The 144179-nt window shown below is 43.6% G+C and overlaps 2 protein-coding genes across 3 annotated transcripts; one reads left to right on the forward strand and one right to left on the reverse strand.

Moving 5' to 3' along the window:
- Positions 1–313: 313 nt before the first annotated feature.
- On the reverse strand, positions 314–9589 carry LOC121575165 (cyclin-dependent kinase 4-like). 2 transcript variants are annotated; one of them, XM_041888073.2, is made up of 9 exons: positions 9328–9589; positions 7899–7967; positions 7445–7665; positions 3953–4088; positions 3557–3724; positions 3282–3391; positions 1406–1456; positions 1071–1206; positions 314–824 (listed from the first exon to the last, which is right to left on the reverse strand). In XM_041888073.2, exons 3-9 carry the CDS (start codon positions 7660–7662, stop codon positions 726–728), a joined length of 918 nt encoding a protein of 305 aa, XP_041744007.1. In that variant the 5' UTR covers positions 7663–7665; positions 7899–7967; positions 9328–9589; the 3' UTR covers positions 314–725. The 2 variants fall into 2 exon arrangements, with proteins under 2 accessions (XP_041744007.1, XP_041744009.1); XM_041888075.2 differs by lacking the exon at positions 7899–7967.
- Positions 9590–25853: 16264 nt separating this feature from the next.
- LOC121575164 (E3 ubiquitin-protein ligase MARCHF9-like) lies at positions 25854–65928 on the forward strand. Its single transcript, XM_041888072.2, has 4 exons — positions 25854–27665; positions 62143–62298; positions 62664–62856; positions 64822–65928. Exons 1-4 carry the CDS (start codon positions 27321–27323, stop codon positions 65154–65156), a joined length of 1029 nt encoding a protein of 342 aa, XP_041744006.1. The 5' UTR covers positions 25854–27320; the 3' UTR covers positions 65157–65928.
- Positions 65929–144179: the final 78251 nt, after the last annotated feature.

Raw genomic sequence — 144179 nt, forward strand, 5'->3', positions numbered from 1 at the left:
ATGATATGTTACGAATTGCAATTCGTATTATATGTTACGATTTTGCAAAACGTACAGTATGTTTCGAATTGACAAAATGTATGATATGTTACGAATTCTAGCTAGGTGGCTAACATTAACTAGGTGCCCAACGTTATCTAGGCTAGGGGTTAGGGTTAAGTTTAAGAGTTGGGGGAAGGGTTAAGGTTTGGGGAAGGGTTAAGGTTTGGGGAAGGGTTAGCTAAAAAGGTTAGGGTTAGTTACCATGCTATGTCGTTGCAAAGTAGCTAAAAAGTAGTAAGTAGTTCAAGTTGCTAATTAGCTCAAATGCTTAAGTTGTTCGTGATGAGATTTGAACTCTCAACCTTTTCATTTTTGCCTTAAGTAACCATCGGTCTTATGTAACCATATCAAACGTAATATATCACACAAATTTGAGTGTGTCGTTTTTACATTTACTATTTTACGTCTAGTCTATGAGACCAGGCTGGGGAATTCATTTGGGGAATGAGAGGAGAGTCGATCCTTCTTCAGGTTCATATCCGTATTGGTCCTCAAACCCCACTTCTCCACTCTTATACATTCTCAAGGGGGTGCAACTGGCTTCTGTAGTAACATTAAACATTTAAAATAAAAGAACCACAACAGGGATCTGGCCTGAAATGCACTGAATGACAATATACACCTAAATGGAGTCAGGGTTACCATTCCTCACGGTCCCATCCTTCGATGTCATTCACTGCATTTCAACCATTTGTCACTTCCTCCTCATCCTCCTGGAAGTAAGGATGTTCTTGAGCGTTTAGGGCAGAGATTCTTCTTAGAGGGTCAAAGGTTAGCATTTTCTGTGGGAACAAACAGAACGGATAGGTTTACAAATGTGACTCAAGTAGCAATTAAAAGTCCTATCTTGTATACCTCCATATCTTTATTTCATTAATCATAGCTTTTACAGGTGTTGGTCCGGGTAAATAAATATACTTTTGGCCACGATTCACATTCACAATTCTACCATTTCAACGCCCCCCCAAGTTTTTTTTCCACCAAACAGAATACACCCCACAGCTGGTTAGAAAACCAAAAAGTTTCACCAAAAGCAGCTCTGCCCCCTGCTCATTGATCTCAGGAACGTAGTCTGTGATTGGGCGTGGGCTGATAGGACTGAAGTTGTGTCGTGAGAGGGTGACATCGGCAGGCCACTCCTCCTCGGGTGGCAGGCCAATCACACTGTGGAATAGCAGACAGGAAGGAACAAGCCAACCAGTCAGATAAGTGTTTCAGAAAGAATCAACAGAAGTTAGACTGATCCAAAGTGGCGATGACTGGGTCCCAAATTGCACCCTATAGGCCCTGGTCAAAAGTAGTGCACTATATAGAATAGGGTGCCATTTGGGATACAGCAGAGGAGATTTCTGCCCATACTCACTTGAATATCTTTCCCAATTGGTCCATTTCAGAGTCTCCAGAGAACAACGGTCTACATGAGAAAGATTGGATTTGGGTTAATGTGCTGTTGGCCAACTTCCCCTGCTGTGACACAAGCAGTACCGTCTGTCTCTCTGCTCCCATATAGTCCTATTTTATTGTGCTGGCCTATGGCCATGTCTGTGGGAGATTACAGGGGCCGGGGCTGACCCTCCCCTGTGTACACTGGTGTGGCCGATAGCGAGGAGCCATAATGGTAAGAGAAGAATCCCTGAGTCCTAGTTAATTGCAGTGCCACAGCAGTAGGCTGCTATACTTCTATTTCCCACATGGTGGAAGCATAATCACAGAAATGAGAGCTTGTCACACTACAGCCAGAAACAAATTAGGTTTGTCTTGCTCCATCTTTCCAATGTGGTAACTTGCTGGGTGGGATATCATATATTAATCCAATGGGCATCTTTTTAGAATATCAGACTAACATGTACAGTACCAGTCAAAAGTTTGGACACACCTACTCAATCAATGGTTTTTCTTTATTTTTACTAAATGTAGAATAATAGTGAAGACATCAAAACTATAACACATATGGAGCAACCAAAAAAGTGTTACATATATTTTATATTTGAGATTCTTCAAATAGCCACCCTTTGCCTTGATGACAGCTTTGCACACTCTTGGCATTCTCTCAACCAGCTTCACCTGGAATACTTTTCCAACAGTCTTGAAGGAGTTCCCACATATGCTGAGCACTTGGGAGGGACAACCTGAACTTTCCCAATAGGAAACAGTTGTTTTTATTTTCTATTGCAAAACATTTTGCTACTATGGGTACTAATGAACACGACTCTGTACTTGTTGGTCGCTGCAGAATGCTGTGGTAACCATGCTGGTTAAGTGTCCCTTGAATTCTAAATAAATCACAGACAGTGTCACCAGCAAAGCACCCCCACACCATAACACCACCTCCTCCATGCTTTACGGTGAGAACGACACATGCAGAGATCATCCGTTCACCCACACCGCGACTCACAAAGACACGGCGGTTGGAACCAAAAATCTCCAATTTGGACTCCAATTCAAAGGACACATTTCCACCAGTCTAATGTCCATTGCTTGTATTTCTTGGCCCAAGCAGGTCCTTTAGTAGTGGTTTCTTTGCAGCAATTCGACCATGAAGGCCTGATTCACACAGTCCCCTCTGAACAGATGTTGAGATGTGTCTGACTTCAACTCTGAAGCATTTATTTGTGCTGCAATTTCTGAGGCTGGTAACTCTAATGAACTTATCCTCTGTAGCAGAGGTAACTGGTTCTTCCATTCCTGTGGCGGTCCTCATGAGAGCCAGTTTCATCATAGCGCTTGATGGTTTTTGCGACTGCACGTGAAGGAACTTTCAAAGTTCTTGAAATATTCCGGATTGACTGACCTTCATGTCTTAAAGTAATGATGGACTGTTCTTGCCATAATATGGACTTGGTCTTTTACCAAATAGGGCTATCTTCTGTATACCTTGTCACAACACAACTGATTGGCTCAAACGTATTAAGAAGGAAATAAATTCCACAAATTAACTTTTAAGAAGGCACACCTGTTAATTGAAATGCATTCCAGGTGACTACCTCATGAAGCTGGTTGGGAGAATGCCAAGAGTGTTCAAAGCTGTCATCAAGGCAAAGGGTGGCTATTTGAAGAATCTCAAATATAAAATATATTTTAATTTGTTTAACACTTTTTTGGTTACTACATGATTCCATATGTGTTATTTCTTTTGACTGGTAGTATATATATATATATAAAACATACAGAGAGAAAAAAGTATTTAAAATAATTGTCCCAGTATGTCAAATAAGCCTTCTCTGGCCCTGACCACTCACTTGCGTCGGAACATCTCAGCGAAGATGCAGCCCGTGCTCCAGATGTCCACAGGCGTGGCGTAGGTGGACTGGAGCAGGACCTCAGGAGGCCTGTACCACAGAGTCACCACCTAGGGCAGACATGGAGGAGAGAGACATCAATGGAGGGGCAGTTGGGAGTAGGAGAGAGGTATGAATGTGTATGAATATTTATGCCAACTAAAGCATAAGTAAGCATTATGGTGAATGCACAGAGACCCTTTCCATTCTCCACCAGTGTGTGTGTGTGTTCCTACCACAGGGGTGAGGGCCATGTGGCAGCTGTAGATCCTGGCCAGTCCAAAGTCGGCCAGCTTCACCTGACCACGGCTGGTGACCAGGATGTTCTCTGGCTTCAGGTCCCGGTGCACCACACGGTTCGAGTGGAGGAATGACAGGCCGCACAGCAACTGACGCATCAGGTCCTAACACACACAGGGGGACACATTTAACATGTGCACCAGGCTCGGTCCACACAACGGTCCAACATATCCAGCCATATAGAGAGGGCAGGGGCCAGTCAAGTGACACAGCAAAGGTAAGTAGAAGATTATTGAAAATTTGTTTAGGATGTACTATCCTTTTAACATGGTTTACAGGGACCTAATATGTTTATTTAACATGGTTTACAGGAACCCGAGGGGGCTTCTTACTCTGATGCGGTTGGAGGGCAGTCCTGGGGCGGGGGCCTTCTCTAGGTAGGTCTTCAGGTCCTGGTCCACGTGCTCAAACACCAGGGTGACTTTAGTCTCCTGATCCGTCCTCAGAGTGGCACACACGTCCATGAGCCTGATGTACACGCACACACACACACAAATGAGCCTAGCGTACACATACAGTCAAACACATAACACACAGACACGTCCATGAGCCCAGTTTACACATACAGAGTGTGTGTGATAATTCATCTGAACGTTCCATGGTTGAATTTGGCATTCCTCAAGGTTCTGTGCTTGGACCCCTTATTTTCTTCACACATGCTACCCCTTGGTAATGACATGCACTTTCATTGCAATGCTGATGACACCCAATTGTATTTCTCTTTTAAACCAGACAATACTTTTAAAAGTCATCCCGCCTTGAGGTGTGCATCACAGATGTTAAATACAGTTACAGTACACTGGCACTGTAGTGCTTTTGTACTTGTACAGTTTATTTAATGATCGAGAATTATTTTCTCACGATGGCGTTTTATGTCTGTTTTTATGTGGTGAAGCCAAAGACAAATTTCCACATTGCGTGGACAATAAAGTTTTTCTAATTATAATTATGACAACCAACTTCTTGCTTTTAAACTCTGAAAAGACAGAAATGATGGCACTTGGCCACAAGAAACTCAGTGTCAGACCTCACCCTCAACATTGATGGTTGCCTCATTACACCAAACATGGTTGTTAAATCTTACTGTCACCTTTGACCCCAGCCTCACTTTTGACAACTACATAAAAAGCATATCCAAAACAAAACATTTCCATAATTAGACACTTAATCTCTCAAACAGATGCAAAAAAATTGGTCCATGCATTTGTTTAATCTCCAGCTGCTCAGACTCCACTATTAAAAGCCTACAACTTGTACAGAACACTGCAGCTCGCATTTTAACCAACACAAGAAGGCACAAGCACATCACTCCAGTTTTATCAGCACTACACTGGCTGCCTGTAAAGTATCAGTCTGATTTTAAGATCTTACTCTTAACTTTTAAAGCACTGCATAGCCTTGCCCCCTCTTATCTGACAGACATGCTCATTCCATACAATCCAGTGAGGGTGCTCCGCTCCCAAGGAGCCGGTTTGATTTGATGGATCTCGCACATTCCCAACTTTTAAACTAGTGCTCGTCCACAACAACACTGAATAGACCCATGGGGCGGTGCACAATTGGCCCAGCGTCGTCCAGGGTAGGGGAGGGAATGGCTGGCAGGGATGTAGCTCAGTTGGTAGAGCATGGTGTTTGCAACGCCAGGGTTGTGGGTTCGATTCCCACGGGGGGCCAGTATGAAAAAAATAAAAATAATAATGTATGCACTCACTAAGTCGCTCTGGAAAAGAGCGTCTGCTAAATGACTAAAATGTAAATGTAGAGGCGCCGCTGCTAAGTTAATACAGGGGAAACACTGATGTGTGGGATCTCTTAATACACAGACAAGCTCATGGTCAATCGCCATAATTTGAATGAGAGGCGGGGCATGCCATGGTGAGCCAGTCGCTAGCTAATAACCTTTATAGAACCTGCTTATCATAGACATACCAGTCAGTTTTTAGGCATTCCACAGAGTTATTATGTTATGTGGGCGTAGGGTTGCACAAGATACAGGTGATCAGGTCAAAACTAAAGTCACAGGCTACAAGTCGCAACAAAAACACCACAATGTGTGAATTAAAGCATTTGTGACTGTGTGAATGTGTTTGTTCGAGTGTGTGCATATTTATGCATTTCAAAAGGTGCTATTATGTGTTAAGTGGAAACAATGAACGTGAATGGGTGTGTTGCTTCCGTTATTCCATTCATTCCCCTTTTACCGCTACAATTTTCTGGTTGAAAGTGAGAGTATGCGGTTTTGTCAGTTAATCCTAGATCTACACAAAAGATGGCGTGGGACGTGAACTAATCTCAAAACTAGACCTCTTTTCTGGCTGGAGAACATCTGACAATCTATGAACTATCACTATAAATAAAGGTTCAATGAATAAATGTGTTCTTAAAACCTCTTTAGAATGGCATGACTGCCAAAGTTTTTGTATTTATTTTCGGTAATAACAATTGCCCCACTGAAGACATTCTTTAAAAAAGTACACTTGGTCATAAGACTTTATATGGACAAATAAAACGTATAGAATAAAAACTAACGTCTTAAATCTTCCTAAGTCTGAGGGTGATTTTAACTTTCCTGACTTGGAATTGTATCAACACACAACCCAAGACTTGCGACATATAGTTAAATGCACTAAAGAGGAACAATGGGTACATATTGAAGATGCGCATGCTCATCCCCAGAATATTTTTACGTGTCTATTTTCAAAGGATAAAGCTAAGAACATTAACAACTTAGTTAACATAGTTAAGAACACTACTATAACAATATGGAAGAAAATGAAATGTATTCTACACTAACCAATATCACTTCCTAAAACCACAACCTTATGGAAAAATCATTGGATAGCTTTTCAGAATTCACAGATAAGTGGTCCACATGGAAAACTAAAGTCATAGAAACTGTAAATGACTTGGTAACAGGAAATACATTTATTTCCATTATTTCCTAAAGTAATTTTGGACTGACCAATGTAGATAGTTTCAAATATATGCAACTTAAAAGTTACATATCACAATTCTTTATCTTTTGGACATCTGAGCAACCTTGAGTGAATCTTATTTGAGTCAGAAAAGGATGTTCATATGATAGGGAAAATATACAAAACCTTGCAGAGAGCATATCCAACTGACAATCTCTTAGAAAAAAATATAAACTATTGGAACCAAGACTTGAGAACTGAAGTTGTCACAAGATGGATGTTAAGTTGGAGCATAACTAACAATCACAGTTAATGAAAATGTACGCTTAATCCAGTATAAACTAATGTATAGAATGTATTATACAAGAGACAAAATTCACAAATTCTACAGCACAACAGCAGAGTCATGTCTTAAGTGTAAAACTAATAATGACTCAATAATCCATGCTTTCTGGAAAGCTATGAAGTCCGGAAGTTGTGGGCAGAGCTAGAAAGTTGGCTGTCAGAAGTATTACAATGTAAACATACTTTTAATCCGCCTGTCTGCATATTTCAAGACATGGCATATGGGGGTGTAGTGAGATACCCGATGGGTTGGACGATTCTCTTCTCATCACTCATCTTGAAAAAACGTATACTAAAAACGTGGAAATCATTCAATCTGCCATCATTAACACAATGGAAAAATCCAATGATTTATTATTTAAATACTGAGAGTGTGTGGGCTACGGAGAAACAAAATGGTGCAGTTTCAGGCCGTGTGGCGGAAAGTGATGCGGGCGCTGGAGATGGGGGTGTGTGCTAGTTGGTCTGGGTAGGCATGATGCATTTGATGTTTGTATTATGTTGTCGTTTGGATTGTTTATAAAAGATAAAATCGTACAAAAAATGTAATAAATGTGTTCTTACTTGACCACGTTGGGATGGTCAAACTGCTCCAGTCGCTTCAGCAAGGCCACTTCTCGGACCGTGGAGATGGGGAGGCCATCTTGGTCCGTCTGGACGCGAACGCTCTTCAGAGCAACAAACTGGCCACTCTCCAGGTCCCGAGCCTTGTACACCGTTCCGTACGCACCCCCTCCAATCTCTGCCACTGGCTCATACTGGACCCCACTGCCCTGTGCCATGGTCTGGTTGACAGACAGAAAAATAGGTACGTATGACTACATTTTCCTTCTACAGTAAGACACTGTCCCCTCCAATCCCCTCTGTCACCGTGCTCTCGAAAATGGAGGTCCACCTCCACGGTCTTTCACCTTCTAGTGCACTAGACCTCATTAGCTGAGGTCACCTCTGCATTCCAGAGCGGAAGAGGTTGTCGGAAAGTGTGTGTGTATGTGACTGAATTGGGTTGGAATCTGACCTGATATCCAATGAGACAAGAGTTCAGTCAACAAGACATTCCAGTGGTCAACCACACAGCACAGGCTCCCTGCAGACATAAGTCGGCGAGGGGGAGAGAGAGAGAATGACTCAGAGACATTAGACATGAGACAGAATGATGCCACCACCACGGCGCTTTATATTCCCTACAGAACTGAAGTAACTTGTGATCAATCAATCTGCATACTGTACAAAGTATGTGAACAAGAAAGGAAGTAGGCTAAATGCAGGAAGAGTAGCCTAAGTCACCATATAACTAATAATATATGGGTAATAATGTGGCCTGTTATATTGACAGTGTGTATGCCATCGTGGTCCTCTGTAGCTCAGCTGGTAGAGCACGGCGCTTGTAACGCAAAGGTAGTGGGTTCGATCCCCGGGACTACCCATACACAAAAAAAAAATTATGCACGCATGACTGTAAGTCGCTTTGGATAAAAGCGTCTGCTAAATGGCATATTATACATATATTATTTATATTATCTAAATTCTGTTAACTAAGGGTGCAAACAGAGGTAGTTCCACTGAATGGAGCAAAACAGTGGTTGGTTTCTCGGACAGAGATTAAGCCCAGTCCTGGACTAAAAGGCTAATTTAATACAGATTCTCCACTAAGAATGAGTAAGGAAGACTAGGCTTAAATCCACGACTAGTCTTAATCTGGGTCCGGGAAACCGGCCATAAATGCTTTTAACAAATTGCCATCCTTAGCTCCCCCTAGAGCCATTAGGTACACAATAGGTGTAGCTAAACGTGGTCACATGGTTCACAGGTGTAAATTATCAATAGTATATGACAAATTTGTATACTTTTCTATATGTAACGGTGCATCAAAGACATCTGAAATTTGTTCTGAATTATTTACTGATGTGGTCCTATATTCTACCCAAGAAACAAAAGGTAGGACAACTTTCATTGTTAATCTACCTACCTCCATATAATGTTAATAAACATAATTTAATTAAATGTAGTTGTCCAAGTATTTTCTGATCAAATAACCTAAGTAAGCAAAATGTGCTAATGTTACCAAAATATTGGACAGAACTCGTGGCATAAAGCATGAAAACGAAAGCACCCCCTCGACACGTGGTGTTCCTCCATAGTTCTCTTCTCAGACAACACAGAGAATAGGCCACAATACTTTTCAAATGCAGTTTAACATCTGACGTGGCAAAAAGTCGTATATGTTAAAACATGGTTCTATACTTATTTTTGCCATGGCAAAACACGTTTTTAGCGGCAATAGTAAATTCATGCAACAAGTTGTGCAGAACTTGTGTGATTATGAGTTGATATGTAAACAGTGCCCCAAACTAGCAGGAATACATTGCGACATTTGTTTTTAAGAAATATTTTACAAGATGATGTGAACAGAATTTTAACTCAATTGTATGTAATAGGCTACTTACCACGTGTCTTTACGTTTTCTTTAACGTTAGCAGGCTATACTGCCACATTTAGTGCATGAACGAAATCATGTTTTTCACTTGGTTCTTCTTATCAAACCACATTCGAGGTTGGTCACACATAGATTTTACACTAAACTGGCAGAAACTGTTGCGGATGTCTTCGATCAAATCCTTCGATTTAACTTCGGCCTTACTACTTTTTTCTAAACACTGGCAAATCACTAGGTAAAGTGGAGGCGCTTCCTGTCGCTTTATAAAAGGCGGGGCCAAATATCATACCCTCTTAAATAACATGACAACTTTGCAGCATCTTTTTTATTTAGGTAGCCAGCCACTAGTACATTACGTTCTGCAGAATGATACATCTGCCAATTACATGTTCAAGTGTTTATAAACATTATGAGTGAGTGCACAGTGCACAGTGCAGAGAGAGGCAATAAGTGAGTATTTTAAAAGTACTGAATTCTATGATGTGCTAATTCTTAGTATTTTTCCTCATGTAAGACTAATAATTTGGTTTGGTTTATTTCCTCCATAGACAATTGATATGATATACATTGAAGAAGAGGGTGTGACTCCTCATGGCTTGGTGAATGAGGACCGTGCATCAAACCCCTCCCACCTCATTCTTTCTCCGCTGCGATTGGCGGATAACTGCTGTTGCTAGGCTCATGAACCAGCCCTGCATTCCAAACGAAGTATTCAGAATGAGTAATTTAACTAAAAGTCAAATGATATATTAATTTATGTGTACTCTGCTCATTGATTTACTATACCTTATTAACAGAAACACAATTCACAGTATGCTGCTGCCTATTGAAATCACTGGCCACTTTAAGAAATGGAACACTAGTCACTTTAATAATGTTTACATATCTTGCACTACTCATCTCATATGTATATTCTGCATTCTATTCTATAATATTCTTCTGTATCTTAGTCCATGCCGCTCTGTCATTGCTTGTCCATATATGTATATATTCTTAAATCCCATTCCTTACTTTTTTGTGTGTATTGGGTATATGTTGTGAAATTGTAAGATATTACTGCACTGTCTGAGCTAGAAGCACAAGCATTTCGCTACACCCGCTATAACATCTGGTAAACACGTGTATTTGACAATCAAATTTGATTTGATTTGATTTGAAGGGATATAACTCATGCCCTGGGCCTAATAGCAATAAAGTTCATCATCATATAAATAAAGAAACCTGAAATGACCAGGCTTGGGGATATTTTATATACTAGGCTAGGCTATAATGCGTACTGCAATATGTTTTTAGTGCAAATATTTCAATGCATAATTGTCAAGTACATGCAAATAATCACATTCTTTACCCATCTGCCACTGAAGTCAATGGTCATGTTCCTGCCTCACTATGCTGCGTTCAAGACAACTCAGAAACGGACATTTCCAACATGGAAACTTGTTGTAGAAAGATGAGTTCCAAGTTTCCCACTTGGAAAATATCAGATTCAACCAATCGGAAGCTCTACGCAAAAAAATCCTCAAATTTGAACTCGGGAGGCTCTGAGTTCCCAAGTTATTTTGAAAGCACAACTAGATGTGCAGAAGTTGCATTGCATCAACCAATGGTTGCGTGCCACGTCATCGACTGTGCATTCGGCATCAGATTGCAATATCATATGATGGGGTTAGCTGATAGTTAAACACCTATCCAAGCGTAGTGATATCTGGCATGCATCTGCAATGTATTCGGACAGGAAAACAACCAATGTCAGAGTCACAGATTACTTTTTTGTTCGATTGACATGACTACTTCAAACTAGAGGTCTCCAAGGGTCCAAAAAGTTGGACCCTTTCCGAAATAGACCAGGGGCTTTCCCACCCAGACCCGATATGCGTACATATATATTTTTTAAATATAGAGACCCGTTCCGAACGGACCCGAACACAACTAGACCCGTTCCATATAGACCTGGTCGGATCCAGACCCGGTCTGATCCGATCAGAGTGAGGGAAGCAACAGAAAATAATTTTTGTATACCTACTTTATTAACCGGAACTGATAAAGCGCCAGAGGAGGGAGATGTGCAGCTCTAGCAGGCAGGGGGAGGGGCCGTACTGTGAGCTAGTGACAGGGTGAGCAGGGAGGAGGGAGGGAGAGATGAGAGACAGCAACCAACCAAGCCGACTCGCGCTATGGTAGACTAATAGCTGCCATAGCTAGGTTATTTATCATCAAATATGATTACGTAGTACCTGTCTTGACTGCATCAAACCGGGAGAAGCTCGTTAAGCTAGCTAATGTTAGCTAACTAGGCTAACTGAGGCTGCAGTGCATGCGCTTTCTCATCCTACAGTTACACATAACAACTCCATTCAGAATATTAAGTAGCAGCCTACCTGTTGGCTCTTGGTCGTTGTAGCCTATCCTTCTCCTTTAACTTTTAATTCCATAATTTGAATTCCATCTTCCATTGATTAGATACAGGGGTTAGAGTGTTGGGACAGTAACCGGAAGGTTGCTTGTTGGAATCCCCGAGCCAGCAAAGTGGAAAAATCTGCCGTTCTGCCCTTGAGCAAGGCAATTAACTCCCAAAACAACCACTCAGTTGAATGCATTCAGTTGTGCAACTGACTAGGTATCCCCTTTCCCTAACAGTTTACAGGTTATTATAAGTAGTTGATGTCATCAATAGGCCTGATTGACAGTCAGCGTTAAGTGATTCTCTTTATTTTGATAACATTGACATCTGAAAGGACCACGCCCATCATGTTATTCATACTCTTCTCATCCACCTCCTGTTTACTCATAAAAAGGACTTCCTTTCTCAGATTGTCCAATAGTAAATCATCAGGGAAGTTGATCAGTTGTAATAGTTCCCCCCTAAAGCCATTCATTCAGTGCTGGAAGGTTTGGTGATACTGTATACAAAGATGCAGGGAGGTACAGTATGCTTCACCGTTAACCTTTTACTGCAGTGGGCTAAATCAGGGTAACACAAAGTGTTTCTTGGTAGTCCTAAACAAATCTACTTTGAAACAAAAGTATACACCTCACAGACATGATTATGGGCTTCAAAAAAAGAAGACACCTGTATCATGTCAGATATAGTATAGAGTTCATATCTATTACATTTTGAGTTTGCATCCCAACATTACACTTTATATACATCTCAGGAGACTGAAATATAACAAAACTGTTTGACAAAGAAACAGCGGATTTTCATCGTAAAAAAACATGTTTTTATTTGATTAATTATGAAATTATAAACAATATGAATAATATTACACCCATGAGGTCAAAGAGGGTGCTTTTGGTCATTGACTGCAGGAAATGGCAACTGGTACAGAAAAATAATTAAACAAATACTTATTGTTATCAAAAACTATTTATGTAAATGTGTGTGTCTTTAGTTGTAGTTTTATATATATACAGTACCAGTCAAAAGTTTGGACACACCTACTCATTCAAGGGTTTTTCTTGATTTTTGCTATTTTTTACATTGTAGAATAATAGTGAAGACATCAAAACTATGAAATAACACATATGGAATCATGTAGTAACCAAAAAAGTGTTAAACAAATGAAAATATATTTTATATTTGAGATTCTTCAAACAGCCACCCTTTGCCTTGATGACAGCTTTTGCACACTCTTGGCATTCTCTCAACCAGCTCTCAATTTTAGTCTCATCTGACCAGAGTACCTTCTTTCATATGTTTGGGGAGTCTCCCACATGGCTTATGGCGAACACCGAACGTGTTTGCTTATTCTTTTCTTTAAGCAATGGCTTTTTTCTGGACACTCTTCCGTAAAGCCCAGCTCTGTGGAGTGTACGGCTTAAAGTGGTCCTATGGACAGATACACCAATCTCCGCTGTGGAGCTTTGCAGCTCCTTCAGGGTTATCTTTCGTCTCTTTGTTGCCTCTCTGATTAATGCCCTCCTTGCCTGGTCCGTGAGTTTTGGTGGGCGGCCCTCTCTTGGCAGGTTTGTTGTGTTGCCATATTATTTCCATTTTTTTATAATGGATTTAATGGTGTTCCGTGCGATGTTCAAAGTTTCGGATATTTTTTTATAACCCAACTCTGATCTGTACTTCTCCACAACTTTGTCCCTGACCTGTTTGGAGAGCTCCTTGGTCTTGCTTGGTGGTGCCCCTTGCTTAGTGGTGTTGCAGACTCTGGGGCCTTTCAGAACAGGTGTATATATACTGAGATCATGTGACACTTAGATTGCACACAGGTGGATTTTATTTAACTAATTATGTGACTTCTGAAGGTAATTGGTTGCACCACATCTTATTTAGGGGCTTCATAGCAAAGGGGGTGAATACAGTCGTGGTCAAAAGTTTGATCATCAAGAACTTCAAGGAGAGAGGTTAAATTGTTGTGAAGAAGGCGTCAGGGCGCCCAAAAAAGTCCAGCAAGCGCCAGGACCGTCTCCTAAAGTTGATTCAGCTGCGGGATCGGGGCACCACCAGTGCAGAGCTTGCTCAGGAATGGCAGCAGGCTGGTGTGAGTGCATCTGCACGCACAGTGAAGAGAAGACTTTTGGAGGATGGCCTGGTGTCAAGAAGGGCAGCAAAGAAGCCACTTCTTTTTCAGTCCAGGAAAAACATCAGGGACAGACTGATATTCTGCAAAAGGTACAGGGATTGGACTGCTGAGGACTGGGATAAAGTCATTTTCTCTGATGAATCCCCTTTCCGATTGTTCGGGGCATCCGGAAAACACCTTGTCCGGAGAACACAAGGTGAGCGCTACCATCAGTCCTGTGTCATGCCAACAGTAAAGCATCCTGAGACCATTCGTGTGTGGGGTTGCTTCTCAGCCAAGGGAGTGGGCTCACTCACAATTTTGCCTAAGGACACAGCCATGAATAAAGAATGGTACCAACACATCCTCCGAGAGCAACTTCTCCCAACCATCCAAGAACAGTTTAGTGACAACCAATGCCTTTTCCAGCATGATGGAGCACCTTGCCATAAGGCAAAAGTGATAACTAAGTGGCTCGGGGAACAAAACATCGACATTTTGGGTCCATGGCCAGGAAACTCCCCAGACCTTAATCCCATTGAGATCTTGTGGTCGATCCTCAAGAGGCGGGTGGACAAATAAAAACCCACAAACTCCAAGCATTGATTATGCAAGAATGGGCTGCCATCAGTCGGGATGTGGCCCAGAAGTTAAATGACAGCATGCCAGGGTGGATTGCAGAGGTCTTGAAAAAGAAGGGTCAACACTGCAAATATTGACTCTTTGCATAAACTTAATGTACAGTGGGGAAAAAAATTATTTAGTCAGCCACCAATTGTGCAAGTTCTCCCACTTAAAAAAATGAGAGAGGCCTGTAATTTTCATCATAGGTACACGTCAACTATGACAGACAAAATGAGATTTTTTTTCTCCAGAAAATCACATTGTAGGATTTTTAATGAATTTATTTGCAAATTATGGTGGAAAATAAGTATTTGGTCAATAACAAAAGTTTCTAAATACTTTGTTATATACCCTTTGTTGGCAATGACACAGGTCAAACGTTTTCTGCAAGTCTTCACAAGGTTTTCACACACTGTTGCTGGTATTTTGGCCCATTCCTCCATGCAGATCTCCTCTAGAGCAGTGATGTTTTGGGGCTGTCGCTGGGCAACACAGACTTTCAACTCCCTCCAAAGATTTTCTATGGGGTTGAGATCTGGAGACTGGCTAGGCCACTCCAGGACCTTGAAATGCTTCTTACGAAGCCATTTCTTCGTTGCCCGGGCGGTGTGTTTGGGATCATTGTCATGCTGAAAGACCCAGCCACGTTTCATCTTCAATGCCCTTGCTGATGGAAGGAGGTTTTCACTCAAAATCTCACGATACATGGCCCCATTCATTCTTTCCTTTACACGGATCAGTCATCCTGGTCCCTTTGCAGAAAAACAGCCCCAAAGCATGATGTTTCCACCCCCATGCTTCACAGTAGGTATGGTGTTCTTTGGATGCAACTCAGCATTCTTTGTCCTCCAAACACGACGAGTTGAGTTTTTACCAAAAAGTTATATTTTGGTTTCATCTGACCATATGACATTCTCCCAATCCTTTTCTGGATCATCCAAATGCACTCTAGCAAACTTGTATGTCTTCCATTTACTAATAATTGCTCCCACAGTTGATTTCTTCAAACCAAGTTGCTTACCTATTGCAGATTCAGTCTTCCCAGCCTGGTGCAGGTCTACAATTTTGTTTCTGGTGTCCTTTGACAGCTCTTTGGTCTTGGCCATAGTTGAGTTTGGAGTGTGACTGTTTGAGGTTGTGGACAGGTGTCTTTTATACTGATAACAAGTTCAAACAGGTGCCATTAATACAGGTAACGAGTGGAGGACAGAGGAGCCTCTTAAAGAAGAAGTTACAGGTCTGTGAGAGCCAGAAATCTTGCTTGTTTGTAGGTGACCAAATACTTATTTTCCACCATAATTTGCAAATAAATTCATTAAAAATCCTACAATGTGATTTTCTGGAATTTTCTTCTCTCAATTTGTCTGTCATAGTTGACGTGTACCTATGATGAAAGTTACAGGCCTCTCTCATCTTTTTAAGTGGGAGAACTTGCACAATTGGTGGCTGACTAAATACTTTTCCCCCCCACTGTAATTGTCAATAAAAGCCTTTGACACTTATGGAATGCTTGTAATTATACTTCAGTATACCATAGTAACATCTGACAAAAATATCTCATAACACTGAAGCAGCGAACTTTGTGAAGACCAATACTTGTGTTATTCTCAAAACTTTTGACCACGACTGTACATATGCATGCACCACTTTTCTGTTATTTGAAACAAGTCATTTTTTTTCATTTCACTTCACCAATTTGGACTATTTTGTCCATTACATGAAATCCAAATAAAAATCCATTTAAATTACAGTTTGTAATGCAACAAAATAGGAAAAATGCCAAGGGGGATGAATACTTCTGCAAGGCACTGTATTTCCCACTGTAAATCATGGAGGAGGTGTTATGGTGTGGGGGTGCTTTGCTGTTGACACTGTCTGTGATTTATTTAGAATTCAAGGCACACTTTACCAGCATGACTACCACAACATTCTGCAGCGATACGCCATCCCATCTGGTTTGGGCTTAGTGAGACTATCATTTGTTTTCCAACAGGACAATGACCCAACACACCTCCAGGCGGTGTAAGGGCTATTTTACCAAGAAGGAGAGTGATAGAGTGCTGCATCAGATGACCTGGCCTCCACAATCCCCCGACCTCAACCCAATTGAGATGGTTTGGGATGAGTCGGACCGCAGAATGAAGGAAAAGCAGCCAACAAGTACTCAGCATAAGTGGGAACTCCTTCAAGACTGTTGGAAAAGCATTCCAGGTGAAGCTGGTTGAGAGAATGCCAAGCGTGTGCAAAGCTGTCATCAAGGCAAACAGTGGCTATTTGAAGAATCTCAAATATAAAATATATTTTTGATTTGTTTAACACTTTCGGTTACTACATTATTCCATATGTGTTATTTCATAGTTATGATGTCTTCACTATTATTCTACAATGTAAAAAATAGTAAAAATAAAGAAAAACCCTTGAATGAGTAGGTGTGTCCAAACATTTGATTGGCAGTGTGTATATATATACACACATATATATATGTCTGTAATGTCTATGTTAATGTTTTAAATGTATGTCAATTGTAAAGTATTTTTGTCTGTTATGTATTTTCTTGTTATGTGTTGGACTCCAGGAAGAATAGCTGTCACCATTGGCGTCGGCTAATGGGGATCCTAATAAAAATAATACAATAATTTCACAAACACCTTCATTGATGTTCTATTTGTATTTAACTGGGCTTCTGAATGGTCTCATTATATAGTTCATCATGACCCATTTGGGTCCGAACACATTGTGACGTCACGAGAGGCTACACAGCTTTCAGCGGGATTGCTCAAGTAGTGCAAGGAGACAAGGTTCAAACAAAACAAGGATTTTATTATAGGTCTTGGGAAATTAACGAAAATATAACAAAATTCTGTTCTCTTGTGGCTCTTTAAGGGTTAACAGTTCAGGGATGTCTCTTCCACATCCAAAATCATAATTCTCACTCGCTAAGATAACTTTTCCCCAGCCTTACTGTAGTCCACGTTGCAGCTAGTGGCCAACCCAGCAAAAAGTCCTTCCAAATGTCTCTCACGTATTTCCACAGGTGCATATATCCAAAAGTGAGTATTTCCCAAAGGTAAGTATCTCCAAATCCTTAGATTCCTCATGGAAGTGGACGTGCAGCACTCTTGTCCTCCAGAGAGCCCAGGTTGGAGACTGTGTCTCTTCCCTTCCCAAACCTTCAGCTCATCAGCTCCTCATTTGTTTCAGCTGCGTGGGAAGATTGGCCATAGAGGGGTGGAGTTCCCGACCATACCAGCAGATGGAGCCATAGCTGTCTGGGTTTGCAGCCACCTCAGGGGGATGTAACGTCCCTCCAGGACACAGCCTCTCGTGACATCACACATCCCCCTCCTCGGGACCGACGTCCTCGTCGGGTAAAGGCAGCGAAGAAGGCATCACGCCGGGAGAGGGCGTCCGCATTGCCGTGGTGCTTGCCAGACTGCTCTCTCTTCAACTCCTCCAACTCTAGGACCAGGGACTCAGCCTCCTGTTGTCTCTCCTTGAGTTTCTTACTGAACGCATCAGCCTTGGTTTTAGCAGAGTTTAGCTTCTGTTGAGCAGCTTTCAGTTCCTTCTCTCTCTCTGCCTCCGCATTCTTCATCTTGTTCTCCAACACCTTGTACTTCTCCTCTGCCTTCTTCTGGACCTCCTTACTACTGCGCAGGGTCTCCTCACACTCCTCGATGGTCCTGCGCAGCCTCTCCAGCTCCTCCTGTTGCTTAGGGAAGGAGCTCTGTTGGAGTTTAGCCTGGAGGATATCTAACTCTTCTGTCTTCATGTCTAACTGTTGCTTTAACAAACGATACCTCTCAGCGGTCCCCTTCCAGACCAGACAGTTCTTTGTCCAGATTCTGTAGCTCCGTCTCTGTGTCGGTCTGGGCACCTGCCATCCCTATCAGAGCCCGGGCGGGAGTGAGTAACTCGGAGGATTGCACCGGAGCCTTCCCAGGATGAGTCTTGCCTCTCCGTTTCCGAGGTACTCGGGTTATCCTCTCCTGAGACTCTCTCCAGAGTGGGTAAAAGGCTGGGCAGTCTCGTCCAATTAGGACAGGGACGGGTAGGGAATCAACCACCCCCGCCGTCGTGTGTATGGTTCCCCGTGTGCTGGTCATTGTAAGTTCAGTAATGGGGTATTCTCTGGTGTCCCCATGGACACAGGAAACTGGGAGGACTTTCCCCGGGGTCAGACACGTTGGGCCCACCAAATCCTTACGCACCAGGGTGGCCCGGCTACCAGAATCCAGTAAGGCCTCCACATCATGGTGATTCACAGTTACCGGGCAGGTGGGGGGTCGATCTGGGCCGCCATCTACGACTCCCAAGAGCGAGGCAAAACGGTGTGTGGGTGCTGAGCTGGAGGACTCCGCAGTGGGCATAGGTTCCTCGGCTGGTTTCCCACACTGCCAGGAGATATGTCCCATCTCCCCACACCGGTAACACTGTCGAGTGTCCCCCTCCTGGTGTACTCTTCTTGGACCCGCCTGGTTTCTGGCTCCCCCTGGAGCCGGGATAAGTCCTGACGTGGCTGGGTTCGAGACCTTGGGGTCCTTTGGACGGGTTCTTCCCATTTGTGGTGGGGCCGCACTCCTGGGGTCTTTTCGGGAAGCATTCAGCATCTCCGCTGTGGCCTGGTACTTTTCCACAGCTTCCACGGTCAGATCAGCCGTGGTCAAGGCCTGTTGACTGATGAACCGTTTTGCCTCATAAGGCAGGGCGCGTAGGTAACGATCCACCACAACGGCCTCCACCACCGCCGCTGCTGTATTCCTCTGCGGATCCAGCCATTTCCTTGCGATTCGGACAAGTTCATGCATCTGCGCCCGAGGAGGTTGGTCTGGTTGGAAGGTCCAGCTGTGAAAGCGCTGGGCCATACCAAACGTTGTGAGTCCATATCTGCTGAGGATCTCAGCCTTCAGGGCATCATAGTCAGTAACCTGGTCAGGGCCCAGGTCCCGGACAGCATTCAGCGATTCCCCCGGTTAGAAAGGGGGCTAACAGACCAACCCACTGTTGCTTGGGCCAGGCTTCCCTAGTGGCCGTGGCCTCAAATGCATGCAGGTATGCCTCAATGTCATCGGTAGCTCCCATCTTAGATATAAAGTCACTTGCCTTTATTGGGCGGGTATTTTGGACCACCCTCTGTCTCTGCAACTGCAATTCCTCTGCCTTCAGAAGGTTGGCTTTCTTTTGCTCCTCCAAGAGAGCCACGTTTGCTTGCATCTGGGCTTGCTGGCCAGCAACAAGGGCTTTCAATATGTCCTCCATTTCAGTCGGCGGGGAGCCTACGGCCAACTTGGAAAACTGGGTGATCAAACCTTCGGTATCCTCCTCTGACATGCACTATTAACGCTTGAGCGTGCCCGTATTCTCCACCATCTGTGACGTCACGAGAGGCTACACAGCTTTCAGCGGGATTGCTCAAGTAGTGCAAGGAGACAAGGTTCAAACAAAACAAGGATTTTATTATAGGTCTTGGGAAATTAACGAAAATATAACAAAATTCTGTTCTCTTGTGGCTCTTTAAGGGTTAACAGTTCAGGGATGTCTCTTCCACATCCAAAATCATAATTCTCACTCGCTAAGATAACTTTTCCCCAGCCTTACTGTAGTCCACGTTGCAGCTAGTGGCCAACCCAGCAAAAAGTCCTTCCAAATGTCTCTCACGTATTTCCACAGGTGCATATATCCAAAAGTGAGTATTTCCCAAAGGTAAGTATCTCCAAATCCTTAGATTCCTCATGGAAGTGGACGTGCAGCACTCTTGTCCTCCAGAGAGCCCAGGTTGGAGACTGTGTCTCTTCCCTTCCCAAACCTTCAGCTCATCAGCTCCTCATTTGTTTCAGCTGCGTGGGAAGATTGGCCATAGAGGGGTGGAGTTCCCGACCATACCAGCAGATGGAGCCATAGCTGTCTGGGTTTGCAGCCACCTCAGGGGGATGTAACGTCCCTCCAGGACACAGCCTCTCGTGACATCACAACATATAACGGTAACATTCTGAAGGTGATGACCTCTTCTCTCAGTAGGTTTTCAGCACCATGGTAAAGTTGGAGGCTCTCAGGAAAACGAGCGCAGCCTGTCGGCCACTAGAGCAGAGATCAGAAAGATCTCCAGGATGTTTGAGGGACCAAGATTTCTTTGTAATGGTTATTTTTAAGGAGACTCTTATAGGTCAGGGTTGTGGGGAAAACACCCTTATTAAGAGCAACCTCGACCTCTTGTATCCTATTTTGTATCATGGTCGCTATTATAGTAGATTATTCCACCACTCTATTTGTCTGTTTCCGATGGCAATATCTCAAAACAGAAGCCAATGACAAAGTGGTCGGGATAATTATTGATTTGTAAGGACCAAGGTTATTATAGTTTTTATTTCTATTCATTTTTTGATTTTGATTTTAAATTCAGTTTACTTTCAGTTAGTTTTCAGACATTATTTGCTAGTTTCTATTTAGTTTTAGTTGTATCAAAATATTTATATTTAGTTTTTATATTATTTAGTTTTAGGTTAGGATTAGCGACAGAAAGCATGCTTGGGAGGCTAGGAGCCATTTGTGTGGTCAGGTCAAAGGTTAGGTTAAATTATTAAATCAATCTCAATGTGACTTGGATTTAAAATGAATAGCACAGAGACTGGTGCAAAGAAATATGGTGGAAGGAAGCTATCTCTTGCCCATGTTTACACCAATCCAATGCTATTTAATTTTAGTAGTACAAATGTTCTATCTTGATTTGACCAGTTTCTCACAGCAGGAAAATAATCCTGCTTCAACAGGAAATGGGAATTATTATGTGGATTATAATTGATGTACATTTTTGTAGGGGTTGATACATTTTTCGTTAGGGCAAATCAAGTCTGACATTTTAAAGTCAAAATTACAAACTTTAGAAGCCTTTTAAAAACTTGTTTACATTCAAGTTTGCATTTCCTGCTGTGCAGGAAAATTCTCTGCGACAGCAGGGTGATCAAATTAAGATAGTATATCTGTACACATAAGAAGAATCAAGTTAGCTACCTAGACTGTTGTTAGTGATAGCTTGTGATTGTGATGCACAAACTTGGCCTATTTGAAACAGCGCCATCTCCTGGCAGTATTTACCCACCAGATTCAGTATTTTGAACACCCAACCCCAAAAGCTTCAAAACCACAACTGTTTTGTGTGAAAAATAACTTAAACTGATTTTTTATTTTATCGTTCTTATTTTATTTTATTTTGAAGCCAAAGATTATACTTTCAGTATAGTTTTAGTTTTTCAAAACGGGTTTGTTAATTATTTTATTTCAGTTTACTAAATTGTTTTTTCATGATTAGTTTTCGTTTTTGATTCAGTTTTATTTTACTATAATAACCTTGGTAAGGACCCAGAGTAATGGGAAGATTATTATTGGATGTGATCTTAATGACCAAGGGAAAACAAGTCTTGGTGAATGTAATATTTCTGGTAAACAAGCTAGACAGCTGAACTGAGAGAGTTCTCTTGGTTTAAACCAGATGCCTTGCCAGTACAATCTGTGTGCATTTGGTGTGGGTGACGTGGCTGAGTGCGTAGACAGACTGTGCTCAGCCAGCGGGGGTGGTCACTGTGTGTGTGTGTGTTTGTTTGAGTGTCTAAGTGTCTGTTTTTGTGTACCTATGTCTGTCGTGTCAGTGTGTGTTTGTGTGTGTCTTTATGAGTCTTTTAGTGTGTTGGTGTGTGTATGTATTTTGTCTTTGTGGGTTTTTGTGGGTGTATTATTCAGACTGATGGTCACAAAGCTGCTCAGCCCTCTGTAGATAACCAATGACACATATTGCTAATGTCTCAGTGACACAACCACCGCCCTCTTCCACCCTCTCTTTTTGTCTCTCTGTTCCTTTGAATGCTACACTATCTTTGCCCTCATCTTTCTCCCTTTAGTGGCTTCTGCTTTCTACTACAGTAGTTCTCTCCCTCTTAGTTAGCTAACATTGTGTGCTGTAGTGGTGTCTCTAAAACTGACAGAATCTCAGAGTTAGCATGCCTGGACAACCCGCTGGCCTTTTCACAGAACATTACATTTTACAGTTACATTTTAGTCATTTAGCAGACGCTCTTAACCATAGCGACTTACAGTCAGTGCATTCATGTTGTAGTCAACGTTAGCCTGTTGACATGAACTGATGGAGCTTATCCAAACGTCATGTTCTTAAATTGATAGTTTATTAAATGTTTTTTACACTCATATAGACAGATAGAGCAGTGGTTGTCAATTTTCCATTACAGACTCTAAACCCAAATCTCATTTTCTTTAATACATCTTACATCTGGGTCTCCATGTTCTCTTGTGGCTCTTGTCCTCCACACAAATGATCTAATTTCAGCACAAATATGTCAGCAGATAATTGTACTGGTTACAATTCTTTTCACAGTGCTGTACAATCTGACTGCTCATTTTTGCTTATATGTGTTATGATTTTATAACACTCTTGTTCCATCTGTTTAATTTATGAATACATTCAGTGGATAGTAGAGTGTAAAACTACTTGAAGTCAGTGAAAAGTTTGTGTTGTATTGTAATGCTAAATAGAAAAACAATGAGTTGTTAGTTTAATAAGTAGGCACATTAATAATCATGACACACAATGTTTTGGAGCTGGAGGTTTTGGAGAGATCAATGTTAATGTTGGCCTACACACAGTTTGCCCTTTATAATGAGTTTGATTGAGAACTCATTCTGTTTTACAACAATGACGACCTGTAGAATGTTGCAGTGGGAAGATGAGGATTCTATGACCCAGTTTAAAACTGCAGGCAGGGTGATTTGATGGCAATCAAAAACAGTATCAGACCGCCAGGTTGGACATTTGGCCAGAACACCTAGTCCTCTATCCAATTGGTTTTAGTATTTTCTTTTTTGTTTATTGTGGTGCTGCTTTACAATCTGTAAAGGAGAGTGTTTTTTACTATCAGTTTGTAATGTAAACTTCGGTTCCTCAGGCCCAGGCGGCACTTTGCTGCCAAATTTAGTGGGTTCGGATTTAATGGTGTTCGTTTCAGCACTATGGACAGTGCCCGTAAACCAGATGGGCCCCAGCTGGACTAGGAACTTGTAAAAGCACTAGGCGTAAGTACACTGAACAAAAATATAAACGCAACATGCAACAATTTCAAAGATTTTACTGAGTTACAGTTTATATAAGGAAATCAGTCAATTGAAATGAATTTATTAAGCCCTAATCTATGGATTTCACATGACTGGGAATAAAGATATGCATCTGTTGGTCACAAATACCTTTAAAAAAGGTAGGGGCGTGTATCAGAAAACCAGTCAGTATCTGGTGTGACCACCATTTGCCTCATGCAGTGCAACACATCTAATTCGCATACAGTCAGTATCTGGTGTGACCACCATTTGCCTCATGCAGGCTGTTGATTGCGGCCTGTGGAACGTTGTCCCACTCCTCTTCAATGGCTGCGCAAAGTTGCTGGATATTGGCGGGAACTGGAACACACTGTCGTACACGTTGATCCAGAGCATCCCAAACATGCTCAATGGGTGATATGTCTGGTAAGTATGCAGGCCATGGAAGAACAGCGACATTTTCAGCTTCCAGGAATTGTGTACAGATCCTTACGACATGGTGCTGAAACATGAGGTGATGGCGGCAGATGAATGGCACGACAATGGGCCTCAGGATCTCATCACGGTATCTCTGTGCATTCAAATTTCCATCTATAAAATGCAATTGTGTTCGTTGTCCTTAGCTTATGCCTGCCCATACCATAACCCCACTGTCACCATGGCGCACTCTGTTCACAACGTTGACATCAGCAAACCGATCACCCACACAACGCCATACACGCTGCTATCTGCCAGTTGAAACCGGGATTCATCCGAGAAGAGCACACTTCTCCAGCGGGCCAGTGGCCATCGAAGGTGAGCATTTGCCCACTATAGTCAGTTACAACGCCGAACTACAGTGAGGTCAAGACCCAGGTGAGGACGACGAACACGCAGATGAGCTTCCCTGACACAGGTTGTGCAGAAATGATTTGGTTGCGCAAACCCACAGTTTCATCAGCTGTCCAAGTGGCTCATCTCAGACCATCCCGCAGGTGAAGAAGCTGGATGTGGAGGTCCTGGGCTGGCGTGGTTACACGTGGTCTGTGGTTGTGAGGCCGGTTGAACGTACTGCCAAATTCTCTAAAACGATGTTGGAGGTGGCTTATTGTAGAGAAATTAACATTCAGTTATCTGGTAACAGCTCTGGTGAACATTCCTGCATTCAGCATTCCAATTGCCCCCTCCCTCAAAACTTGAGACATCTGTGGCATTGTGTTGTGTGACAAAACTGTACATTTTATAGTGGCCTTTTATTGTCCCCAGCACAAGGTGCAGCTGTTTAATGATCATGCTGTTTAATCAGCTTCTTGATATGCCACACCTGTCAGATAGATGGATTATCTTGGCAAAGGATAAATACTCACTAACAGGGATGTAAACAAATTTGTGCACAAAATTTGAGAGAAATAAGATTTTTGTGCATATGGAACATTTCTGAGATCTTTTATTTCAGCTCATGACACATGGGACCAACACTTTACATGTTGCGTTTATAATTTTGTTCAGTATAAATGGAAGAGGAAATACACAAAAAGGCGTAACATAAATATCTTATGGATAATATTTGATTACCTAAACAGATCTGCTGAGATAAACAGTTTTTCTTGTCATGTGACCATGGAAATGCTTGCATATTTTCAATGCATTATTATGATTATTATTTATTTATTTTAAACAATGACCTTATACTTGTTTGTTTCTTTCCTATTTCCGTAGGCTAGTTTGATCGTTTTCGCTAAACTTGTTTTATTTTTCGGCTCATTTATTATTGAGTGAGAATCTTCTGTGTACATGTGAGGCGCACGTGGGTCCAGCGCTCCATGTGCTGCAGCATGTGGAGTGGACAGAGAGCACCGGCCCCTAGAGAGTTCGACCCAGGATGACTCTCGGCGGGTGTCCGGTCGGGCCAGACAGCTCTCACAAAACACACGAGGCTTTACCCTCTCACATCCTCGCGTTCATATCTCTATGACTAATGTTTTAATCTGGCTGTGATTAAACTCTAATCTAGTTATGGCATCATTTTATTGGTGGCATCAAGTAACGCCTGGCTGAACTTCATGAAAGACCCCAGTGATGGGGTGGCCAGTGAAGCTATGTGCATCATTACAACATCGTAAGCCAAGATCCTAGTATCCGTTTAGGTGATAGGCCTAGACTTGTTTGAGAAAGCTTTGAATAAACGATGCATAGGCGCATGTTACAAGAGAGAGACATTTGAGAGAAGACACACCCCATTGCAGTGGCAGACTACTAATGTCAGTCCTCGTCCATACAAATTTAGATTTCCCGGGATACTCTGACTAGCACGTGGCCGCAACGTCACTTGGAAATCAGCACCTCGGACAGCGGCTTCTGCCAATGCGCAGCAAAACGGTGGAGCTTTTTTCCTTTACGGATAGACGAAGGAAGGAATAATCATATGACAATGAGGGGACAACAACAATATAGATAAACACATCAGTGTTTCAATTCGGCTAGCATGCATTTCCATGGCAGGATCCTCCAGTTCTCCGATTTCGATAGAGGCACGTCTGCTGTCAGAAGCAAGTATTTCATCGGTACCATGTAAATGAGCGTTTTATTGTTATTGATTGAACTGATGTAATTAGTTATTGGTAGTAAACGACCCCGTTATTTGGTGGCAAAGTTGAACTGGCATAGCGATGTAACGTTAATCGTTTTGCTTCGTTCTCCTATTCTGGGGTATTCTTCCCTGGCATCTTCGTTCTTCCTGGTTTGTGTTGTGCAGGAATCATTGCAGAAAGAAGAAAAAAGCAGCATGGAAATTCAATGGCAAAGTGATGTGCGTTTTTCTACAGATTTTTGGTGTCTCGTCTGATCCTGTTTAAAATGCTCACAAGTTGGATAGTAAAGTGTCTCTCGGACTTGTGTGGAGGGGGAACAGTGTGGACGTAGCCTATTCTCTACCTATCAGCCAGAAAAAACACGTTAAGGAAATAGGGGAAGAGGAAAAACACGGTGATCTGATGGCTAACATGCCATTGAGGGACAAACAAGAGAGATGATAGCCATCTCGTTTTAATTTCAACTGGCCTTTTTTGTATGGACTAAATAGCTGAAAGCAACACCCAAAAATGACTCGGTGGAATTACTCATGCCATAGCATTAATCAAATGTTATATTATCCCTGAGCCTCCAAAGCTCCCCCGATCCCCTCTCTCTATCTTGCTCCCCTCTCGTCTTGCGATAGAATACCACATCGCTCAGAACCTTGTTAAAGGTTCCCGTTAAATACAGCTCCCGTTATATTCAAGCGTTGGCATTGTCCTATGAGTGACTGGGTCAAAAATGAACCTGAGGGGATTCAGTTTGATCCTATTGTTGTTTGGATTTGCTAATCGCTCACACTGGAAGCTATCGTGATGGTTTTGTGTTGGCATCCATTGACTCCCGAAAGAAACATTCTCTGCCCATCCATGAAAAAACTTCCGCATAGGCTACACATGGTAACAGAGAAAATGTATCAAGGAGTGATACAATCTATTTACATTGTAACATTTTGATTTCTATTGACCAAGATTTGTGCTCGGCAGCCATGCTTTTTATAGACACCTCTGATATTTTGTTTTGATACCATAGCCCATAGCTAGAGAAGGCTACCTGAACCAAATAGGCTCGCACTTGGTAATAATAATAATAATAATACTAACAAAGCCCCTTTTGGCTCTCAAATCGTTCAAACTAAATGCCTGAATCATCCAACTCCCTTTATTGATAACTTATATTCACCCTACTGCTGCATTTTTCCTATGTGGGCAAGTTCATGATGTTTAAGTACCGGATCCGTATGTTTTTCAATGAACTGAAAGTGCTGGTTTTCATGCGGTCTGGCTCAAGACGGGGGACCGATTCAGACACAGACCCAGACAGACGAACAAGCAGCATGCGAGGGCTTGGGGTAGGAGGCTGCGGGTGGCCACCCTTCGACTGCTCTACTCGGGACGATGAGGAGGAGTACTATGGCACCGATCCCCGGCCCCAAAGCCTGGCATTCGAGGAGAAGGATCCGAAGCTCCATGCAGGCCTGGACGCTGTTTCAATCACAAGCAGCTTGGACAGTGGCATGCGCTCGCCGCAGTGCCGGATCTGCTTCCAGGGCCCTGAACAGGTAGGCTCCCCTGTCCTGAACCGTAGCCCTGCACTTCACCTATCTATCCAAGTCTAGGCTACCCTCCCCCTGCCCCTTGTGATTACCCATTGTTTCCAGGGCTATTTCTATAAGTCCCTTCAAGACTTATAAGTTGGTTCTTCGCATGTATTCAGGTCTATACATAAGCACACACTGCAGGGAAGCTCAGGTATCCCTCTACTAGGCTATGGAAAGCAAGCATGTCTTTTATCAGGTCAAAGATCAAATTGTTAAGATCAAGCCGACCTTTGTCTCCAAAGACCACATAAAAGACCATGCAGACTGTTACATTTTCCAGGAATCCAATAACTAAAGCGGATACAAAGCTTTTAACTTAAACTTTGTTGACATGTTTCTGCATCATCACGTTCCAGCTGCAGCCAAAACGGACATTGATACAGGTTCCTTCCATTGAGGAGCATAAACATGATTTTGGTTAAATTCAAACTTTGCCATTGTGACCGTATTAGGGTGCCAAAAGTCTAATTTCAGAAAGCAACTCATAAAACATCAAATATGGAAATGTCTCCAATTGGTAAAACATTGTTGTATTGTTATCCTATACATTGGTCCATACACATATTGTTCCATACATACATCTTGTTCCAATTTATTTTTTCCATACATACATCTTGTTCCAATGTATTTTTCCATACACATGTCGTAAAAAATTAATAAATAAAGGAAGGAAGGCACTGCTGCCGAAACGTTGGTTGCATTAAATGTTTGGGAGCATAATTAGAGTGTGCAACTTTCCTTCTTTATTTGTATAGTTTACTCTCTGTTAGTCAGCACCTCTATAAAATGTGGGGGTGTGCGTCAGTTTATGCCTTTTACTAGACCATACACATCTTGTCCCATACATGTTGTTCCATACATTGTTCCATACATAAATATTGTTCCATACATTGTTCCCATGTAGATCTTTTCAGGGTAAAACAGGCAGTGGTTGCACCACCAATAACCAGATACAAATGAATACAGTAGGGACATACCAAGTACGACACACATAAGAAACTAGGACAAAAACAATTGCTTTAATATTTCTAGCTCAGAATGTTAAAGAAGGAACGATAGATAGACTGTAGGCATAAGTGTACAAACATAGATTTTTGACATATTCTGCATATATATAGATGGATAATACTAGCTAAGTCAACCGGATATCTCCGAGGCCTGTTTGAGTGCTTGTGTGTCATGTTGCAGACAAAATGATTTGAACAGAAGTGCTTTCGATATGAATCTGATTGTTGTGGTTTGATTCACTGTCAGTCTGAACCTGACACTACTGTATGACACCTAAGGTCCTGAAAGGTTTTCATCCATCGCAAACCTTTTCAGGATTTCATCACAGGCAAAAAGCAAAACACAAATAATGGGAAGAGGTGTAACAACATGTGAGGGAGCAATAATGACATACAGTAGATTTAACACAGTAGGACATACCTAGTCAGTTGCACAACTGAATGCATTCAACCTGAAATGTGTCTTCCGCATTTAACCCAACCCCTCTGGATCAGAGAGGTGCAGGGGGCTGCCTTAATCAACATCATAGGCACCCGGGGAGCAGTTGTTGTTGGGGGTTAACTGCCTTGTCCAAGGGCAGAATGGCTGATTTTTCCACCTTGGGGATTCAAACCAGCAACCTTTCGGTTACTGGCACAACACTCTTAACCACTAGGCTACCAGTAGATAAAGTGAAATACAGTTGTAAAGTGCATCATGCGTAATGCATTTAATGACCTTTGCCCATTTATAATGACATCCAATCACAATTAATCAACAAATATTATTGTCTGCGCAAAATATTTGAAACATTGTTAAGAAATACTGTACGTATAGAAACAAGTCCAATTCAATCTATTAGTGATGGTAGAAAATGGCTGTTACTCTACCAAATCAACTTCCTGTATACTTGAGTAAATTAAAATCAGTTTTGTTTGAATTGGACTATTTGTTTGTCAAATAATAAAAAAGGTCCAAGCTAAGTCTATGCCTTGGGCTGTAGTTTTATAGATAGGAACAGTCTCTGTTGCAGCACCATGTCCTGTGATATAGGGATCCACTGAGGGAATCAAATGAGACAGGACCCTTGAACACTTTTAATTAGGCTTGGTGGTATCCTTTGAAAGGAGGCACGTGGGTCCATTAATAGAGTGGAGATGACAACATTGCATGGAGTTGATTTATAGGAGTGTCGTGATGGGGACTTACTGTGCAGGAAAATGAGAGATGAAGAGAGGACTGTGGAGTCTGCAAGACAAAAAACATGTAGATAGGGATATAATGCCCTAACCTTATCACAAATCTACAGTCAAGTGTATTATTCCACCTCTGTACTGGGGAATGACATTCCTTCCAAACCTCTAACTGTACATGTATATTAAACGGGTCACATTTTCTCATTTAGTCTCAAGACTGCAGATAAAGAAGAGCTTAGGAAGTGGGTTTCGAATGGGAGGTCGAGGAGTCTTTTATCCTAGATGAGAATTCATTTTCAAAGTGTAGCAAGTATGGTTCTAAGAATATCCTTGAAACGGTTGGCTATAGCGCTATGTTATTTGCATGAGGTAGTGGTGGTGGTGCACGTGTATGGACACAGGCTCTGCTGGTTAGAAAGTGCTGATGTGTAAGGCATTGGACTGCAGGCAGATTCTGACATTCAACCAACATCACTGGAGAGACATGCTCATGGAACCTAGAGTGCCCACAGTGGATTGTCTAGATGGACAACTCCCACATGCAATCCCAGGTTTTTAGCTGAAACACACCATAAAGACTGTATTCCACTCCATTACATTTTTGATAGATTCAACTTGAGTCAGTTAAATCGTATTATTTTCTCTACCTGTGTATTTGTTGTCTAAATAGAAACTATACAGAAAGTGGTCATTACCATATGGGTGAAAGAATCTGATCACCTTGTGCATGAATTCATATACGCCGTTTTTTCACACTAGTCTAGTCAGAGAGGAATGTTGTAAATCATGTCTGAAACCAGAGACAATAACGACCTTTTCTATCACCGTCTGTAATTGTGCACATGTCAACATATGTGTATATGCGGTTGTGTGTGTGCATGCATGCATGCGTGAGAGTGTGTGTATGTGTATATGTGTGTGTGTGTGTCTCATTATATGGTACATCCTAAATTATATGGACCAAGCAGAGAGCAAGATCATAAAGGAGCGATGATAAGAGATGGAGAAAGAGAGTGGGGGAGGGGAAAGAGACAAAGGAGAGCAAGGGATAGAGAGAGGGGGAAGCGAGATGGACAGTAAGGTAGTAAGTGTAGTATGGTGGGTAAAGAACAATAGAGTGGGAAATAGGTGATTAAAATAAAATTCATATTTTAGGCATTCTGTTATCTCTTAAAACCACATGGTTAATTGAGAACATTCCTTTTTTACATTTACCTTTCTAGCTTTTGAGCTTTCATCATGATGATTATATGTAAGCTATTCACAAAAAGGCTACTCTTTCTATTTGATATTGGTACAGTATGACATTTTCAATTTTCATACATCAGCCCTTTCTATAGCCAGGTTATATTCAACTTGATAAACACTTGAATGCCAGTTGTGTTTTCAATTCAGTCAATTTAGAAGGTAAACTGGAATTCCAATTCCATTTCCAAATGTTTCAAATTGAATGCCATTGAGGAAAATATACATTTCAGTCAATTGGGGTCAATTGAAATGGAATTGATCCCAACCCTAGTTATGTTCAGCCTTTTACCCAAATGTAGTGAGAGATAACCATTGGCCTTGAATCCTCTTCAGGAAAAAGCAGAGGATTTTGAAGTGCACAACATTAATCCCATTCAGTACAATAGCACTACGACTATATCACTCTTCTATCACAGTTTCTCTAGTAGTATTTTCTCTTCCGTCTCCTCATCGATTCTTCAGGTTAAGTTTCTCAACAGGTGATGGCCCGGCCTCCGTGGCGTTTGCCATTTATCTTCGACAAACACAATTAGCCACCTCGTCAGGAGGTATCAAATATTCATGATCATTAGCAGGCCGTCTTTCAGGGGCTCTGTGATGGGGGTGACTCCCCGTTGACACTGTCAACCTGAGATGGAGAGATGGACATGCTGTGTCACTGTGTGTCAACCAGACCTGGGCCAGTATCCACAAAGCGTCTCAGAGTAGAACATTGGTCGTAAGTGCTGAGAATAGAGACATTTTACTCCTACTCTTATGGGTAGAAATAAAAGCTATTCATGAAGTCTCTTTAGTCATAAGAGTCACACCTAGTCGACAGATATTTAGGAGACCTCATGAGCTGTCCTAACCAGTTAAGAGTTACCAGCAGGTGTCTTGATAGTAAAAAAAAATGCAGCACATGCAATTGAATTGGAGTTGTTCAAATAATGTTTTGATATTTCTATATGAAAACCATAAATAATCTAGACCTATATGCAACAGTATCTCTTGCGCTTTGACAATGATTTCACACGAGGCCTATTTCACATGATGTGCCAGAAATGTACTTATAACCACTACCCACTGGGCACAGAAGTCAGTTCAACATCTAGTTTTGTAGTTGTCAACTAATGTGAAATCAACAAAAAATGTCACCTTGCCATTGGATTTAGGTTAAACGTTGGGGAAAAAAATAAGAATGTACCCTACATTAATGACTTTAGTCAAATTCAGTCAATTTTCCAGGTTGATTCAACATCATAACATTATATTGTTTTGTTGAAATGACATGGAAACAATGTTGATTCAAGCAGTTTTTGCCCAATGGGTAGGCTATAATAAACACGTTTTTTTTCCGATGATTTAATTACCTACCTTCCAGTCGTTTTTCCGCCATTCATTTTTCCTATAGGGGACTTTAGAAACACTTAAGATAAGGGCTGTGTTTCGTGTAGGCTTACCCTGGCGTGACGTTTTGATAACTGTGTAAATCTCTCTCAAACAAGGTGAATTTTATTTACTCTCAGATTCAAAAATGTTAATTAGCATCAAAGTAGAAATCATGCAAAACTAAAAATCCCTGCAAGGCAAGCTCCTGCACGTCATCTCTAGCTGACACCTTTGCTAACAGGTATTGTGTCAATTGAAAACTTGCACAAGACAGTTCACAGAATTGTCCATTTAAAGAAATTTAGCCAATTTAAATACAATTTAAATACAGGCGAATATATTGATAAAAGTCACCCTGTCCTAGAGAGATTTACACGGTTATCAAAACGTCACACCAGGGTAAGCCTACATGAAACACAGCCCTTATTTTAAGTGTTTCGAAAATCCACTATGGGAACAATGAATGGTGGAAAAATGATTGGAACCATTTCCCTGTTTAACCGCTAGGTTTTATGGGTATTATGACTCATACTGTGGTACTCTATGTCATCATTGGTTCACTTGTCTCTCCATAACATCCCATTAACAAAGACATCATTGGTTCACCTAGCTGTCTACTTTATTTGATTCATAAAGGCATTATGCCCAAGGAGCAGATTCACTTACCCTTGAATTAGCCCATTTAATTTTGCTGGTGCTTTTTGGACCCAGCTTCTTCGGTCCTTGCCAGCTGAACCATCAACTGGTATGGATATTTATATGCCCCGAAACAAATCGTATTTATATAAAGTTGTTGTCATGGGCGTGTTTTGGGATGGGTATCAAGTTTGGTCCCACCCATGCTCCATACTCCATACTTCATCCGCCAAAACATCATAGGGACAGAGAGGCAAAGATACAATCCAGCTAACAACTGTTGGTTCCCAGAATGTTCCTAGGGTATTCCAAGAATGTTCATGACAGATACATTCCATGAATTGTTCAGAAACGTTTTCAGTACTCTGTGGAGACATTCTTTCAACATTCAATTTTGATATGAAAATAATGTTTTCTATTGACCATGTCTGTGATCGTTAGCTGTTAGCTGAGAATAAGTATTGATTGACGAGGAATTCACTGTTGCTCAATTATTGCACCCAGATGTCTTACTTTATTCTTACTGAACATCAAGACTGAGATACACTTGGTTGCAGGATTCAAATACAATAACATTTTCATAGAATGAACTATAGAGACCAATAACACGACTCAATGCAGAAAACAAAATCTGGGCAGTAAAGGTGAGAGAAATTAGTCCTACTATTTTGGATTATTAGGATGTATCACAGTGGAAAGAACTCACTCTGTGATTGAATGAAGGCAAAGACTCAATCAGAGCACCAGCACTGACTGACTATGATTACTCCACATACAGTGACTTTAGAAAGTATTCACACCCCTTTACTTTTTCCACATTTTGTTCTGTTACAGCCTGAATTTAAAATTGATTAAATTGAGATTTTGTGTCACTGATCTACACACAATACCCCATAATGTCAAAGTGGAATTTTGTTTGTAGACTTTTTTTGGGCTCAGCTGGTAGAGCATGGCGCTTGCAAGGCCAGGGTTGTGGGTTCGATTCCCACGGGGGACCAGTAGGAAAAAGTATGAAAATGAATGCACTCACTACTGCAAGTCGCTCTGGATAAGAGTGTCTGCTAAATTACTAAAATGTAAATGTAATAAAACAAATGAAAGCTGAAATGTCTTGAATCAATAAGTATTCAACCCCTTTGTTATGGCAAGCCTAAATAAGTTCAGAAGTAAAAATGTAAAGTATGCCCATGAAATGGCACGCATAAAAACTCAAGAGTGTTTTGTAAGTGTGCGTAATTGTAAAGCATTTTTATCCTAAGTGGCACAACCCACTGGGCACTACATAATTTCAACGTGGAAAATTGGGTAGCATTTCTTTGAGACGTTGCTCAATGAGATTACAACATATATTCACCCACTCAAAAAGACAGCCAAAAGTTAGTTGAATTTCCAATGTGTTATCACTATGCTTTCAATCATCTAAAAGCACAACCAAATTACAATGGAAAAACAATGTCTGATATTTTCTGGTTAAGTTGTCACCCAAACGTCTTATCACTTCGCTTTCAACCATTTAAAAGCACAGTAAAGTTCAAATGGGAACACAATGTCAGATATTTTGTTAATGTATACAGTACAACAGATTAATGTGATATCACTGTTTTTCAACTAATATAAAAACCAAATGACCTGGATTGCAGTTGAGATTATATTCAAAGTACATGGTGCAAGTGATCAATGCTGTTCAAGATTCTGCACAAATTATTTACATTTACATTTTAGTCATTTAGCAGACGCTCTTATCCAGAGCAACTTACAGTTAGTGAATACATATATATTTTTTTATACTGGCCCCCCATGGGAATCGAACCCACAACCCTGGCATTGCAAACGCCATGCTCTATCAACTGAGCTACATCCCTGCCGGCCATTCCCTCCCCTACCCTGGACGACGCTGGGCCAATTGTGCGCCGCCCATGATTCGAACCAGGATCTCTAGTGGCACAGTTAGCACTGCGATGCAGTGCCTTAGACCACTGCGCCATTACAGCAATTTTGAAAATCTCCACAGAACTGCGATGACCTACAGTGGGGAGAACAAGTATTTGATTCACTGCCGATTTTGCAGGTTTTCCTACTTACAAAGCATGTAGAGGTCTGTAATTTTTATCATAGGTACACTTCAACTGTGAGAGATGGAATCTAAAACAAAAATCCAGAAAATCACATTGTATGATTTTTAAGTAATTAATTAGCATTTTATTGCATGACATAAGTATTTGATCACCTACCAACCAGTAAGAATTCCGGCTCTCACAGACCTGTTAGTTTTTCTTTAAGAAGCCCTCCTGTTCTCCACTCATTACCTGTATTAACTGCACCTGTTTGAACTCGTTACCTGTATAAAAGACACCTGTCCACACACTCAATCAAACAGACTCCAACCTCTCCACAATGGCCAAGACCAGAGAGCTGTGTAAGGACATCAGGGATAAAATTGTAGACCTGCACAAGGCTGGGATGGGCTACAGGACAATAGGCAAGCAGCTTGGTGAGAAGGCAACAACTGTTGGTGCAATTATTAGAAAATGGAAGAAGTTCAAGATGACGGTCAATCACCCTCGGTCTGGGGCTCCATGCAAGATCTCACCTCGTGGGGCATCAATGATCATGAGGAAGGTGAGGGATCAGCCCAGAACTACACGGCAGGACCTGGTCAATGACCTGAAGAGAGCTGGGACCACAGTCTCAAAGAAAACCATTAGTAACACACTACGCCGTCATGGATTAAAATCCTGCAGCGCACACAAGGTCCCCCTGCTCAAGCCAGCGCATGTCCAGGCCCGTCTGAAGCTTGCCAATGACCATCTGGATGATCCAGAGGAGGAATGGGAGAAGGTCATGTGGTCTGATAAGACAAAAATAGAGCTTTTTGGTCTAAACTCCACTCGCCGTGTTTGGAGGAAGAAGAAGGATGAGTACAACCCCAAGAACACCATCCCAACCGTGAAGCATGGAGGTGGAAACATAATTATTTGGGGATGCTTTTCTGCAAAGGGGACAGGACGACTGCACCATATTGAGGGGAGGATGGATGGGGCCATGTATCGCGAGATCTTGGCCAACAACCTCCTTCCCTCAGTAAGAGCATTAAAGATGGGTCGTGGCTGGGTCTTCCAGCATGACAAAGACCCGAAACACACAGCCAGGGCAACTAAGGAGTGGCTCCGTAAGAAGCATCTCAAGGTCCTGGAGTGGCCTAGCCAGTCTCCAGACCTGAACCCAATAGAAAATCTTTGGAGGGAGCTGAAAGTCCGTATTGCCCAACGACAGCCCCGAAACCTGAAGGATCTGGAGAAGGTCTGTATGGAGGACTGGGCCAAAATCCCTGCTGCAGTGTGTGCAAACCTGGTCAAGACCTACAGGAAACGTATGATCTCTGTAATTGCAAACAAAGGTTTCTGTACCAAATATTAAGTTCTGCTTTTCTGATGTATCAAATACGTATGTCATGCAATAAAATGCAAATTAATTACTTAAAAATCATACAATGTGATTTTCTGTATTTTTGTTTTAGATTCCGTCTCTCACAGTTGAGGTGTACCTATGATAAAAATTACAGACCTCTACCTGCTTTGTAAGTAGGAAAACCTGCAAAATCGGCAGTGTATCAAATACTTGTTCTCCCCACTGTATGTATCCTATTTTGAACATGCACGCTTTATATGATTACATAAGAAGAAATGTGGCCATGGATATGTTACTCATTTACAGTAACCTCAAAATGTGGCCATGGATGTGTTACTCATTTTAAGGTCAAATGTTACATTAGTTTGCAAGATAGCCTTAACTTTATGCTATTTACTGTATTACAAAAGTAATAGTGGATTGTGTTTGGTTGTCAATGCAGCAAATAATAACATTTGAAGGAAATGTATCTTCTGCTTGGATAGTTCCATCTGTGCCAGTGACTTAGTCTGGCTTTGATTCCAGTTTGTCAACAAATTAATAACTGATATGTTGGATTGACGTCTCCATCTCAACCATCATTTTAAATTATAGAACAGGACTAAATCAAATCAAACTTTAAATCACTTGAAATAAAGTTTGATTTGATTTAGTCCTATTCTTTAACTTTGATATACAGTGGGGGAAAAAAGTATTTAGTCAGCCACCAATTGTGCAAGTTCTCCCACGTAAAAAGATGAGAGAAGCCTGTAATTTTCATCATAGGTACACGTCAACTATGACAGACAAAATGAGAAAAAAAAATCCAGAAAATCACATTGTAGGATTTTTAATGAATTTATTTGCAAATTATGGTGGAAAATAAGTATTTGGTCAATAACAAAAGTTTCTCAATACTTTGTTATATACCCTTTGTTGGCAATGACACAGGTCAAACGTTTTCTGTAAGTCTTCACAAGGTTTTCACATACTGTTGCTGGTATTTTGGCCCATTCCTCCATGCAGATCTCCTCTAGAGCAGTGATGTTTTGGGGCTGTCGCTGGGCAACACGAACTTTCAACTCCCACCAAAGATTTTCTATGGGGTTGAGATCTGGAGACTGGCTGGGCCACTCCAGGACCTTGAAATGCTTCTTACGAAGCCACTCCTTCGTTGCCCGGGTGGTGTGTTTGGGATCATTGTCATGCTGAAAGACCCAGCCACGTTTCATCTTCAATGCCCTTGCTGATGGAAGGAGGTTTTCACTCAAAATCTCACGATACATGACCCCATTAATTCTTTCCTTTACACGGATCAGTCGTCCTGGTCCCTTTGCAGAAAAACAGCCCCAAAGCATGATGTTTCCACCCCCATGCTTCACAGTAGGTATGGTGTTCTTTGGATGCAACTCAGCATTCTTTGTCCTCCAAACACGACGAGTTGAGTTTTCACCAAAAAGTTCTATTTTGGTTTCATCTGACCATATGACATTCTCCCAATCCTCTTCTGGATCATCCAAATGCACTCTAGCAAACTTCAGACGGGCCTGGACATGTACTGGCTTAAGCAGGGGGACACGTCTGGCACTGCAGGATTTGAGTCCCTGGCGGCGTAGTGTGTTACTGATGGTAGGCTTTGTTACTTTGGTCCCAGCTCTCTGCAGGTCATTCACTAGGTCCCCCCGTGTGGTTCTGGGATTTTTGCTCACCGTTCTTGTGATCATTTTGACCCCACGGGGTGAGATCTTGCGTGGAGCCCCAGATCGAGGGAGATTATCAGTGGTCTTGTATGTCTTCCATTTCCTAATAATTGCTCCCACAGTTGATTTCTTCAAACCAAGCTGCTTACCTATTGCAGATTCAGTCTTCCCAGCCTGGTGCAGGTCTACAATTTTGTTTCTGGTGTCCTTTGACAGCTCTTTGGTCTTGGCCATAGTGGAGTTTGGAGTGTGACTGTTTGAGGTTGTGGACAGGTGTCTTTTATACTGATAACAAGTTCAATCAGGTGCCATTAATACAGGTAACGAGTGGAGGACAGAGGAGCCTCTTAAAGAAGAAGTTACAGGTCTGTGAGAGCCAGATATCTTGCTTGTTTGTAGGTGACCAAATACTTATTTTCCACCATAATTTGCAAATAAATTCATAAAAAATCCTACAATGTGATTTTCTGGATTTTTTTTTCTCAATTTGTCTGTCATAGTTGACGTGTACCTATGATGAAAATTACAGGCCTCTCTCATCTTTTTAAGTGGGAGAACTTGCACAATTGGTGGCTGACTAAATACTTTTTCCCCCCACTGTATATGTTGGATTAATGTCTCCATCTCAACCAAATATATAAGTTATAGAATAGGAATAAATCAAATCAAACTTTAAATACACTTTAAATAAAGTTTGATTTGATTTCTTCCTATTCTTTAATTTAGATTTTTATTTGAGATGGAGACGAGAATCCAACATATCAATGTTTTATTTGTAGACAAACTGGAATTAAAGCCAGACTAAGTCAATGACACAGATGGAACTATCCAAGCAGAAGATACATTTCCTTCAAATGTTGATATTTGGTTGCATTGATATCCAAACACAATTCATTATCCATAAATATCATGACATTTTAAATCAACTGGTCTATTTTTAGTTGAATTCTGGGTTGAATTCAAACAACTGGTGTTGATGACTTATACGATAGGCCTAGGGTTTCAAGCTCTGGTTGATTTAAAATGTCATGATATTTAGTGATATTTTCGTTTTTAAGTGGAGATCTCTCAACAATAATTCTAACGATATCACATTGGTAATAGTCAGTGACAAATAGCTAAGCAGGGCTTGGTTAAAACCTTGGATGGGAGAACACGGGGTAGCTGTAGTTTGGTCAATTCTCCAGTAGGAGGTGCTGCCCAGCCTATTGTTTTTTAAATTAAGATAGTGGATATAACCTTGAAGGTACAAATTCAAAATATTTTACACAAGGTCTGTCTATGTTGAAATTTAGTTACCATGAGGGAAAGGGGATACCTAGTCTGTTGCACAACTGAATGCATTCAACCAAAATGTGTCTTCCACATTTAACTGCCTTGCTCAAGGGCAGAACGGCAGATTTTTCCACCTTGCCAGCTCTGGGATTCAAACCAGCGACCTTTCTGTTACTGGCCCAACGCTCTTAACCGATAGGTTACCTGCCGCACGTGTGTGTGTATGTGTGTATGCAGATAAAATCCTGTGGTTGAAATTTCAGCCTCAAAACAGCAGTTGATGACTTTTTTCAAATCCAATGCATTTTCCATGCAGATTCTACTTCACTATACGTTGAATCAACGTTGATTCAACCAGTTTGTGCCAAGTGTGAAGCCATTGGCTTTCTGGATGGCCATGCCATGCCGGCAAACAGGCAGTGAGACGTGTGCGCTGACTCACCGTCCACCCCTCCTTCCCTTCACCCATCCTCCCCTCCGCTTCTCTCTCCTCTCCCTCTCTACAGCAGCCCTGTGGCTATCTGGAATCTGAGCATACATATTCTCTCTCTCTCTCTCTCTCTCTCTCTCTCTCTCTCTCTCTCTCTCTCTCTCTCTCTCTCTCTCTCTCTCTCTCTCTCTCTCTCTCTCTCTCTCTCTCTCTCTCTCGCTCTCTCTCTCGCTCTCTCTCTCACACACACACACTGCAAAGACAGAGCTTTAACTAAACTCACAACATAGGCTTCCTATAGAGGAGAGAGAGAGAGAGGGTGAGAAAGGTAAACAATGTGAGGGGGGAACACAGCAAGCGAAAGAGAGAGGAAGAAAGAGGAGAAGGAAATGGGCAGTGGGGAATCGTAAGGTCCTTCTAGGCCTTCAGAGAAGGGTTAGGGTTATAATTGTTGTATTTTTTAAATATACATATAGTTTGAATTTCTATTTAATTTCTATATTTCAATAATATTTCAATTGTATTCTGATTATTTTATTATTTTCAATAATATTCTGATTTAATGTCTTCAGTTTGTTTTGGAAAGGAAAGGGTTAACGTTGAAGAGAAAAAAAGATCCAATCAGGAGTTTTATTTGGTGGTCTCTGGGTGTATAAATCTAGCTATCTAGCTGAGCCGTTGGCTAGGCCTTCAGAAGCTAGACAGAAGGCCTCTGCCATTCAACTGTATTAGAGCAGAATTCTGGAGTGACAGTGGAATCAACCAATCACATTTTGACTTGCAATGGGGAGACCGTAAAATAAATATATAATTGGAAACGGATGCCATCTCGAAGGCCTAGAGACACCTCACTACCACATATTATCCATTATATTGACCAGATACTCAAGTGGCCGCTCTAACAATGGAAAGAAATGTATAAAAAAATTGAAGGCAGCTAAGAGGAGACCATTCTAGCCAATGAGAGGGCAGATACGCAATGGAACAACATGCACAACTCCGATATATATATACTATATATATCTTTTTTTTTTTAAGGTTGCCTGGATGTCACGTGTCCTACTTATATCAGTACACTCATAACAACCTAAGATTTATGAAACTTTTATTTGATCTAATAAGCCACACGTAGCAAATAAGCCATTACATTTTTTGTTGACCAAATTCGACACTCTCTCATTAACCAGGTTTCCATCCAACCTTTTTATGCGAGTAAAGTACAGGCCTGATGGAAACAGAATATTTGTCTGGAAACTTTCCAAATGTCGCTAAAACTAAATATGTTAGACAAGGTGGGATCTTTTTGTGTTAGTAAAATAAATTATGCAAGAAATGTCGGTGGATACGTTTTTATGCGCAAATATTGATATAATAACCATCATATCGAAGTAAACTTGGAGTCACGCGATGATATGTTGTGCGGTCCTCCCACTACAACTTCACAGGGTGGTGAAAGTGCAAGGTGATGAGCTTGATGCTCCTTTCCAATAAATAGTGAGGGTCTTATTCTGGTGACATGATCATCGATGCTTGGCTGCAGTTTGATAAATAAAAATTATCGGACTCTTTTGACAATAATAATCTCATCATGTAGGCTATACCCGCACTGTATCTGCGAGCTGTTGGCTAGAGTGCACCTGCCAATACCAGTGTGGGCACACTCTCTATATAGACGCATGTGGCGGCGCACAATTGGCCCAGCGTCGTCCAGGGTAGGGGAGGGAATGGCTGGCAGGGATGTAGCTCAGTTGGTAGAGCATGGCGTTTGCAACGCCAGGGTTGTGGGTTCGATTCCCATGGGGGGCCGGTATAAAAAAAAAAGATGTATGCACTCACTAACTGTAAGTCGCTCTGGATAAGAGCGTCTGCTAAATGACTTAAATGTAACGTAACATTATTTGTGAGAAAACCATCAGTAGAGTTGAAAATGCAATGGAAACCCATTTAATTTGTATTTTTTATTAGGTACATGGGAATTTAACCGCAAAAGGTATTTTTATGTGCACTACATCATCACGCACAGCCTTTTATCCCCAACAAGTCAATTTGATGGAAACACATTTCTGGTGGGAAAATGCACATATTGTTTTATGCAGATTTTAGAATATTCACATTAAAATCTGTCGCCAATTGGATGGCAACCTAGCTAGTGACCTCCATACAAAAACTACTCGCTTGGTGAGAAAAAAAAAAGCTTGAGCCTATAGCGAGCACTAGTTTTCCCACGGTCAACCTAGTTTGTGTTATAGGCTAGTGTGCAGGGGTCTCATTTATAAACGTTGCGTACGCACATTATATGCCCCAAAACATGCGTGTGCCAGTTTTCACGCAAAACGTACATTTGACATTTGACATTTTAGTCATTTAGCAGACGCTCTTATCCAGAGCGACTTACATTTAGTGAGTGCATACATTTTTCATACTTCCGCAAACTTTAGACCAAGCGTACGCATAGTTTCTAGTGGTTGAAGTATTGCATTGCTAAAAGGCAAAAGTAGCCTAGTGCAAATGGGGAATATAGGATGACTTATTGATAACAAAAAAAACTGGTAGCTAAATATAATAACAAGATGCAATAATTTGCTGTTAGTGAAAAGAGCGAAAATCAATTTATTTTAGCTTTGCATTCTAAAATCATGAGAAATCTATTTCCGATTATTTATTTTATTTCCATGAACATTGCAGAATAGCCTAGACAATATTTCATTTATAAACATAATACATATATCATAACCATTGCATCATCTCTGGCCATGATGAGTTCATATTCCCGAAGTAGCCATACAACAAATTATCATGAGCAACTCTCATTTAATTGGGCTTATTAGATAGACTATTGTAATTTCAAGTTTTTGCTCTATGCTCCGAAAGGAGCGCGGTTTATAACATACAGTAGAATTTAACAGGTGAACAGACAGTTGATCTTTTGCATTGAAGTGTGTAAGTAGGCCTACTGTAGTTTACATTTTTTTCAGAGTAGACAATGTTTCAGAATTCGCGGGCAGTGAAGCATATTTAGGTTCGGGAGAAAGTAAATGCTAAACATGATTGAATACAAATGATCTGTTTATAGGTCCAATACAATTTGATATTGGTTTTGTGTTTCAGAAACGGTCAGATACAGTAAATGTGTCACGTTCGTCTAATGACGGGTTTGGTGCGAGGAGCAGGAACGGGCCGGGCCGGCGACGCGCACCACTGGCTTGGTGCGAGGAGCAGGAACGAGCCGGGCCGGACTGGCGACGCGCACCACTGGCTTGGTGCGAGGAGCAGGAACGGGCCGGGCCGGACTGGCGACGCGCACCACTGGCTTGGTGCGAGGAGCAGGAACGGGCCGGGCCGGACTGGCGACGCGCACCACTGGCTTGGTGCGAGGAGCAGGAACAGGCCGGGCTGGCGACGCGCACCACTGGCTTGGTGCGAGGAGCAGGAACAGGCCGGGCCGGGCTGGCGACGCGCACCACTGGCTTGGTGCGAGGAGCAGGAACAGGCCGGGCCGGGCTGGCGACGCGCACCACTGGCTTGGTGCGAGGAGCAGGAACAGGCCGGGCCGGGCTGGCGACGCGCACCACTGGCTTGGTGCGAGGAGCAGGAACAGGCCGGGCCGGACTGTGGAGGCGGACTGGAGGTCTAGAGCGGAGTGCTGGCACAGGACGCACTGGGCTGTGCACGCGCACTGGCGATACAGTTCGTAGAACTGCCGCAGGATATGCGGGACCGAGGAGGCGTACTGGAGACCAGGAGCGTTGAGCCGGCACACCCCATCCTGGCTGGATGCCCATCTTCGCACGGCATGTGCGTGGTGCAAGCACAGGACGTACAGGACTGTGCCGGCGCACTGGCGACACAGTACGTAGCTCCGCATAACACGGAGCCTGCCCAGTCATATGCTTCCTCGCGTGAGTACGGGGATTTGGCTCTGCTCTGACACTAGGCTCCGCCAACCACCCCGTGTGCCCCCCAATTTTTTTTTATTGGGGCTGCTTCTCGGGCTTCCTCCTCGACTGGCCTCCTCCGTGTTGCCGTTGCTCCTCTCCTGCCTGGGCATCTAACTTAGCCCATGGTCCTTTCCCCGCAAATATCTCCTCCCATGACCACAAATTGGCCATCTGTGACATGGCCATCCGCTCCGCCTGAGCACGCTGCTTAGTCCTCGTTTGGTGGGATCTTCTGTCACGTTCGTCTAATGACGGGTCAGACCAAGGCGCAGCGTGATATACGTACATGTTTATTTTAACTATCAAACACACGACAAAACAACAAAGGAAACTAAACGTGAAGTTCAAGGTAGAACACACAACATACCTTACACGGAACAAGATCCCACAACTCAATAGTGCCCATAGGCTACCTAAGTATGGGCCCCAGTCAGAGACAACGAGCGACAGCTGCCTCTGATTGGGAACCACACCGGCCAACATAGAAATACACATACTAGATAATAAACATAGAAAACGCACAACAAAGAATATACACACCCTGACTCAACATTTAACCGTCCCCTGAGTCAGGGCGTGACAAATGCCAACTGTCACGATCGTCTGAAGGAGGAGACCAATGCGCAGCGTTGCGAGTGAACATGATGACTTTGTTAACTTAAAGCAACCACGAAGAAAACAACAAATGACGATCCGTGAAGTTCTATACTGAATACTACTAACAGCAACAAAGAAACAATAACCCACAACACAAAGGAGAAAACACACAGAATATATATGGCTCCCAATCAGAGATAACGAGCCGACAGCTGACACTCGTTACCTCCGATTGGGAGTCATCGACCAATCACCACCTGACACAAACAAAATGAAACTCACCCATCCCCAACACCACCAAATGAAATACACCCAAACACATGAAAATGAACAACCCTGGCTCAATATAAACGTCCATAGAGCCAGAGTGTCACAGTACCCCCCCCTAAAGGTGCGAACTCCGGGCGCACCAACATCAGGACTAGGGGAGGGTCTGGGTGGGCGTCTGTCCATGGTGGCGGCTCTGGCCCCGGTCGTGATCCCCACCCCACCACAGTCACAACCTGCTTCGGTAGCCTCCCAATGACCACCCTCCACCTAACCCCACCTGGACTAAGGGGCAACCCCGGACTAAGGGGCAGCATCGGCCTAAGGGGCAGCACCGGGATAAGGGGCAGCACCGGGCTAAGGGACAGCACCGGACTACGGGGCAGCACCGGACTACGGGGCAGTACCGGACTAAAGGGCAGTACAGGACTAAGGGGCAGCACCGGGCTAAGGGGCAGTACCGGACTACGGGGCAGCACCGGACTCAGGGGCAGCACCGGACTCAGGGGCAGCACCGGACTCAGGGGCAGCACCGGGCTAAAGGGCAGCACCGGACTAAGGGGCAGTACCTGACTAGATGGCGGATCCTGGCTGGCTGGCTCTGGCGGATCCTGGCGGGGCGGCTCTGGCGGATCCTGGCGGGACGGCTCTGGCGGATCCAGGCTGGACGGCTCTGGCGGATCCTGGCTGGACGGCTCTGGCGGATCCTGGCTGGAACGGCTCTGGCGGATCCTGGCTGGACGGCTCTGGCGGATCCTGGCTGGACGGCTCTGGCGGATCCTGGCTGGACGGCTCTGGCGGATCCCTTGCTGGGACGGCTCCTAGCGGATCCTGGCTGGACGGCTCTGGCGGATCCTGGCTAGACGGTTCTGGCGGATCCTGGCTGGACAGCTCTGGCGGATCCTGGCTGGACGGCTCTGGCGGATCCTGGCAGGTCATAGCTGGCTGACGGATCTGGCTGCTCGTGGCTGGCTGACGGGTCTGGCTGCTCATGGCTGGCGGAAGGCTCTGGCTGATCCTGTCTGGCGGAAGGCTCTGGCTGATCCGGTCTGACGGAAGGCTCTGGCTGCTCCTGTCTGGCGGAAGGCTCTGGCTGCTCCTGTCTGGCGGAAGGCTCTGGCTGCTCCCTGTCTGGCGGAAGGCTCTGGCTGATCCTGTCTGGCGGAAGGCTCTGGCTGATCCTGTCTGGCGGAAGGCTCTGGCTGATCCTGTCTGGCGGAGAGCTCTAGCGGCTCCGGTCTGGCGGACGGCTCTGAAGGCTCATGGCAGACGGGCGGCTTTGCAGGCTCAGTACAGACGGGCAGTTCAGACGGCGTTGGGCAGACGGACAGTTCAGACGGCGTTGGGCAGACGGGCAGTTCAGACGGCGTTGGGCAGACGGGCAGTTCAGACGGCGTTGGGCAGCCCGGGCAGTTCAGGCGCCCGTTGGGCAGACGGGCAGTTCAGACGGCGTTGGGCAGACGGGCAGTTCAGACGGCGTTGGGCAGACGGGCAGTTCAGGCGCCGTTGGGCAGACGGCCAGTTCAGGCCGGCTGGCGACGCACACTCGTGGACCTGGTGCGTGGAGTAGGAACAGGCCGGACCGTGCACGGGAACACCCACCACTGGCCTTAACTGGGGATCAAGAACGGACCGGACCAGACTGGGAACACACTTCAGTCTCTCATGCCGTGCCACAACAACTTCCCTCCCTCTACTCGCCAATGGCTCCCCGTAATCCGATAGCCCTCTCTCCTTTTCTCCCTGTGGCAGCCTCCTGCTGCCCAGGCGCCCAAGCCATGTGCCCCCCCCCAAAAATGTTTTGGGGAGTAACCACGGGCTTCCAGCCTCGACTCCGCGCTTCCTCTTCATACCACCTCCTCTCGGCTGCAGCTGCCTCCAGCTCTTCACGAGGGCGGTGATATTCCTCCTCAGACCACCTCCTCTCGGCTGCAGCTGCCTCAGCTCTTCACGAGGGCGATGATGTTCCTCGGTTGTGCCCAAGGACCCTTTCCAGCCCGAATCTCCTCCCATGTCCAAAAGTCCTTAGGAGGCATCCATAACTCCTGTGTCCAGACCCCTTGCTCCTGGACGCGCTGCTTGGTCCTTTTTTGGTGGGTTATTCTGTCACGATCGTCTGAAGGAGGAGACCAATGCGCAGCGTTGCAGTGAACATGATGACTTTATTAACTTAAAGCAACCACGAAGAAAACAACAAATGACGATCCGTGAAGTTCTATACTGAATACTACTAACAGCAACAAAGAAACAATAACCCACAACACAAAGGGAGAAAACACACAGAATATATATGGCTCCCAATCAGAGATAACGAGCCGACAGCTGACACTCGTTACCTCCGATTGGGAGTCATCGACCAATCACCACCTGACACAAACAAAATGAAACTCACCCATCCCCAACACCACCAAATGAAATACACCCAAACACATGAAAATGAACAACCCTGGCTCAATATAAACGTCCATAGAGCCAGAGTGTCACACCAACACCTCCAAAGACATTTGATCAAGTTCGCCATTGATATTTCCTTTAGATGAACTGTCTTGACCTAATTCCAATACTTCCAAAGTATACATGGCGTTATTGTCACCATAAAAGGTGATGGGCATTATTAAGGCAGCGTTATAATGCTTGTTCACGCGCGGACAGTTTTATAACAGGTCTGATTTATAATGGGAAACATGGGTATGTATGGCTTGTGCCAAGTTGATAAATCTCAATATTTTTGTGCGTATGCAGATATTTAGTGTAAAATTTACACGGCTATAAATGAGGCCTTTTCAAGATTAACTTTCAACAAGAAGTTAAGTTTCAAATGATAACATAATTTCAACAACCTGTTGTCTGCTGATTTTTAGTGATGTTATGTTTGATACCAAGAGTTCCGAGGCATGCTAAACAGCGTACTTCGAAGCAGTGTGCCCATGCCTGTGTCGCTTTATCAGAAGCATGTGATCAGTTAAGTCAGAAGCTTCGTTTCGTTGAACAACCACCTGATTGGTTTGGTATTGGTTTGGTAGAAGACAAAAATGTAATGCTGCACACGCGCTACAGCGTGTGGGACATCATCTGTAACAGTGGTCACCAACCAGTCGATCGCAATCTCCAAGGCATTCCTACCCGATCACCAAAAATTTCTGTAAAAAACCCAATGATAAAGCCTTGCGTTCCTATTTTTTTTAATGTGTTACGCGCTGTTGGCGGTAGATGCACTCCCTCTCTCTCCAGATGAAATCTTGCGACTTGTGACGGCCGGCCGCCCAACAACCTGCCCGCTTGACCCTATTCCCTCCTCTCTTCTCCAGACCATTTCCGGAGACCTTCTCCCTTACCTCACCTCGCTCATCAACTCATCCTTGACCGCTGGCTATGTCCCTTCCGTCTTCAAGAGAGCGAGAGTTGCACCCCTTCTCAAAAAACCTACACTCGATCCCAGAGATGTCAACAACTACAGACCAGTATCCCTTCTTTCTTTTCTCTCCAAAACTCTTGAGCGTGCCGTCTTTAGCCAACTCTCTTGCTATCTCTCTCAGAATGACCTTCTTGATCCAAACCAGTCAGGTTTCAAGACTGGTCATTCAACTGAGACTGCTCTTCTCTGTGTCACAGAGGCTCTCCGCACTGCTAAAGCTAACTCTCTCTCCTCTGCTCTTGTCCTTCTAGACCTGTCTGCTGCCTTTGATACTGTGAACCATCAGATCCTCCTCTCCACCCTCTCCGAGTTGGGCATCTCCGGCGCGGCTCACTCTTGGATTGCGTCCTACCTGACAGGTCGCTCCTACCAAGTGGCGTGGCGAGAATATGTCTCCGCACCACGTGCTCTCACCACTGGTGTCCCCCAGGGCTCAGTTCTAGGCCCTCTACTATTCTCGCTATACACCAAGTCACTTGGCTCTGTCATATCCTCACATGGCCTCTCCTATCATTGCTACGCAGACGACACACAACTAATCTTCTCCTTTCCCCCTTCTGATAACCAGGTGGCGAATCGCATCTCTGCATGTCTGGCAGACATATCAGTGTGGATGACGGATCACCACTTCAAGCTGAACCTCGGCAAGACGGAGCTGCTCTTCCTCCCGGGGAAGGACTGCCCGTTCCATGATCTCGCCATCACGGTTGACAACTCCGTTGTGTCCTCCTCCCAGAGTGCAAAGAGCCTTGGCGTGACCCTGGACAACACCCTGTCGTTCTTCGCTAACATCAAGGCGGTGACCCGATCCTGTAGGTTCATGCTCTACAACATTCGGAGAGTACGACCCTGCCTTACACAGGAAGCGGCACAGGTCCTAATCCAGGCACTTGTCATCTCCCGTCTGGATTACTGCAACTCGCTGTTGGCTGGGCTCCCTGCCTGTGCCATTAAACCCCTACAACTCATCCAGAATGCCGCAGCCCATCTGGTGTTCAACCTTCCCAAGTTCTCTCACGTCACCCCGCTCCTCCGCACACTCCACTGGCTTCCAGTTGAAGCTCGCATCTGCTACAAGACCATGGTGCTTGCCTACGGAGCTGTGAGGTGAACGGCACCTCCGTACCTTCAGGCTCTGATCAGTCCCTACACCCAAACGAGGGCATTCGTTCATCCACCTCTGGCCTGCTGGCCCCCCTACCTCTGCGGAAGCACAGTTCCCGCTCAGCCCAGTCAAAACTGTTTGCTGCTCTGGCACCGCAATGGTGGAACAAGCTCCCTTACGACGCCAGGACAGCGGAGTCACTCACCACCTTCCGGAGACACTTGAAACCCCACCGCTTTAAGGAATACCTGGGATAGGATAAAGTAATCCTTCTACCCCCCCTTACCCCACCCCCCAAAAATAAAAAAAACATATTGTAAAGTGGTTATCCCACTGGCTATAAGGTGAATGCACCAATTTGTAAGTCGCTCTGGATAAGAGCGTCTGCTAAATGACGTAAATGTAATGTAAAAATTCAGCAGTCCTAGCACCGGGAAGGCAAAGTGTTCCCATTTTGAACCATTTCATGTGTCTGAAGGTAGAACTCTGCCTACCCGGCAGGCCCAGAAAGCAAATCAAGTGCACCTATAGGCCTACCACTGGCCAATCAGATAGTTCAGATCACCGTGTCTGTGCAGTTTCCTCGAGCCATAGACTGTAAAAAGAAACCTCGAACGCACAGCAAAGTTGAAACTGTGAGATTTCAAAACGTTTAAAACCATGATTAGATAGAGACTCAACTAATACTGTGACCCTTTTTCTCAGCGGAGGGAGGGTGAGCGGAGGGACGGAGAGTCGGGTGAGAGACAGCCTCACCGCTGCTCCCTCCCTCCCCTCAGACTGACCATCAGATGCAGGCCATCAGTCTAGTAAAACAAAATGCAAATGATTATGCTCACTCAGCTACAGTTGAAGTCGGAAGTTGGAGTCATTAGGTTGGAGTCATTAAAACTTGTTTTTCAACCACTCCACAAATTTCTTGTTAACAAACTATAGTTTTGGCAAGTCGGTTAGGACATCTACTTTGTGCATGACACAAGTAATTGTTCCAACAATTGTTTACAGACAGATTATTTCACTTATAATTCACTGTATCACAATTCCAATGTATATGTAAACTGTGTGTATGTAAAACAATGTGTATGTAAAACAATGTGTATGTAAACTTAGTGTATGTAAACTTCTGACCCATTGGAATTGTGATACAATGAATTATAAGTGAAATAATCTGTCTGTAAACAATTGTTGGATAAATTACTTGTGTCATGCACAAAGTAGATGTCCTAACCGACTTGCCAAAACGATAGTTTGTTAACAAGACATTTGTGGAGTGGTTGAAAAACTAGTTTTAATGACTCCAACCTATGTGTATGTAAACTTCCGACTTCAACTGTATATTGACATAACCTGAAAGGCCGCTCAGCAAGGAAGAAGCCACTGCTCCAAAACCGCCATAAAAAAGCCAGACTACGGTTTGCAACTGCACATGGGGACGAAGATCGTACTTTTTTGGAGAAATGTCCTCTGGTCTGATGAAACAAAAATAGAACTGTTTGGCCATAATGACCATCGTTATGTTTGAAGGAAAAAGGGGGATGCTTGCAAGCCGAAGAACTCCATCCCAACCGTGAAGCATGGGGGTGGCAGCATCATGCTGTGGGGGTGCTTTGCTGCAGGAGGGACTGGTGCACTTCACAAAATAGATGGCATCATGAGGAAGGAAAATTATGTGGATATATTGAAGCAACATCTCAAGACATCAGTCAGGAAGTTAAAGCTTGGTCGCAAATGGGTCTTCCAAATGGACAATGACCCCAAGCATACATCCAAAGTTGTTGCAAAATGGCTTAAGGACAACAAAGTCAAGGTATTGGAGTGGCTATCACAAAGCCCTGACCTCAATCCTATAGAAAATGTGTGGGCAGAACTGAAAAAGCGTGTGCAAGCAAGGAGGCCTACAAACCTGACTCAGTTACGCCAGCTCTGTCAGGAGGAATGGGCCAAAATTCACCCAACTTATTGTGGGAAGCTTGTGGAAGGCTACCCGAAATGTTTGACCCAAGATAAACAATTTAAAGGCAATGCTACCAAATACTAATTGAGTGTATGTAAACATCTGACCCACTGGGAATGTGATGAAATAAATAAAAGCTCAAATAAATCATTCTCTCTACTATTATTCTGACATTTCACATTCTTAAAATAAAGTGGTGATCCTAACTGACCTAAGACATGGAAGTTTTACTAGGATTAAATGTCAGGAATTGTGAAAAACTGAATTTAAATGTATTTGGCTAAGGTGTATGTAAACTTCCAACTTCAACTGTATATGATCACACTGGTAATATATAATTTGTTGTATTACTTGTGAGGCACAGCTATCATATAGCAGGATGACACACACTCTACAGTGCAGTCAAGCACAGCAAAACACTTTGGTAGGGCCCTTTAAAATCTGTATTTTTCTTTGCCTTTATATTTTTTATATTCCGTTTTCTCTGTTTTGTTTTTCCAGGTTTCGGATTTCCCCCAGTTTTTTTTCTGGTTTTCCCCCAGTATTTTCACACTTTTTAAATAGAAAAACAACATTTGAATCTTCTTGGATTTTCTGTGTTCACAACAATGATTAACCACATCAGGGGACCACTTTTGAGGTCTGGAAAAAATATAATAACAAATGTTTGAGTGTAGTTACCTTTATTTCAGTGTGCATGCACTGTTTGTATTTGTATTTATTATGGGTCCCCATTAGCTGCTGCAGCTACTCTTCCTGGGGTCCAGGAAGAGCGGTGTTTCTGGTTAGCGGTGTTTATGTAGCGCAGTAAGCTCACGTGATGGAGGTCGCAAATCAAATGCCCTCTTGTTGTGCCACTGGACAGTGAAAAACGTGTAAGTAAACTTTTATTTTATTTTCATTTAAATTAGTTTGCAGTAGTTATATAAGTGTTGAGTTAGATTACATAGCTACCTCAATCGTTATTTCAAATTATTTTGATGACTTTACTGCAATTGCTAGCTAGATAACAGACCTGCTAATTTTCTTTGTTGTTACTTTTAAGGTTGGAACCCACATGCAGTACCTCCAGCAGGCAGAGAGGCAAGAACCATTCGTCCGCCAGATCATGGATAAGCTACACTACTCACAGCCCTGTGTGATGTTCAATGAAACTGCGTTGCTGGACTTTTTGAAACTTAATGCATTTGTATTGTTTAAAAAATATATAAAGGAAATATATACTTGCCTTTAATGTTTATTTGTTTTCGCTGTTAGTGATAATTCCTTTAGAGTTGATACATTTGTGTTTACATCATTAAGCCTTTATGTATGTGTTATGAATGACCAAGGTGTCTGACTTTACAGTAAGTACAGCGCAGTGGTGGTTGGTGCCATTTAAGATGAGGGAGGACTATACCTTTTTTTATGAGCATGGCCTTATTTCTATTACAGCATATTGGATGACTGTCATTCATATTCCATTCACCCAGCTCAATGTAACATCGATAGATTTAGGCTACTACATGAAACTCGAATTTCCCTATACCCACCATGAGGTTGCTACAACCGAGTCTATGAATGAAAGTTTACAACGTAGGTACACAGGTCGAGATAATCTTTAGTAATCAAGGTGACAGACAGTGACACATTCAGTACCATCTTGTACACTCTTGTCTGCATCTAGCAGATCTAGGACGTAATCATTTGTCAAACGGTTGCAAACGAGAGTTACTATTGGACAAATTCAGGTATGTTTATCCCTGTTTCATTCCTTTTGCTTCCATTTAAGAAACGTTTTTTTCAACAGAATCGGCGGATTGAATACAACCCTGTTCACACGCAAACACAGTTCACGTACATAGCAGCCACATGATCACTTTGCTAGTTGTAATTCCTTCTCGCATCCGCGCTCTCCTCCTCTCTCACCTTTTCCCTTCGCTTGTGGACTTCAGTGCAGAACACATCAGCTGTCTGTAACCAGGCGAAAAAACCATTCCAAGCCAAACCTTCATATCATAACCGCTAACCGCTAGCGTGGAACCCCGTATTATCGGCATATTCAACAGCATTTAAGAAATATATTACCTTCAACAGTGTTATCTTGTGATCAAGCCATCAATGTTATGTGATTATTGGTGTCGTAAAAATGTTAGCTAACGGGTTAGCAATTAGCATGTTTGACATTTCAGTGGAAATACTACTATTATCAGCTTTTTGATAAGCGGTTTAGCAAATAAATACTTCCCGTATTATCGGCATACGGTCCCCAGTTATTGGCCACCTTACTATTTTGTTCAATTACAAGATATATCAGTTTAATTTTGTTCAAAAAAGAGACACCAACCACGTACCCGAAGTGTTTACTAGATAGTTGACTAGTTGGCTAGCCTTCCGGTAAAAAATAATGACTTGCCTGTCAACTTTTCATTGCGTAGCCCAGTGCGCCCTCCTGTGGAATCTTAAAAAATGGTTATTCACCAACATATTCAGTGTTGTAACCAAATAATGTCTCATAATTTGTTTTACAGATTAATCTTACGTTTTGAGAAAGTAGATAAAAGTTGAATACTAAAATATGAGTATTAAGAATTTACATCAAATAAAACTTTAATTTCAGTTATGTGCATTGACATAAACAATGAAAACACTGTTGGAGTTTGTGTTGCAAAGGTGCACTTGGAAAGTAAAGGAAGAAATACACAAGATGGGTTGAATAAATATATATATTATATTTTAGACATACATTTTTTTTGTACAAATAAATAATTTCATATGAACACAAACAAACAATTAAATCTCGACCTCATCCCTATATTGTCACAAAAATTCACAATTAAAATCCAGCTCCACCGCTACCTCTGGATCCCACTGCACACACCTGCAGTGGAACCAGTGCTGGCAGAAGTCACAGCACACCCATGGCACCTCGGATCTACACTCCTGAGGGGAGCTTGCAGGCGGATCATGCTCCCCACAGCGAGCACAGCAGGTGGTGTCTTCTTTTATACAAATTAAAATAATAATACAAATTGATTAAAATGGTTTTGCAAAATGTAGAAGTTCTTCAACAACAATAGTAATTGATACAACTGAGAGAGAAAAACAGATTATGAAGTACCTGAGAGTGGTGTCATGGGTGGCGTGACAGACGTGACCGGTGGAGCTTTTCTCTTCCTTTTCTGTGCTGCAGTTTGAGAAAAAGTAGTGTTAGACAGAGCATGTTGCATGAAAACCCTTTTCAACTTTTTTACATCAATACCTCAGGAGGAAGCTGCAGAGGTTTTGGAGGAGGTGGAGATGACTTGAGGACTGGTGCTATGGACTGTAGATATGTAAAGAGAGATAATAAACAGTCATTTTTTTGTAATTTAACATGTGTTTACCTGTGGAGGTGGCGGTATTCAAATTGCAGGGGGCAGGGACACCAGACGAGGCTGCTATGGTGGTGTGACCAGGGGAGACGGAGGAGGCAGTTGGTGCAGAGGAGGCCGTGTTGGTGGTGACAGACACGTGGGGTGGTGTGCATCGTGGTGGTGGTGGACAAAACCGCCGACAATGGCTTGGAGGAGCTGGTGTTTGTAATGGTGGGGTTGAGGGGCCGACGATGGTGTGGCTGGGAGAGTAGGCACGTGGCCTTCTTCTGCAGCTGGGGACTCCAGCGGCTCCTACAGGTGTTGCACACTGGGAGGCACTGGCAGTGGTGATGCAGCTGTCAGGAGTGGTTCCAGCAGGAGGTCCAGCAGAGGCGATGGCGTCAATGGTCTCTGTGTTCTGAGGGCTGCCCGACGCTCTTTCTCCTCTGCCTCGGCCCTCTCCTTCTCACCCCTTTCCTGCCACTGGTGCGTGTATTCCTCGCAGGTGAGGCATGTTGCGACCACAGGGACTGCCGGTCCTGCCGATACTTCAGGACAGTAAGGATGTGCCCCAGGTCCTTCGCTATCAGCCCCCCCTCTATTAGGGGGTGCTCTTCTAGAGCTAGGGCTGGGACTGGAGCAGGGGCTGGGACTGGAGCAGGGGCTGAGGGTCCTCCTGTGGTCACTGGGGAGGAGGTGCTGATGGACGGCACAGTGCTGCTGGTTCCAGGAGAGGCGGTGGTGACAGCCGGTAGGGACCGAGACGGCATTAAACGGGAACCTTCAATGGCTGAAGGGTCAAAAAGGAAGAGGCCACACTCCTCATGCTCAGGTTCTTGTGCCTCCTCCTGAACATTTCCCACCACCTCTTCCCCAGTGGTGGGATTGTTTCCCCTGGGTGCCGAAACCTACAATAGAATAGAATATATAATTGTCCATCCAGGATGAAAATGTTTGTTTTGGCATCACCATACACATCCACATTTACATCACACACATTGAGAACAGTCAGTCCACCAATCTACATACAGTGGGGGAAAAAAAGTATTTAGTCAGCCACCAATTGTGCAAGTTCTCCCACTTAAAAAGATGAGAGAGGCCTGTAAGTTTCATCATAGGTACACGTCAACTATGACAGACAAAATAAGAAAAAAAATCCAGAAAATCACATCATTTTTTATGAATTTATTTGCAAATTATGGTGGAAAATAAGTATTTGGTCAATAACAAAAGTTTCTCAATACTTTGTTATATACCCTTTGTTGGCAATGACACAGGTCAAAGGTTTTCTGTAAGTCTTCACAAGGTTTTCACACACTGTTGCTGGTATTTTGGCCCATTCCTCCATGCAGATCTCCTCTAGAGCAGTGATGTATTGGGGCTGTCGCTGGGCAACACGGACTTTCAACTTCCTCCAAAGATTTTCTATGGGGTTGAGATCTGGAGACTGGCTAGGCCACTCCAGGACCTTGAAATGCTTCTTACGAAGCCACTCCTTCGTTGCCCGGGCGGTGTGTTTGGGATCATTGTCATGCTGAAAGACCCAGCCATGTTTCATCTTCAATGCCCTTGCTGATGGAAGGAGGTTTTCACTCAAAATCTCACGATACATGGCCCCATTCATTCTTTCCTTTACACGGATCAGTCGTCCTGGTCCCTTTGCAGAAAAACAGCCCCAAAGCATGATGTTTCCACCCCCATGCTTCACAGTAGGTATGGTGTTCTTTGGATGCAACTCAGCATTCTTTGTCCTCCAAACACGACGAGTTGAGTTTTTACCAAAAAGTTATATTTTGGTTTCATCTGACCATATGACATTCTCCCAATCCTCTACTGGATCATCCAAATGCACTCTAGCAAACTTCAGACGGGCCTGGACATGTACTGGCTTAAGCAGGGGGACACGTCTGGCACTGCAGGATTTGAGTCCCTGGCGGCGTAGTGTGTTACTGATGGTAGGCTTTGTTACTTTGGTCCCAGCTCTCTGCAAGTCATTCACTAGGTCCCCCCGTGTGGTTCTGGGATTTTTGCTCACCGTTCTTGTGATCATTTTGACCCCACGGGGTGAGATCTTGCGTGGAGCCCACGATCGAGGGAGATTATCAGTGGTCTTGTATGTCTTCCATTTCCTAATAATTGCTCCCACAGTTGATTTCTTCAAACCAAGCTGCTTGCCTATTGCAGATTCAGTCTTCCCAGCCTGGTGCTGGTCTACAATTTTGTTTCTGGTGTCCTTTGACAGCTCTTTGGTCTTGGCCATAGTGGAGTTTGGAGTGTGACTGTTTGAGGTTTTGGACAGGTGTCTTTTATACTGATAACAAGTTCAAACAGGTGCCATTAATACAGGTAACGAGTGGAGGACAGAGGAGCCTCTGAAAGAAGAAGTTACAGGTCTGTGAGAGCCAGAAATCTTGCTTGTTTGTAGGTGACCAAATACTTATTTTCCACCATAATTTGCAAATAAATTCATTACAAATCCTACAATGTGATTTTCTGGATTTTTTTTCTCATTTTGTCTGTCATAGTTGACCTGTACCTATGATGAAAATTACAGGCCTCTCTCATCTTTTTAAGTGGGAGAACTTGCACAATTGGTGGCTGACTAAATACTTTTTTCCCCCACTGTAACACATAGAACACCATATACCTGCGTATTTTGTTGGCGTATTTCATCAGCCTCTGTCTGGTGAAGGGGAACCCATGGCTGGCGCAGAAGATGTGGGTGGTCCACTGCGACAACCATGGGTCACCCGGCCGCTCAGCCTGTCCGCCAGGGTCTGCCGAGGTACACCATGCACCTTGGTAGATAAGAAAATAAAACTGTTACTAGCAGATAAAATTCACATACACATGGTAATCTCCTAAAAACAAAAGATGCCTAACCTTGGCAGCCTGGCGGATAGCCATCCCTGCCCCGCAGTCCTCCATAGCATGGAAAATGTCCACCTCACTCCACTGCTTCCTCTTGACTTTCTCCATTCTGTGGTGGTAAATACATGTAACTAAATAACTTGACATACTATACACATTTTAGAAAGATAACTCAATCTGAATATGTATAAACATTTACATTTCAAAGCTAAGGCATTGAAAGGTGATGAATGTTTTCAGAATAACTGAAAGTGTACCCACGTTTTTTGTTTGATGTTATCTGTAATGAAAATTAGTGTCCCAATTAGTTTAATATTGATGCATACATTGTAACATTGACTAAATACTGCCTCTATGTAGCTGATGTAAGATGAAACATAGCCAACAGTGATAGGTGTCAAAAAGTTAATGGTTCAAAGTTCCAAATACATTTTTGATACGGTAAAGCTTGACAACATTCAGCGGTTTTCGTGATATGTATTATCTAACGCTTACAATTTCTTTCCTTTTTGCTGTCTTAGCAGTTCTATCAACATTTAGCAACTAAGCTAGCAACATTAGAAAATCCGTTAGCTATATTTCAGAGGTAAAAAGTTGGAATTAAATGATGTGTGGTCTGTCGCGCAGTCTAATTTTACAATATGCAGCGTGTCCCACAAAATGTGTACATATATAACTTTTTTGAAAACTCTCAAAACCTATCTTAACTTACATAAATTGCACTGAAAATCGGTGGTCAGCTAGCTAGAAGGGTGTCTTTAGTCGAAAAACGTACCGTTATTTTCCAGTCCATTTAAACGTTGAGCTCGAGGTGATTTAGTCCTCCAACTGCTAGAGAGTGTCCGAAGTTAGGGGGTGTCTACTGTTGGGGGAAAATTAGCTACACACAGCCTTCATCGTTTTCACCATATTATCTAACATCATAGTCAACATAGCTAATGGAGCTAACGCATTAGTAAACCCGCTACAATCATGCACTTTAGCAGTTACACCGGCGGGCCCAATTGGCAATAAATTAATAAAACCAAAAGCTTACCTTGACTTGGAAGAGTTCCAGTGTTGGATAGCCATAGTCAGCTAGCTAACATATCAGCTCTCTCTGTTTGAGGCAGGTGTTTAAGTATGCTAAACTAGCTAGCTAAGTAAGTGAAAGTGAAAAAAAAAAAATGAAAAATAGCTAGCTAGCTCTCTCTCTCTCTCCCTCTCTCTCTTGCTTCTCCTTCATTTTTAAAGAAATGTATTTGTTCAAAACTGTTCAACTATTGTCTTTCTCTCTCTTTGAGTCGGCTACTCACCACATGTTATGCACTGCAGTGCTAGCTAGCTGTAGCTTATGCTTTCAGTACTAGATTAATTCTCTGATACTTTGATAGTGTGGACAAATTGTCAGTTCATGCTACAAGAGCTCTGATAGGTTGGAGGACGTTATCCGGAAGTTGTCATAATTACTGTGTCTATGGAAGTCTATGGAAGGTGGTGAGAACCATGAGCCTCCTAGGTTTTGTATTGAAGTCAATGTAACCAGAAGAGGATGGAAACAAGCTGTCCTCCGGCTACACTATGGCGCTACCCTACAGAGTGCTGTTGAGGCTACTGTAGCCCTTCCTTGCAAAACAGTGTGTTTTAATCAATTATTTGGTGACTTGAATATATTTAGTATAGTTTTACCTAAAAATGACTGCTTTTTTAATGTTTCACTATTTTTATTTTTATAAAATTCACTGAGGAGGATGGTCCTCCCCTTCCTCGTCTGAGGAGCCTCCACTGCTACAGCATCATGTGATATAAGGAATTTATGTATGTGTTATGAATGACCAAAGGTGTCTGACTTTAAAGTAAGTACATTGTCATGCGAAATAGAGTCTTTATGGATGTGTTATGAATGACCGAAGGTGTCTCACTTCAAACAAAGTAAATAGGTTATATACGTTCTGCCGATTTATGAAGGTTCTTATGATCCACAGGTTACTGTAGGGTGTGAGAGGTTTTTAGATGGGTTGATGGAACTGCAAAGCTTGCGTTTGTGTGTGTGTGTGTCAGAGCCGAGATGATTTGGAGTAGTCCTACAGTACTTGAGACTAACGCACCAGGTATTCCTCTTCTGTTCCCATGCTGGAGACCAGGGCTTGATTACAACCTGTTAACAATGGTGCCAACATTTTGTGGCTGATCTTTCAGCGGGAGAGAGGGTGAATATGTCAAAGACCTGACTGGGTCCAGCACCACACGGTATGGCTTGTTATACACTATACATGTATATACAAAAGTATGTGGACACCCCCGCAAATTAGTGGATCGCGCTATTTCAGCCACACCCATTGCTGACAGGTGTATAAAATCGAGTACACATGCAATCTCCATAGACAAACATTGGCAGTAGAATGGCCTTACTGAAGAGCTCAGTGACTTTCAACGTGGCACCGTCATAGGATGCCACCTTTCCAACATGTCAGTTCGTCAAATATCTGCCCTGCTAGAGCTGCCCCGGTCAACTGTAAGTGCTGTTACTGTGAAGTGGAAATGTCTAGGAGCAACAACGGCTCAGCCGCGAAGTGGTAGACCACACAAGCTCACATTGTCTGTCCTCGGTTGCAACACTCACTACCGAGTTCCAAACTGCCTCTGGAAGCAATGTCAGCACAATAACTGTTGGTCGGGAGCTTCGTGAAAAAGGTTTCCATGAACGAGCAGCCGCACACAAGCCTAAGATCACCATGCGCAATGCCAAGCGTCGGCTGGAGTGGTGTAAAGCTCGCCGCCATTGGACTCTGGAGCAGTGGAAACGCGTTCTCTGGAGTGATTAATCATCCTTCACCATCTGGCAGTCTGACGGACAAATCTGGGTTTGGCGAATGCCAGGAGAACGCTACCTGCCCCAATGCATAGTGCCAACTGTAAAGTTTGGTGGAGGAGGAATAATGGTCTGGGGCTGTTTTTCATGGTTTGGGCTAGGACCCTTAGTTCCAGTGAAGGGAAATCTTAACGCTACAGCATACAATGAGATTCTAGACAATTCTGTGCTTCCAACTTTGTGGCAACAATTTGGGGAAGGCCCTTTCCTGTTTCAGCATGACAATGCCCCCGTGCACAAAGCGAGGTCCATACAGAAATGTTTTTTTGAGATCGGTGTGGAAGAACTTGACTGGCCTGCACAGAGCCCTGACCTCAACCCCATCGAACACCTTTGGGATGAATTGGAACGCCGACTGCAAGCCAGGCCTAATCGCCCAACATCAGTGTCCGACCTCACTGATGTTCTTGTGGCTGCATGGAAGCAAGTCCTGTAGCAATGTTTCAACGTCTAGTGGAAAGCCTTCCCAGAAAAGTGGAGGCTGTCATAGCAGCAAAGGGGGGGACCAACTCCATATTAATGCCCATGATTCTGGAATGAGATGTTCGACGAGCAGGTGTCCACATACTTTTGGTCATGTAGTGTATTGTTGTCAAAGACCTGACTGGGTCCAGCACCCCACGATATGGCTTGTTATATTGTTGTGTGCGTGTTTGTGTACTGAGGAACATGTAACTTGGTTTCAGAAGAAAGCCACTTTCAATTTCCTTATGTTGGGACTTTCATCAAGGTAAGTGTTGCCTGGTGTAATGTGACTAACATGACTTCTCTTTAGAGCGTGTGTCAACCTGCAGCACAACATGTCACCCTTTATAAAGCACATGTTTGTCATATTCGACATAGTGGGTTATGCCACATTTATGAACCCTTTATAAAGCATGACATATGGTTACAGATGCTTTGTAACACATTTATGTAGTGCTTAGGAAGGCATTATGAAGGCTTTATGAAGCCTTTATAAATGTAACATCATTTAAAGCGAGACTGTCTTTTCATTCATTATCTCTGTTACATTTAGCTGTAATCCTGACAGCCAGCCCTTACCATTCCACTCCACCTCCCTTCTTCTTTGTCCCTCACCTACCCCAAGTCCTCTTTCTTAAACCCAGCCAAACAACGACAACAACAACAACAACGATTGTATACAGTATGATCATTGGAATTGTACTCCAAACCGCTCTAGACTTTCACTGCTAAGTACAAATACTGATTAAATTTTTTTGAAAACATATCCTCTGGTGTGTGTGTGTTTTTAGTTTTTCTGGAATGGTTATGGTTATGCGAGAATTTGGATTAGCAGCAATGCCATTCTCTCACAAATAATGTAACACTATATAACACTATACCGTACACATTCTTTAAATCAATACATTGTTGGCAAACATTTTATTAATGAAAACACATCCCCTGGTAAAAACAATTTCATCCTCTCCCAAATCATGTAAAGCTATACATTCTCTCTCATTAACAACTTCGATTATAAAACGTCAGCTAAATAAATGTTCTGCATTGACAGATTAATTGGCAGAGCCTATTCAAACAACACCTTTAAGAAAACCCTGTGCCCAGCAGTGCCTCTAGAGATCCAGGTGCACACTTGTTTTTGAAAAAATCTGTGTCAGCTTCACCAACCATTCAGTGCTTAGTGCCTGGTCTCAGGGTTTGCTGGCTTTTGTAGCAACCCATCACTAATACACTTGATTCAACAAATCTATGAATCTTCCACATCATGCTTAGCTGAATCAGGTATTTTAGTGCTGTTCTGGACCAAAAGTCTAGGATCAAAAGACCGGAGTAGTTGCCCATGCCCTCAGTAGATATTTAGAGAGATTTAACTGAAGCGTATTTCTCTGTTTCCTTCTCTGTGTCCTGCAGGGGGAGTTGCTTAGCCCGTGTCGCTGTGACGGCTCTGTGCGGTGTACCCACCAGCCCTGCCTCATCCGCTGGATCAGCGAGAGAGGCTCCTGGAGTTGTGAGCTCTGCTACTTCAAGTACCAGGTTCTGGCCATCAGCACCAAGAACCCACTGCAGGTACAGGATCTGTTTGTTTCGTGCTTGTGTGTGTAAGTGACTACAAGTGCTGCACTATACCTCAGGGTTTCCGTACCAAATCCAAGGTATTCTGTGAATGCTGAAGCATCACACTCTAATGTTCCGAAAATACATACAAATATAAAAAAACACTTTTTCACATCTTCCTGCCTGCGGCTGCGTGACATCAGTGCACATATAATTATCTCCACCAAAAAGACACACACATTGATCCACCTCTCCCTCTCTCCCCTTCCCTCTCTCTCCTTCCACCTCCCCCTTTATCTCTCCTTCGCCCCCTCTCTCTCCCCCTCCCTCTCTTTCCCTCTCCCTCTCTGTATATCCCCCCCTCTCTCTCTCTCCAGTGGCAAGCCATCTCTCTGACGGTAATTGAGAAGGTGCAGATAGCAGCCATCATCCTGGGTTCTCTGTTCCTTATCGCCAGCATCTCCTGGCTGGTGTGGTCGTCCCTCAGCCCTTCGGCCAAGTGGCAGCGCCAGGACCTGCTCTTCCAGATCTGCTACGGCATGTACGGCTTCATGGACATTGTGTGCATAGGTAAGCTAGAAGGTTCTACGACGTAGACCTCACTGATATACTATCATTTTGTGATTGCAATTGCAGGTATGTGCTGAGTTGCATATGAAAAGAAAGGAGAATACCTGCATGCTCCCAGAGTTTGAATGTAGGAACGGTGGTTGAAATGTTCCAGTGTTACAGCAAGACATGAGGTCTAGGATCTAAACAGTGTACTGATGTTCTCCTTTCTCTTCATAAGCTTTTGTGATTGGTCAATCTCCTGACAGTTACAATGTCTGACCTGAACTTTGACATCGTTTTTTTACCGCTTTGGTGCAATTTTAACAAGTATGTGGTACATTTTCATAACTATTAGTACAAAACTCAAAAACAGTTAATCATAAAGGCAGTTGTTTCAAAACTCTAAGCACACTTTCAATTGACTAAGTACAACACACAAAATCATAAAGTCACTTTTTATTTTGTTAAATAACATTTTACTGTTACAAAATCTGATCGCTCTTAATTGATGATCGCTTAAACGTTTGGTAAACCTATAGATTTTACATGTAAACTGGTTTGTCTACTACATTTGTAAAGTAGAAACATAAAAAGTATGTTTTTTACTCAAATGTACTACTACTATGATGACTGTTATGATTTTATTTCACAGTAAGTTTTTTTTTATCTGATATTGACAAGACCAGAGATGTGCAACAAATCAGATCAAATTGTATTAGTTGCATAAACAGATTAGCAGATGTTACAGCAGGTGTAGCGAAATGCTTGTGTTTCTAGCTCCTACAGTGCACTAATACAATATCAATACAATACAATAGGAATATGCAAATATCCAGAAAGTCCGAAACAAGAAAGAAATGCATCCCCTATACCGGGGTAGGCAACCCTGGTCCTGGAGTCCCACTTCATGTTTTTTATTTAACTGACCTGGAAGACCAGGTGTGTTGAATTAAGGCAATCACTGAACTGATTAGTTAGCTCAGTTTGTCAGGCGTGGGATCTAGTTGGAACAAAATACCTCCTACGAATCCTGCCCATCACCGGCAGGTAAAATCAAATCAAACACTGTGCGTGTCACTCAACACTCTCTCTCCTCCTCCACTGAAGTAGCATATCTTTGCTCCTTGGTGCACCTTGGAAGGAACCACTTATTAGGGAGAATAGGTGGGTACTCTTTTCCTGGTCCAGTCAGTGTGCCCCCTCCGCAAACTACAGCTGACAGATCTTTTTATGAATCATTGTTATCAAATGTGGGCTTAAAAATGAACTTGAGTTATTAATTTAACGTCTGAAAAATAAATAAAAAACAGGACAAATCTGAGGGGGCACGTGCCTAGCAACCTTGCACAATTAAAGGTTTTGAATGCAAGACTGGCTGCATTACAAGTGTTACCAGTTTGGAGTTTTGTAGTAAGAGTTTAGATTGTACCAAAGTGATAAAAAAACTATTGATTATTTTAGCGTTCATGGTCAGTTCTCCCTGTAGCTTGTCAGCTGTGTGTGTGTTTGTATAATTCAGTGAGTGAGAGCAATTTGTTTGTTTTGCTCATTTCTGTTTGGGCTTTCATCTCACTTAGGTCGTAGTCTGTGTGATATGTAATGCTGAAAATGTACAGCCACTTCTGAAGAGCCTTGTACATCCAGACTGTTTAAATATTTACAGCATACTTGTGCAAAGGTAGCCTACAATCATTTCTGCTTGAAATGTGTTTTTTTCCCAGAGTGTGTTCTTACTTTCTCTCCCGTCTTTCTCTTTCTCTGTGTCCTTTCGTCTGTTTCCCTCTTTGTCTGGCTATTCACACTCTGCAATCTTTCACTTCTCTCCATCTGCTTGCCTTCCTCCTCCCTACATCTATTTTCTATTCGCTGTCTCTCTTTCTCCTACCTCTTGTATCGCTCCTGCATCTCTCACGTTCATACCTGTCCTCTCTCTCTTACTCGCCCATGTCTGTCTGTCCATGTCTGTCTGGTTTCTCTGTCTAGGTCTTATAATTCATGAGGGATCGTCTGTATACCGGATCTTTAAGCGCTGGCAGGCGGTGAACCAGCAGTGGAAAGTACTGAACTATGAGAAATACAAGGACCTGGGCGACCCCATCAGCTCCAGCGGTAAGGGTGGGGGGCGTGGGGGGCGAAACCCTCCCCACAGCTCAGCCGGGGCGGACAGGGGAGGCCGGGCAGGCCAGCGTGTTAGGACTATTCTCAACCACCACTGTGGCTACACCATCCTGCACATCCTCAGCCAGCTGAGGCCCAGCGATGAGCGCATCAGCGCCACAACCAACCGCGAGGTGGTCATGAGGGTCACCACCGTATGAGACCGGACTCCGCGGGTGGGAGGGATGTGGACAACAGCCAACAACCCCCTTGATACACCTCCTTAAACCCCCCAAATGACTCTCACCTCTCGCCCCTGGCCTCAACCTCCCGCACTGAGTATCTCCCTAAGCCCAAAGTGTGGCGCAGTGAGAGTGAACAAAAACACAAGGCCATAGATGCGGACATCCTGCTTCTGATAACCCTCCTATGAGACACGAGGGGAGGGAGAGCAACACAGTTAGTGTTGTTGAAGTTACAGATAGACTGTAGGACAAAAGACAAAACGGAAATGGCTTCGATAAATAAATAAAAAGCTGGAGGGCTTTCTTTCGCCAGCTGAATTACGCAAAGTATTGTCATTATTCCTGTTCTTCTATTTTCTAAAGAAAAAACTGCAAGTATTGTTACTGATTTAGATTTTATAATCGAGAACATGTTGAGGAAAAATGGAAAGGGACATTTTCTTACATCTGCCCTCCAAACCCATGCCACCAATGATTACCCACATCTCCTCCCCCTCCTCAACTCAACTCATCCCATCCCTGTATCACCATAACCCCCCCGCCCCCCCCCCCCTCTCTCTTTCTTCACGGTGTCTGTGAAAGACATTCTCTGTCCACCTGTAACACCTGAACTGTCCCTGTGGCTCAAAGCAGACAGGGAGCCCCCTAAAGAATACGAGCAAAAAAGTGCAATAAAACTATTTAAAGAGATATGACTGACACAACTGAATGAGATTCAAACATTACAATTCATATTCTGCAATAAAGAAACCTGTACATGTCATGGTGAACCCCTGTGTGACGTCATAGTTTTATATTGTACACAATATTTGGTATCAATATTGTATATTGTATTGTTTTCATCAGTTACTGTGTGAAGTTCTGAGATTTGTACCTTGGAATATTTGAATATGTTCAAGTTAACAATACAAGGTAGGTAAGCAACAATAATTAGAGTTGATCAACAGGAACAGATGTTCTTTTTTCTTTCATGGTTTGAATATAATATAAGCTAACCTCCATCGACTGGAATTGACATGGAATCAGCCCCATCTGCAAATGATTAGGGTAAGGATTAAATTGCAGAATGGTGTGTATGATAATTTTGGCCTTTTAAAACAGAAATTGTGAAGCTTTGTGAACTCTCTATTACCACATTTTCTGGATTCTGACTGTAGTTTACAGAATGCAGGAGAGTGCTATGCTTACGTGTTAGAGTGGACTACATGTACCCTCACTGTTTGTGAAAAGTAATGATTTTGAAATGGTTTCAAATGATGGCTATAAGCGATTCAGTAAATGCGGAGTAGGCCAGACAGATGCCGATAAATGACCAATATAAAAGATTGATGGTCTGAATAGGGTCTCTATGGGCAGCAATAATAATTTTGATATCATTAAGATAGATGAAAACATACACAATAAAAATAACATCAAATCAAATCAAATTATATTTGTCACATGCGCCGAATACAACAGGTGTAGACCTTATTTTAAATGCTTTCTTACAAGCCCTTAACCAACGATGCAGTTTTAAGAAAAATCTGTGTTAAGTAAAAAATTGATAAGTAAAAAATAAAATAATAATAATTAAAGAGCAACAATAAAATAACAGTAGCAAGGCTATATACAGGGGGTACTGTTACAGAGTCAATGTGCGGGGGCACAGGTTAGTCGAGGTAATTGAGGTAATACGTACGTGTAGGTAGAGTTAAAGTGACTATGCATAGATAATAAACAGAGAGTGGCAGCAGCGTTCAGGAGTGGCTTGGGGGTAGAAGCTGTTAAGAAGCCTTTTGGACCTAGACTTGGCGCTCCGGTACCGCTTGCCGTGCGGTAGCAGAGAGAACAGTCTATGACTTAGGGTGGCTGGAGTCTTTGACAATTTTTAGGGTCTTCCTCTGACACCGCCTGGTATAGAGGTCCTGGATGGCAGGAAGCTTGGCCCCAGCGATGTACTGGGCCGTACGCACTGCCCTCTGTAGTGCCTTGCGGTCGGAGGCCGAGCAGTTGTCATACCAGGCAGTGATGTAACCAGTCAGGATGCTCTCGATGGTGCAGCTGTAGAACATTTTGAGGGTCTTCCCTTTAAGTTTAACCTTTTACTGCAGTGGGCTGAATCAGGGTCACACAGAGTGATTATTGGTAGTCTTAAACCAAAGTGTACACCTCACACATGGGCTTAAAAAAAAGAAAACACCTGTGCCATGTCAGATATAGAGTTGAAATATATACAATTTTGCATTTGCATCCCGATATTACACCTTATATACATCACAGAAGACTGATATATAACAAAACTGTTTGACATAGAAACACCGGATTTCTGTCAGTTTTTCAGAAATAATATTTATTAATTATGAAAATATGAAAAATATTGTTGGTGCTGTCATCTTCAGGACAGGAATACCGGTTTACTTAACGGAGGAATAAACACACGTTCATCGTTGGTGTTTTAACCAGAACGGGGGGAATGCCCTTTATTTTTCGCACATGTGCAGTTGTACATCTATCATAGGGCATGACTGTACCAGTGTAAGAACACAATTTAATAACATATTAGTCTATATGTTAACACCCCCACTTGCTCTTATACTGTACAGGTCGTATTCAACCTAACTTTATCAACACATTTAGCTTACAGTTATACACCTCACAAATGTCAGTTTATATTCCAAACATATAACCCAATAATTTTTCATTTTTGAACTAGTCAAAACATCTGCAACCATGTCTGCCGTCGGACAATATTCAATACTTATTTTACCATCACTGAGTGCAGATCGAATGAAATGATATCTGATGTCGACATGTTTACATCTCTGACGACATACTGGGTCTTTGACAAAGCAATTGCACCTTGGTTATCTTCAAAGATTGTTACTGGTGCAAATTGGCACTCACTATCCATCTCGCCCAATAACTGTACAAGGTACAAACTTTCTTGTGTAGTAGCAGCCAGTGCCATGTACTCTGCTTCACATGTGGATAAAGCTACTGTTGGCTGCTTCTTAGACCTCCATGAAATAACAGGTCCACATTTAGTTAAACTAAAACAATACCCTGTTATGCTTCGTCTGTCACTTTGATCTGCTGCCCAATCAGCATCACTATATGCTACGAGGTTGAGTTTTTCCACCCCCTTTTTGTAACACAACTCCTGATTCATTGTCCCCTTCAAGTACCTCAACACATGTTTAGCTGTTATCCAGTGTTGCTCTTTTGGTTCTGATAGGTATTGTGACAGCTTGCTGACAATCCAACTGATATCCGGTCTTGTACATGTCATCACATATACAGTGAGGGAAAAAAGTATTTGATCCCCTGCTGATTTTGTACGTTTAACCACTGACAAAGAAATGATCAGTCTATAATTTTAATGGTAGGTTTATTTGAACAGTGAGAGACAGAATAACAACAAAATAATCCAGAAAAACGCATGTCAAAAATGTTATAAATTGATTTGCATTTTAATGAGGGAAATAAGTATTTGACCCCGTCTCAATCAGAAAGATTTCTGGCTCCCAGGTGTCTTTTATACAGGTAACGAGCTGAGATTAGGAGCACACTCTTAAAGGGAGTGCTCCTAATCTCAGCTTGTTACCTGTATAAAAGACACCAGTCCACAGAAGCAATCAATCAATCAGATTCCAAACTCTCCACCATGGCCAAGACTAAAGAGCTCTCCAAGGATGTCAGGGACAAGATTGTAGACCTACACAAAGCTGGAATGGGCTACAAGACCATCGCCAAGCAGCTTGGTGAGAAGGTGACAACAGTTGGTGCAATTATTCGCAAATGGAAGAAACACAAAATAACTGTCAATCTCCCTCGGCCTTGAGCTCCATGCAATATCTCACCTCGTGGAGTTGCAATGATCATGAGAACGGTGAGGAATCAGCCCAGAACTACACGGGAGGATCTTGTCAATGATCTCAAGGCAGCTGGGACCACAGTCACCAAGAAAACAATTGGTAACACACTACGCCGTGAAGGACTGAAATCCTGCAGCGCCTGCAAGGTCCCCCTGCTCAAGAAAGCACATATACATGCCCGTCTGAAGTTTGCCAATGAACATCTGAATGATTCAGAGGAGAACTGGGTGAAAGTGTTGTGGTCAGATGAGACCAAAATTGAGCTCTTTGGCATCAACTCAACTCGCCGTGTTTGGAGGAGGAGGAATGCTGCCTATGACCCCAAGAACACCATCCCCACCGTCAAACATCGAGGTGGAAACATTATGCTTTGGGGGTGTTTTTCTGCTAAGGGGACAGGACAACTTCACCGCATCAAAGGGACGATGGACGGGGCCATGTACCGTCAAATCTTGGGTGAGAACCTCCTTCCCTCAGCCAGGGCATTGAAAATGGGTCGTGGATGGGTATTCCAGCATGACGATGACCCAAAACACACGGCCAAGGCAACAAAGGAGTGGCTCAAGAAGAAGCACATTAAGGTCCTGGAGTAGTACAAGGGTTTTGCCACCAAGTACTAAGTCATGTTTTGCAGAGGGGTCAAATACTTATTTCCCTCATTAAAATGCAAATCAATTTATATTTTTTTGTTGTTGTTATTCTGTCTCTCACTTTTCAAATAAACCTACCATTACAATTATAGACTGATCATGTCTTTGTCAGTGGGCAAACGTACAAAATCAGCAGGGGATCAAATACTTTTTTCCCTCACTGTATCAAGCTGCCTATCACTTCACGATACCTTTTTGAATCAATAGGTTCACCATCACCATCAAAGTTTTGTTTTTGTTCACATGGTGTTAACCTTGTTTTACAGTCTGACATACCAAACCTTTCCAGTATCTTGGTTATGTATGTCTCAGTCTCGTCTGAATTGTTTTTGACCGCATAGACCCACCTGCCCCCCACTGCATTTTTACCCTCTGGCAGTGTGGTCAATGTGAATGTATCATTTTCCCTAAGGGAATCCATCTCCTCCTTCATAGCAGTAGCCCAAATCTCTGATTTTGGTGAAATCATTGCTTCTTTGAAGGTTTGTGGTGCATTGCACATTACTCTGTAGCAGTAGTCAACACTAGGTGGTATCTGGTCATCACACTTCACTTTACACTCATAGTCTTTTAAGTACTGGGGTTTCTTCCTCGCTCTGTCTGGATAGCGTGGACTCTGACTATCTGAAGTCTCGATTTGCACATCTTGTGTCTCTTCGGAATTTTGATCTGCCATCTTGGCTTTTGGCATGGGGGATTAAAATCTCTCCCCATGAAGATCATCACTCATTTCCAAATCTGTCTGAGTTTGGCGTTCGACTATACCTTTTGTAACAAACTTGACTAATCAGTTTTTAAGAACTTTTCCAGTGTCTGGGTAGTGGACTAGGTATGCTGGACTATTTTTATCATACCCGACAAAAATACCCTTTTCACATCTTGAGTCCAACTTTTTCTTGTTCTGTCTGTATGCATAGCAAACAGATCCAAATTCTTTCATCTTTGAAAGATCAGGCTTTCTCCCAGTAAACATGTAGTATGGAGTCATTTTGATGGGGTGAGTAAGGGGCTGAAGTTTCATGTCTTACTGTCATGAGCCCTGCATCCTGAGTCGGTTCCTGCCTGTGTTGTCATTTTCTGCTCGGAATCTCCAGTTTCCTGAGGGTTCTGGAACGCTCCCTGCCTGGTTGCCGGGCGACGTTGCTAGGCGGGAGCTCTCCTGATTAACCGCACCTGCATCCCATCAGCGATCTGCACACCTGGTCCTGATCATCACCCTTTTTAAGCTCTGACCTGACATCCATTCCCTGCCGGATCGTTAGCCATGAACAGTATGTTTGTCAGTGTATCAGCCTTGGAGCTTCTAGCGTTAGTTTTGTTGTTTTGCACCTTGTTGGCTTGCTGTGTACTTACCTCCGTTTTGTTCTATCTGCAGTCACTCACCCGGAACCTTCACCCAACCCCTGCCTGGTGGTCGGCGGCTGCCGAGCCATTATTGGACCTGCCACTGCACCCCTACCAACTCATCTCCGCCGCCCGCTCTGTTCCCTGGATTATTCAGCATCGCTTTTGAATCTGTTTAATAAATACTCACCTTCGATTCAACTCACCTTGTCCTGGTCTGCTTCTGGGTTCTGGCTTTGTAACCCGTGACACTTATGGCATTCTTACTAAGCAGTGACTGGAACTCTTTGGCTGTGAACTCTGTGCCATTATCTGACCTGACACACTTTATTTTCCCATAAGGGGCCACATCAGCAATAAACTTCTCAGTAGCTTTTACAGTATCACTCTTTGCTTTTAGGAAATACACAAAAACTGCCCCTGAATAATCATCCGTAAATGCTAGAGTATATCTGAACCCATCTTTCGCCTCTGGCTCAATAGGGCCAGCCAAATCAGTGTGCACAAGCTCAAGAGCCGCTTTTGCCTTTTCATCAGGCTCTCTGTTTCTGCTCTGAACACATTTTCCCTGTGTGCAGATTTCACCGTTGAGGGTAGATTTGTCAGTCTTACCTGTGATTTTCATTCCCTCTGTCACATTTTCTAACTTTGACACATCCTCAAAATTTGAATTTTGTGCCACGTGTGAATATCATAGCACCCATGACATCCATCATCATTTTCATCACTTACAGTGTTAAGATTGTAAAGTCTATCGTACTCCTCTATGTCAAAAGTGGTACCGTTCTTGTGGATGAGCTTGTTACACCCCTGTGGAAAGTTGACTGAAGCTCCGTTGGCTGTCGCTGCTTTAATTGAGAAAATGTCCTGTGGAAACGACGGCACGTACAGCGCCTTCGTCAGCGTTGTTTTCACCCGACGACCCGTGTTGTCTCTCAGGTAAACCTCCGCTGCACCTCTCCTCTCCGCGACACCATTCGTTCTTGTTCCGTCAGCCAGCTCCACGGAATGTTTTTCCGGTTTGAAAGTCTCATCAAACTCCTTAAACTTCCCGATGTCCGTGACTATATGTGACGTTGCTCCCGTATCAACCATCAGCCCTTTCTGTTTCAGTCCACGAACCTGACAGTCACTTATTCTTAATGTAAATGTGTGGCCTTCAGCATCTGTTGCTTGTTTCACATTGTCTCTTCTTTTTCATCTGCAATTTGCGTCAGTATGAGTGGAGCTCTTGCAAAAACTACACCACTGTCTCCGTTCTCTGCGCTCTCCAGTAACGGTACATTCCCGGGCCTTGTGCCCTTTCTGGCCACAGTTGAAGCAGGTTATCTCGGTCCCTTTATCTCTTCCTCTTGGCCAGCTAACTTTAATGTTACTGACCTTCATCACGTTGTCGTCAGTGGAAATGGCGCTAAACTTCTCGGTGCTTTCATAGCTCCTCAACTTGGTTTTGAACTTGCCAAAAGTTGTCGGCTCGTCACTCTGCATTATGTGGATGGCAAACGGCTTAAATGATTCGGGCAAACCTTTCAGAATCATTGCAATCAACAGCCCGTCACTTAAAGTCTCTTCAGCATTCCTCAGTGCTGTAATAGCCGTCTCAGCACGAATGATATAGTCCGTAACACTTTCGTCAGCGGCTTTCTGAAGAGAAGTTAGCTCAGTGTAGAGGCTAATCACACGTGGCTTCCCTTTACCTGCATAATGTTCCCTCAATATCTTCAACGCTTTTCTCCCATCATCTGCTGCTTCTCTCATTATCAGGGAAAGACTTTTATCATCCAAAACCTGTATCAATTCGGCGTAGGCTTCTTCATTTTTCTCTCCGTCTTCTTCATCTTCATCCACGCTCAATATGGCAGCCTTTAGCCCTAGCAAACGCAAGTGCCCCAAAAACTTTGTCTCCCATAACTCGTAGTTTTTTTCATCTCCGTCGAAACATAATCTATTCCATCGGCTTCCATGTTCCCTTCTGGGCCCATAACCTGTTGGTGCTGTCATCTTCAGGACAGGAATACCGGTTTACTTAACGGAGGAATAAACACACATATTAATCGTTGGTGTTTTAACCAGAAAGGGGGGAATGACCTTTCTTTATTTTTCGCACATGCGCAGTTGTACATCTCTCATAGGGCATGACTGTACCAGTGTAAGAACACAATTTAATAACATATTAGTCTATATGTTAACAAATATTAATAACATTCCATGCATGAGGCAAAAGAGAGTGCTTTTGGTTATTGACTGCAGGAAAGGGCTACCGTATCCATAGTATTGAACAGGTGAAATAGAAGAATGTCCAAATAGATGTGTCCCTGTGCAAATAAACTGGTGTGCATAAGTTCTCTTTCATTGAAGTGAGACACATCATGCAAACATTTGCACAGTGGTGGAAAAACTACTAAATTGTCATACTTGAGTAAAAGTAAAGATACCTTAATAGAAAATGACTCAAGTAAAAGTCACCCAGTAAAATTCTACTTGAGTAAAAGTCTAAAAATATCTGGTTTTTAAAATACTTAAGTACAGTGGTGGAAAAAGTACTCAATTGTCATACTTGAATAAAAGTAAATGCTATACATCAACTTCCTTATATTAAGCAAACCAGACAGCACAATTTTCTTGTTTTTAACATTTACGGACAGACAGGGGAACACTCCAACACTCAGACATTATTTATAAATGCAGTATTTGAGATGAGTGAGTCCGCCAGATCAGAGGCAGTAGGGATGACACTGTGTTATATTGATAGGTGCATGAATTGGACCATAATTCTGTCCTGCCTGAGCATTGTAAATGTAACGAGTACTTTTTGGTGTCAGGGAAAATGTATGGGAGTAAAAAGTACATATTTTCTTCTGGATTGTAGTGGAGTAAAATTAAAAATGGTCAAAGATATGAACAGTAAAGGACAGATACCCCAAACACTACTTAAGTAGTACATATTTTTACCTAAATACTTTACACCACTGCATTTGCATTGATACAATACAGCAGTAAATCCATATAATCCATGCTGACTATGACATGAAGAACAGCGCCGGAAGAAGATGGCTGCCGTTTTACAGCCCTCTAACCAATTGTACTATTATGTGTGTTTTTCCGCGTTATTTGTAATTTATTTTGTACATAATGTTTCTGCCATCGTCTCTTATAACCAAAGAGAGCTTCTGGATATCAGGACAGCGATTACTCACCTCGCGTTGGACGAACACTTTTTCTTCAACGAGGCGTTCGCGAAGGATATTCTACAGACTCCCGACAAGGCCCAGATCCCCGTCATTCGCGTGAGGAAGAGACGGAGATATCGTGGGCGCAGATCCGGGTGCCTTGTAAGGATACTGACGGCGAACGAGTAAACTGCCTCTCCCATCAATCCTATTAGCCAACGTTCAAGCTTTGGAGAATAAAATGGACGATTTAAGATTACGGTTATCCTACCAACGGGACATTAAAAACTGTAATATCTTATGTTTCACGGAGTCGTGGCTGAACGACGACAATGATATCATTCAGCTAGCAGGCTATACGCTACATCGGCAGGACAGAACGGCAGACTCGGGTAAGACGAGGGGTGGCGGTCTCTGTATATTTGTAAACAACAGCTGGTGCACAAAATCAAATACTAAGGAAGTCTCAAGGTTTTGCTCGCCTGAGGTAGAGTATCTTATGATAAGCTGTAGACCACACTATTTACCAAGAGAGTTTTCATCTATATTTTTCATAGCTGTCTATTTACCACCACAAACCAATGCTGGCATTAAGATTGCACTGAATGAGTTGTACAAGGCCATTAATCAACAGGAAAACGCTCATCCAGATGCAGCGCTCCTAGTAGCAGGGGACTTTAATGCAGGGAAACTTAAATCCGTTCTACCTAATTTCTACCAGCATGTTAAATGTGCAACCAGAGGGGAAAAAACTCTAGACCACCTTTACTCCACACACAGAGAGCGCATACAAAGCTCTCCCTCGCCCTCCATTTGGCAAATCTGACCATAACTCTATCCTCCTGATTCCTGCTTATAAGCAAAAACTGAAGCAGGAAGCACCAGTGATTCGGCTAATAAAAAAGTGGTCAGATGACGCAGATGCTAAGCTACAGGACTGTTTTGCTAGCACAGACTGGAACATGTTCCGGGATTCTTCAGACAGCATTGAGGAGTACACCACATCAGTCACTGGCTTCATCAATAAGTGCATCGATGATGTCGTCCCCACAGTGACCGTCGTACATACCCCAACCAGAAGCCATGGATTACAGGAAACATCCGCACTGAGCTAAAGGGTAGAGCTGCCGCTTTCAAGGAACGGGACTCTAACCCGGACGCTTATAAGAAATCCCGCTATGACCTCCGAACGAACCATCAAACAGGCAAAGAGTCAATACAGGTCTAAGATTGAATCATACTACACTGGCTCTGACGCTCGTCGGATGTGGCAGGGCTTGAAAACTATTACAGACTACAAAGGGAAGCACAGCCGCGAGCTGCCCAGTGACACAAGCCTACCAGGCGAGCTAAACCACTTCTATGCTCGCTTCGAGGCAAGCAACACTGAAGCATGCATGAGAGCACCAGCTGTTCCGGACGACTATGTGATCACGCTCTCCGTAGCCGATGTGAGTAAGACTTTTAAGCAGGTCAACATTCACAAGGCCGCAGGGCCAGACGGATTACCAGGACGTGTACTCCGAGCATGTGCTGACCAACTGGCAAGTGTCTTCACTGACATTTTCAACATGTCCCTGACTGAGTCTGTAATACCAACATGTTTCAAGCAGACCACCATAGTCCCCGTGCCCAAGAACTCTAAGATAACCTGCCTAAATGACTACCGACCCGTGGCACTGACGTCTGTAGCCATGAAGTGCTTTGAAAGACTGGTCATGGCTCACATCAACAGCATAATCCCAGAAACCCTAGACCCACTCCAATTTGCATACCGCCCCAACAGATCCACAGATGATGCAATCTCTATCGCACTCCACACTGCCCTTTCCCACCTGGACAAGAGGAACACCTACGTGAGAATGCTATTCATTGACTACAGCTCAGCATTCAACACCATAGTGCCCTCAAAGCTCATCACTAAGCTAAGGATCCTGGGACTAAACACCTCCCTCTGCAACTGGATCCTGGACTTCCTGACGGGCCGCCCCCAGGTGGTAAGGGTAGGTAACAACACATCTGCCACACTGATCCTCAACACGGGGGCCCCTCAGGGGTGCGTGCTCAGTCCCCCTCCTGTACTCTCTGTTCACCCATGACTGCATGGCCAGGCACGACTCCAACACCATCATTAAGTTTGCCGACGACACAACAGTGGTAGGCCTGATCACCGACAACGATGAGACAGCCTATGGGAGGAGGTCAGAGATCTGGCCGTGTGGTGCCAGGACAACAACCTCTCCCTCAACGTGACCAAGACAAAGGAGATGATTGTGGACTACAGGAAAAAAAAGAGGACTGAGCACGCCCCCATTCTCATCGACGGGGCTGTAGTGGAACAGGTTGAGAGCTTCAAGTTCCTTGGTGTCCACATCACCAACGAACTATCATGGTCCAAACACACCAAGACAGTCGTGAAGAGGGCACGACAAAGCCTATTCCCCTCAGGAGACTAAAAAGATTTGGCATGGGTCCTCAGATCCTCAAAAAATTCTACAGCTGCACCATCGAGAGCATCCTGACTGGTTGCATCACCGCCTGGTATGGCAACTGCTTGGCCTCTGACCGCAAGGCACTACAGAGGGTAGTGCGTACGGCCCAGTACATCACAGGGGCAAAGCTCCCTGCCATCCAGGACCTCTATACCAGGCGGTGTCAGAGGAAGGCCCTCAAAATTGTCAAAGACTCCAGTCACCCTAGTCATAGACTGTTCTCTCTGCTACCGCACGGCAAGCGGTACCGGAGTGCCAAGTCTAGGTCCAAAAGACTTCTCAACAGCTTCTACCCCCAAGCCATAAGACTCCTGAACAGCTAATCATGGCTACCCGGACTATTTGCACTGCCCCCCCACCCCATACTTTTTACGCTGCTGCTACTCTGTTAAGTATTTATGCATAGTCACTTTAACTCTACCCACATGTACATATTACCTCAACTACCTCAACTAGCCGGTGCCCCCGCACATTGACTATGCAACGGTACCCCCCTGTATATATAGCCTCCCTACTGTCACTTTATTCTATTGTATATATAGCCTCCCTACTGTCACTTTATTTTTACTTCTGCTCTTTTTTTCTCAACACTTTTTTGTTGTTGTTTTATTCTTACTTTTTTGTTTAAAATAAATGCACTGTTGGTTAAGGGCTGTAAGTAAGCATTTCACTGTAATGTCTGCACCTGTTGTATTCGGCGCATGTGACCAATAAAATTTGATTTGATTTGATTTGATTTGATATAGTAGATAGGCTACACTACAGGCTACATTGTATCATAAAGGTTCTTGATTGTATCAATGCATTAGGGACAATCCGTTTTTAGGATTGCATCTTCCCAGGTCAGTAGGGTAAACTGAACTCTGTGTGAGTTGTGTGTTGTCACGATCGTCTGAAGAAGCGGACCAATACGCAGCGCGTGGAGTGAACATGATGACTTTATTAAATAAAGCAACCACGAAAAAACAACAAATGACGATAGTGAAGTCCTCTGTAACACTGACAGAAACATGGAACAAAAACCCACAATACCCACGAGAAAACACACAGTATAAATATGGCTCCCAATCAGAGATAACGAGCCGACAGCTGTCACTCGTTACCTCCGATTGGGAGTCACCTGAATAATCACGAACAATCACCACACATAGAAATGAAACAACCAGAATACCCAACATAGAAATACACCCAAACAAGGAAAATGAACAACCCTGGCTCAATAATAAAGTCCATGGAGCCAGAGTGTCACAGTACCCCCTAAAGGTGCGCACTCCGGGCGCACTCAGCATACAGTCTAGGGGAGGGTCTGGGTGGGCGTCTGTCCATGGTGGCGGTTCTGGTCCAGGTCGTGGTCCCCACCCCACCTTAGTCACTATCCGCTTCCGTAGCCCCTCCACATGACCACCCCCCAACTAAACCCACCTGGATTAAGGGGCGGCACCGGACTAAGGGGCAGCACCGGACTTAGAGGCAGCACCGGACTAAGGGGCAGCACCGGACTAAGGGGCAGCACCGGGCTAAGGGGCAGCACCGGGCTAAGGGGCAGCACCGGGCTAAGGGGCAGCACCGGACTAAGGGGCAGCACCGGACTAAGGGGCAGCACCGGGCTAAGGGACAGTACCTGACTAGCTGGCGGATCCTGGCTGGCTGGCTCAGGCGGATCCTGGCTGGACGGCTCTGGCGGATCCTGTCTGGCGGAAGGCTCTGGCTGATCCTGTCTGGCGGAAGGCTCTGGCTGATCCTGTCTGGCGGAAGGCTCTGGCTGATCCTGTCTGGCGGAAGGCTCTGGCTGATCCTGTCTGGCGGAAGGCTCTGGCTGATCCTGTCTGGCGGAAGGCTCTGGCTGATCCTGTCTGGCGGAAGGCTCTGGCTGATCCTGTCTGGCGGAGAGCTCTAGCGGCTCCGGTCTGGCGGACGGCTCTGAAGGCTCATGGCAGACGGGCGGCTTTGCAGGCTCAGTACAGACGGGCAGTTCAGACGGCGTTGGGCAGACGGACAGTTCAGACGGCGTTGGGCAGACGGGCAGTTCAGACGGCGTTGGGCAGACGGACCGTTCAGGCGCCGTTGGGCAGACGGACCGTTCAGGCGCCGTTGGGCAGACGGGCAGTTCAGGCGCCGTTGGGCAGACGGGCAGTTCAGACGGCGTTGGGCAGACGGGCAGTTCAGACGGCGTTGGGCAGACGGACAGTTCAGGCCCCGTTGGGCAGACGGCAGACTCTGGCCGTCTGAGGCGCACCGTAGGCCTGGTGCGTGGTGCCGGAACTGGAGTTACCGGGCTGAGGACACGCATCTCAGGGCTAGTGCGGGGAGAAGCAACAGGGCATGCTTGGCCCTGGGGACGCACCGTAGGCCTGATGCGTGGTGCCGGAACTGGAGGTACCGGGCTGAGGACACGCATCTCAGGGCTAGTGCGGGAAGCAGCAACAGGGCATGCTTGGCCCTGGGGACGCACCGTAGGCCTGATGCGTGGTGCCGGAACTGGAGGTACCGGGCTGAGGACACGCATCTCAGGGCTAGTGCGGGAAGCAGCAACAGGGCATGCTTGGCCCTGGGGACGCACCGTAGGCCTGATGCGTGGTGCCGGAACTGGAGGTACCGGGCTGAGGACACGCATCTCAGGGCTAGTGCGGGAAGCAGCAACAGGGCATGCTTGGCCCTGGGGGACGCACATAAGGGCTAGTGCGGAGAGCCGGAACAGGGCATGCTGGACCCGGGGGACTCACATTAAGCCTAGTGCGGAGAGCAGCAACAGGACGCACAGGACTCGGGAGACACACAGGAGGCTTGGGGCGTGGTGTAGGCACTGGTGGGAAAGGGCTGGCGACGCGCACCGTATCCCTGGTGCGAGTGGCCGGAACAGGCCGGGCTGGGCTGGCGAAGCGCACCGTATCCCTGGTGCGAGTGGCCGGAACAGGCCGGGCCGGGCTGGCGAAGCGCACCGTATCCTTGGTGCGAGGGGTCGTAACAGGCCGGACCGTACTGGAGGCACACACCACTGGCTCTACCCCGGGAACTGGAACGGGCCGGACCGGACTGGATACACACCTCAGTCTCTCACGCCGTGCCTCTACATCTCCTTTCCCTACTTTGGCCAGTGACCCCCGTAACCTGGTTGCCTCTTGAATTCGCCCCTTCTCTGCCTCCGTTAGCCCCGTCGTCCAAGCCATGTGCCCCCCCCAAAAAACTTTTTGGGGTTGCCTCTCGTCCTTCCAACGATGATGGCCCTGCTGACGCTGTTGCTCCTCTCTCGCCAGGGCCTTGATCTTCCCCCAAGGTCCCTTGCCCCCGAGCATGTCCTCCCAGGACCACGATTTGCCCACCTGGGCCATCGCCAGCCTCTCGAGCTCCTTACCAGGCGCTTCCTCCCATGTCCAGCTGTCTTGCTCCTGGACACGCTGCTTGGTCCTTCTATGGTGGGTTTTTCTGTCACGATCGTCTGAAGAAGCGGACCAATACGCAGCGCGTGGAGTGAACATGATGACTTTATTAAATAAAGCAACCACGAAAAACAACAAATGACGATAGTGAAGTCCTCTGTAACACTGACAGAAACATGGAACAAAAACCCACAATACCCACGAGAAAACACACAGTATAAATATGGCTCCCAATCAGAGATAACGAGCCGACAGCTGTCACTCGTTACCTCCGATTGGGAGTCACCTGAATAATCACGAACAATCACCACACATAGAAATGAAACAACCAGAATACCCAACATAGAAATACACCCAAACAAGGAAAATGAACAACCCTGGCTCAATAATAAAGTCCATGGAGCCAGAGTGTCACATGTGTACTGTCAGTCTGTCACCAACAGCCTGTGACCTGTTGGTCAGAGTGCGAAATTCGCCCTCCAAGGCTGTGTGACAGCTCTCCCCTACCTATCCGTTTTATCAGAGGATATCGGGCTTCCTTGTCTTGTGCTGACTTAGCCCACCAGCTAGCGTGTGTGTTGGCCACCGTACTCCAGTGCTATCCTTGTCAAGATATCCTCCACTGCTGTGCTCGTTATGGAGGCCACCGGGCACTAGTCGTCCTTCGACTATTTAAAACTTGAACGGGTCACTTCCCTAGATAACCACGTCTAGGCAGGTTGTTAGCCTAGCCAGCTATAAAACGTGAGATTCGGATTGCCTCCCCCTGGTATTCCCTCTCCCCTGGTATTACTAGCATGCTATAAGCTAGCTAGCTAGAAATCTATTTTACCAACTCAACCTCGCTGCCACTGTGTGTTGTCAGCTTGGCTTACCAAACGACGGCCATTCATGTGTGTTTCGCATAAATAAGCCAACTGCTCCAGCCCTGTGGTCAAAGCTCACCCGAAATTAGTTTGTGGGTGCTGTACAGCTCCCGCCAGATTATTGTAGCTCTCCACCCTTACTGTGTATTGTGGTAGCTGTTGTATACAGTCTACGGTTACTATTATATTAGTTAATTGATGAATCAGTGTATTGCATAAGAAATATTTTATATTTATATTTTATAATTTATTTTCTTCACATTCTGAGCTGAGAGAACACCGCATCACCATGATGCTGGGCATGCATGGCTGCTCTTCTTGTGGAGCTGAACTACAAGTAGAAGATGGTCATGACCTGTGCCCCGCATGCCTAGGCGTTGGCCACCTGCGTTAGGCCCTTTCTGACCCCAGCATTAACTGCGCCATCCTGCCTGTGAAGGTGAGGGAAGTGCGGCTAGCCAGAGTTGAGGGCCTGGTTTTCACAGATAATTTACCAGTGTCCGGCGTTGTTCGCCAGGACCCACCTAGGGCCACCAAAAGAGGGAAAGCCCATATCGTATCTGAAGATTATGCCTTTGTTAAATGTTTTGGAGGAACAAAGAATGTTGTTTTATGATCTTAGTTCAAATGTAGCTTTGGGAGGGTGATGCCCCAGGGGAGACTGGTGATTGGCCAGAAGAGGGGAGTCACTCCTCTTTTTGCATTGTTTATAAATAGGGGGTAAACGATGAGACGGCAGAACGGCCATATCAATCTGGGGAGCCGTTCTCCGGACATCGCGAGTCTGTATCTATGCTGTAAACTCGTGATTTTAATAAAAGCCTCTAACACGATGCAGCATAGCGGACTTTTTGTTGACAGCAATAATTGCCACCATTCATCATATACGACATAATGGCGCCCAACGTGGGGCTGGTTTTGCGTCTCTTCTGTGTTTCAGTCAATCGCCGGGCTAACTCTCTCTGAGGCATGGAAAAAAGGGTGAGTGTTCTTACCGCTTCGGAGTTGGTTAGATTGGATATGACTTGTGTACACTGAGGAGATGTACCATTTCGACCTTGCCTCGGGTGGTGTTATTGCTGGTCGACTGGAGTCTGCTAAAATTTATTCCATTGAAACGGCAGATAATTGGAATGTAGAGCATTAAACGGTAGGATTTAAGTATTGAACGTGTATAATTCATTGGTAACGGGTGACAATGGATTAGTAGAGAATAAATGTTGGAATACGTATGCATTTTTAGGGCACCGGGGGATCTGGAAAAGCCCTCGAATCGAGGCGATTCTTTAGGAATGGGCCATAAAATCCTTGCAACGCGTTATGTGGTGTATGGTTAATTCTGGGAATTATTAAGCTGACGAATTATATGTATGTTATATACTCATCGTATGGTTGACGAACTATAATGCTTGGGGTAACCTCTCTATGATTATCCAGAACTTACGGCAACACAAAGTTAGAAGGAGATATTACTGATAGACAATGATTGGGCCACGGTGCGGGGTGTTCATTTGTATAGCTAGTAGGCTGCAGTTAGCTGGAGGTTGGTGTTAATGCTGGATTGTTTCAGGCCACGTGGTGCCTCGTGGCTAAGGCTGGATTGTATGGTTCGGGTCACGTGGTACATCGTGGCTAAATGCTAATGCTACATGCTAATTGTGTTTTGTGCCACAGTGTACCTCAGGCTAATGCTAACTGCTAATGCTAATTGTGTTGCGTGCTACATGCTAACGGATATCCTTAGAGATTCCATTGCGATGGATTAAAGTCTCTTAAACTTGTCACTGTCTGTAAGTCAGGTTGTATGTTTTGTGAGCGCTGTTAAATGTTGTTTGACTATAAGGGGGAAATGGGAAATTACAGCTGGCTGTTATTCTTTCTGTTTGGGGAGAGAGAATAGAAAATCTTCCTTTCACGGTGAAAAGGGATTTTTGAATGGTTGTGCGCATGCGTTTAATTTTGCGATACTACCCGACAGAAAGGGGGAGTTTATGACACGAGATTAGGGAACGTTTTGTTTTACGGCACTAGACGGCACCACGATGGGATGCTGAAACTCAAGCATGAGGTTAAAATGATATTTGCGCATGCGTGGGATTCTGCAAAACAACACATTGGTTAAACTGCAGGGGGAGACAGAGGAACACAGACGACGGAACAAATATGCATAAAGAGACTTTAACACGAATCTTATAAGTTTAAACGGCGGTGGGTTAAGATGAAACTTGTTTTGGGACCTATTGAATTTATAAATTAAATATATGATAATGGATTATAATGGATTGAATTAAATAATTAAATAACGGATTAAAATAATGTTTTTGAGCGATCTATTTAGTTCTGAGTTTAGTCTTAGAGTGAATAATGTAGAACGAATGAATATTGAATGGTTGGAAATACTCAGTGATGGCATTAACTACTAAAAGCTGTTCTTGTGTCTTTGTCCCTTGTCATGAGAGACAGGAGAGAGGGGGAGCGAGGAGATACAGGAAGTGATCACGTGAAGCGGCAGAGGATCAAGTCATAAAAAAGGTTACTGTTACAAGATATGTGATGTTATGACGATTTTACATAGGCTTGGCAAATACTATTTCATTAAAAATTGCATTTTGGATGCTCTGTGTATCACTGGGGTTTGATGGGAATTGGAGTAATGATAGGGTTAGAGGCTTTGTTTTTGGGATTGCTTTGAAGTTGACTAATTTACTTGCATTTGATGGGTTGTGGTAATATACTCAACACTAATTGATAAATTGGTGATATAGGAATAAAGATTGGATTTAATTATTCATGATTTTTAATTGATTTATTTAAAAAAGAATTAGAGTGGGGGAAGCCAGAGGCTATACAGTCTAAAATAGCATAGTTCACAATAAAGGAATTTAAAAGGGTTGATATAGGGGAAAATTGACTAAAATAGTAATTATTTAACTAAGGTAGTGTTAGGAGAGACTAATGGCAGAAGTTAGTACACCTTTCTCACATATGGATTCAGCAGAAAGACATCATCCAGCAGGGTGATTATGGCATCAGAGATGAAGACGAATACGAGCAGAAACGACGATGAAGATGAATTCAAAACTCCAGAAGGAAGGAAAACCGGGATGTCTGGGAACTTAAGGAGATGAGGATGATGAACATGAGAGTGATTGAGAGAGGTCATGCATGGGTGGATATGACTCTGTGATCAGAAGGAAGTGGCAAGAGAGGAAAGAAGGGTACACGAGATTTGATCTCTGATGGAAGTTGAAGATGAAGAAAGCGATGAAGATTTGGAGATTAAAGGTGCTTTATTTTCAAGAGGAGTTTGTCCTACAAGGACTGGCACAGAAGAAAAGTAAGAAGATGATGGAAGATGATATTTCGAGGACAGAACTTAGAACTAAGGTTGAAGAATACTGATATGTCAACGACGAGAAGGAACAGGACTAAGAAAACTGCTGAGAGGATCCCAAGAATTGGAGAAGAAGAAACTCTGAAAACTCAATCATACAACGGGTGGAGAAGCTTGTGTGATGAAGAATCAGGGTGAACCAAATCAACAATCACTGTTACAGCTTCAACTGAACAATATCAAAGGCAATTGTACCAGCCAAGGGGGGACCAGATGTTCCATATCGACCGCCAGTTTCTGAACAGACACAGAATTGGAGAGGGAGAAGAACAAAGAAGAAGGAGGAATATTTCAGCTACACTTTCAGCAACTTTCAGAAGATTGGTATAATTATGGACAGATTGGGTACTTTACCTGTTCATGCAACAAGTTAGGAGGAAGAACAGAGAACATTTTTAAGGAAGATACAGGGGCAATTCAAGATCACCTGTTCTTCAGGTGAACCCTAAATATTTTAGAGTGCCTAGAATATCCGGAAGGGGGGTATCAGCTGAGAGCATCGATTAGAGAAGAAGGGAAAATAGCCAACAATTGAAGTAAAAACAACCGGCCATTAGAAGTGATAGTGAATAGGGGAAAAACTTATTTGGGTTTAGGCCTAAAGAGGTTAAACATCTCACTATGTAAAATTAATTAGGGTAGGATAGGGGTTTGATGTAGTAAAACAGTTTAATTACTCTTAGGGAATCAATTGAGCTCTGCTATAAAAGTCAAAGAGGAAGTAAAAGAGACATACTAATATTAGGACAATATACCTATGGCATTGTTGGGAAAGAGATGCATGGTGTAAATTGAAGTGTTCAATCAGAGGCACACTAGACGACTGACTGTCTGGTAGAATATTTTAAGAAGTAGGGTTTTTTGGGAATCATTTGCTTAAAAGATAATATCATAGGAAGGATGATAATGTATTAGATTACCTGTTAGACAATCTGTCTGGGAAAATAAACTTAATAGAGTGACTGTTATTCTGGGTTACATCCTGACACAAAGAGATTTGAGGTTAGGCTAAAGGTGTTTAGTCGGTTTTGCCAAGTCTGTGTGTAATGAGTCAGAAGCAGGTGGGGAACTTTCCCAATCACATATTCTACAAATTTGGTGGTAAGAGATTTTGTCAATAAATCAGGGGAAAAGGTTTTAAATGTTATGAGAGAAAATATTAGATTAAAATAAGTTAGGAGTAGATTAGGGTTGGAAGAACTCTGAGACAGTAAGCTAAGTTTCAAAGTTAGTAGTAAGACAGAGAGAGAACAGTGAGGAAGGACATTTTAAAGTTTAGTGGGAAGATATGGTAGGAGTTTAAATCGGTTAGGAGCAGATGCATTGAGAAAGTATGTGTTGCTGAATGATTTGAGGGTGATTGAGTATCTATATTTACAGTTTCCAGTAGGAAGATCAAGGTAATTGTGGGTACCTTTTGTTATAATCAAAAGGTTTAAAGTTTAGAGGTAGAACTGAAAGGGGGAAAAAGTGACACTAGTGGGGATAGATGGAAGTACAAGTAAAGAGTTCAAAGTCTTAGGGGAAAACTGGGGGAAAACTAGGAGTAAATAAGGACATTAACACTTCAGTCTATTATAACAACAGTGAGAAGCAAGTTAACTCTTTCAACATTGATAGGTATTAAAGTCATAAATATATCGCATTTGATTATAAGGGAACCAATACAGCACCAATTTTTTGGGGAAAAATACTTATTAGGGTTTAGGATGGGGACGTTTCTCCCATATGGAGAGATAATTATGGAGAATAAGTATTGTTATCAGGACCAGGAGTAAAAGGAGGTATAGTTTGGAAGAGGTTAGGAGGGACTGTTCACTTATGTTGCGTAATGTTACAGAGAAAGGTCAGGGAGAATATTTGTATACTTATCTAGTGCAAGCATTAGAAGTTGTTTTGGTTAAGAATTATTGGTTAAAGGGCTATGTAATTTGTAAGGTGACGCTTATAATGGAAGATTTGAAGTCTGTAGAAGTTTCCACAGTCACAGAGGGAGTTAAGGATAAGTTTATTACAGTAGTCACTCCAACAGTGAATAATACACATGGGATATGGGTAGCTTTTCCACTAGAAGGAATTAAGGGTTTTAATTCATCAACTAAATCAACGACGGTAATGGTAACTTTGGAAAGAAATTAATGACTCAGGAGTTTATGTTACGGATGGAGAGGGCTGTCAATGATAGTACGAATAGGATTAAAATAGGAGAGCAGATAGAAACAATATAGATTAATCTGAAATGGAGAATATAGATTCACCATGGAAGCTGCAGGATGGGGTCTTTTGATTTTGATGACAGAGGGGGGGGTATCTGATCAGTACTGCTCGTTCCTCTGTTGTGAAAATTAGAGATAGATTAACTCATTCTGTAAGAATCAGTGAGGAATCTTGAGGGTTGATGTCTGTTGGGGATGCCAGCCCAAGACGTGTTAGACGGTCGCGCGCCTCTATCAGGTGTGGGTAAGTCTTATGCTTTGTCATGACTGTGGTATCGGCAACAGTCATTGACAGATAAAATAATGTAGTTGTCAGAACAGTAGGGTTTAAGTGTTCTTGGGTAAATGGATTACCCTATGGGAATTGTTAGATGGAAAGTAAAGTCAGGTAACAGTGGAAACCTGAAGTATTCAGGTGAACCAGTGAGGATAAAAGTTGTTGTTGTTCTAATAAAACATATGAGGTAAGGGGTATGTTTATGGGAATATCAGAGTGTGATGAGTATAGGATAACCTTGGATAAGTATGACCTTAAGGGTAGTAATGACAAATAATAGGTTACTTTTTATATATCAGGTAGTAAGAAGAGCAGGACTTTGATGGTTAAAAGATTAGCTTTTGACTGACAATGTGACTATGGGAATTTTAGAGATATTTGGTGGGTTTGTGATGATAGAGTATATTCTTACCCTATGGGGGATAGGATGTTGTTACAGGTCAACGTTTAAGCTTCCATATGAGGTTTTTACCATTAAAAGAGGAGTGGTACGAACACAGAAATCTGAATCTAGGGTTAAAAGGATGACATGGCTACATGTCATAGTCTTCAAGCCTACCATTGGAGAATAAGTCTAAGGGAGAAGGGGGGACTTCATTCATGGTATGGTGTAACATTTGGGAAGATAATATTGATAAATATTAGTTATACTTTGAGTCCAGATAGTTCAGATAATATTACTGGGGTTATAGATGCATTATAAGGGATGTGTTTGGGAGATCTGAGAGGATGCAAGATCAATTAGGCCAGTAGGGGCAGTGATGGGTCAGATTTTAGTTTCAGCTTTGATAACACTGTGATGTTTGTACTGACTTTTGAGAAAGTTATGAGATTGAGATAGGTTGGAGAAGTGGTGCCTGGAGACAACACTCAGATGCCGGTGTGGACTGTTCCTGATCTGGATAAAGATGGATGGACTACTGATGGATAAATATCATTTTTTTAATGAGTTGATTATTTTTCAAAAAAATTTCAATAGTAGAGTGATGTTGGTATGATTTATGAATCAAGGGGGGGATAGGTTAATGTGATTCATACATCATTTATAGGTCATTTTTATATTCTTAAATTGATGTTGAGGTTTAATTTGAAAATGTTGTTTTGCAAAAGATACTGTTTGGTCGTTTATTTTCTTGTCATTCCAGAAGCATTTGGGAGAACATGTGGAGATTGGAATACTCAAACAAAGACAATATGAAGGGACAATATGACTGGAGGAGATGAAACAAGGAGGGTGTGGCTGATTCCGTCATCAACAAGTCCATTGGAAGAGGACACTACAGGGAGATGAAGTGTAGTGGACTACATTCCAGTGTTTGCAATGAAATATAGACATGTGTAATACATAATTGTGTCATATTTTTAGGTATTAATTTTGGTAGAATGATGTTTGATGTTATTGACTACATGGAAGGATCTTAGATGTTTTTGTTTATTTCGGTGAATGTTTAGGGACAGAGAGGCTAGGAAGGGAGAGTTTCATTGTCCGGTCCTATGGGTTGACCAGCCGTACAATGAATGTTTATGGATAGGATTTTGTTTGCCGGGCTTACATATGTATTTAATTGCATCATAGTTTCAAATGCATTTACATGGTTAATGAGGTTATCTGGAGTACCGACGGTGGTTGCCTGGGGCAGAGGGACCGTGAGAGAATTTTACTGTCTTGATTGATATGGATGGATGGCTGCTGGACAGTTTTTCGCTCTTACACTCCATAGAGATTTCTTCATATGTCATAGTAATGTATTCACACTTCATAAACAGGTATTTCATAGAAAGGTATTTACACTCTAGAGGAGAATGTGTTTGGTTTAATGTTAAAGATACTCAATGAGATAAATGGTTAATAGTCATAATCTTATTCTGTTTGTTTTCGAGACGTTTATTTCGTCTCGAAAGGGGGGAATATCGTATCTGAAGATTATGCCTTTGTTAAATGTTTTGGAGGAACAAAGAATGTTGTTTTATGATCTTAGTTCAAATGTAGCGTTGGGAGGGTGATGCCCCAGGGGAGACTGGTGATTGGCCAGAAGAGGGGAGTCACTCCTCTTTTTGCATTGTTTATAAATAGGGGGTAAACGATGAGACGGCAGAGCGGCCATATCAATCTGGGGAGCCGTTCTCCGGACATCGCGAGTCTGTATCTATGCTGTAAACTCGTGATTTTAATAAAAGCCTCTAACACGATGCAGCATAGCGGACTTTTTGTTGACAGCAATAATTGCCACCATTCATCATATACGACACCCACAAAACCGATGGCGCCCCCCCCAGTAAAAAAGTCAAAAAATAAGAGCCTCACTCACTCTAAAAACGCTTTTGCGGTCCTTCAAGCCCCCTGAGTCGGGGCCCTCTAGCACACCCTCCAGCATAGGGGATGCAACAGAGGACACAGATAGCCAGGATGATGACCTCCTGTCCACTTGGGCATCCAACCGGCACTTTAGTGACCAGGATGATGACATGCCCAACATGGTGAAGGAGGTGCCAACCAGTGTTGTGGACCCATTCAGTCTCAACACTAAAGATGGGTCAGAGGAGTCATTCCGAGGCTCTGATCACACGGAGTCAGAAGAAAGCTCTGCCTCACTACGTGCGGTCCTGCGTGCGGCCTTAGCTAGGCTAGAGCTTGATGATCCTCAAGCCACAGCCCCTGCAGCTAACCCATTCTTTAAGAAGGCCCCGGCAGCTACACTGTTCAGTGTGTGCCACCTTCACCAGCTTTTCTTACGGAGCTTCAGAGATGCTGGACTGACCCGCGGGCTCTTGCCCACCACGCCAAGGACAGTAGGACGCTATCTGCCGTGCGCAACGCAAAACAACATGGGCTGGATCATATGTAACGGTGGATGAATGCATAGCAGAGCTAATGCTCTCCCCAGATGAAGCACTGAAGGATGATGCCCGCTGCCCCAGACCTCAGTGCAGGGCCACAGATGAGCGACTGTCACGGGCCTACAACACAGCGGCCCGCATGGCCCGCATTGGGAACTCCCTCTCAGTGCTCATGCTAGCACAGAACAGGATGCTCCAGCCGGAGCACGCAGACCTGGACCTCTGCAACCTGAATGATGCATCTCTTCAAGCATTTGCGTTCATGACCAGAGAGCTAGGCAGACTGATGTCCACCCTTGTTGTGACTCGTCGCCAGGTCTGGCTCGCCCAAGCCCCAATGTCCGACAACTCCAGACGGATGCTGAGAAAGATCCCAGTGGTCCCCGGACTGCTCTTCGGCCCCACGGCTGAGCGGGCCATCAAACTTCAAAAACAGCTGAGTCAGGCTACACCGCTGTGGAACCCACAGCCCAGAAACCAGGCATCACAGAGTCGTGGCAGAGGGAGGCCTGACACGCGTGAACCTCGCCGCTCTCACTCAGCCCAGCACTACACACGCCCTTGGTCCTACCTTCCGCTTAACACAGGTGATCGCCTGCCCCAGACGGCGATGCAGCCACCCCAACCCCCAAGAGGTCGTGGTCGTGGTTAACCCCCCCCAAACAGGCGTGGGGGAAGAAACTGAATGGCGGGGGTCGGCCGACGCCAGCCCCCACCATTCTCAGGGATCAAAATTACTTCAGTCACAGAACCCCTGAAAGCTTGCACCCTCAACCAGGAGGTTACATCTCTCCTGGAAAACGGAGCGATCACAAGAGTAAAAGCATCAGAAAGACAGAGGCTTCCGTCCAGTTCTGGATTTAAAACGGTTCAACGTTTTCCTAAAAGTTCTCCCCTTTGACATGTTGCGGACGGTAAACGTTCTCCAGACCGTAGCCGCAGGGGAATGGTTCATGTCCCTGGACTTAAAATATGCTTACTTTCACGTTCCTGTGTTACCGGAACACAGGCGTTTTCTGCGGTTCGCCTTCCAGGGCCAGGCATACCAGTTTGCGGTATTACCCTTCGGTCTCTCCCTGGCTCCTCGTGTCTTCACAAGATGCGTGAGCACAGCCCTGAGCTCCCTACACCTACAGGGGATCAAGATCCTTCCTTACCTCGACGACTGGCTCATCTGCGCCCCCTCTCGCGAATGTGCGGCCGAGGGCACAGCGCTGACACTGACTCACATCACCGCACTGGGTCTTACCGTGAATCAACAAAAAGAGCAACTTCACACCAAGCCAAAAGGTCACCTATATTGGCATGGCTCTGAACTCCCGCACTATGAGGGCATGTATAACACCTCAGCGCATGGACAGCATTCTTCTTCTTCTGCAACAATTCCAGTTGAATGCATTGGTGAAGGTACGAACGTTCCAACAACTGATGAGCATGCTTGCGGCGGCCTCCGCTGTGACACCGTTAGGCCTGCTTTCTTTAGGGCCCCTACAAGTGTGGTTTAACGACCTCCGCTTGGACCCCAAGCGGGACAGAAACACCAAAATAAAGGGCGTGCTACTCTACTCTGCGACCGTGGAGGAAGAGGGCCTACCTGACTACAGGTGTCCCTCTCGGATCAATTCCGGCAAGGTGGGAAGTAGTGACGGCCGACACTTCACTAACAGGCTGGGGAGCAGTGTGGCAACACAGGTCTGTACGGGGAGAGTGGTGCCCCTGCTGGAGGAAAGAGTACATCAACACGCTAGAACTTCAGTTTACCTAGCCCTGAATCCCTTTCTGCCGGTTCTCAAACACAAACATGTCTTGATACGATCAGACAATACATTGATAGTGTTCCACATCAACCATCAAGGGGGAACGAGGTCTGTACAGTTCCTACAGGTGGCCCAACAACTCTTGATATGGGCCCTACCACATCTGGGCTCCCTACGAGCCATTCATCTCGCAGGCAAGATGAACGAGGTGGCAGATTTCTTGTCGCGACAGAAACCGCCCCCGGGGCAATGGAGACTTCACCCACAAGTAGTGAAGATGATATGGCAGCGCTTCGGAATAGCACACGTGGCCTCAGAACAAACATTCCACTGCTCCCTCTGGTTCTCTCTGGCAGAGTCCAGGAGCCCCCTGGGCATGGACGCCTTAGCTCACACATGGCCAGAGGGCCTACTGTAGGCTTTCCCTCCTCAGTCTTCTGGAGGGAGAGCCATGGCAGCTCCCTCACAGACAGGACCTGCTCTCACAGTTGGACGGGAGGATATGGCATCCCAGCCCAGACAAACTACAGCTATGGGTGTGGCCTCTGAAGAGCCCAAGCTTACCATGGAGGTCAATGAGAGTGTTGAATTTGGTCAACAAAAAATGTAATGGCTTATTTGCTACGTGATTTTTATTTGATTGAATCGAAGTTTTGTAATGCTTAGGTTGTGTACTGACATAAGTAGGACACGTGACATCCCGGCAACTTTGAGAAAAAACACATTATATCGGAGTTCTGCTATCCGATATCCTCGGGACGTCCTTAACCGTAACCCCTACCCTAACCATAACCCTTACCTAACCGGTAAATTTCTACTTCAATGGGGCATGGACGTCCCAAGGATCCCAGATAGCAAGGACCGTTGTGGTTGATCACACGTGTAGCTGCCCTCTCATTCACTAGAATGGTCCCACCTGATCTTGCCTCCTCCCGACTGCCTTCCATTTTGAAGACATTTATTTTCATTGTTAATATTGGCCAATGGAGTATCTGGTCAATATAATGGAACATCCGTGATACAAAATATGTTCATCACCATTCAGTGAGTAAAATCACCGTCTTTATCAGGTAGTTTACAACCCTCTAGCGGCAACAATAGGAAGTGTTTGATCAGCACCAACAGGGACCAAAGTGACCAGTACAGCAGCTTGGTTCTTATCTCTATAACCTGAGAGTAACAATAGCTAATGATTTCCAACCCTTATGTCACAACACAGAGATTTTAGCCTCAAATGAATAATTCGTATTTTGGGTAAATCCAGGATTTCTCAACAAAGGTGACATCTTGCCAGTGACCAAATGTCAGGCGTCACATCAGTTGAGTATAGGAACATACACTAATCCGTATTTTACAGCCTAATAGTGGAGGGTTTATCCTTTCAGTTCAACCCAATTAATCAGTGACTTTGATAAAACAAGCACTAGCTTAACCTATATAGTGGAACCCCCATTACTAGGGCTAAGTAACCGGAATCAAATTAAATTGAATCAACTTTATGCATTTAAAATCGCAACACACTTTACAGGAAAACAATCAAATGGAAAAAGAAGTAAAAGCAAACAAGAAATTATAAAACGTCTAATTTTCCTTCAACTTCTTGCATTGGAGTAAAGCTCCTAGGCTGGATTTGAACTGACACGTTGACATGAAAAGAGACAGAGTAGGCAGTGGAAATTTCACTCATGACATACTATAGTGTATTGCTCTCCTAAGAGGGGGTAATTTTGAGTGTAGGCTCCCCGGCCTGACAACTGAAAGTTTCGGAGCGCCGCAAATATGGACATAAAGGCGTGACTGTAATGATGTCATTCAGACCTGCCCATTTTGTGCGGAGGATTAGGTGCTAACACACACATAAATACACTCTTTCTCACAGTCATACGGACACACATTAACGGGAGCCCGTGAGTGATATTTGTGCACCCACACGCATGATGTAAGTGTTGGTATAATCAGCGCTATACTCCCCAATATGTCGTCGCTCTTTTTTCCCCAAAGTTATTTTTTCACACTGTGCCAGAGCACTAATTACAGTGCGACGTTTTTTCCATCTCTTTAAGTGGGGCCCAGTCGAACAGCGTATGGGGGGTCTGAGAGAAGGGGTAAAGAAGGGGTAAAGATAGAGCACAGCGTATGGGGGGTCATCAGGGGTACCCAAAGTCAACAGTTGAGTTAGGGTTGTGGGACAGCAAGATGTGATACATATGAGAGGACAGTACTAGCTACATTGCATACATGGAGAGATACAAGGAGAGACTGAGGATTGAGAGAACAATGGGAGGCTTGTGTGTGTGAATGTTGGATTTTAGTGCTCACGCGCGTGCGTGTGTCTGTAGGCGTTACCTGCACACTCAGCAGCACTGACACAGGGCCCATGCCAGACACTGATCTCCTCTGGGGGGTGAAGGTGGAGATGAGAGCTGTCTAGAGAATTTTCCACTATGGCAGTTTAGACTGCAATATCGATCTGCCCAGAACACACATACACACACCTCCGTCACACACACCCTTCCCCCGCCGCCACGGCACCACAACTCCCCATTTCCTGGCCTCAATGTGAACGCAACATCACTGAGCTAACACACAGATGCTATGCTAATCTGTGCCATTGCTGAGTTTTCCAAGAAAGCCCTGTTCGAATTATACTATCTGTCCGCAATCCAATGTAAACTACAATGACACAGGTGATAAACCTCTATGTTGGTTTTGGGCTATATCTGTCCTTTTGGGGGGAAAAAGAAACCTTTGCTCTTCAAAGTATTTAAGGCCACCACACATTTTACATTTACATTTTAGTCATTTAGCAGACACTCTTATCCAGAGCGACTTACAGTTAGCGAGTGCATACATTTTTCATACTGGCCCCCCGTAGGAATTGAACCCACAACCCTGGCATTGCAAACGCCATGCTCTACCAACTGAGCTACACGGGACATACTACCAAGGCATGTTTTGTGTAAAATGTTGAAAGATCATAGGAAAATGGGAGACCAGGTGTTACGCGGAGTGGAACAGGGGAACCCAAGAGCAGACTCAGACGAGGAGACAGGGATGAAGTAACCACGGTATTTATTGAGACACAGGGGGAGATGGAGTGCAGGTCAGGGGAAACTGCTGGAAACCAGGTGCGGAGGCTGTGGCTGGAGCGAGGAGGGTTGAGATAGGGTGAGCAGGTCCGGAAGGGAATCCAAGGGAGTAGTAGAGTGGGGAATCCAGGACAGAGTAGCAGGATGACGAGACGTGGGACTGGAGACCGGGACCAGAGTCAGAGCGGGCAGAACTGTAGCGGAGAGGAAAACCACATCAGGCAAGGAAAACAGACACAACAGGATCTGAATAGTAACAAACGGCTAGAACCGTAGACTGACTGAGCAGAGATTACGATCTGGCAGTGTGTAAGTGGCAGGACTGAGTATTTGTAGAGGTCTTGATTATGGAACAGGTTGCAGCTGGTGGGGATCTGCTCTGACTTGAGCACACCTGTCTCCGCCCACACACACACAAACACACACAGAGAGAGAGAGGGAGAGGGAGAGAGTACTGGGGGGGTGGCGGCAGGTCAATGAGACACAGGATGAGCAGTAGAGGGCATTGCAGGAGCAGATGTGACACCAGGGTCATATTCATTAGTGCACACGGATTCATTAGTGCAACTTCTTATTGGACAAGTCCAGGTAGTCCCTCCCTGTTTTGGTTCACTTTCTCGGCATGTAAAACTGGAGCTCTGGCATTTTACATCCCTTGTGCCAGGTTTGGCAATTTACCTGTCTAACTTGACAATTTCATTCCACGCAAATAGTGAGATTTTAGACTCCCCAAAAGCATGTCTTAGCAGTAATGCGATTGGTTATGGCATGGATTTTGACAGCGGATGCTCAGCCTATCCAGCCATGACCAAATATGCCAACCTGCACGCATTCTGCATACCATACACACAGTTTGAGGTCAAAGTACACTGATATGAACATGGCAGATAAATTACCCCTACATTTAACCTAGAAAAATATGAAAGTGTCATTTAGACCACCTCAATTTAATTTAGGATCAAACATAGACTAATGTGTTAGCTACATTGTTTTATATAATTTAAGACTATAGGTTTCAGGAAATGGCAGTTACAGGTTTTTCAAAAAATAAAAGCTACCCCTACCCAACCTTAGGCCTAGATCAGCACCACACTGTCAAAACTTCCTAGGTAAAGCCCTGATTGTACATTAAAACGTATTTCTAGTTAGCTACTGAAGAGCAACCAATTACCAAGTACCCATAACAGTCTGGTGTCTGGAAAATAACCTCTCCCTCAACATCAACAAAACGAGCTGACCATGGACTAGAGGAGACAGCAGAGAGAGCACGCCCCCATCCACATCTACGGGGCCGCAGTAGAGAGGGTCAAAAGTTCCAAGTTTCTCGGCGTGCACATCACTGACAACCTAAAATGGTCCTTTCACACAGACAGCATGGTGAAGAAGGCACAACAGCGCCTCTTCAACCTAAGGAGGCTGAAGAAATTTGGACCCTCTCAAACTTCTACAGATGCACTATTTGAAAGCATCCTGTCATCCTGGATGAAGAGTTACCTGTCTAACACAACACAGAGGGTGTTCTTTAATGGAAGCCTCTCCAACAAAATCCAGGTAGAATCAGGAATTCCCCAGGGCAGCTGTCTAGGCCCCTTACTTTTTTCAATCTTTACTAACGACATGCCACTGGCTTTGAGTAAAGTCAGTGTGTCTATGTATGCGGATGACTCAACACTATACACGTCAGCTACCACAGTGACTGAAATGACAGCAACACTTAACAAAGAGCTGCAGTTAGTTTCAGAATGGGTGGCAAGGAATAAGTTAGTCCTAAATATTTTTAAAAAAACTAATAGCATTGTATTTGGGACAACTCATTCACTAAACCCTAAACCTCAACTAAATCTTGTAATGAATAATGTGGAAATTGAGCGTTGAGGAGACTAAATTGCTTGGAGTAACCCTGGATTGTAAACTGTCATGGTCAAAACATATTGATACAACAGTAGCTAGGATAGGGAGGAGTCTGTCTATAATAAATCGCTGCTCTGCATTCCTAACAGCACTATCAACAAGGCAGGTCCTACAGGCCCTAGTTTTGTCGCACCTGGACTACTGTTCAGTCGTGTGGTCAGGTGCCACAAAGAGGGACTTAGGAAAATTGCAATTGGCTCAGAACAGGGCAGCACGGCTGGCCCTTGGATGTACACAGAGAGCTAATATTAACAATATGCATGTCAATCTCTCCTGGCTCAAAGTGGAGGAGAGATTGACTTCATCACTACTTGTATTTGTGAGAGGAATTGACATGTTGAATGCAACAAGCTGTCTGTTTGAACTACTGGCACACAGCTCGGACACCCATGCATACCCCACAAGACATGCCACCAGAGGTCTCTTCACAGTCCCCAAGTCAAGAAGAGACAATGGGATACATTTTCTAACCTCTCTGGATTACAACCAAATTATGATAAATGTACTATATTACGCATTGGATCACTAAACAATACAATTTTTATATTACCATGTAGTTTACCAATAAAATGGTCTGATGGTGATGTGGATATACTCGAAATACATATCCCAAATGAAATAAATGATCTCACTCGAATACATTTTAATAGAATGTCAGCAAAAATAGATAAGATCTTGCTACCATGGAAAGGTAAATATTTTTATTTATTTTTTATTTCATTTCAGCTTTATTTAACCAGGTAAGCCAGTTGAGAACAAGTTCTCATTTACAACTGCGACCTGGCCAAGATAAAGCAAAGCAGTGTGATAAAAACAACAACACAGAGTTACAAAACATAAAGTCAAAAAATACAACAGAAAATATATATACAGTGTGTAGCAAGTTATGGAGGTAAGGCAATAAATAGGCCATAGTACAAAATAATTACAATTATTATTAACACTGGAATGATAGATGTGCAAGAGATGATGTGCAAATAGAGATACTGGGGTGCAAATGAGCAAAATAAATAACAATATGGGGATGAGGTAGTTGGGTGGGCTAATTTCAGATCGGCTGTGTACAGGTGCAGTGATCGGTAAGGTGCTCTGACAACTGATGCTTAAAGTTAGTGAGGGAGATAAGAGTCTCCAGCTTCAGAGATTTTTGCAGTTCGTTCCAGTCATTGGCAGCAGAGAACTGGAAGGAATGGCAGCCAAAGGAGGTGTTGGCTTTGGGGATAACCAGTGAGATATACCTGCTGGAGCGCATACTACGGGTGGGTGTTGCTATGGTGACCAATGAGCTAAGATAAGGCGGGGATTTGCCTAGCAGTGATTTATAGATGGCCTGGAGCCAGTGGGTTTGGCGACGAATATGTAGTGAGGACCAGCCAACAAGAGCGTACAGGTCACAGTGGTGGGTGCTATATGGGGCTTTGGTGACAAAACGGATGGCACTGTGATAGACTACATTCAATTTGCTGAGTAGAGTGTTGGAGGCTATTTTGTAAATGACATCGCCAAAGGATAGTCAGTTTTACGAGGGCATGTTTGGCAGCATGAGTGAAGGAGGCTTTGTTTGCGAAATAGGAAGCCGATTCTAGATTTAACTTTGGATTGGAGATGCTTAATGTGAGTCTGGAAGGATAGTTTACAGTCTAACCAGACACCTAGGTATTTGTAGTTGTCCAAATACTCTAGGTCAGACCCGTCGAGAGTAGTGATTCTAGTTAGGTGGGCGGGTGCCAGCAGCGTTCGATTGAAGAACATGCATTTAGTTTTGCTTGTGTTTAAAAGCAGTTGGAGGCTACGGAAGGAATATTGTATGGCATTGACGCTCGTTTGAGGTTTGTTAACACAGTGTCCAATGAAGGGCCAGATGTATTCAAAATGGTGTCGTCTGCGTAGAGGTGGATCTGAGAATCACCAGCAGCAAGAGCAACATCATTGATATACACAGAGAAAAGAGTCGGCCTAAGAATTGAACCCTGTGACACCCCCATAGAGACTGCCATAGGTCCAGACAACAGGCCCTTCAATTTGACACATTGAACTCTATCTGAGAAGTAGTTGGTGAACCAGGCGAGGCAGTCATTTGAGAAACCAAGGCTATTTAGTCTGCCAATAAGAATGCGGTGGTTGACAGAGTCGAAAGCCTTGGCCAGGTCGATGAAGACGGCTGCACAGTACTGTCTATTATCCATCGCGGTTATAATATTGTTTAGGACCTTGAGCGTGGCTGAGGTGCACCCAAGACCAGCTCGGAAACCGGATTGCATAGCGGAGAAGGTACGGTGGGATTCGAAATGGTCGGTGATCTGTTTGTTAACTTGGCTTTCAAAAACTTTTGAAAGGCAGGGCAGGATGGATATAGGTCTGTAACAGTTTGGATCTAGAGTGTCACCCCCTTTGAAGAGGGGGATGACCGCGGCAGCTTTCCAATCTCTGGGGATCTCAGACGTTATGAAAGAGAGGTTGAACAGGCTAGTAATAGGGGTTGCGACAATTTTGGCGGGTAATTTTGGAAAGAAAGGGTCCAGATTGTCTAGCCCAGATGATTTGTAGGGGTCCAGATTTTGCAGCTCTTTCAGAACATCAGCTGTCTGAATTTGTGTGAAGGAGAAGTGGGGGGGCATGGGCAAGTTGCAGCGGAGGGTGCAGAGCTGGTGGCCGGGGTAGTGGTAGCCAGGTGGAAAGCATGGCCAGCTGTAGCAAAATGCTTGTTGAAATTCTCGATTATTGTAGATTTATCGGTGGTGATAGTGTTTCCTAGCCTCAGTGCAGTGGGCAGCTGCTGGGAGAAGGTGCTCTTATTCTCTATGGACTTTACAGTGTCCCAAAACTTTTTGGAGTTAGTGCTACAGGATGCACATTTCTGTTTGAAAAAGCTAGTCTTTGCTTTCCTAACTGCTTGTGTATATTGGTTCCTAACTTCCCTGAAAAGTTGCATATCGCGGGGGCTATTCGATGCTAATGCGGTACGCCAAATGATGTTTTTGTGCTGGTCAAGGGCAGTCAAGTCTGAGGAGAACCAGGGGCTACAGTGGGGAGAACAAGTATTTGATACACTGCCGATTTTGCAGGTTTTCCTTCTTACAAAGCATGTAGAGGTCTGTAATTTTTATCATAGGTACACTTCAACTGTGAGAGACGGAATCTAAAATCCAGAAAATCACATTGTATGATTTTTAAGTAATTAATTTGCAGTTTATTGCATGACATAAGTATTTGATACATCAGAAAAGCAGAACTTAATATTTGGTACAGAAACCTTTGTTGCAATTACATAGATCATACGATCATCCCACTCCTCCATACAGACCTTCTCCAGATCCTTCAGGTTTCGGGGCTGTCGCTGGGCAATACGGACTTTCAGCTCCCTCCAAATATTTTCTAAAGTTTCAGGTCTGGCAACTGGCTAAGCTTCTCCAGGACCTTGAGATGCTTCTTACGGAGCCACTCCTTTGTTGCCCTGGCTGTGTGTTTCGGGTCGTTGTCATGCTGGAAGTATGATAGAGCTCTGCAGGCTATCTCTACAGTAGATTGCAACTCCACCCCCTTTGGCAGTTCTATCTAGTACACCGTACTGAGGGAAGAAGGTTGTTGCCCAAGATCCCGCGATACATGGCCCCATCCATCCTCCCCTCAATACGGTGCAGTCGTCCTGTCCCCTTTGCAGAAAAGCATCCCCAAAGAATGATGTTTCCACCTCCATGCTTCATGGTTGGGATGGTGTTCTTGGGTTGTACTCATCCTTCTTCTTCCTCCAAACACGGCGAGTGGAGTTTAGACCAAAAAGCTCTATTTTTGTCTCATCAGACCACATGACCTTCTCCCATTCATACCTCTGGATCATCCAGATGGTCATTGGAAAACTTCAGACGGGCCTGGACATGCGCTGGCTTGAGCAGGGGGACCTTGCGTGCGCTGCAGGATTTTAATCCATGACGGCGTAGTGTGTCACTAATGGTTTTCTGTGGTCCCAGCTCTCTTCAGGTCATTGACCAGGTCCTGCCGTGTAGTTCTGGGCTGATCCCTCACCTTCCTCATGATCATTGATGCCCCACGAGGTGAGATCTTGCATGGAGCCCCAGACCGAGGGTGATTGACCGTCATCTTGAACTTCTTCCATTTTCTAATAATTGCACCAACAGTTGTTGCCTTCTCATCAAGCTGCTTGCCTATTGTCCTGTAGCCCATCCCAGCCTTGTGCAGGTCTACAATGTTATCCCTGATGTCCTTACACAGCTCTCTGGTCTTGGCCATTGTGGAGAGGTTGGAGTCTGTTTGATTGAGTGTGTGGACAGGTGTCTTTTATACAGGTAACGAGTTCAAACAGGTGCAGTTAATACAGGTAATGAGTGGAGAACAGGAGGGCTTCTTAAAGAAAAACTAACAGGTCTGTCTGAGCCGGAATTCTTACTGGTTGGTAGGTGATCAAATACTCATTTCATGCAATAAAATGCAAATTAATTACTTAAAAATCATACAATGTGATTTTCTGGATTTCACAGTTGAAGTGTACCTATGATAAAAATTACAGACCTCTACATGCTTTGTAAGTAGGAAAACCTGCAAAATCGGCAATGTATCAAATAATTGTTCTCCCCACTGTATATCTGTTCTTAGTTCTGAATTTTTTGAATTGGGCATGCTTATTTAAGATTGAGAGGAAAGCACTTTTAAAGAACAACCAGGCATCCACTACTGACGGAATGAGATCGATATCCATCCAGGATACCTGGGCCAGGTCAATTAGGAAGGCCTGTTCGCTAAAGTGTTTTAGGGAGCGTTTGACAGTGATGAGGGGTGGTCGTTTGACCACGGACCCGTTACGGACGCAGGCAATAAGGCAGTGATCGCTGAGATCCTGGTTGAAGACAGTGGAGGTGTATTTAGAGGGTAAGTTAGTCAGGATGATATCTATAAGGGTGCCCATGTTTACAGATTTAGGGTTGTACCTGGTAGGTTCCTTGATAATTTGTGTGAGATTGAGGGCATCTAGTTTGGATTGTAGGATGGCTGGGGTGTTAAGCATATCCCAGTTTAGGTCACCAAGCAGTACGAATTCTGAGGATAGATGGGGGGCAATCAATTCCCATATGGTGTCCAGGGCACAGCTGGGGGCTGAGGGGGGTCTGTAGCAAGTGGCAACAGTGAGAGACTTATTTCTGGAAAGGTGGATTTTTAGAAGTAGGAGCTCAAACTGTTTGGGCACAGACCTGGATAGTATGATAGAGCTCTGCAGGCTATCTCTACAGTAGATTGCAACTCCACCCCCTTTGGCAGTTCTATCTAGACGGAAAATGTTGTAGTTGGGGATGGACATTTCTGAATTTTTGGTGGCCTTCCTAAGCCAGGATTCAGACACTGCTAGAACATCAGGGTTGGCGGAGTGTGCTAACACAGTGAATAACTCAAACTTAGGGAGGAGGTTTCTGATGTTAACATGCAAAAAACCAATGCTTTTTACGGTTACAGAAGTCAACAAATGATAGCTCCTGGGGAGTAGGAGTGATACTGGGGGCTGCAGGGCCTGGGTTAACTTCTACATCACCACATCACCAGAGGAACAGAGGAGGACTAGAATAAGGGTACGGCTAAAGGCTTTAAGAACTGGTCTTCTGGTGCGTTGGGTACAGAGAATAAAGGGGGCAGATTTCCGGGCGTTGTAGAATAGATTCAGGACATTATGTACAGACAAGGATATGGAAGGATATGAGTACAGTGGAGGTAAACCTAAGCGTTGGGTAACAATGAAAGAGATAGCATCACTGGAGGCACCGATTGAGCCGGTCTCCGCGTGTATGGGGTGTGGAACAAAGGAGCTATTTGAGGCAGTTTGAGAGGGACTTGGGGCTCTACAGTGAAATTGTATAATAAGAACTAACTGGAACAGCAATAGGCAAGGCATATTGACATGGGAGAGAGGCATAAAGCAATCACAGGTGTTATTCGAGAGAGCTAAGACAACAACTGGTAATGGCGATGAAAGTTTGGGCTGAGGCTAAACAGATGAACAGGACAGGGTACCGTGTAAAGGAACAGTCCAGCAGGCATCAGCTGTGCAGCTGAGTGATAAGGTCCAGTGAACAGCAATATATGAGTCCGAGAGCAGTTCGAATTGGTGCTATAGCACAGGCGAGCAGGAAGCACGGCTGTTGTTTGCATGTGTGCTAGCGGGCCGGGGCTAGCAGATGGATCTTCGTGGTTGTTGCAACGGGAAGCCTGTTGAAAGCACAGACGATTACGTCAGCAGACCAGTCGTGATGGATCGGCGGGGCGCCTTGTCGACTCTAGGAGGTCCCGTCTGGTTGACAGAGAGGTAGATAGCCGGGAGATGGGCCTGACTCGAGGCTAGCTCAAGGCTGATAAGACAACAACAACATCCATTTGGTTGCAGCTGGCTAGTTGCGATGATCCGGTGTTAAAGGTCCAGTGATTCAGTGATTCCGGCAGAAAAACCGATATGTTCTGGGTCGATAACGCGCTGTGCAGACAGTGCAGACTGGCCGATAATAGTCCAGGCTAGAGCTGGCTGGTAGGTAGTGCAGGCCACGGACATTGGTGAAAAACCGCTAACGGTGGCTAATAGCAAGTAGCTAGTTAGCTGGCTACTCCCATCCGGTAGACTGGAGAATCTAGATAAAAGCTAAGTCAATAATAGAATCCGTTCCACATTGAGTGAGGAGGGTTGCAGGAAAGTACATTTAGTAGAAGGATGAAAAGTGTGATAGGGAAATATGTACGAAAAATACAAACAAATACAAAAAAACAGGCTATTTACACGGACACACAAGAGTACACGACCGCACTGCTACGCCATCTTGGAGCATTTACCTGTCTATTTGTGGAAAAATCACCCTGATTAACTCTTTAGTATTATCCCAGTATACCTATTTGCTTATGGTCTTGCCTACGCCTAGCGAACTGTTTTTTTAAATTCTATGAGAACAAAATATTCCATTTTATTTGGAACGGCAAGCCAGACAAAATTAAACGGGTCTATTTATATAATGAATATGAATTCGGAGGACAGAAATTATTAAATATTAAAGCATTAGACCCATCACTAAAAGCTTCAGTCATACAAAAGTTATACTTAAATCCGAACTGGTTCTCAAGCAAATTAGTAAGATTGTCTCACCCCAGGTTCAAGAATGGCCTTTTTCCCTTTATTCAGATCACAACCTCTCATTTTCAGTTATTTGAAAAGGAAATCATCTCCCAAATATCACTATTTCTAAAACAATCCATAGAAAGTTGGCTGCAATTTCAATTTAATCCACCAGAAACGACATAACAAATAATGCAACAAATATTGTGGTTAAACTCAAATATACTAATTGATAGAAAAACATTATTTTTTGAAAAAATGTTTAAAAAAGGTATAATCTTTGTAAATGATATCATCGGTAGGACTGGTGGAGTTATGTCGCACATGCAGCTAACAAAAACATATGGAAATGTCTGCTCTACCCAAAATTACAACTAAATAATTGCAGCCAAATTGGAAGAGGAAAGTGGAAGGAGGAGGAAGTAAGGAACTTGTCTGTCGGCCTTGCATTAAAGAACATAATTGGTTAAGGAAAACTGTGATAAATAAAAAGGTATATCAGTTTCATTTAAGGACAAAAGGATTGACAGCCATCCCATATAGATAGCAAAATAGTTGGGAAGAGATTTTTGACGTACCGATCCCATGGCATAGTGTTTATGAACTGATACGCAAAACGACACCGGATTCAAAACTTAGAATCTTTAAATTTAAATTATTATTTACAATTGTTGCTACCAATAGAATGTTATTTATATGGGGGATACAATCTTCCCAGCTCTGCAGATTTTGCTGCGAAGAGACAGAATCATTAGATCATTTGTTTTTGTACTGTCCATTTGTAGCTTGTTTTTGGACACAGGTCCAGGAATGGCTAAAGGATTGCAATATTTACCAGGAGCTAACCCTGCAGTTAGCACTACTGGGTGATCTGAAAAGTCATAGTCAATCGATCAATAACATAATAATACTATTAGCAAAAATGTTTATTTTCAATTCACAATCTGTAGAAACAATGAGAATAGAAAGGTTCAGAACTTTTGTAAGACATCACAGTACAGTTGAAATATATATGGCAAATAGAAATCCTATATGGATGGTGTTAAAAGATAGATGGGAGGTGTTGAATGGAATTGAAGGATGGGACTAATAACAACAAACAATAACAAGATAACTAATAATGTAGGCACGCTGTGTCCATAATAAGTGTATGGGTTGTAGGTTGGGAGCTTTTGTGAAGGAGCACAGTTAGAAAGATATGGCATATAGAAGCAAACCGGATGGACATCATGAAAATGATCAGAGAGGTTGAGAGTAGAAGAAGTTCAGGAGAAAGAACAAACAAAATGTAATTACTGTAAAATTGACTGTGTCCATAAAATGTAGATAGTGGGTATGGACTGGAAGTAGAGGCCTAGGCGTTGTTGTTCACTAGTTTACTCCAAGTGGGGAAAGGGTGGCGGGGTTGGAAAGTAATAAAGGAGAATATATATATATTTTTTAAAGGATATGTATGTGTATGTAAAAAAAAAAAAGAAAAAAAAGAACTTTCTTCTGAAACTCGTCAGTCTATTCTTGTTCTGAGAAATGAAGCCTATTCTATGCGAGAAATTGCCAAGAAACTGAAGATCTCGTTGTTATGTGAATTATTAAACAAACTATTTCAGTGTCTCTGTGCGTCTCCCAAAAGGTTGTAAGTCTTTTGGGATTTAAGTAACGGACAGAGTCCCGATCTGCATAGTCAGAGATCTTTATTCATTGAGAATTCTGCCATCACAATTTCAGAGTCCATCTTTTATACTCATACGTCATACAAAAAATCCTGCTTCATCACATCCTGCAATATTGATTAATTAGTACATCATACTTAAAACAAGACTTTAATACACAAAAATCATTACAATAACTTTTAAACTACAGATTTGTAGTTCTAGATTAACATCCAATCACAGCTCTTCGTTAGATTTTCACTGCAACCTTCACACATTAGAACTAAGAAAAGTTTCATCCAGTCTCAAACTATCTGAATCGTCGTCATCCTCCACCAAGCCTGGTAGGTCATATCCTTCATTCCTTAGGTCGGAGTCCGGGATTGGGCCATATCTCACCATCTGTTGAGAAACCGCCTTCTCCATCGCCTTGCTCACCAACCCTCGGACACAGGGAATAAGACAACATCCACAAAGAACAAGTATACCCACAGAAGCTATAGCTGCACCCAGAATAGTTACAACAATAGTTTTCCATTTACCAAATATGTTATCAAACCAACCGTTTAGTGAGCTATCAATACCAGAGTTCTCAGCCAGTAAGTTCGCCAGCGTGGTGAGTCCCTGAAGCGCTTTGGTCACGGAACCGTCCGGTGCTTTATTGTTGGGGATGAAAGTACAGCACATAGATCCAAACAGAACACAAACTCCGCCCCGCTCAGCCAAAAGCATATCTAAAGCTATTCTATTCTGCCATGCCATTAGGCTAGTTGCCGCTGTCTGCTCAGCCAATTCCTTTATTGCATCACGAGTGTGGTTTATAAATCTTTGCTGGTTATAGTAAATATAATTTATCCAATCTACGTTTTTATTAATTGTTGACCACCAGAAAATACTTGATTCAAACCCAGCTGAGATCTGATTCCTAGCTTTGAATTCTTCTGGAACCGCTCTAGGTACTCCTATCCCATCAATATACAGTGGGGAAAAAAAGTATTTAGTCAGCCACCAATTGTGCAAGTTCTCCCACTTAAAAAGATGAGAGAGGCCTGTAATTTTCATCATAGGTACACGTCAACTATGACAGACAAAATGAGGAAAAAAAATCCAGAAAATCACATTGTAGGATTTTTTATGAATTTATTTGCAAATTATGGTGGAAAATAAGTATTTGGTCAATAACAAAAGTTTCTCAATACTTTGTTCTATACCCTTTGTTGGCAATGACACAGGTCAAACTTTTTCTGTAAGTCTTCACAAGGTTTTCACACACTGTTGCTGGTATTTTGGCCCATTCCTCCATGCAGATCTCCTCTAGAGCAGTGATGTTTTGGGGCTGTCGCTGGGCAACACGGACTTTCAACTCCCTCCAAAGATTTTCTATGGGGTTGAGATCTGGAGACTGGCTAGGCCACTCCAGGACCTTAAAATGCTTCTTACGAAGCCACTCCTTTGTTGCCCGGGCGGTGTGTTTGGGATCATTGTCATGCTGAAAGACCCAGCCACGTTTCATCTTCAATGCCCTTGCTGATGGAAGGAGGTTTTCACTCAAAATCTCACGATACATGGCCCCATTCATTCTTTCCTTTACACGGATCAGTCGTCCTGGTCCCTTTGCAGAAAAACAGCCCCAAAGTATGATGTTTCCACCCCCATGCTTCACAGTAGGTATGGTGTTCTTTGGATGCAACTCAGCATTCTTTGTCCTCCAAACACGACGAGTTGAGTTTTTACCAAAAAGTTCAATTTTGGTTTCATCTGACATTCTCCCAATCCTCTTCTGGATCATCCAAATGCACTCTAGCAAACTTCAGACGGGCCTGGACATGTACTGGCTTAAGCAGGGGGACACGTTTTGCACTGCAGGATTTGAGTCCCTGGCGGCGTAGTGTGTTACTGATGGTAGGCTTTGTTACTTTGGTCCCAGCTCTCTGCAGGTCATTCACTAGGTACCCCCGTGTGGTTCTGGGATTTTTGCTCACCGTTCTTGTGATCATTTTGACCCCACGGGGTGAGATCTTGCGTGGAGCCCCCAGATCGAGGGAGATTATCAGTGGTCTTGTATGTCTTCCATTTCCTAATAATTGCTCCCACAGTTGATTTCTTCAAACCAAGCTGCTTACCTATTGCAGATTCAGTCTTCCCAGCCTGGTGCAGGTCTACAATTTTGTTTCTGGTGTCCTTTGACAGCTCTTTGGTCTTGGCCATAGTGGAGTTTGGAGTGTGACTGTTTGAGGTTGTGGACAGGTGTCTTTTATACTGATAACAAGTTCAAACAGGTGCCATTAATACAGGTAACGAGTGGAGGACAGAGGAGCCTCTTAAAGAAGAAGTTACAGGTCTGTGAGAGCCAGAAATCTTGCTTGTTTGTAGGTGACCAAATACTTATTTTCCACCATAATTTGCAAATAAATTCATTACAAATCCTACAATGTGATTTTCTGGATTTTCTTTTCTCAATTTGTCTGTCATAGTTGACGTGTACCTATGATGAAAATTACAGGCCTCTCTCATCTTTTTAAGTGGGAGAACTTGCACAATTGGTGGCTGACTAAATACTTTTTTTCCCCACTGTATATCCTTTCATCAAAGGATCCCGGGAGGAGGTCCCGCTTTCAACGTGACAACTCACCAGTCTCTGACACGTTTGATTGTTTGCGTATGTAGGTGAGTTCACAATCTGTTATCACCACACAACCACCAGATGTCAGCACGGGCCTGGTTTTGGTTCCTAAAATCCTCTGGCTGCAACAAAGAGGAGAGATTAGTCATGGTCTCTTTAGTTGTGACATTCACTGTGTGGGAGCAGGAGCTAAGATGCCCTACCCTGTATCCTATCTTATTAGTCCTAGAAAAACAATAATAAGAATCCCCTGAGACTTCAAACGGAGGCAACCTAGGTCGGGGTGACTTTGTTATCGGGGGATACAGATAGTGCAAGTTACTACAAGACTCCTTCACCACATTCCCAGGTGGCTTGAACAATTTAATCATGCAGGATAAACCTGACGGAGAGTTAAAGCCCGTCAAGGGGAACGGAGTAGTTGTTAACCTTGGTTTGGCTGTCCCACAGGCATAACAGTCCTCTTTAGACATAGTTCTTGCCGTATACTGAATCCATTCCAACCACAGGTTAGGATCCCTATACCCCGTCTCCACCTGTACTACTTCCTTCAGGTCTATAGTTTGCACTATCTTCACCACAGTCCCGGTCTCACTACCTCCCTCAGAGAGGTTTACTCTATAGGGTGCACCAGTTGAAGAGGATATCTCACTTGTCAGGTCTGTAACCTGTTTTAGCATAATTCAGACTTTCAGACAGTACCTACCCTTATATGGGTCGCACTGCCATTTCTGGTAATTCCCTACTTTCACAATACTCCACCTGTCCTTAAACTGTGTATGGAGATTGACATATCCCCCCCCGCTCGGTATGAGCAACTACATGGTCCCAGGATGTACATGGTGACATACATATATATCTCCCATCCTTTACGATACTACCAGCCAGTAGTCCCCAACTCCCCAACTGGTCCGCAAAGACCTCAAAGGTGATGTCCTTCCCTACAGTCCCTAGTACTTCCCCTTTCCCTACGTCTAGCTGTCTCCTATGCCTTCGTAGACTGTGCTCAGGTATTATTTTATCAACTTGTGTTAGGTTAACTACTACTTCTGGCGGATCAGGAGGGTTTGAGTGTGTTAGGAATATGGCCCCCACAATCAGACAGCTACCTACCGTCAGGAGACCTGTGAATCCCCACCCTCGCCCTGAGAACATGTCAGACGCCAGAGGCCAACCCATTGCTTTACCTTCTATCGAACTCACACAGGGATGATCAGACAGGGTAAGGGAATCTTCGTTAAGGAGCCAACCCCCGAGCCCTAGTGGTGATCGGTTCTTTCTCCTAACTCTGTGTTTGTTCATCAGGTGTAACTGGGTTTACCTTTTTACAGTGTGTGACATGCACCCAGGTGGATCTTTCCGCAATTCTTACAGCGAAGGCCGTCACCAACAGGACCTGATATGGACCTTCCCAACGGGGCTGCTTCCAGTTTTTCTTCTTTAAGGATTGGATCCACACCCAGTCTCCAGGTTATATAGAGTGGGTCACCTTCTCCTTTAGTTCATCTGTGGGGCACAAAACCTCTGACATACAGTTGTGGTTAATAAACTACCTTCTCACGTGTTCTGCTAGGGTGCTCTCTAGTTCTATGTCTGCCTGTCTGGTCCTACCAACTGTGGCATTCTGTAAGGTCTTCCAAACACTTTCTCAAAGGGGGATAACCCATCTTTATCTGGGGTTACTCTAAATTTCTTCCCTTCACTCCGTGATAACTCTATAAAATCTATTTCCAATTGCTGGAAAGGGTACTTAGCCGGAGGATACTCACCCTGAGGTGCCCTTTGTCTGCCCTGGTGATTATTTTGAGCACAGATAACACATCTTGAACAAAAGTTTTATTTATTTTTATAATTAGTAATCCCATATGCAACAAAGTGTTGTCTAATCTGCTCTACCATCCATCCCTTCTTTTGACACATGTCACTGCCCATGTGTCAATATTACCACCTACCTAAACAATCACTTAGGTAATATTGGTAATTTATCATCCAATTGCCATCCCTTATTTATTTTTGAGACTGTCCCTTGCTTCTTTATTGCTCCTATCTTCCTGATCTCATTACTAAATAAATGATCTAGGTAATAGCTGTTTCGCATTAGATTGTGCCTTCCTCTGATTTCTGCAGCTCATTGCATTAACTTAGTTTCAAATACCAACTTGTTGTTTATTAAAGCATACTAAAAATGAAATTTAAATGACAACATTTGATAATACCTCAACTTACTTCTATCCCGAAAAAATAATCCAAGATTAGTACAATTGACTAGCAACAGGTATCCCTCATTCAGGGAAAGCTCTCTCTCTCTTCTGTTATTTTATGGTTCAAATCATATATATTATTACCAAATTATAATCTTCTTCACACTTTTCACAGTATTATAAATTATCCTCAACTTGGTAAAATAAACTATCTTAAAGTCCTCCTCTCATCCTTTAGAATTTACCAGTGTGGATGATTAATTAACACCAGAAAGTTAAAACAGAGTTCAGAGGCAATTGAAATTATCCAACAAACTGTTCCATCCCATAGTATACCAAACATTACCATTATTCTAAATATTTCATAAATGTTACTTATCCCAAGTGTTCATTAAGTCCTCATGACATTCATTCTCATAAGAAATCATATATACCCCAAACTCAGCCAAAACCGAAAAACTCCATAAAATTCACTGTGCGTGCTCCTCCAAGACCTATCACCATTGACCTGCTGAAAACCCCCCAAAATTGAAACAACAACCCTTTATAAACATCATACTAGGTGTGTTGTTTTTTATTTGAAAACCCCAATTAAAAAACAACAACCAAACATAGCCAGGCCCCACTTAATTTGGTAGCTCCATTTTATGACCTAAATAATGCCTAACTCATCAATAATCGTTTGTATCAATCTAATTCCTCATAACTAATCCATAAAACCACTCAAAATTCCTCAAGTATACAATTATTATGTTTCATTGATTACCCTTCAGATCATATCCTCTTTAAATCTCACAATGATTATTGAACCCCTAAATCTGCTCCATGTGATCTCATATCAAATGATCCATTATCAATTATTTGATCAACACCATAGGAAAATCTGTCTCCCCTTCTATTGTTCCTGTCGCCCCTGTAAATGTCATATTTCATTCATTAGCCAATACAATCACATACTCCGTGTAAGACAGACATTATATTTTATCCCAGGCATTCCCTTAACATAATGCTATAGGATACTTCCATCAATCCTGGAAGACACTATATAATACCACGTTTCATTAAGTTCACTACACCTTCTAATATAAACCTATAACCCCTTTTTATTAATTTAATAATCACAACCTGTTGCATTGATGTTTTTTAAAATATAAACCTATTGTTAAATAACTTCATACTTATAATGTTTATTCAATTCATCATCTTAATAGTCACAACTACAGTGGGGAAAAACATTATTTAGTCAGCCACCAAATGTGCAAGTTCTCCCACTTAAAAAGATGAGAGAGGCCTGTAATTTTCATCATAGGTACACGTCAACTATGACAGACAAATTGAGATTTTTTTTCTCCAGAAAATCACATTGTAGGATTTTTAATGAATTTATTTGCAAATTATGGTGGAAAATAAGTATTTGGTCACCTACAAACAAGCAAGATTTCTGGCTCTCACAGACCTGTAACTTCTTCTTTAAGAGGCTCCTCTGTCCTCCACTCGTTACCTGTATTAATGGCACCTGTTTGAACTTGTTATCAGTATAAAAGACACCTGTCCACAACCTCAAACAGTCACACTCCAAACTCCACTATGGCCAAGACCAAAGAGCTGTCAAAGGACACCAGAAACAAAATTGTAGACCTGCACCAGGCTGGGAAGACTGAATCTGCAATAGGTAAGCAGCTTGGTTTGAAGAAATCAACTGTGGGAGCAATTATTAGGAAATGGAAGACATACAAGACCACTGATAATCTCCCCTCGATCTGGGGCTCCACGCAAGATCTCACCCCCGTGGGGTCAAAATGATCACAAGAACGGTGAGCAAAAATCCCAGAACCACACGGGGGACCTAGTGAATGACCTGCAGAGAGCTGGGACCAAAGTAACAAAGCCTACCATCAGTAACACACAACGCCGCCAGGGACTCAAATCCTGCAGTGCCAGACGTGTCCCCCTGCTTAAGCCAGTACATGTCCAGGCCCGTCTGAAGTTTGCTAGAGTGTATTTGGATGATCCAGAAGAGGATTGGGAGAATGTCATATGGTCAGATGAAACCAAAATATAACTTTTTGGTAAAAACTCAACTCGTCGTGTTTGGAGGACAAAGAATGCTGAGTTGCATCCAAAGAACACCATACCTACTGTGACGCATGGGGGTGGAAACATCATGCTTTGGGGCTGTTTTTCTGCAAAGGGACCAGGACGACTGATCCGTGTAAAGGAAAGAGTGAATGGGGCCATGTATCGTGAGATTTTGAGTGAAAACCTCCTTCCATCAGCAAGGGCATTGAAGATGAAACGTGGCTGGGTCTTTCAGCATGACAATGATCCCAAACAAACCGCCCGAGCAATGAAGGAGTGGCTTCGTAAGAAGCATTTCAAGGTCCTGGAGTGGCCTAGCCAGTCTCCAGATCTCAACCCCACAAAAACTCTCTCCCCGCACCTATTCCGGTTGAATAAGTGAGCCTTTCTATTTAACCCAAAACACGCTACAAATCGTCCATTCAACATCACCAAACCAAATACTCAGTAGTATCCGGTTACCACCCATACCAGCCGTTGAATTCCAGTCATACATACAGATTTCACCTTATGCCATTGAAATGCCCAATAAACCATAATAGTTCAATGGAACCCTAAATTGGCTGTCTACTATATTATACATTACTTCTATAACCACATTAGTTATGGTCCGATTACCCATTAAACCTTATCACATGATCCAACAACGGTACAACTTTAAACTCATATTCTCTACTTTCTCACCCATGAAGTACGTCTACGTTTGGGTGAGCAAGTTCATACCTATATATCGTTAGAAATGTATAGGTACCTCCCAAATAATCCCTTCGTGGTGTTTTTAGCCAATTCTTAATCGACACAAATCACTTCTTCAAACTTTTTACCCGTGGAACCAAAAAAATAAAAATAGACTGTCACTGCTCCCGGACACTGCTCTCACTACATCTCGCTGAGTCCATGCTCTGTATACTTATAAGGTATCAGGCTGGTTGTCTTCTCCTGCTCTGGGGTTTGGCAGGGCTATTAAGGGATAGGATTGCTCCATCTTACTCTTACCACTGCCAGCCCCACCTGACTCTTCTCCGTCTGTCTCCTCTACCTCTATTGCTGACTTTCCATCTATCTTTCTCATTACTTTCCTGTAAGTTACCTCAAATTTATAAAACCACTCTCGCTTTCCTGTGTTTAGGTATATTCCCAGTGGTTTGTTCAGCCTCGGGTCACTAGACCACACCCTACTTTCCCCGATCAATATCCTTATTACTCTACTTTTCAAAAATCCTCCAGTTGTGTTAACATACTCTATTTTTCCCGTATCTGAACTTTTGTATCTGTTCTCTCTTTCCTTCCATATGTGTACCTCATATGTTATTATTCTCATGTTTGCTGCCACTGTATATTCCCCTATGTAACATCCCCTTATTTTATATCTGTTTTCCTGTGGTTCTCTTTCTAATCTTTGTCTCGGCATTCCTCCTCCAGCCCCTTCTTCCTCATAGGGAGGTGGGGCCGGTGGGGGGGCGAGATTATTCCCCTGCACTCTCCTTAACCTCACTATGTACTCATCATCTGGATTTTCTCTCCATGCCTGGTCTGCCAAATTTGGATATAACCTTTCTGCCCTCTGCTCTGGGGGAGGCACTGAGACCTCAACCTTCACTTCTCTTTTCTTCCTGCCTTCTTCCCACTTTCTAGCTTCTACTAGCCACACCCTGGCTGTTTCTAAGCCCTCTCTTTTCTGTTTCTGTAGATCAGTACCACAATTTACATACATTTGTTTAATCATGGATTCCAGTTTAATTACACCAAGTATTTCCCGTCCCCAGTAAATTATGGGACCTCTTGTGAGGATTTGCCCCCCATGGTTGGTACTGTTAAAAATCCCTTAGCCACCTCTTCTATATAACAAGTCAATTTAACAAGTAATTCAAAACAGCTTCACACCACAACACCTGGAATCACCCCTCCCTGTATAGGTATTCTTGACTAGTCCCCCAGAATTATCTCCTACTCTACGGAGGAATTTATCCCCACCATGTAATCTTGACAATTCCTGACAGTCTCATACAACAGGAATGGGTTCTCCCTCCTCTATACAACCACCTGGAATTATTCATAGATGTGACTTTTGAGCAAACATTAGGTCTCACACGTATACAACCTTACATGATTATTGGTTTAACACCATCGGTAACCCGGAGTTTGTAAGGCTCCAGAACGGATAGAGTTACAGCAAAATCTACAGTTGTTTGTGACTTTTGACTTTACTAATATTCTATTTCTCACACATGCCATTTTAATTCCTTCTGGTGTACTTTTTGTATTTGTTTAACCCGGATTATTTGTTGACTGTTCTATAATCTCTTACAGGTTACATCCCATAGGTGTACTTATAATAGTTCCTTCTATCTCAACACCGGGTAGTTTATTTTGGTAATTGGCCTATTACCGTGAGTCGTTACGGATCCACTAACAGGTTGACTAGTCCCCCAGAATTATCTCCTACTCTACGTAGGAATTTATCCCCACAATGTAATCTTGATAATTCCTGACAGTCCCCTACATTTCACTTAAAATGGCTACGCATTGATCAATTTGCTACTTTTCAATATTTTAGCAAGTTCTCAAATCAATTTCACCAAGTAATGAATAAAGACTACTGACCTTATCCTTGCAGCCGAGATTCAATGTAGGTTTGGATTCCGTTACCGTCTCTGTCATTAATCAGGTGTCCTCTGGCCTGTTTTAACCCTTAATGTCAAAGGGCAGGACTTTCTATTTACGAATGTATCATTCGCCCGTCGACGGTTTTCAGAGTTACCTGGAATGACAGAAACAGGTAAAGGAGTCCGGCTCGAAGGACCAAGCTGTTATGTGAATTATTAAACAAACTATTTCAGTGTCTCTGTGCGTCTCCCAAAAGGTTGTAAGTCTTTTGGGATTTAAGTAACGGACAGAGTCCCGATCTGCATAGTCAGAGATCTTTATTCATTGAGAATTCTGCCATCACAATTTCAGAGTCCATCTTTTATACTCATACGTCATACAAAGAATCCTGCCCCCCCCCCAGGCGGCCTGTATTTTTCCACTATACACATCTTGTAAGCACACACACACCTCGGCTCAGCTCATGTTTTCCTCTGCTCTCCTGACCATCAGGGCACACACTGTTCTTATCTTTTCCCACTCCTTGCTCGGCCAGGTGCAGTTATCGCATCCTCCCTAAATTGGGAGGCCCCTTTATCTTGGTTTAGACAGTTTACATTTACATTTACATTTTAGTCATTTAGCAGACGCTCTTATCCAGAGCGACTTACAGTTAGTGAATACATATATATATTTTTGTAATTATTTTTTTTTTAAATTCATACTGGTCCCCCGTGGGAATCGAACCCACAACCCTGGCGTTGCAAACGCCATGCTCTATCAACTGAGCTACATCCCTGCCGGCCATTCCCTCCCCTACCCTGGACAACGCTGGGCCAATTGTGCGCCGCCCATGCGTGTTCTCCTTTGTTGTCTGGTCTAACTCTTACTCACATTGCTAAATAGTAGCTCAATGGTAGCTTACTGGTCCTACACTCACACATTTCTAACACATTATACACAGTTTCAGGGTGTAATAATTAGTCATTAATAATTAATCTATCACTCGTACAACGCTGTGTGCTACTCCCTTCACAGAACAGCGCAAACAGGCTCTAACCAGAATAGAAAGAGGAGTGGGAGGCCCCGGTGCACAACTGAGCAAGTAACTCATGCAGTAAAATTAGATTTAAAAAACTGATTAAAATACACCTTATGGAACAGCGGGGACTGTGAAGCAACACAAACATAGACACATGCATACAAACACAATAACATATGCACTATACACACATGTACACATGGATTTTGTGTTATAGATACAGTGAGGGAAAAAAGTATTTGATCCCATGCTGATTTTGTACGTTTGCCCACTGACAAAGAAATGATCAGTCTATAATTTTAATGGTAGGTTTATTTGAACAGTGAGAGACAGAATAACAACAACAAAATCCAGAAAAACGCATGTCAAAAATTTTATAAATGTATTTGCATTTTAATGAGGGAAATAAGTATTTGACCCCCTCTCAATCAGAAAGATTTCTGGCTCCCAGGTGTCTTTTATACAGGTAACGACCTGAGATTAGGAGCACACTCTTAAAGGGAGTGCTCCTAATCTCAGCTTGTTACCTGTATAAAAGACACCTGTCCACAGAAGCAATCAATCAATCAGATTCTAAACTCTCCACCATGGCCAAGACCAAAGAGCTCTCCAAGGATGTCAGGGACAAGATTGTAGACCTACACAAGGCTGGAATTGGCTACAAGACCATCGCCCAGCAGCTTGGTGAGAAGGTGACAACAGTTGGTGTGATTATTCGCAAATGGAAGAAACACAAAAGAACTGTCAATCTCCCTCGGCCTGGGGCTCCATGCAAGATCTCACCTTGTGGAGTTGCAATGATCATGAGAACGGTGAGGAATCAGCCCAGAACTACACGGGAGGATCTTGTCAATGATCTCAAGGCATCTGGGACCATAGTCACCAAGAAAACAATTGGTAACACACTACGCCGTGAAGGACTGAAATCCTGCAGCACCCGCAAGGTCCCCCTGCTCAAGAAAGCACATATACAGGGCCGTTAGAAGTTTGCCAAAGAACATCTGAATGATTCAGAGGAGAACTGGGTGAAAGTGTTGTGGTCAGATGAGACCAAAATCGAGCTCTTTGGCATCAACTCAACTCGCCGTGTTTGGAGGAGGAGGAATGCTGCCTATGACCCCAAGAACACCATCCCCACCGTCAAACATGGAGGTGGAAACATTATGCTTTGGGGGTGTTTTTCTGCTAAGGGGACAGGACAACTTCACCGCATCAAAGGGACGATGGACGGGGCGCCATGTACCGTCAAATCTTGGGTGAGAACCTCCTTCCCACAGCCAGGGCATTGAAAATGGGTCGTGGATGGGTATTCCAGCATGACAATGACCCAAAACACACGGCCAAGGCAACAAAGGAGTGACTCAAGAAGAAGCACATTAAGGTCCTGGAGTGGCCTAGCCAGTCTCCAGACCTTAATCCCATAGAAAATCTGTGGAGGGAGCTGAAGGTTTGAGTTGCCAAACGCCAGCCTCGAAACCTTAACGACTTGGAGAAGATCTGCAAAGAGGAGTGGAACAAAATCCCTCCTGAGATGTGTGCAAACCTGGTGGCCAACTACAAGAAACGTCTGACCTCTGTGATTGCCAACAGGGGATTTGCCACCAAGTACTAAGTCATGTTTTGCAGAGGGGTCAAATACTTATTTCCCTCATGAAAATGCAAATCAATTTACAACATTTTTGACTTGCGTTTTTCTGGATTTTTTTGTTGTTATTCTGTCTCTCACTGTTCAAATAAACCTACCATTAAAATTATAGCCTGATCATGTCTTTGTCAGTGGGAAAACGTACAAAATCAGCAGGGGATCAAATACCTTTTTCTCTCACTGTATGTGGTAGTAGAGTAGAGGCCTGAGGGCACACACTTAATATGTTGTGAAATCTGTTATGAATGTATTGTAATGTTTTAAAAATGTATAACTGCCTTAATTTTGCTGGACCCCAGGAAGCTAATGGGGATCCATAATAAATACAAATACAAAACATGGGCCTTCACTTCATCCTCCAACTCCTCGACAACCCAAGGACATACGCAAATATATTGTTTGGGGACTTTAGCTCAGCCTTCAACACAATCATTCTGGACCTGCTACAGCTGAACATATCTGACTCCATCTGCCGGTTGATCACCAAATTCCGGACCAACAGGACACAGCAAATTAAGCTGGGAAAACATATTTCAGACTCCCTATCTCTCAGCATGGGGGTACCGCAGGGTTGCGTGCTCTCCCCCCTCCTCTACTCACTATACACCAATGACTGCACCTCCAATGACTCATCTCTCAAACTTCTCAAGTTTGCTGAAGACACCACCCTGGTCGGACTCATCTCCGACGGTGACAAGTCCAAGTACCGTAAAGAGGTTGACCGCCTGGTGCAGTCCCAACAAACTGGAACTCAACACAGTCAAAACCATGGAGATGGTGCTGACTTCAGGAAATGATCCCCCAGCATCTCTCCCCCTTGAAATTGATGGCTCAGCCGTCAGCACGGCCAAGTCATTCAAATTCCTGGGGACCATCATCTCCCACAACCTCAAGTGGGAGGACAACATCACAGCGGTGACCATTTACATTTACATTTTAGTCATTTAGCAGACGCTCTTATCCAGAGCGACTTACAGTTAGTGAATACATATTTTTTTTATACTGGCCCCCCGTGGGAATCGAACCCACAACCCTGGCATTGCAAACGCCATGCTCTATCAACTGAGCTACATCCCTGCCGGCCATTCCCTCCCCTACCCTGGACGACGCTGGGCCAATTGTGCGCCGCCCATGAGTCTCCCGGTCGCGGCCGGCGGCGACAGAGCCTGGATTCGAACCAGGATCTCTAGTGGCACAGTTAGCACTGCGATGCAGTGCCTTAGACCACTGCGCCACTCAGGAGTACAAGAAGGCTCGACAGAGGATGTACTATCTGTGCCAGCTGAGGAAACTCAAACTCTCTCTGACAATTCTGGTTTGGTTGTACATGTCCATCATTGAGTCCATCCTCACCTCTTCTATCACCGTTTGGGTCTGCGTCTGCCCGCTGCAAGGGTAAACTGCAGTGCTTCATCTGGTCTGCGGAGAAGGTCATCGGCTGTCACCAGCCCTCCATCAAGGACCAAGGTAAGATCATCGCCTACTCTGCCCACCCCAGACACCTCATCTTTCAAAGACTCCCTTATGGTCAGACGGTTTAGGTCAATCATGACCAAAACCGCCCATCACCTGAACAGTTTCTTCCCCTATTCTGTGGCCCTCATCAACCGTCCATCAAGCTCATAGGGATTAAGTGATTTAACTTTGCATTGAGCCGATTACTGCACCTTGTCATCAATGACATCAAATACTAATCTGCACTATACTGCATTTGCACTATGTACACTTCCTCACAACACTGTTTGCACTGTATACATTCACCACGGCAGCATCCCTCGCTCTGCTTATATAGATATATCCCCTCTGTAAATTGTATATTCCCACTGTATTCCGCCTATACTCCAGAGTTCCAATAGTGCATATTCTGTATGATGTCTATGTGGACTTGTCTGTATTATGTTTGTATATTGTCTATTGCTGGTAGCACCTTCTCACTAAGGCAAATTCCGTGTATGTGTAAATGTACAGTGCCTTGCAAAAGTATTCATCCCCCTTGCCGTTTTTCCTATTTTGTTGCATTACAACCTGTAATTTAAATAGATTTTTATTTGGATTCAATGTAATGGACATACACAAAATAGTACAAATTGGTGAAGTCAAATGAAAATAATAACTTGTTTCAAAAAATTCAAAAAAATAAATTACGGAAAAGTGGTGCGTGCATATGTATTCACCCCCTTTGCTATGAAGGCCCTAAATAAGATCTGGTGCAACCAATTACCTTCAGAAGTTACATAATTATTTAAATAAAGTCCACCTGTGTGTAATCTAAGTGTCACATGATCTATCACATGATCTCAGTATATATACACCTGTTCTGAAAGGCCCCAGAGTCTGCAACACCACTAAGCAAGGGGCACCACCAAGCAAGCGGCACCATGAAGACCAAGGAGCTCTCCAAACAGGTCAGGGACAAAGTTGTGGAGAAGTACAGATCAGGGTTGGGTTATAAAAAATATACCACGGAGAACCAGTCAATCCATTATTAAAAAATTGAAAGAATATGGCACCACAACAAACCTGCCAAGAGTGGGCCGCCCACCAAAACTCACGGACCAGGCAAGGAGGGCATTAATAAGAGAGACAACAAAGAGACCAAAGATAATCCTGAAGGAGCTGTAAAGCTCCACAGCGGAGATTGGCGTATCTGTCCATAGGACCACTTTAAGCCGTACAAATCAAATCAAATTGTATTTGTCACATACACGTGTTTAGCAGATGTTATAGCGGGTGTAGCGAAATGCTTGTGCTTCTAGCTCCGACAGTGCAGTAATATCTAACAATTTCACAACATATACCCAATACACACAAAAAAGTAAGGAATGGGATTTAAGAATATATACATACAGTGGGGGAAAAAAGTATTTAGTCAGCCACCAATTGTGCAAGTTCTCCCACTTAAAAAGATGAGAGAGGCCTGTAATTTTCATCATAGGTACACGTCAACTATGACAGACAAAATGAGAAAAAAGAATCCAGAAAATCACATTGTAGGAATTTTTATGAATTTATTTGCAAATTATGGTGGAAAATAAGTATTTGGTCAATAACAAAAGTTTCTCAATACTTTGTTATATACCCTTTGTTGGCAATGACACAGGTCAAACGTTTTGTGTAAGTCTTCACAAGGTTTTCACACACTGTTGCTGGTATTTTGGCCCATTCCTCCATGCAGATCTCCTCTAGAGCAGTGATGTTTTGGGGCTGTCGCTGGGCAACACAGACTTTCAACTCCCTCCAAAGATTTTCTATGGGGTTGAGATCTGGAGACTGGCTAGGCCACTCCAGGACCTTGAAATGCTTCTTACGAACCCACTCCTTCGTTGCCCGGGCGGTGTGTTTGGGATCATTGTCATGCTGAAAGACCCAGCCACGTTTCATCTTCAATGCCCTTGCTGATGGAAGGAGGTTTTCACTCAAAATCTCACGATACATGGCCCCATTCATTCTTTCCTTTACACAGATCAGTCATCCTGGTCCCTTTGCAGAAAAACAGCCCCCAAAGCATGATGTTTCCACCCCCATGCTTCACAGTAGGTATGGTGTTCTTTGGATGCAACTCAGCATTCTTTGTCCTCCAAACACGGCGAGTTGAGTTTTTACCAAAAAGTTCTATTTTGGTTTCATCTGACCATATGACATTCTCCCAATCCTCTTCTGGATCATCCAAATGCACTCTAGCAAACTTCAGACGGGCCTGGACATGTACTGGCTTAAGCAGGGAGACACGTCTTGCACTGCAGGATTTGAGTCCCTGGCGGCGTAGTGTGTTACTGATGGTAGGCTTTGTTACTTTGGTCCCAGCTCTCTGCAAGTCATTCACTAGGTCCCCCCGTGTGGTTCTGGGATTTTTGCTCACCGTTCTTGTGATCATTTTGACCCCACGGGGTGAGATCTTGCGTGGAGCCCCAGATCGAGGGAGATGATCAGTGGTCTTGTATGTCTTCCATTTCCTAATAATTGCTCCCACAGTTGATTTCTTCAAACCAAGCTGCTTACCTATTGCAGATTCAGTCTTCCCAGCCTGGTGCAGGTCTACAATTCTGTTTCTGGTGTCCTTTGACAGCTCTTTGGCCTTGGCCATAGTGGAGTTTGGAGTGTGACTGTTTGAGGTTGTGGACAGGTGTCTTTTATACTGATAACAAGTTCAAACAGGTGCCATTAATACAGGTAACGAGTGGAGGACAGAGGAGCCTCTTAAAGAAGAAGTTACAGGTCTGTGAGAGCCAGAAATCTTGCTTGTTTGTAGGTGACCAAATACTTATTTTCCACCATAATTTGCAAATAAATTCATTAAAAATCCTACAATGTGATATTCTGGATTTTTTTTTCTCAATTTGTCTGTCATAGTTGAGGTGTACCTATGATGAAAATTACAGGCCTCTCTCATCTTTTTAAGTGGGAGAACTTGCACAATTGGTGGCTGACTAAATACTTTTTTTCCCCACTGTATATGGACAAGCAGTGATAGAGCGGCATGGACTAAGATACAGAAGTATATTATAGAATAGAATGCAGTATATACATATGAGATGAGTAGTGCAAGATATGTAAACATTATTAAAGTGACTAGTGTTCCATTTCTTAAAGTGGCCAGTGATTTCAATAGGCAGCAGCAGCCTCTAATGTGCTAGTGATGGCTATTTAACAGTCTGATGGCCTTGAGATATACGTTTTTCGGTGATACAGCCGGACAGGATGCTCTCAATTGTGCATCTGTAAAGGTTTGTGAGGGTTTTAGGTGATAAGCCACATTTCTTCAGCCTCCTGAGGTTGAAGAGGCTCTGTTGCGCCTTCTTCACCACACTGTCTGCGTGGGTGGACCATTTCAGTTTGTCGGTGATGTGTACGCCAAGGAACTTGAAGCTTTCCACCTTCTCCACTGCGGTCCTGTCGATGTGGATAGGGGGGTGCACCCTCTGCTGTTTCCTGAAGTCCACGATCATCTCCTTTGTTTTGTTGATGTTGAGTGAGAGGTTATTTTCCTGGCACCCCACTCCCAGATCCCTCACCTCCTCCCTGTAGGTGGACTCGTCATTGTTGGTAATCAAGCCTACTACTGTTGTGTCGTCTGCAAACTTGATGATTGAGTTGGAGGCGTGCTTGGCCACGCAGTCATGGGTGAACACAGAGTACAGGAGGGGGCTGAGCACGCATCCTTGTGGGGTCCCAGTGTTAAGGATCAGCGAAGTGGAGATGTTGTTTCCTACCTTCACCACCTGCGGGCGGCCCGTCAGGAAGTCCAGGACCCAGTTGCACAGGGCGGGGTTCAGACCCAGGGCCTCGAGCTTAATGATGAGCTTGGAGGGTACTATGGTGTTGAATGCTGAGCTATAGTCAATGAACAGCATTCCTACATAGGTATTCCTCTTGTCCAGATGGGATAGGGCAGTGTGCAGTGTGATGGCAATTGCATTGTCTGTGGATCTATTGGGGCGGTAAGCAAATTGAAGTGGGTCTAGAGTGGTAGGTAAGGTAGAGGTGATATGATCCTTGACTAGTCTCTCAAAGCACTTCATGATGACAGAGGTGAGTGCTACAGGGCGATAGACATTTAGTTCAGTTACCTTTGCTTTCTTGGGTACAGGAACAATGGTGGCCCTCTTGAAGCATGTGGGAACAGCAGACTGGGAAAGTGAGAGATTGAATATGTCCATGAACACACCAGCCAGCTGGTCTGCGCATGCTCTGAGGATGCGGCTAGGGATGCCGTCAGTGGCACTGTGTTATCCTCAAAGCGGGCGAAGAAGGTGTTTAGCTTGTCTGGAAGCGAGACATCGGTGTCGGCGATGTGGCTGGTTTTCTTTTTGTAGTCCGTGATTGTCTGTAGACCCTGCCACATACGTCTCGTGTCTGAGCCGTTGAATTGCGACTCCACTTTGTCTCTATACTGATGTTTTGCCAGTTTAATTGCCTTGCGGAGTGAGTAGCTACACTGTTTGTATTCTGCCATATTCCCAGTCACCTTGCCATGGTTGAATGCGGTGGTTCGCTCTTTCAGATTTGCGCGAATGCTGCCGTCTATCCACGGTTTCTGGTTAGGGTAGGTTTTAATAGTCACAGTGGGCACAACATCACCTATACACTTCCTGATAAACTCAGTCACTGTTTCAGTGTATACAGTGGGGAGAACAAGTATTTGATACACTGCCGATTTGCAGGTTTTCCTACTTACAAAGCATGTAGAGGTCTGTAATTTTTATCATAGTTACACTTCAACTGTGAGAGACGGAATATAAAACAAAAATCCAGAAAATCACATTGTATGATTTTTAAGTAATTAATTTGCATTTTATTGCATGACATAAGTATTTGATACATCAGAAAAGCAGAACTTAATATTTGGTACAGAAACCTTTGTTTGCAATTACAGAGATCATACGTTTCCTGTAGGTCTTCACCAGGTTTGCACACACTGCAGCAGGGATTTTGGCCCACTCCTCCATACACATCTTCTCCAGATCCTTCAGGTTTCGGGGCTGTCGCTGGGCAATACGGACTTTCAGCTCCCTCCAAAGATTTTATATTGGGTTCAGGTCTGGAGACAGGCTAGGCCACTCCAGGACCTTGAGATGCTTCTTACGGAGCCACTCCTTAGTTGCCCTGGCTGTGTGTTTCGGGTTGTTGTCATGCTGGAAGACCCAGCCACGACCCATCTTCAATGCTCTTACTGAGGGAAGGAGGTTGTTGGCCAAGATCTCGCGATACATGGCCCCATCCATCCTCCCCTCAATACGGTGCAGTCGTCCTGTCCCCTTTGCAGAAAAGCATCCCCAAAGAATGATGTTTCCACCTCCATGCTTCACGGTTCGTATGGTGTTCTTGGGGTTGTACTCATCCTTCTCCTTCCTCCAAACACGGCGAGTGGAGTTTAGACCAAAAAGCTATATTTTTGTCTCATCAGACCACATGACCTTCTCCCATTCCTCCTCTGGATCATCCAGATGGTCATTGGCGCTGGCTTGAGCAGGGGGACCTTGCGTGCACTGCAGGATTTTTATCCATGATGGCGTAGTGTGTTACTAATGGTTTTCTTTGAGACTGTGGTCCCAGCTCTCTTCAGGTCATTGACCAGGTCCTGCCGTGTAGTTCTGGGCTGATCCCTCACCTTCCTCATGATCATTGATGCCCCACGAGGTGAGATCTTGCATGGAGCCCCAGACCGAGGGTGATTGACTGTCATCTTGAACTTCTTCCATTTTCTAATAATTGTGCCAACAGTTGTTGCCTTCTCACCAAGCTGCTTGCCTATTGTCCTGTAGCCCATCCCAGCCTTGTGCAGGTCTACAATTTTATCCCTGATGTCCTTACACAGCTCTCTGGTCTTGGCCATTGTGGAGAGGTTGGAGTCTGTTTGATTGAGTGTGTGGACAGGTGTCTTTTATACAGGTAACGAGTTCAAACAGGTGCAGTTAATACAGGTAATGAGTGGAGAACAGGTTAGGCTTCTTAAAGAAAAACTATTAGGTCTGTGAGAGCCGGAATTCTTACTGGTTGGTAGGTGATCAAATACTTATGTCATGCAATAAAATGCAAATTAATTACTTAAAAATAATACAATGTGATTTTCTGGATTTTTGTTTTAGATTGCGTCTCTCACAGTTGAAGTGTACCTATGATAAAAATTACAGACCTCTACATGATTTGTAAGTAGGAAAACCTGCAAAATCGGCAGTGTATCAAATACTTGTTCTCCCCACTGTATGTCTAAATTATTTTCGGAAGCTACCCGGAACATATCCCAGTCCGCGTGATCAAAACAATCTTGAAGCGTGGATTCCGATTGGTCAGACCAGCGTTGAATAGTCCTTAGTACGGGTACTTCCTGTTTGAGTTTCTGCCTATAGGAAGGGAGAAGCAAAATGGAGTCGTGGTCAGATTTGCCGAAAGGAGGGCGTGGGAGGGCCTTATAACCATCCCGGAAGTTTGAATAGCAATAGTCGAGGATTTTAGCAGCGTGAGTACAACAGTCGATATGTTGATAGAACTTCGGCAGCCTAGTCCTCAAATTTGCATTGTTAAAATCCCTGGCTACAATAAATTCAGCCTCAGGATATGTGGTTTCCAGTTTGCATAAGGTCCAGTGAAGTTCTTTGAGGGCCGTCGTGGTATCGGCTTGAGGGGGGATATACACGGCCGTGACTATAACCGAAGAAAATTCTCTTGGGAGATAATACGGTCGGCATTTGATTGTGAGATATTCTACGTCGGGTGAACAGAAGGACTCGAGTTCCTCTATGTTACTACAATTACACCACGAGTCGTTAATAATGAAACACACACCTCCGCCCTTCTGCTTCCCGGAGAGATATTTATTCCTGTCTGCGCGATGAACTGAGAACCCATCTGGCTGGACCGATTCCGACAGAATATCCCAAGAGAACCATGTTTCCGTGAAACAGAGTATGTTACAGGCCTTGATGTCTCTCTGGAAAGAAATCCTTGCCCGTAGTTCGTCGACTTTGTTAACCAAAGATTGAACATTAGCGAGTAGAATACTTGGAAACGGTGGGTGGTGTGCGCGCCTCCTAAATCGGACCAGCAGGCCGCTTCGAGTGCCTCTCCTCCGCCGGCGATGTTTTGGGTCAGCCGCTGGAATCAGTTGAGTTGCCCTGGGGAGAGCAAACAAAGGATCTGCTTCGGGAAAGTCGCATTCCTGGTCGTAATGCTGGTGAGTTACCGCCGCTCTGATATCCAATAGTTTTTCCCGGCTGTATGTAATGATGCAAAACACTTTCTGAGCTAATAATGTAAGCTGGGCTTTACAGAAGAGTGGGCAGAAAAAAGCCATTGCTTAAAGAAAAAAAAAGAAAACACGTTTGGTGTTCACCAAAAGTCCTGTGGGAGACTCCCCAAACATATGGAAGAAGGTACTCTGGTCAGATGAGATTAAAATTGAGCTTTTTGGCCATCAAGGAAAACGCTATGTCTGGCGCAAACCCAACACCTCTCATCACCCGGAGAACACCATCCCCACAGTGAAGCATGGTGGTGGCAGCATCATGCTGTGGGGATGTTTTTCATCGGCAGGGACTGGGAAACTGGTCAGAATTGAAGGAATGATGGATGGCGCTAAATACAGGGAAATTCTTGAGGGAAACCTGTTTCAGTCTTCCAGAGATTTGAGACTAGGACGGAGGTTCACCTTCCAGCAGTACAATGATCTTAAGCATACTGCTAAAGCAACACTCGAGTGGTTTTGCCTTGAAGAATGGGCAGAAATCCCAGTGGCTAGATGTGCCAAGCTTATAGAGACATACTCCTAGAGACTTGCAGCTGTAATTGCTGCAAAAGGTGGCTCTACAAAGTATTGACTTTGGGGGTGAATAGTTATGCACGCTCAAGTTTTCTGTTTTATTTGTCTTATTTATTGTTTGTTTCACCACCAAAAATATTTTGCATCTTCAAAGCGATAGGCATGTTGTGTAAATTAAATGATACAAACCCCCCAAAAATCTATTTTAATTCCAGGTTGTAAGGCAACAAAATAGGAAAAATGCCAAGGGAGTTGAATACTTTCATTCCTACTGTGGCAGTCTTCTACCAACATCATTATTAGGCTAAGAAAGATGCATTTGCCTATGATATGAGCAGTGTGGCTGTCACGCGCACCGTCGTGGGGGCCTGAGGTGCCGCCCCCGCGCTGAAGTGGTACTCATAAAAATTCTTCAGGGTTGTGACGCACAGTGCCCATATGCACATGGAACAAGACAGATGTGCTTTTAGAGCCTGTGAACCTCGTATGTTTTTTTCTATTTCGTTTCATTTGATTAAAAACCAAGCATAGCCTCCCCTCAATAGCTAGGTTTTCATCCAATTGGCGACAGATTTTCATGAGAATATAAAAACACATGCATAAAAACAATATGCACATTTTCCCACCAGAGATGTTTCCATCAAATTGACTTGTTGCGGATAAAAGTCTGTGCGTGATGACCTAGTGCACATACAAATAACTTTGTAACGAATGTAATGAATAAGAAATACATGTTATATGGGTTTCCATCGCATTATCCATTTTCTGATGGTTTTCTCTGAAAAAAATCGTGCCCACTCTGGTCTTGGCATGTGCGCTGTAGCCAACAGCTCGCGGACAGTGTGGGTAGGCTACCTACATGATGAGATTATTATGGACAAAAGAGCAAGATTATTTTTATTTGTCAAATGGCAGCCAGGCATCGCTCATCATGTCACCAAAATAAGACCCTCGATATTTATTGGAAAGGAGCATCAAGCTCATCACCGTGCACATTTACCTTCCTGTGAAGTTCATCATAAGTTATTCAGCTGTAGCCTAATAAACTGCATGCTTTCCCGAGTGGGAGGACCACACAACATATCATCGCGTGACTCCAAGTTTACTTCGATATGATGGTTATTACATCCCTATTTGCCCAGAAAGGCGTTTCCTCCATCATTTCTCGCATAACTAATTTTACAGACACAAAGATCCCACCTTGTCTAGCATATTTAGTTTTGTCGACATTTGGAACGTTTACCGACAAATGTGCTGTTTCCATCAGGCCTGTTGTGACTTTTTTTATCCGACGTATTTTACTCACATAAAACGGTTTGATGGAAACCTGGTTACTGAAGGCAGTTTTTTTTCTCCTGCGCAATGCAATCGCCAAGTAGACAAGACTATCAATAAAGGGTTTGGCTCGTGAGACCGCTTTGAAATAAATCTTTAATCACCAAAGCTTTATTAAAAGATAAAGTTTGGGAGCAGCAAAACAGTGAGCGGACATACCCTTTTCATCTATGTATTGTACATTATTTTAGCCAGCTATTTTGGATGTGCATAAAACCCCCTCCATGTAGGCTACATGTCCATATGCCCATCATGGAACCAGAGAGGAGATGTTGCTGGTGACCCTCATATTTAGAAACATTTAAGTAATTTTTCTGTAGCAATTGCTTGTTTTCTGTTTCATTTGATAAAAAAAGAATATATTTTATTGTCACATACACCGGATAGGTGTGTTGGTTTACAGTGTCAACCATAGTAGTACTGCGCCCCTGGAGCAAATTGGGGTTAAGTGCCTTCCTCAAGGAGGCATCGACCGATTTTTCACCTTGTCGCCTCGGGTATTCGAACCAGTGACCTTTCGTTTACTGGCCCAACGCTCTAACCGCTAGGCTACCTGCCGCCACAATTAAAAACCAAGCCCTCCATTTGCTGCCCTTACCCTAACAGCAATGTGGCGGGTGTCTTTTTTATCCTGGCCATGTATTAGCCAAGTAGCCTACCCATAAATCATTTGTAAATGTTCAACTTGTGAGGCTTTTGCCATCATGCTTTTGCGTGATTGACAATTCACATTTGCCTACCTACCTACTCCATTTCGCTTGTGTCCATTCCCATTTCTAAAGAGCGACTTGATGGGATATGCTTAACACCCCGGCCAACCTACAATCTAAACTAGATGCCCTCAATCTCACACAAATTATCAATGAACCTACCAGGTACAACCCTAAATCTGTAAACATGGGCACCCTCATAGATATCATCCTGTCAAATTTACCCTCTAAATACACCTCCGCTGTCTTCAACCAGGATCTCAGCGATCACTGCCTTATTGCCTGCGTCCGTAATGGGTCCGTGGTCAAACGACCACCCATCATCACTGTCAAACGCTCCCTAAAACACTTTAGCTAGCAGTCCTTTCTAATTGACCTGGCCCGGGTATCCTGGATGGATATTGACCTCATTACGTCAGTAGAGGATGCCTGGTTGTTCTTTAAAAGTGCTTTCCTCTCAATCTTTAACATTCAAAAAATTCAGAACTAAGAACAGATATAGCCCCTGGTTCTCCTCAGACTTGACTGCCCTTGACAAGCACAAAAACATCCTGTGGCGTACTGCATTAGCATCGATTAGCCCCTGCGATAAGCAACTTTTCAGGGAAGTTAGGAAAGCAAAGGCTAGCTTTTTCAAACAGAAATTTGCATCCTGTAGCACTAACTCCAAAAAGTTTTGGGACACTGTAAAGTTCATGAAGAATAAGAGCACCTCCTCCCAACTGCCCACTGCACTGAGGCTAGGAAACACTATTACCACCGATAAATCTACAATAATCGAGAATTTCAACAAGCATTTTGCTACGGCTGGCCATGCTTTCCACCTGGCTACCACTACCCTGGCCACCAGCTCTGCACCCTCCGCTGCAACTTGCCCATGCCCCCCCACCACTTCTCCTTCACACAAATTCAGACAGCTGATGTTCTGAAAGAGCTGAAAAATCTGGACCCTACAAATCATCTGGGCTAGACAATCTGGACCCTTTCTTCTCAAATTAGCCGCCGAAATTGTCGCAACCCCTATTACTAGCCTGTTCAACCTCTCTTTCGTAACGTCTGAGATCCCCAGAGATTGGAAAGCTGCCGCGGTCATCCCCCTCTTCAAAGCGGGTGACACTCTAGATCCAAACTGTTACAGACCTATATCCATCCTGCCCTGCCTTTCGAAAGTATTTGAAAGCCAAGTTAATAAACAGATCACCGACCATTTCGAATCCCACCGTACCTTCTCCGCTATGCAGTCCGGTTTCCGAGCTGGTCATGGGTGCACCTCAGCCACGCTCAAGGTCCTAAACGATATTATAACTGCGATCGATAAAAGACAGAACTGCGCAGCCGTCTTCATCGACCTGGCCAAGGCTTTCGACTCTGTCAACCACCGCATTCTTATTGGCAGACTAAATAGCCTTGGTTTCTCTAATGACTGCCTCGCCTGGTTCACCAACTACTTCTCAGATAGAGTTCAATGTGTCAAATCGGAGGGCCTGTTGTCTGGACCTCTGGCTGTCTCTATGGGGGTGCCACAGGGTTCAATTCTCAGGCCAACTCTATTCTCTGTGTATATCAATGATGTTGCTCTTGCTGCTGGTGACGCTCGGATCCACCTCTATGCGGACGACACCATTTTGTATACATCTGGCCCTTCATTGGACACTGTGTTAACAAACCTCCAAACGAGCTTCAACGCCATTCAACACTCCTTCCGTAGCCTCCAACTGCTCTTAAACACAAGTAATACCAAATGCATGATCTTCAACCAAACGCTGCTTGCACCCGCCCACCCGACTAGAATCACTACTCTCGGCGGGTCTGACCTAGAGTATGTGGACAACTACAAATACCTAGGTGTCTGGTTAGACTGTAAACTCTCCTTCCAGACTCACATTAAGCATCTCCAATCAAAAGTTAGATCTAGAATCGGCTTCCTATTTCACAACAAAGCCTCCTTCACTCATGCTGCCAAACAAGCCCTCGTAAAACTGACTATCCTACCGATCCTTGACTTCGGTGATGTCATTTACAAAATAGCCTCCAACACTCTACTCAGCAAATTGGATGTAGTCTATCACAGTGCCATCCGTTTTGTCACCAAATCCCCATATACTACCCACCATTGTGACCTGTACGCTCTTGTTGGCTGGCCCTCACTACATATTCGTCGCCAAACCCACTTGCTCCAGGTCATCTATAAATCACTGCTAGGCAAATCCCTGTCTTATCTTAGCTCACTGGTCACCATAGCAACACCCACCCGTAGTCTGCGCTCCAGCAGGTATATCTCACTGGTCATCCCCAAAGCCAACACCTCCTTTGGCCGCCATTCCTTCCAGTTCTCTGCTGCCAATGACTGGAACGAACTGCAAAAATCTCTGAAGCTGGAGACTCTTATCTCCCTCAATAATTTAAGCGTCAGTTGTCAGAGCAGCTTACCGATCACTGCACCTGTACACAGCCATTCTGAAATTAGCCCACCCAACTACCTCATGCCCATATTGTTATTTACAGTGGGGGAAAAAAGTATTTAGTCAGCCACCAATTGTGCAAGTTCTCCCACTTAAAAAGATGAGAGAGGCCTGTAATTTTCATCATAGGTACATGTCAACTATGACAGACAAAATGAGCATTTTTTTTCAGAAAATCACATTGTAGGATTTTTAATGAATTTATTTGCAAATTATGGTGGAAAATAAGTATTTGGTCAATAACAAAAGTTTCTCAATACTTTGTTATATACCCTTTGTTGGCAATGACACAGGTCAAACGTTTTCTGTAAGTCTTCACAAGGTTTTCACACACTGTTGCTGGTATTTTGGCCCATTTCTCCATGCAGATCTCCTCTAGAGCATTTTTGCTCACCGTTCTTGTGATCATTTTGACCCCACGGGGTGAGATCTTGCGTGGAGCCCCAGATCGAGGGAGATTATCAGTGGTCTTGTATGTCTTCCATTTCCTAATAATTGCTCCCACAGTTGATTTCTTCAAACCAAGCTGCTTACCTATTGCAGATTCAGTCTTCCCAGCCTGGTGCAGGTCTACAATTTTGTTTCTGGTGTCCTTTGGCAGCTCTTTGGTCTTGGCCATAGTGGAGTTTGGAGTGTGACTGTTTGAGGTTGTGGACAGGTGTCTTTTATACTGATAACAAGTTCAAACAGGTGCCATTAATACAGGTAACGAGTGGAGGACAGAGGAGCCTCTTAAAGAAGAAGTTACAGGTCTGTGAGAGCCAGAAATCTTGCTTGTTTGTAGGTGACCAAATACTTATTTTCCACCATAATTTGCAAATAAATTCATTAAGAATCCTACAATGTTATTTTCTGGATTTTTTTTCTCTCAATTTGTCTGTCATAGTTGACGTGTACATATGATGAAAATTACAGGCCTCTCTCATCTTTTTAAGTGGGAGAACTTGCACAATTGGTGGCTGACTAAATACTTTCTTTCCCCACTGTATTTTGCTAATTTGCACCCCAGTATCTCTATTTGCACATCATCTTTTGCACATATATCATTCCAGCCTATTTATTTATTGCCTTACCTCCATAACTTACTACATTCGCACACACTGTATATATATTTTCTGTTGTATTTTAGACTTTCTGTTTTGTTTACCCCATATGTAACTCTGTGTTGTTGTTTTAATCGCACTGCTTTGCTTGATCTTGGCCAGGTCGCAGTTGTAAATGAGAAATTACAATAATGTTGACTGCCAACATTCCAAACATATTTAGCAAAAACTGGATGTATTTTACTGTTGGTATTATTTGTTACTATAACCTATGCTGTTTACAGTTTTTCTCAATTGCCTTAAAGCATTTTTTTGGAACAATGTTGTTGATTTACAAAAGAGTCTACAAGAGACATAGTAACTCGGTGGCCTTTTGCAAATCAGTAAATGCGTTTTGAAAATGTAGTTGCCTTCTCAAAACCTAAATACATTCATGAAAAATATGTTATACCGTCAAAATTGCAAATACATTAATTTAAAGAACACGACTGCCTGCAAAAAGATCAACGCAACCATACTTACCTCTTGAGTCCAAGCAGACAAAACAGAAAGGTAGTCTGTTTTAAAACTCCCAGTCAATCAGTAAATGTTTTGTTGCAGTCACTAAATCACAATGATCTAAATTGAAAGTACAACTATCCAAAGGTGCAGAATTATGGACAATTACTTGTAAAAATAAGCACATTATTTACATTTAGCAGACGCTCTTATCTAGAGCGACATACAGTTAGTGAGTGCATACATTTTCATACTGGCCCCCCATGGGAAACGAACCCACAACCCTGGCATTGCAAGCGCCATGCTCTACCAACTGAGCTACAGGGGACTACATTATGTGAAGGATTCATTCATCGGTATCATCACAATCCAATTCCATGTATTCAATACAAAGGTTGGTTTGCTAATAGTTTTGTAGAATTTCTATTGGCACATAAAACACAATAATAAAAATGAGGAAAGGTGAATACAATGGAAGAACACAACTGATATTAATGTATAGCTCTAAATCCACACCAAAGCAACGCTGTATAATGGACAGTCACAATGTTGGAGATGACTTAGGAGTAACCCAAAGTTACGTAGAAGTAACCCAACTTCATTCTCTGCATCTCTGCAATATCATAACAATTAGACAATCCCCATCACCTAAATCTTGGCATATGTTGTACATGGTATGACAATGAGAATTTTGTGCAGTAGTATTTACTGATTGCTAGAAACAGTGAACACAATTGCACACATTTCTCTTCTGATGAAAACAATGTGTGAATATTCTGTGAATAAAACACAACAGTGAATTTTGTATTCACTGATGACATTTGTATTTAATGTTTTGCAAAAGGTGGTCCAGGACAGCGATACTCATCCCGACTAAAACCAGGTAGAAAGTGTGTAGAAATGATAATGAACCTACATTTTAAATAATGTATACTGAACAAAAATATAAACGCAACATGCAACAATTTCAACTATTTTACTGAGATACAGTTCATACAAGGAAATCAGTCAATTGAAATAAATTCATTAGGCCCTAATCTATGGATTTCACATGACTGGGCAGGGGCGCAGCCATGGGTGGGCATAGGCCCACCCACTGGGGAGCCAGGCCCAGCCGATCAGAATTAGTTTTCCCCTACAAAAGGGCTTTATTACAAACAGAAATACTCCTCAGTTTCATCAGTTGTCCGGGTGCCTGGTCTCAGACAATCCCGCAGGTGAAGAAGCCGGATGTGGAGGTCCTGGGCTGGCGTGGTTACACGTGGTCTGCGGTTGTGAGGCCGGTTGGACGTAGTGCCAAATTCTCTAAACCGGTGTTGGAGTCGGCTTATGGTAGAGAAATGAACATTACATTCTCTGGCAACAGCTCGGGTGGACATTCCTACAGTCAGCATGCCAAGTGCACGCTCCCTCAACTTGAGACATCTGTGGCATTGTGTTGTGAGAAAAGACTGCACATTTTAGAGTGGCCTTTTATTGTCCCCAGCATAAGGTGTACCTGTGTAATGATCATGCTGTTTAATCAGCTTCTTGATATACCACACCTGTCAGGTGGATGGATTATCTTGGAGAAATGCTCACTAACAGGGATGTAAACTAATTTGTGCACTAAATTTGAAAGAAATAAGCTTTTTGTGTGTATGGAACATTTCTGGGATCTTTTATTTCAGCTCATGAAACATGGTACCAATACTTTATTTTTTCAGTATAATATCTTTAAAGCAATTTTTCTTCAATCATAGTATTTTCAATATAGAGCTATTATCACCGCTGTTTAGCAGGTTATGTTGATTTTTGTGGTCTCAAACCAGTTACCTTACCAACATTATTTTATCTTCATAAAATATATGAGCAATATGGAATTATTGGAAATAAAAAAGGGGGGAATGTTGTTCCCTTGTCATATAATTGCTACATTTACTGTCAATACAACATTAGAAATTGTTTTCCAGAAGGCATTTTGGCTGATGCAAATATTGCTTCGCGACTGAGACATCCTGGTTCAATTTGGGTCCCGAGGCAAAAAAACTGTTAAGAACCACTGGTCTAAGACATGCAGGTCAGATACTAAGGCAATAAAATGATCAGAAGGTCTGTAAATGTATTTGAGCATTTGATCATTTCTGTACTGCTATAGATACGTTGCTTGTGCGCGATTGAGAAAAACTGTTGTTGTACAGTGGGGGAAAAAAGTATGTAGTCAGCCACCAATTGTGCAAGTTCTCCCACTTAAAAATATGAGAGAGGCTTGTAATTTTCATCATAGGTACACGTCAACTATGACAGACAAATTGAGATTTTTTTTCTCCAGAAAATCACATTGTAGGATCTTTAATGAATTTATTTGCAAATTATGGTGGAAAATAAGTATTTGGTCACCTACAAACAAGCAAGATTTCTGGCTCTCACAGACCTGTAACTTCTTCTTTAAGAGGCTCCTCTGTCCTCCACTCATTACCTGTATTAATGGCACCTGTTTGAACTTGTTATCAGTATAAAATACACCTGTCCACAACCTCAAACAGTCACACTCCAAACTCCACTATGGCCAAGACCAAAGAGCTGCCAAAGGACACCAGAAACAAAATTGTAGACCTGCACCAGGCTGGGAAGACTGAATCTGCAATAGGTAAGCAGCTTGGTTTGAAGAAATCAACTGTGGGAGCAATTATTAGGAAATGGAAGACATACAAGACCACTGATAATCTCCCTCGATCTGGGGCTCCACGCAAGATCTCACCCCGTGGGGTCAAAATGATCACAAGAACGGTGAGCAAAAATCCCAGAACCACACGGGGGGACCTAGTGAATGACCTGCAGAGAGCTGGGACCAAAGTAACAAAGCCTACCATCAGTAACACACTACGCCACCAGGGACTCAAATCCTGCAGTGCCAGACGTGTCCCCCTGCTTAAGCCAGTACATGTCCAGGCCCGTCTGAAGTTTGCTAGAGTGCATTTGGATGATCCAGAAGAGGATTGGGAGAATGTCATATGGTCAGATGAAACCAAAATATAACTTTTTGGTAAAAACTCAACTCGTCGTGTTTGGAGGACAAAGAATACTGAGTTGCATCCAAAGAACACCATACCTACTGTGAAGCATGGGGTTGGAAACATCATGCTTTGGGGCTGTTTTTCTGCAAAGGGACCAGGACGACTGATCCGTGTAAAGGAAAGAATGAATGGGGCCATGTATCGTGAGATTTTGAGTGAAAACCTCCTTCCATCAGCAAGGGCATTGAAGATGAAACGTGGCTGGGTCTTTCAGCATGACAATGATCCCAAACAATGAAGGAGTGGCTTCGTAAGAAGCATTTCAAGGTCCTGGAGTGGCCTAGCCAGTCTCCAGATCTCAACCCCATAGAAAATCTTTGGAGGGAGTTGAAAGTCCGTGTTGCCCAGCGACAGCCCCAAAACATCACTGCTCTAGAGGAGATCTGCATGGAGGAATGGGCCAAAATACCAGCAACAGTGTGTGAAAACCTTGTGAAGACTTACAGAAAACGTTTGACCTGTGTCATTGCCAACAAAGGGTATATAACAAAGTATTGAGAAACTTTTGTTATTGACCAAATACTTATTTTCCACCATAATTTGCAAATAAATTCATAAAAAATCCTACAATGTGATTTTCTGGATTTTTTTTCTCATTTTGTCTGTCATAGTTGACGTGTACCTATGATGAAGATTAGAGGCCTCTCTCATCTTTTTAAGTGGGAGAACTTGCACAATTGGTGGCTGACTAAATACTTTTTTTCCCCACTGTACCTCTCTGACCCCACGAGGGAAAACAAATATCCTTTTGTGCTAAATGAGGAAAAACATACCCCATCCTGTCCTTGATTATCTTACAAACCAGGTCTACCACAAGGGCCATCGTCCTATCCCCTCCTCCTCTTACGACCCTTAATTATCCAACGGGGGGGTCGAGGGGGTCCAACGTAGACACTTTTATGATTAACATGTGTTACACAGAATTAGTCAACCAGACATCCTGGCACCAAATGTGCTGATTTTAAGGAAGGGGGAGAAGAGAGGAATATTTAGCCTGATGCCTCTTTTGTTCTAAGGAAGGAAATGGCACCAAACATGACATGGGACATTTCACCAGTTTTCTAAACAATGTCTCAAAATGAATGACTCACCACATAATTGGTATGAACCCAATACACATTGTGATATTTTTTCCTCTGTTTTTCCTATATTATTAAAAGTGTAATATGTATTTCACTATAACATAAAATGAATGTATCTTGTTCCAGTCCTGTTTAGAATCTATGGGCTGCTTATCCCCTTTCAGGAACTAAGAACTGTTTTTTCTATATAGTAGGGATTTATTGTGTACACTCACAAGCCAATCTCAGGTTTTATTCCAATATTGGCATGCCATATGCTAAACTCGGAGGAGTGAACAGGCAGTCTTCCTGACACTTCCTGGCTGAGCCCTCCCACACTATAATTACTGAGACTCAGACTGACTAGATCAAGTTCCACAAGGCGAGGCCACGCCGGTGGGATGAATGATCCCATCTCCTTGGAAACCCAAAACACAGACCAAGGAAGCATTATTCAACTCAGTCAGAAGAATCACCTGAGAGGAACTTTGCCAAGCAACACACTCTGATCACTCACGACGAACCGCTGAGTTTTATCTCTCCCTAAGGGGACCCGAACATTCCACTGCGCCCTAGTGCCTTAACAAATTGTATCTCTTTCGACCGAAAGTAGTTGAGAACTGAAACTGAGAGATAACGTTGAGCTCCTCTGCGTGTGAGCTCCAACAAGGAAATAAACGTATTCGGCTGCAAGCTGCGTCATAACAGAAATCCAACTGAACCAGACGACACTCCGCTAACATACACGTTAATACATTATTGCATTTAATTTCCCTTTGGGTGATGCTGTGTCTGTGTAAAAGTGGTGGCAGTAACTGATTATTGTAAGACTGTTAGTCTGAATCACATATCAATGACCGATACTGTCCTGACACTGTCCATAGCGGGTGTTAATCTGTAACTCTGGTTAGGGAGCGTATAGTTTCACGGCTGTGAAACTTTACTGATGTAGTCTCTCCTTCACTTCTCCTGTTCTCACGAATAAGAATTTCCAATTCTCCAAAGTCCTGTTAAAGTGTTGTCATATCTGCCTGTGAGTAGGCTTCATAAGCTAATTCAATTGATCTGTAGAGTTCCCCACATCAATGATTGTACTGCATTCCATTTGTACCTTGTCTATTAAGACAACTGTACCTACCTCATTTTCAATCTGTTAGTCTAGTAATAAAACTTTGAAGTAAATCCGTTGTTGCATTGAAGGCCTTAATGAACGATTGGATTCTTGAAGTCAGATCTCGACGACCATTCAGAATGAGAATATAGTAACTTGAGTGTTGATTAAGACTACTATTGATATAGGATTAATTGTATAACGGTTAATGATAACTACTGATAGTTACATTAAGGGGTCTCTCTATATCAAAACCCTTAATGATACCCCTCTTAGATTAAATTGGATAGGATTACCAAATTAATTAGATAAATTGGATCAATTAATTATTCCAGTAATTATTCAGTAAATTATCTTGAATATCCATAGCCAAAGTCACAACACTGTAATAAACAGTATCAATGTACAATGGACTAGGACAAGAATATTCCGTGCCCCACAGCCGAATTGGAGTTGATGACAACACAAAGACTGTCAATAAAATACAGAACTGCCGCAGCAGTATTAAGCCATGGGACACGTTGATGGCCAGTGAATGGTCAAGCCCTTGTCACACCTACAACTTTTTTATTCATCAAACCCAGCCCTTTCACACCACCGCCAGCTATTGCGCCCATAATCCCTGCTGTGAAAATAGCAAAAATATTTAAGACACACCCCTGGATTTACAGCGCTAAGATTTACCATTGCTTTAGGTTTGTTAAAGTAGAGCCCCCAGTATTTGTCCCCTGTCTCAAACTAGATTGATACTTAAAGAAAAGACCACAATTGGTATCATGTTTGTGTGTGTCAGTCACCTGCTGCGCTATATAGGAAGTTTAAGTGACCGTTCACTCTAAAATCAAAGTTTGTCAGATGTTTGCAGACCTCAAAAGTGGTCTAAAAGTGGTGTTGTAGATCCCGCTGTACACCTAAAACCCAAATTAATGGAAAACATTTGGGACAGACTGAAATGAGGAACATATGGTGCTTGTTTTCCCCATTCATGTGGAATTTTGTAATATAGAACAGATTATGTGGGACGTGGACTCAACATTAGTCTACATTTGGGATCTGAAAGGTTTTGACGAAGGCTTTCTGTTTGCTGTTTATACTTATGAGGACATTGTGTTTAACTCTTGTTTTGTGGGATATCCCAGGGTTTGGTGTACACCAACACAGACGTGGAGGAGGTGTATCACTGGATGGTGAAACACATGATGCAGAACTGGTATGATGACGTACACTTTAGACAGTCCTTCTCCACAATTCATAGCGATTCTGTTTTGACTTATGTAATACTTTATGTAATAATATTTGTCATAGAGCAGCCAACCTTGAACCCCATATAAGTAAGCCATATAGAAATTGAAACTTATGTCAGAACTTTTGTGAAGTATATCTATCTTAACAATCTTCCACCTTCCAATTTTGAAAACATTGTTAACATAATTGCCAGTATCCATACAGTTTTTAACCCAAATCTTATGAGTAGGAAGCCTGGTAAGAGAGACAGTCGACAAATAGCAAATGGCAGGAGTCAGTCACCTGGGCACCTTCACAGAGGAGTGGAAGAAGGTGCAGAGGAACGGAGGGAAGAACTACCTGGCAGTTTTCCGGAGGGTGGCATACCAAAACTAAAACCCCAGTATTACAGAAATCAGTTGGATGTGAGATGAACTGGAACTCTCTTTGCCTTGCTGATAGGAGCACCAGCTCTCCCCTTGCAAGGACAACAAAATGGACGACCAAAATGACTGCTAGGTTTGCTCCTGGGGTGGAGCTTGGCCTGTCCGTCTTAAACTTAGGTCCTTCCTGATTGGTGGACAGGAATATTAATGTGTTTCATTGGTCAAGGGTTTAAATGGCAGACTGAAGCATCCCACCATGATCTTTTGTGAACAGTTGCCTGGTTTGGGATTATCGTGATTCACTGTTTTAAAGTTATTATTTTTTAAAGTTTTGCCATTATTTACACTCAAAACCTGTAGCTAATTTGACTGCTCTCAAAGGCGTGCTGAGTTGGAGATAAATCTGCAATGAAGCTGTATTGATTCATTATACTTTCATGACAGCATGAAAAAATATTTATTGTGGGATGCAATCACCTGTTCCGACCCTCTGCCAAACCTTGACTGCTGCTTTAGGTTTCTGGTTGAGCCTCCAAGGCTTTCTCTGTTCCAGCTCGACAGGGGAAGTGTTGGTTTTGGCTTAGAGACGCTAGTGTAGGAGAATTCCCCCCCCCCCCCTAAAAAAAAGGGGAGAGCAATTGAAGCATAATGGTCATAGATGGTACAGTTTGAGGAGGGTGACTAGGAGGGGCTTCAGCTAAAACTTAAAGGCTTCTTCATTTCTTATTCTTCATTTCTTATTATTCATTTATTGAAGAATCTCAAAGCATTTGCGAAATAATGTTTATTGCAATTATATAATGCAAAAGTGCATTGACTTCTGCACATTACAGTGGATGACAGAGCTAATGATATCCCAAATGTTTTTGTCACTGCACTCTGACAGCAAGAAGTACATTGAATGATGTGTATTGTCTGTAAATGTGTGTACTTAAGACTGCACTTGCTGTCTGAGACCTACAAAAATCTGTTGGCTCTGTCCTGAGCAGGAAGAGAGGAGAATGGAGGCATCTGCCTGGAACAGTGACTGTGTTCCAAATGGCACCCTATTTCCTACATAGTGCTCTACTTTTGACAAAAGTATTGCACTATATAGGAAATTGGGTGCCAATTGGGACACAACTAGTGGGTCCATTTAAACTTGAAGTTGGTCTTTGCCAGGACATTGGTCCTTTCAATCCATACTGGTATATTATTCCCAAATCGTGATGAAATGTGTTCATTCAGCACACTGTATATCATATGGTTTGATTCATGTCTATAGAAATCCAGAAACGGGATGGTGCAGGTTTGAAATTTTCCCTTTTCTACAGCTGCAGGCAGTGTTGGCTAGGAACAGGACAGCACTTGCCTCAATAGTGGAACCCCACAGTCAGGAAACCAGGGATGGATACAGTCTGAAACCGCAGGATCTCTCTTACACACACGCATACCGAGTTTAAAAAATCCCCCTGAAATGAAAAAGGAACCATTGTCAAACAGACAATCTGTTCATTGTGTATATTCGTCATATATTCGGGGGGGGGGGTTCATTACTTTCAGATAGTTCCAGATTTACAGGGGCAAAGTTGGGCATGAGGGGTGAATGCCAGGAGGGCACGAGCACACCAGCTCTAAGCAAACGACATAGACTCATCAGTAGAACTCTGCAAGAGTATCTAGTTGAAAGCACAGTGGGTCAGCATGATGATGTAGACGAGAGGGAGTGTAAATGACTGTTTTTCAGCACTTTTATTTCACCTTTATTTAACCAGGTAAGCCAGTTGAGAATAAGTTCTCATTTACAACTGCGACCTGGCCAAGATAAAGCAAAGCAGTGCGATAATAACAACAACACAGAGTTACATATGGGGTAAAACAAAACATAAAGTCAAAAATACAACAGAAAATATATATATAAACAGTGTGTGCAAAAGTAGCAAGTTATGGAGGTAAGGCAATAAATAGGCCTTAGTGCAAAATAATTACAATTTAGTATTAACACTGGAATGATAGATGTGCAAGAGATGATGTGCAAATAGAGATACTGGGGTGCAAATGAGCAAAATAAATAACAATATGGGGATGAGGTAGTTGGGTGGGCTAATTTCAGATGGGCTGTGTACAGGTGCAGTGATGGGTAAGGTGCTCTGACAACTGATGCTTAAAGTTAGTGAGGGAGATAAGAGTCTCCAGCTTCAGAGATTTTTGCAGTTTGTTCGAGTCATTGGCAGCAGAGAACTGGAAGGAATGGCAGCCAAAGGAGGTGTTGGCTTTGGGGATGACCAGTGAGATATACCTGCTGGAGCGCATACTACGGGTGGGTGTTGCTATGGTGACCAATGAGCTAAGATAAGGCGGGGATTTGCCTAGCAGTGATTTATAGATGACCTGGAGCCAGTGGGTTTGGCGACGAATATGTAGTGAGGACCACCCAACAAGAGCGTACAGGTCACAATGGTGGGTAGTATATGGGGCTTTGGTGACAAAACGGATGGCACTGTGATAGACTACATCCAATTTGCTGAGTAGAGTGTTGGAGGCTATTTTGTAAATGACATCGCCGAAGTCAAAGATCGGTAGGATAGTCAGTTTTACGAGGGCATGTTTGGCAGCATGAGTGAAGGAGGCTTTGTTGCGAAATAGGAAGCCGATTCTAGATTTAACTTTGGATTGGAGATGCTTAATGTGAGTCTGGAAGGATAGTTTACAGTCTATAATAATAATATAATAATAATATGCCATTTAGCAGACGCTTTTATCCAAAGCGACTTACAGTCATGCGTGCATACATTTTTTTGTGTATGGGTGGTCCCGGGGATCGAACCCACTACCTTGGCGTTACAAGCGCCGTGCTCTACCAGCTGAGCTACAGTCTAACCAGGCACCTAGGTATTTGTAGTTGTCCACATATGTCACTAGAACCGATGTGGATGTGGTGGAGGAGTCAGGCGCAGGACACAGAGGTTAAGTCCAACAGACTTTAATAGTCTAATGTTTACGAGAAAAAACCCCGACCTCAAAATACACCAAGAGGCGAGGGAAAATTACGCACACGCGTAAACACTAAACACAAAACAAACAGGGTGCAAACACGTAGCTCCGACACAGTGGCAGTCATAACAACACACAATCATTCTAGTGCAAAACAAGGAACTTATAAGACACGTAATCAACACACAAATGGACACAGGTGTAACAGACAAACAAAAGCAATCAAATGACGAAACATAGAGCGGTGGCAGCTAGTACTCCGGGGGACGGCGACGCCGAAGCCTGCCCGAACCAGGAGGAGGAGCAGTCTCGGCCGAAACCGTGACAGTACCCCCCCCTTGACGCGCGGCTCCAGCCGTGCGCCGACCCCGGCCTCGGGGACGGCCAGGAGGACGCGGACCCGGGCGCGTGGGATGCCCACGGTGAAACTCAGTCAGGAGGGATGGATCGAGTATGTCCCTCCTGGGCACCCAGCACCGTTCCTCCGGACCGTACCCCTCCCACTCCACGAGATACTGGAGACCACTCATCCGGCGCCTCGAGTCCAAGATGGTCCGGACCCTGTACGCCGGGGCCCCCTCGATGTCCAAAGGGGGCGGAGGGGTCTCTCCTATCTCATCTTCTTGGAGTGGGCCAGCTACCACCGGCCTGAGAAGAGACACATGGAACGAGGGGTTAATATTTTTATACTCTATAGGCAGTTGTAACCTGTAACACACCTCGTTCAATCTTCTCAGGACTTTGAAGGGCCCCACAAACCGCCGACCCAGCTTCCGGCAGGGCAGGCGGAGGGGCAGGTTTCGAGTCGAGAGCCAGACTCGATCTCCCCGGTGCGTACACCGGTCCCTCACTGCGGTGGCGATCGGCGCTCGCCTTTTGTTGACGGATGGCACGCTGCAGATGGACATGGGCAGCGTCCCACGTCTCCTCCGAGCGCCCGAATCCACTCGTCCACCGCAGGGGCCTCGATCTGGCTCTCGTGCCATGGTGCCAGGACCGGCTGATAACCTAAAACACACTGGAAAGGTGTTAAATTGGTGGAGGAGTGGCGGAGAGAGTTCTGGGCCATCTCTGCCCAGGGGATGAAACTAGACCACTCCTCCGGCCGGTCCCGGCAATAGGACCTCAAAAACCTACCCACATCCTGGTTGACACGTTCCACCTGCCCATTGCTCTCTGGGTGATACCCCAGGTGGCTTACCGAGACCCCCAACCGTTCCATGAACGCCCCCCAAACTCTGGAGGTGAACTGGGGACCTCGGTCAGACACTATATCCTCGGGGACCCCATAGTGCCGGAACACATGGGTAAATAGGGCCTCAGCGGTTTGTAGGGCAGTAGGGAGACCCGGCATGGGAAGGAGACGACAGGCCTTGGAAAACCGATCCACAACGACCAAAATGGTGGTATTCCCCTGGGAGGGGGGTAGGTCGGTTACGAAATCCACCGATAGGTGGGACCATGGTCGTTGTGGAACGGGCAGGGGATGTAGCTTACCCCTGGGAAAATGTCTAGGCGCCTTACACTGGGCACACACCGAGCAGGAGGAGACATAAACCCTCACATCCCTAGCTAACGTTGGCCACCAGTATTTCATGCTAAGACAGTGCACGGTCCGGCCAATACCTGGATGTCCAGAGGAGGGTGATGTATGAGCCCAATAAATAAGTCGATCACGAATCTCGAGCGGAACGTACGTCCGCCCCACAGGACACTCGGGGGGAG

The sequence above is a fragment of the Coregonus clupeaformis genome, chromosome 10 (genome assembly GCF_020615455.1).
Source record: "Coregonus clupeaformis isolate EN_2021a chromosome 10, ASM2061545v1, whole genome shotgun sequence".
In the NCBI taxonomy this organism is placed as follows: domain Eukaryota; kingdom Metazoa; phylum Chordata; class Actinopteri; order Salmoniformes; family Salmonidae; genus Coregonus; species Coregonus clupeaformis.

What these genes read in the sequence shown, in the direction of transcription:
- LOC121575165 (XM_041888075.2), bottom strand. Translation starts at nt 7,662, where the DNA reads ATGGCACAGGGCAGTGGGGTCCAGTATGAGCCAGTGGCAGAGATTGGA. An exon ending in CAATTGGGAAAGATATTCAA is followed by an intron (nt 1,207 to 1,405) that starts GTGAGTATGGGC and finishes GCTATTCCACAG; the next exon opens with TGTGATTGGCCTGCCACCCG. An exon ending in AGGGGGCAGAGCTGCTTTTG is followed by an intron (nt 825 to 1,070) that starts GTGAAACTTTTT and finishes TTGTTCCCACAG; the next exon opens with AAAATGCTAACCTTTGACCC.
- LOC121575164 (XM_041888072.2), top strand. Translation starts at nt 27,321, where the DNA reads ATGATGTTTAAGTACCGGATCCGTATGTTTTTCAATGAACTGAAAGTG. An exon ending in GCACCAAGAACCCACTGCAG is followed by an intron (nt 62,299 to 62,663) that starts GTACAGGATCTG and finishes CTCTCTCTCCAG; the next exon opens with TGGCAAGCCATCTCTCTGAC. An exon ending in CATGGACATTGTGTGCATAG is followed by an intron (nt 62,857 to 64,821) that starts GTAAGCTAGAAG and finishes TTCTCTGTCTAG; the next exon opens with GTCTTATAATTCATGAGGGA.